Genomic DNA, 128,323 nt, shown 5'->3' with positions numbered 1-128,323 from the left:
TCCTGACAAGCTACAGTGGATGCAGCCTTGAAGTACTTGGAATTGCACAGATTGTGATTCAGTATAAGGACCGAGAACCGCAGGTTCATGTGTTTCATGTTGTTGAAACCCACAAAGGACCAATCCTTAGTAGACAAACGAGCGAACAGATGAACTTAATCAAGTTTGTGCTTAGCATGTCATGTAGCATGACTGAAGACCCAGCCACGGTTTCAACCAGACCGGAAGTACGACAGATCCTCGAGGAATATGATGATGTCTTCCAAGGTATTGGGACGTTGCCCGGAAAATGTCACATTTACCTGAAGGAAGGATCTGTTCCAACAGTCCAGCCACCAAAAAGAGTTCCGTATGCCCTTCAGCCGAAGCTAAAAGAAGAACTAGACAGATTAGAAAATATTGGCATCATAGAGAAGGTACAAAAACCGACAGACTGGGTGAATTCGATTGTCCTTGTAAAGAAACCAGACGGAAAAATCCGAATTTGTCTAGATCCAGTGGACTTAAACAAATGTATCAAGCGTCCTTACCACCCTATTCCTAGCTTTGATGATGTAGCAGTGAGATGTGCTGGAGCAGAAAGATTTTTCAAAACCGACGCTAGAAATGGTTACTGGTCAATGGTTTTAGACGAGGAATCTGCTGACCTCACTACATTTAGCACAACATTTGGAAGATACCGCTTCAAGAGATATCCTTTCGGGCTCATATCAGCCCAGGATGAGTACCAAAAACGAATGGAAGAGGCGTTCGAAGGTATTGACATTGGTCTGATTGTAGATGATGTTGCTGGAATGGCTGAAAGTACAACAGATCATGATAGGAAACTAAGGACAGTTATGCAGAGGGCTCGTGAAAAAGGCATCAAGTTTAATAAAGAGAAATGCCTTTTTGATGCCGTAGCCATTCCCTACTTTGGACATATACTGACAAAGGGAGGTATGGAACCAGACCCTAACAAAATTAGGGCAATGAAAGAAATGCCAGCCCCCAAGAACAAAGATGAATAGCAGACTCTTCTAGGGATGTACAACTATTTGTCAAGGTACATTCCCTGCCTCTCTACCCTAAACCAGCCACTTAGGGACCTGGCCAAAGCAAAGGAGTTCAAGTGGAAAGTAGTACACAACGATGCCCGAGTCAAAATCCAGGAAGCCATTTGCAGCAACCTCGCCTATTTTGATACCAAAAGTGCCCAGGTGGAAGTGATAACAGACGCATCACAACACGGGCGAGGTGCTCAACTGGTTGCGGATCACGCCACAGTAGCCTTTGCTTTTAGATCTCTTAGTGACACAGAAAAACGGCACTCACAAATCGAGAAGGAGCTTCTGGGAATTGTGTTTGCCTGCACGCATTTCCATCAATATATTTGTGGTAGAAAGATCACTGTGACAACGGATCACAAACCTTTAGAGGCGATATTGTCCAAACCAATAAATAGGGCACCACCCCCATTGCAAAGAATGATGCTAGTGCTCCAGCAGTATGAACTGTCATTCCAGTATCGTCCCGGCAAAGAAATCCCGGTAGCTGATGCCTTATCACGAATGCACTTACCTGACCAAGACCCAGAAATTCAAATTGAAGGAGAAGTAGCCATCCATGCATTCTTTAGAGATATTCCAGTAAGCAGAAACAAACTAGAGGAAGTCCGTGAGTAAACCCTAAGAGATGTTGAGCTGAAAACACTGTCAGACATCGTCGAATCTGGCTGGCCTAACGACCGAAGAGATGTACCATCTATCGTTCTTCCATTCTGGAACTACAGAGACGAGCTGGTTACCAACGATGGTATCATACTGAAAGGCAAACGCATTGTTGTGCCTAAGGCACTGCGTGGAGACATACTGCGACAGCTTCATTCGTCACACGTTGGCATTGTGAAAACAAAAGAAAGAGCTCGTAGCTCTGTATTTTGGCCTAACATCACGAAAGATATCACGCAACTAGTTTCTGGTTGCGAAATATGCACCATGCATCAAATGGATCAACAGAAAGAGCCATTGATATCCTCAGAGGTCCCCCAGTATCCATTCCAACACGTGGGCCTGGACATCTTTACATTCAGTGGTATGGAATACCTAATCACTGTAGACTATTATAGATTTTTCGAGGTGGATAAACTTGCCATTTCAAACTCACAGCAAGTGATCTTGAAATTAAAAATGCATTTTACCAGATATGGTATACCAGAGAAGATTACTTCAGACAATGGGCCACAATTCAGCTCGGAGCAGTCTCGAACGTTTGCAGCATCCTGGGATATCAACCACGTCACATCAAGTCCCCAATACCCACAGTTCAATGGGATGAGCAAGAAGGCGGTCCAGACAGCAAAACGGATCATGACAAAAGCAACAGAAAGCCGAACAGATCCATATATTGCATTGCTGGAATACCAAAACACCCCAGTTGATGGAGCATACACACCGATTCAGCTGCTCATGAGCAGGAAAACCCAGTCAATGGTCCCAGCACTGCCATCCCATCTGCAGCCGAAAATAATTGCGAAGCCAGTTTTCGAGAAAGCAAGAGAGAAAGCTCAGTCTAGACAGCAGAGAGCTCACAACAAGAACGCCAAAGAGCTGAAAGAATTGAGCATAGGAGAGAAAGTATGGGTGAAATTTGACGAAAGTAGTAGATGGCGCAAGGGCGTAGTCGAGAAGAAGTTGAGACAACAAGAGCGCTCTTACCTGGTGCGGCTGCAAGACGACAGTATTCTTTGGAGAAACAGGCGCCACCTATGTCACAGATCAGAACCAGTTATAGCCGAGCCAGCGCCTATACCATCCCACCCATTACATGCAGGCCGTGTTACCCAGTGCCCAGAATTACATACTTACCCGGATGGAACAGCGACAGTTGGAGCTAGTATGACGCCTGTCGCAGATCGATCCAGTGCCGAATTGAACAGCAGTACTGACGAGGAAACCCCGTCCGTAGTCGAAGATGATGATTTCACTGTAGCCGAAAGGCCAAACATCAGGGGGGAGGAGGAAAGAGCATTAAGTCTACGATGTCAGTTAACTACTGATACAGTCATACCCCCTGTGACCAACACTGAAGCCCCGCCAGATGCAGGAAGAGTCACTCGCTCAGGTAGACTTTCCGAACCACCTGCGCGTATGAACCTGAGCATTGATCGTCATGTTGATATCCACCTCCGTCCAGTCTGGCAGTGATGGAAGCCATTTCTACATGAGAAAGAAGATGAAACATATTGATTTAATTGCTTTGCTTGCTTTGCTTTTGTGTTGTTTGCTTATGCTTATGCACTTTATTTATAGGTGTTGGGTCTCCATTAAATAATTGAATTCGACTCTTGACTCCGAAGATAGAATACGTTACAATACCTTCCTGAGTTAGTAGTTCTTCAAATTTTTCAAAAGGATTCAGACGTTTCCTTTTTCTATGGTGATTTCTAGTGTGGGTCAGACCAGGTTTAATTATCAATTTCTTAACTGGGTGATTAAAATCTGCTTTCCATAGATGGTTCATGTATACTATAATGTGTATAAGATGGTTCATGTATTCTTTTGTGTTGTTTGCTTATGCTTATGCACTTTATTTATAGGTGTTGGGTCTCCATTAAATAATTGAATTCGACTCTTGACTCCGAAGATAGAATACGTTACAATACCTTCCTGGGTTAGTAGTTCTTTAAATTTTTCAAAAGGATTTAGACGTTTCCTTCTGATTCCTATGGTGATTTCTAGTGTGGGTCAGACCAGGTTTAATTATCACTTTCTTAACTGGGTGATTAAAATCTGCTTTCCATAGATGGTTCATGTATACTATAAGCATTTTATCCCGTCTTGTGTTGAGTTTCTCCACTCCAGACTCACCCAGGAGAAAAGGAATTGGGGTGCTCTGGTGAGCTCCAAATGCCAATCTCAAGGCTGTATTCTGTATTTTTTCAAGTTTTCTGAGTGAAGATTCTGGGGCAATGCTATATATCATACTCCCATTATCAATTTTAGGTCTTATGTATTTGATATAAAATTGTCCTGCTGTAAATATGTTTACACCATTCTTCCCACATGAAAGCATCTTCATCAAATTCAGTCGCTTTGCACAGGATTCTTTTAGATATTTGACATGTTGACTGAATTGAAGTTTATTATCAATGTGTATTCCAAGGACTTTATAACAATTGGTTACAAACAGTTCCTCTCCAAATAGAGTAAGTAGCGGAGGTATAATAGTTCTGTTAGATGTGAACAACATAACTTTGGCTTTAAACGGTTCAAAATCAAGATCTGGTCCTAGGAATCCAAACTCTATTTGATTTAATGTTTCTTCGATAACTTTTTCTGCTTCTTCCAGTGTTTTTTGGATTGTTCAAGTATTATTATCACCTGCAAAAATTCCTCATTTGCATTTATTGTCTTCTAGAGGGATTGTAGGGAAATTGCCCTCCTTCCACAATTTGTTGATGAGCTGTAGCAGAATATCCTTCCATTTATCAGTCAACCTTTTAAAGAAAACAGGGTATATGTTGTCGCTGCCAGATGAAGTCTGTGGTAGTGTCTTTAGAACAAGTTCAAAATCTGCTTTTGAGAAGGGTTTGTGGTAACTTGATACTGATTGTTGCATAGAAAGTTTTCATGCGTTAGTGAAAGTTGTTGAATGTGGGCTGGTTCCTTCAAATGGATCTTTCTTACCTATTGTCTGGTGGAGATGTCTTGCTCCTGCCTCAGCTTTTGTTTTGTTATCAGCAATCACTTGTCCTTGGTAGGTTGTTGGCCCCTGCGGATGGTGGTACAATTCTCTCCTATTCATCTTTCTTATGAAGGTATACACTTTTCCAAATGGATCCCTGAAGCTGAGATTTGCAACAAAATGCTTCCAAGATTCTGCTTTAGCTTCATTTATTGTTTTTCTAAATTCTGTCTAGGTCAATATTTTTTTTCTATAATTTTCAATTGTCAGACTCTTTTCGTAATTGTTTGAAGCTTGGTTTAGTTTCTTCTTATTTAAGCTACACTGTTCATTCCACCATATTGGTTCATTCCTAGTCTTGTTGCCCAATGTCTTGATGGGGATAGTCTTCTTAGCCACTTCCATCAGTAGATCTTGTAATCTTTCAATTTTCTTCTCTGTAGTCATAACTGTTGCCAGTTCTTCTTCAAGACTTATCCTTGTAAGTTCTTCCTGAAAGTAATCCCAGTTAACTTTCTTCAATTTAAAGGTAGGGCGTGTTGGTGGGGTTTGACTTCTTAGTGTAGATTCTTTATACTCAATTATCACTGGCTCATGATCACTGGTTAAGGTTGGTTCAGGAGTTAAACTTATATTTAGTTGATTGATTATTGCTACTGCAGAGAATGTCAGGTCAATGGTAGAGTATACTCCTGTAATTGGGTTTCTTCTAGTTTGAAGTCCAAGTGGGGTGACTAGGCCAATGTCATCATTCTTATCCAGAGCACTTAGGATACCTATACCACAACAATTATGAGATCCACATAAACACCAAGCATCTGAATGGGCGTTAAAGTCACCAGCAATAATAAAAGGCTCTTTGGCTTTAATCACTTTTTTCACTTTATTGAAAATGTCCTCTGTTTGTGGCTCATTTCCATTGGAGTTATATATATTAACAATAACTATTGTATCCCTCTTACCCAGGAATACTCAGCAAGCTACCATCTCAATTTTAGAACTTGTGATGTCTTCAATATCTAGTTTTTGAAACATTAATGACTTTTTAATGCAAATTAATATTCCTCCTCTTGACTGTTCTGCTCTATCCTTTCTTATTACTTCATAATTTCTAAGTCTCCATGAATTCTGGGGTTTTAGCCATCTTTCTTGAAAGCATCCGACATCAATTTTTTCTTTTTCTAAATAGCACTCTAATAAATCCTTTTTGCCTTTCATAATAGATTGGATGTTAAAAGATAGCAACTTCATTCTGGTTTATTTGCTAGATTCCAAACTTCTTCTACATTGATTTCAACTTTGAACAGTGAGTGCATAAGTTGACATAACTTCACTATCCTATCTTTCATTTCTAATTCCTTGATGTCTATCACTTCTGGCACTTTGGATACAAATAACACTAGCTGTTGAAGGGTGTTTTTTGGTTCAAGGGGGGGTTGCTCTTTCACAGCCTTCTTATTCAGTGCATCGGCATAACTCCGGTATGCATTAGCTGCTCTTTTCATTGGTATGTTTTGGGCAACTGCAATTTTTATGATTTCATGGTTTTGTTGGCGGGCTGGGCAGCTACCAGATGTTGTTGAATGGTTTTTCCCAGAGTTGGCACAGACATACTTTTGGTATTTTCCTGACTCTTTGGTTTCTAGTTTTAAGGGGCAATCATAAGAAGAGTGTTTTTTTGAGCATATGAAGTATAAAGATTATGGTGACCTACACTTTTCTTGAGTGTGGCCATACTTTTGGCATTTAAAGCACTGAATAATGGGTCGGTTGCATCTCTCAATACTTCTTATTCTTCTATATAGCCAAATAGACTGGGGAAGAGAGTTACTCTCAAATGCTACACAAATACTCAGGCTATCTTCTAATTTTTTGGTCTCTTGGTTGTATCTTTTCAACCTCTTTAATTCCTTAATCTCAATATTAGTTTCTACCCTGAGGTCTGTCAGCAGTTCTTCCTTTGAATAATCTAGTGCTATTTGTTTAATTACACCATAGCTGACCTGTCTTTTCTCTTCAGGTGCTACATCAACAACATCTAGCTTCTGAATTTTCATTAAAGTCTCCAATGCAGTCTGTGATTGAACATATACTGATAGTCTATTTCTATCATAGTTTGAGTAAAAGTCAAATTTTCTGTTTGGAGAATTTTCTTAAGTTCTAGAGTGATTGCTCTGTCTGATGGAAGTTTTACCTGTGAGGTGAAAACCACTGTTAGATTAGTCCCTGATTCACTGCTTATAAACTCACTAGCTGCCTCTATTCTGTTATTTCTAGCTCTGAATTTCTCTGGAAATCTTTCAACTATAGGAGGTTTAACAGTTTTAGAAGTTTCTTGCTCAAGAGGTGAGCCACTTCTCTTACCAGGGTAAGACACCCAGTAGTCGGCCACCTGCCTATTCCCGGACATAATCTTTGATAGGAATGAGTCATCATCCTATTCACGGACAAAAGTCTCCTAATTCCGGTCACCTGCGATGCATTATCATTTTAAAAACTTTTTGACATTTAAACTACTCTAATTACTGCATTATACCACCTAGAAACTTAATTTTTTTTACAGTTAAAATCCTGTTTCTTTTCTGAACGAGTAGGTTACTAATTCAAATAGTTTCAATTGTACATTGCTTACTATTTTTAAATTTACTAAGAAGTGTCAAATCTTCCTATAGACGGACATATAGGAATCGCTCATGTATATAGTTATTACGCAATATTGCTTTGTTCGGTTCAGTGATTTCCTGTTATTGCTTTTGTCGGGTTTTCATCCGCTTGTTGCTAGGCCTATAGGCAGAACCTGCTAATTCGTATTTTGGCAAATTCATGATTCATGATGGCAAACAAAACATTAAATTGTAAAAGGTTTATTAATATAAGAAATTTTTTATTTAAATTTTATTTTCAGATAATATAATAATTCAGATTGGAATTATTGAGAAAAGTGATTATCCTTGTTATTCAATGTGGGCAGGTGCGGATCAAGGATTTTTTTGGGGGGGGGGGCAAAATAGTTGTATTCTATACAAAAATTACGGGGTGCAATGTAGGTTGATCTGATAAATTTGCATCAGGAGTAAGTTTAATTAATGTAAACTTGAGTTAATTAAGTAAATTATGCTCTTTAATGCTCTTTTTTATGCTTTTTTATGCTTTTTATGCCTTTTTTGTATGCTGATTACAAATATAATAATCATTTCTATCGGAAATGAATTTCAGCCCCCCCCCTATATATGCCAATTCAGGGTATACATTTCTACATAAGGGGGGGCAAATTTTGTTTCTGATGTAAATCGGTGGTAATTTTAAACGTAATTTTAAGAAAAATATTCATATTTAAATTATTTATAAAATTGATTTTCCTTGTTATTCATTGTGGACCGGTGCGGATAAAGGATTTTGTTTTTTTTTTTGGGGGGGGGGGGGCAGAATAGGTGGACCCAATAAAAAATTTAGGGGGCGCAAAATCGGTTGATCCGATAAACTTGCGTCAGGAGTAAGTTTAATTAGCGCAAACTTGAGTAAATTAAGTAAATTACACTACTTTAGGCTACACTAGGGGGGCGTGCGCTCCTTCGCCCCCTCTCCGCTGGATCAGCCACTGAATGAGGGGAACTGATATTCCCTTTTAAAATGTTTTCAACTATGCAAGATTCCAATGGTACACTTTTCATATTTATCTGACACTATTTTTGATGTGCTTTAGTCGTTTTATAGAAATCACCATGAACTTTTTTTTTGAATAAACTTTTACTTTTAAGACAAACCAAAATAATGGTTACCATTCCTGAATCAATGTCCCATGGCAACTTTTTCTTAATAGTATTTTTTTTTCAAAATTTTATCATTTGAAACAAGGCGGGTTTTCTCAGTTGCTTTTGACGCCTGTTTTTGTTTGAGAAGTCGCATATTGATTCCTTTTTTTCTTTATTTTTGAAATGTATCAAAAATGGAAGGTTGTATAAAAAAGAAATCAAGTTTGTTTCATGCTAATGAAATAAAATAAAATAGGATGAATATGCAATAATTTGTAAACAAATTTGGGCTATATATTTCGGCTCAACGGAATTGTTGTTGTCATTTTAATGGCAAAAAATATCATTTTAATAGCAGGGAACTTGATTTTAATGACCGAGTACTGTAAAATTTTCGGCGGGAGCAACTGTGGACGCGGGGACCGGGGTTGTGTGGGGACACTTCCATCAGGGATGGAATTTCTGTTTTTTTCTGGGGGGAGGTGGGTTAAACAAAAAAAACGTAATTGGGTACTTACGCATTATGTGGGCACTACATAATTTACAAGTCAGACCATTGACTTGTGGCATAATTTTACTACTGATGACGGTCACTGTATATGTGACCGAAATATCTGGTATTTTTGTGAATTTCTATCATCACTGTCTATTAAAAGGATTTTATCCCTATTTGAACTTTTATTTAAAGTCTGACCATTTTTTTTTTGGGGGGGGGTCAAACCCCTACCCCCCCCCGGGGTACTGCCTTGGCCAAGGGAACAAATTTGCTATTGTACAAGGAAACCAGTCACGAAACCTGTCAAATAGGCTATTCGCAAGAGATTGCTATAGATAAATGAATGCAAAGCCGTGGTTTCTCAATGAGTGTCAATATTTACATAATTGATTTTTGTGGTTTAAGGGGGGAAAAGGTACCTAGGTTAGGTTTGGTTACGTATTTAATATATGGTTTGATTCCCTCCCCCCCCTAATGTGCAAATATATAGCCCAAATTTTTTTCTAAATTATTATAAATTCATCCTATTTTATTTTACATTCGTCCTATATAATTTGGGCGGGGGCTTTCCCCCTAGATTTGTCACTCCGTTTTGCAAAACCCATAAGCTAACGGATAACAGCTAATGGTGGCGGATCCAGGGAGTGGTGAGGGGGCGCGTGCCCCCTAGCGAAGTCTAAGCATATCATATTCTTGATGCGCTACTTGAAGGTCAAGTAAAGTGTATTCTTAAGAAAATTAATTTAAAAAAACAAAGTTTTTCTGAAGGAAGTAAAAAGCAAAGTTGAAACTTAAACCGAACAAAAATTATTACTTCACAGCCTATCTAACATATATCAATAAAACTAGTACAAATAAACCAACTAATTATGTTTCTCTATGCTTTTAGGATTATAAAAAACTAGCACTTTACTGAAAACACAAAAGTCAAGCATAAAAAACAGGATTATTGATTTAAGAATCAAAAGTGAGCATGCAGCCTAACAACACTAAATGAATCGAAAAGGCATTTCATAGTCTTACACCAGTCCTAATACTATCAAGATGGCTTTACTTCAACTTGTTTACAGACTAACTGTATGTCCTTCTCAGAACCAAAACAAGAGCCAGTCATTGAACTCAGCCATTGTGCAGAAGTAATACCAAATTAAATGTAAAAAAAATAAAGCGTGGGAGGAAAAAAATAGGAAAATCTTTAATAGGATAGGAAAATAGTAAAATTATTTTTTTTTGGAAAAAAATAAGTGTGGGAGGGGGCCTAGTTGCCCTCCATTTTTTTGGTCACTCAAAAAGGGCACTAGAACTTATAATTTCAGTTCCAATGAGCCCTCCCACGATATTCTAGGACCACTGGGTCGATACGATCACCCCTGAGGAAAAACAAATAAATAAACACGCATCCGTGATCTTTTTTCTGGCAAAAAATGTAAAATTCCACATTTTTGTGGATAGGAGCTTGAAAACTCTACAGTAGGGTTCTCTGAGACGCTGAATATGATGGTATGATTTTCATTAAGATTCTATAACTTTTAGGGGGTCTTTCCCCCTTTTTTTGAAAATCAGCCAAATTTTCTCAGGCGCTTAACTTTTGATGGGTAGCACTAAACTTGATGAAAGTTATATATTTGAAATCAGCATTGAAATTTGATTCTTTTGATATATCTATTGGTATCAAAAACCCGTTTTCTAGAGTTTCGGTTACCATTGAGCCGGGTCGCTCCTTACTGACAGTTCATTACCACGAACTGTTTGACCAAAAATAATAAATTCCACATTTTTACAGATAGGAGCTTGAAACATCCGTAACAGGTAATTCTGATACGCTGAATCCGATGGTGTGATTTTCATTACAGTTCTATGACTTTTTGGGGGTGTTTCTCCCTTTTTCGAATATAAGACAAATTTTCTCAGGCACGTAATTTTTGATGGGTGGGACTAAACTTGATGAAAATTATATATTTGAATTCAGCATAAAAATCTGATTCTATTGATGTATCTATGGGCATCAAAATTCTGGTTTTTAGAATTTCGGTTACTATTGAGCAGGGTCGCTCCTTCCTTACAGGTCGTTGCCACGAAATGTTTTAAAAAACCTTAAATTTTAACAATTGGTAACGTACAATAACATACATATTACTGATAACGATGTATCAGTACTCCGTAATTCCCCCCCCCTATTCGCCTATTATAGGCGAACCTCAACTTTTCCCCTTAATTTATTACTATTTTATTCATGATGAAATTAGGCAATAAGAAATGTTTACTGTTGCTAACTGACTAAAATGGCTTGTTTCACCTATGGTTTTAAAATTTGGTCAACTGTCATTTTTCATTCTAAAACTTCAAACACTGAAATGATTGAATTGTTTCACTTGCCCAGAACTCCTTCCCGTAATATGAATTTATAATTAAGTCAACGGTTTTTTCTGGATAAGTGTGGCATAGCAATTTTGAACTCACTCAGTTCAAAATTGATAGTCACAGATTAAACAACTATATTGATCTTGATTTTGAAATTTTGGACACCTATAAAATATTGTGTTTAGCCTATTAGGCTATAGCCTAGTCTTTTGCATTTATACCAAACAAATCTTTTGCAACTAGCCTAGGCGATTTTGATGGAATCAGAAGACATGGCGACTCTCAACCATAGCAGCAGGGGGAAAGCCCCCCCCCTGACAAATCTAGGGGGAAAGCCCCCCACCCAAATTATATATGACGAAGGTAAAATAAAATGGGATTAATTTATAATAATTTATAAAAAATTTGGGCTATATATTTGCACATTAGGGGGGGGGGGGGAATCATACCATATATTAAAGACGTAACCAAACCTAACCTAGGTACCTTTTCCCCCTTTAAACCACAAAAATCAATTGTGTAAATGTTGACACTCATTGAGAAACCACGGCTTTGCAGTCATTTATCTATAGCGATCTCTTGCAAATAGCGTATTTGACAGGTTTCGTGACCGGTTTCCTTGTAAAATAGCAAATTTGTTCCCTTGGCCAAGGTAGTACCCAGGGGGGGGGGGGGTTAGGGAGTTGACCCCCCCCCCCCCAAAAAAAAATAATGGTCAGACTTGTAAATTATGCGGTGCCCGCATAATGCGTAAATACCCAATTATGTTTTTTTTTATTTAACCCACCTCCCCCCAGAAAAAACCGTCTTTACATCCCCTTAAGGCAGTGTCCCCACCACTCCCCGGCCCCCTAGTACAAATTTGCTCCCGCCGAAAATTTTCCATCACTTGGTTATTAAAATCAAGTTCCCCGCTATTACAATGATATTTTTTGTCATTAAAATGACAACAACAATTCCGTTGAGCCGAAATAAATAGCCCAAATTTGTTTACAAATTATTGCATATTCATCCTATTTTATTTTATTTCATTAGCATGAACCAAACTTGATTTCTTTTTGATACAAACTTCCATTTTTGATACACGGCAAAAATAAAGAAAAAAAGGAATCAATATGCGACTTCTCAAACAAAAACAGCTATCAAAAGCAATTAAGAAATCCCGCCTCGTTTCAAAGGATAAAATTTTGAAAAAAAATACTATTAAGAAAAAGTTGACATGGGACATTTATTCAGTAATGGTAAATATTATTTTGGTTCGTTTTAAAAGTAAAAGTTTATTCCAAAAAGAAGTTTATGGTGATTTCTAAAAAAAAGCCTAAAACACATCAAAAATAGTGTCAGATAAATATGAAAAGTGTACCATTGGAATCTTGCATAGTTTAAAACATTGTACAGGGGAATACCAGTTCCCCTCATTCAGTAACAGATCCAGTAGGGAGGAGGTAAAGGGGTGCACGCCCCCCTAGTTTAGCCTAAAGTAGTGTAATTTACTGAATTTACTCAAGTTTGCGTCAATGAAACTTACTCCTGACGCAAGTTTGTCGGACCAACCTATTGTGCACCCCCTTATTTTGTTATTGGATCCACCTATTTCCCCCCCCCCCAAAAAAACAAACAAAATCCTTGATCCGCACCTGTCCTGATTGAATAACAAGGAAAATCACTTTTCTCAATAATTTATTTGTGTAACTATGCAGTTTCGAAATTTTCGCGTAGCTATCCCAGGTGTTCGTTTTAGGTAGTGGTATCATTTATGTGTAGAGAATTTTAAACGTCTGATAAAGAAAGTGTGATGATACTCTATTTGAAGTTTGAAGACATAATATAATTTTTTCAAATTAGGCGCATAGCAAAGCTTTAGCTAATAGAGAGGTTTTAAAAATTAATTTTAGGGGAAGATGTCACAGTAGAGTATGCATTATGGAAGTTTTAAGCTGAATTTTTGTGCTTTCAGGAGGGATTCTTTTCTGATGGGGGGGGGGGGAGGAAAGGGTTACGGGGGCGGATTCGTCCATGGAGGAGGTGTCCTTGGGGGACGGGACATTTATATTAAGGGAGCGCCGGATTATTTAAAAAACGATCAGAAATTAAATAAAAAAAAAATAGTTTTTTCAACTGAAAGTAAGGAGCAACATTAAAACTTAAAACAAACAGAAATTATTACGTATATGAGGGGGTTCGCCCCCTAGTCAATACCTCGCCCTTTTCACTAGAGTCTTTTTTTAGTAGTTTCAAAAGAGCTATCTATTCTAATTAACCGGCTTTTGTGATTCATGGGTTTGTGATTTGAACAAAACTCGAATTGTAGCTTAAAGAGCAAGGTATCGACTAGGGGGCAAACTCCCTAATATACGTAATAAAACATACGAATATAGAAGTTCGTTACGTAAGTTAATTCGTAAGTTATAACAGAACAAAATTTCGAGAAAGCCATTTAGCCAAAAAAGTAAAATTAATATGCAAATTTCTTTTTAATTATTCATGTACGGTGAGCCCAAATCTAAGTTGCATTAATTCAAAAACGTTCAGAAATTAAATAAAAAAAATTTAACTGAAAGTAAGGACCAACATTAAAACTTAAAACGAACAGAAATTATTCTGTATATGAAAGGGGCTGTCTCCTCCTCAATGCCTTGCTCTTTACACTAAAGTTTTAATCTGTTACACAACTTAATTTTTAAAACAATAAAAACTTAGGTTAAATACATAACCTAACCTAGGTACCTCCCCCCCCTTAAACACCAAAAAACAATCGTTTAAATATTGTAACTCCATGAGAAACCATAGCTTTGCAATGTTTTATCTATAGCGGTCTCTTGCAAATAGCCTATTTGACAGGTTTTTCGTTACTGGTTTCCTTGTACAATAGAAAATTTTTTTCCTTGGACAAGGCTGTACCCAGGGGAGGGGGGAGTTGAACACCCCCCTCCCAAAAACGAAATGTTTGTCTGACTTGTAAAAATGTAGGTAAACAAATTTTGGTGTTTACGCATCATGTAGGTATACTATACAGGGCTTCCACTCTCGAAAATTTAAATTCGGGGACAAGTCTTAAAAATTCGGGGAGTTTTCGGGGAAAAGTCTTCAAGATTCGTGGATTTTTCGGGAAAAAACAAAATGGAATTTCGTTGCGAAAATTTGGGAGCCAAAATTGGTTTTAGCTTCGTTTTCAGGCTCAACTAGGGCTTGCATCTGCGTAGTAAATCAAGCCTTATACAAAATAGGTTTTAAATCCAGAGCCACAGCCAGGGATTTGAACCCATAGCCGAAAACACTTATTGCTGATATTGCGGCAAAAACTTCAAAATTGTTTTCAAAAAAAGAGTTTTAGTTTTTTTTGTTTAACCCATCTCCCCCCAGAAAAAAACAGAAATTCCATCCTTTATGGAAGTTTCCCCACAAATAACCGGCCCCCTAGTACAAATTTGCTCCCGCAGAAAATTTTCCATTACTCGGTTATTAAAATAAAGTTCCCCGCTATTAAAATGATATCTTTTGTCATTAAAATGACAACAACAATTCCGTTGAGCCGAAATATATATCCCAAATTTGTTAACAAATTATTGCATATTCATCCTATTTTATTTCATTTCATTAGCATGAACCAAACTTGATTTCTTTAGCAGTGCCCACATAATGCACCAGTACCAATGTTTCTACAAGTTGACAAGACTATTCCCCTCTCCATAGAATCCTCAAAATCTTTAATAGGCTAATACTTTCAAAGATGGTCATTTGTTGCGGTACAAAATTCGAAAAGTGGGTTATGTAAATCATTTGAAACCAGAAAGGATTTCTTAATTGCTGTTTACAGCTGTGTTTGATTGAGAAGTCGCATATTGATTCCTTTTTTTCTTTATTTTTGCCGTTTAGAAAAATTGATGTGAGACTTTTCAGGTATTGAAGTGATCTGTTTGAACAATATTGATGGGGCCTGTGCACTTAATTTTGATTGAATTCCAATAACAAAAATGAATTTAAGCTAAATTAAGACATCAGGACGAAGGATTATGGAGTATTCTTTTCTATAAGGGTCTATATTTCAGTCACGTATATACAAGATTGAAAGCGAAGAAATAATAAAAGGCGCCTTTTCACGGTAGAAAGTTCAATATTTGTCTTGAAGAATGCCAAAGCAAAAAAAACAAAGCAAAACAAGCATATTTTGGGTGTAGCTGCTGACGAGGAGGGAGAGTAACGAATTTTTTATTGTTTAACAAAAATAAAAGTTGTGAGAAAGTCAAACTTTAGCGTAAAGAACGAGGCGTTGAGGAGGGGACAGCCCCTTTCATATACGGAATAATTTCTTTTTAAGTTTTAACGTTGTTCTTTACTTTTAGTTAAAAAACTTGTTTTTTTATTTAATTTTTTAACGTTTTTGAATTGATGAAGGTTTTGATTTTGGGTCACCGTACATGAATAATTAAAAAAAAATTTGCATATCAATTTTAGTTTTATTTGGTTAAATGGCTATCTCGAAACTTATTTAATTTTATTTACAAACGTTTTCATTAGTAATAAAGATACATAACTTACGAATTAACTTACTTAACAAACTTCTGCATTCATATATTTTTAATATGTATATTAGGGGGCTCGCCTACTAGTCAATACCTCGCTCTCTAAGCTAGAGTTCGAATTTTGTTCCAGTTCTTCAAAAATGATCCCTTAATCACAAAGGCCGTTATTTAGAACAAATAGCTCTTATGAAATTACTAAAAAATCTTTGGCTTAACGAGTGAGGTACTGACTAGGGGATGAACCCCCTCCCCCCCTCTGGATCCACTACTGCCATGGTTGCAGAGGTAGGTGTAACCTAGTACAGAACAAACAACAGCCCATAGTAACAAAAAGTTAAAAACATTTTGAAAAAAAATTACTATTAAGAAAAAGTTGCCATGGGACATTGATTCAGGAATGATAACTATTATTTTGGTTCGTTTTAAAAGTAAAAGTTTATTCCAAAAAAAAGTTTATGGTGATTTCTAAAAAAGCCTAAAACACATCAAAAATAGTGTCAGATCAATATGAAAAGTGCACCATTGGAATCTTGCATAGTTGAAAACATTGTAAAAGGGAATACCAGTTCCCCTCATTCAGTGGCTGATCCTGTGGAGAGGGGGCGAAGGAGCACACGCCCCCTAGTGTAGCCTAAAGTAGTGTACTTTACTTAATTAACTGAAGTTTGCATTAATTAAACTTACTACTGATGCAAGTTTATCAGATCAACCTATTTTGCGCCCCCCTAAATTTTTTATTGGATCCACCTATTCTCCCCTCCCCCCATAAAAAATCCTTGTTCCGCACCTGTCTCCATTGAATAACAAGGAAAATCACTTTTCTCAATAATTTCAATCTGAATATTTATCTTAAACTTATGTTTAAACTTACCTCCGATTTACATCAGAAACAAAATTTGCCCACCCCCCCCCCTTATGTAGAAATGTATACCCTGAATTGGTATATATAGGGGGGGGCTGAAATTCATTTCCGATAGAAATGATTATTATATTTGTAATCAGCATAAAAAAAGGCATCGAATGGTGTATTCACTTTATTCCTAACTTAATAATAGGATTTGTTATATATTTACCCATTCTTGTTTGAAATGAATTTTAGCCCCCACCCCTATATAGACCAATTTAGGGTATATATTTGCACATTCGGGGGGTGGGGGGGAATTTTAAACGTACCTCTCATTGACACAGAAATAAAATTACCCCCACCCCCCGCATGTGCAAATATATACCCTAAATTGTTATATATAGGGGTGGGGGCTAAAATTCATTTCCAACAAAAATAATTGCTATATTCTTAAAGAGCATAAAAAAGAACATTAAAGAGTGTAATTTACTTAATTAACTCAAGTTGGCGTTAATTAAACTTACTCCTAATGCAAATTTATCAGATCAACCTATTTTGCGCCCCTTAATTTTTTTTTTTTATATCGACCTATTTCGTCCCCCCCACTCCCCCCCCCCCAAAAAAAAAAAAATCCCTGATCGGCACATGCTCACATTGAATAACAAGGATAATCACTTTTCTCAATAATTCCAATCTTAATTATTATCTTCTCTAAAAATCAAATTTGTTATAAAAATTTGTAATAAACCTTTAAAAATTAATTTTTCATTTTCGAAATGGTGATTTACAAACTGCAGCTATTTCGAAATTAGATTGGCCGAGATTACAGCATATAGAAAACAAGACTGGGAAAACCAGTTTTTTTGCTGGTGGCCGTGAATAGGGAGACTACTGGTCAGGAATAGGCAATATTGCGTCATAAGTATTTACAATGAGCCGTTTGTATGTCCGACTTTAGGCGGAATTGTCACTTGTTAGTAATTCAAAAATAGCCAGCGCTGTACTAGGCTTAACTATTTGAATTAGTAATCTACTTGTTCACAAAAGATACAGAATTTTAACTGTAAAAAAATTAAGTTTCTAGGTGGTATAATACAGTAATTAGAGTAGTTTAAATGTCAAAAAGTTTTCAAAGTGATTAAAGTGTCCGACTACTGGGTGTCTTACCCTAGTAGGTTTCTTTTCAGTAAATCACTGATCCCTTCAGCCTCCATAGGATTTACAACATTTGTGATGTCCTCCTCTTCTTCCTGGGGGAGGGGAGGATAATCAACTGACAACCCTGAAAATCTATTATGAACACTTACTGAGGGTACAAATTGTAAATTTTGGGTTTGGGGTGCATGATATAAATGACCTTGATGACTTGAATATAGCAGAGGTGCATAGTAAACTGTAGGGGGACCTTGAGTATCTTGATATGTTGAGTGAGGAAATTGTATAGGTGTTTGATGGGGCTGTCCAGAGTATACTGGAAATGGCTGGGTATGAGATGGTGAGTATTCTATGTGTGGTGGTGATAATGATGTTTGTGGTGGAGACAGTCCTACTAGTGCTGGTGTTGATCCTGTTTGTATAGCCTATTGTTTGTCTGTAGTGGATGGCTAGTTCCAACTGTGACACTTCCCCCAGGGGGAACCCCCATTAGAGGGTGGGAATTCATTAAACAATCCTAATCCAAATATTGTAAGGGCTCTTACCCGAAATCAAAACTTCAGAATGCGAAATAGTCTAGAAAATAAGCCTGGGCAACAATTTTTTAATTTTACCGCGTTGTCCGTTTTCCTGGATTTCTATCTAAATGTCCGTGCGTCTGCCCTGAGACTTTTAAAATCTACTGCGTAAAATCTGTTCCTTAAAATCTGTTCTTTTTACAGAAGGAAATATATTTGGAAAAGACCGTAAATTACGAATTAATCATGTTCGTCATATTTATCACTATCACCGCCATTTTTACAACATTAAAAGAAATAATTTAAGGTGAGTGTTGTTTCCTCGCTTCTCTTTTTTCTAGGACCGATGGGGGTTATTATGATTGAAGTAGGCTGCTGTTTTACTTTTAAATCTAGTCTGTTTAATATGTAATATAGGGAAAACTTGTGCAAATGAAAGACATTTATGTGGGGAAAATTTGGTAAATTTTTCTCAGTTCATATTAATGACTTAGGAATAAAGTAATTATGCCACTCGATGCCTTTTTTATACTCCTTCTAAATATAATAATTATTTTTGTCGGAAGTGAATTTTACCCCTACCCCTGTATATACCAATTCAGGGTAGCCTATATAGGCTATTTGCACATTAGGTGGAGGGGGGGGTAAATTTTAGTTCTTCTGTAAATAATAGGTTAGTTTAAGCTTTACCACCCCTTCCCCTTAATTTGAAAATATATAGGCTACCCTGAATTTGTATAGCCTATAGGCTACAGGGGTTGGAATAATTCATTTCTGACAAAAATTAGGCCTATTATAGGCTATTTGGAAAGAGCATAGCCTAAAAAGGCATCTAGTGGTAGGCTATTTTGACAAAACAACATTTTACCTTAATTTTCAGTTTTTTTCAGATTCTTTTTCTCTGGCTTTAGTCCTGAAAATGCAATTCCTGTTATTTGAGTAGTATTTAAAGCCATATCAATATTAATTTTCAAAATTTAGGAAATGTATTTGAATATCTTTAAAACTCTATAAATCAGGATTGAGCAAAGTTGTGAGGCTGAAAAAATTTTATTGGACTTTGTTTTAAGCAGAAGTTCTATTTTAAAAGTTTTCACTTTTATAACACACAGATTTTTTTAAAGGTCATCAAAGGTCAGGACCCTCTAGAGAGAGGAGTGGAGGTAGGTACTTCAAAATATCTTCCCGGGACATACTTTAGCGTTTAGATCTATCCCTCATTTTCCTAACCAAACTCCTTTCCAAGATAGCCAAAAGTAGCTAAAGTAGAATTTTACCCTGCAAAAGGTTAAACCAATTGCAGGCAGTGGGAAATTTCAAATATGCTAGCCTAAACAAGATACAAATTAGTGTCTGCTAATATAATTAGCCTAAGCTATGTATACCTGTTTAAATATTTTGCTTGGTAAAAGGAATAAAAAAATATGTTCATTTATTATTTAAAGCAAAAATGCTTTAAAAGATTGTTTTCTCAGCTCCATGTCTGATTAACCTATTTCTGTTACTTTCTATGAAAAATTGCTATCAGGCTAAGTAAAAAAGATGAAATGCTTGTGTGAGTGGGACACACTTTATGGTTCATAGGCCTACTTTCATGACAAACTTTATGGTTTGTACTTTCATGACAAACTTTATTGATGCAGTGAGAGCCCCACATTAAAAGAACTTCACTAGATAGGCAAGCCAGCCAAAAGCAGTGTTCACATGCATGCCTAGCTAGAATCCCATGTCTAGACATGGGTTCTAGGAGACATGAAGTTCTAGGAAATGACAGTTTACAACAGTGGCAGATCCATGGGGCAATGCCCCCCCTCTAGCATAGTCTAGAGTAGTGTAATTTACTTAATTAAACTTGCTCCTAACACAAGTTAGGAGCAAGTTTAATTAAGTAAAGACTGAAAAAGCTGATTTTTGAAGCTAATTGAATCAAAGCAAAGAAGAATGAATTTTGGACATTCACCAGTGAGGGTTGATATTAACCAGATTTTGGACATTGACAGTAACACATACAAAAACATCTGAAAAAAAAATAAGTGCTGGCATCATAATTTAAAAAAAAAATTGAAGCAGCTTCAAGATACATGCATGTACATTGGAAATGGACATGATTAATTGAAAAAGTCTTTCTAGACTATGCTGAAATTTTTCTATCCCTTATTCTGTTTGTTTCGTATCATTTTGGTAGAAAAAAGCAATCTGTATTATTATTTTTTTAGTTTTTTGATGTGCCATTGTTAGGCTACTACAATGTTTATTGCAAGGAAACAATACCCTTTATACAGATGCTAAGACTCAATTCCAGTCAAAGTGATCAAAGACTTAAAAGTCTATTTAGAGTAAAGCTAAGACAGATACTCTGTGAGAGACAAAGCTGCCATAATTTTTTAAGAGCTGGACTAAAGCTGCCAAGGCCTCATTCAAGTGCATATCTGTCTTATTTCCTAAAGAAGGATATTTTTTTTCTCACCAAATAAACCTTTAAAACATCATATTAGAGTATATTACTTTCAAATGATTGGTTTATAAACAAGAGGTAGTTTGGAAATTTACCCTTCCCAAATTGGTTTTAATATTCCTTTCACTTGTGAGCCAAATTTAAATCCCTAAAGTGGACCCTCAATTGACACTTAGACATAATTCTGTATGACAACATGCTAGTTTAGTGACTCTGTAGAGGAAAACATCTTAATGTTCTTAGGCAGAGGGAGGGGGGATCACCACAATAAACAACCAAAGGCAATGTGCACACATGTGTTTTACCCTGAGTCACTACACTATATTGAGTATAGTGAATGCTAAATCAAATTCAAGCAATTTGTAATAATTTATGACTATTTTAGTTCCTGACAAATCAACATGAAATATGAAAGAAGTCGTGGTGGTGATGACAGGGAGTCTGAGCAATTCAGGAAGCTTTTTATTGGAGGTCTTGACTACAAAACTACAGAAGATACACTAAAATCTCATTTTGAGCAATGGGGTGAGATTGTAGATGTTGTTGTTATGAGAGATCCAAAAACAAAAAGGTAAATTATGTTTTATATCTGTATTGTCATAACCTATATATAGCAAGTACTCTGCGCAATACTATAACAAATACTCTGAGCTGCAATGATTTGAAAAGCAGTCTGTTATACAATAAATTTGACAGTATAGTTCAAAAACTAATAAATTGTGTTTCAGGTTACTATTACTGATAAACAGTTGTTTGGAAAAGGGAGATTTGTCTAGGTTTGCAAGATGTTGAAAAAAATGATGTGTAGAGTTCCAATTTTTAACTGTGCCTTGACTGAGAAAATAAGACATGATTATATTCAGGGAAAAAGGAGAAAGTTCAAAAGATAGGACAAAATAGACTGAATCCATCGATTGAGTTTGCTTTATGAAGAGAGATGGGGTGCAAATCTAGATTTTTCAGTATATTGGATTACCACATCTGTTCTGTTAGCTTTTTAAAGTCTTGAAACTGTTAACACACACACACATGTGCAGCATAGTCCCTCCATGCTTGGCATGTGCTACCTCATGTGTGTGATTTCTGTTCAAGGCCCATACCCAGGATTTTTTTCTGGGGGGGAGTACATAAAAAAACTCATAAAAAATGTGTTTATATCCATTTTTTTATGTTTTCACAAGTCAAACATTTTGGGGTGGGGGGGGGGTTGCCCCCCCCCTGGGTTTAACTTGTTAAGCTTAGTTCTAATCACTAGTAATTTGGTAAAGGCCCAGAATGATAAAGGTGTGTGTTCATATTTTGGACTTTTGTCATCTCCAGGGTTTTGTAGGTACTTATGTTAATGTAACAATGACATAACCTCAGCTGTGACTCTGTAATCTCATCTAGAGTTGACCCATCTCTAAATGGGTACCTGGAGAAACCTGGGGAAACATGGGAAGTGTCAGATGATTTGCTCCCAACCATGCACTGCATTCTTGTCTGAAGGCAGACAATCAGGAGAATGGTACTTGTACTACACAGACCATTTAAGTTTTTTACATGTTAAGAAAAGGTTATGAACTTATCTAAACAGATTTGTGATACTTTGATTATTGCTTTGGGGATTGAGTGCTAATGAGAAAAGAAAATTAGTCTGTAATTTATTTAAAGTACTTATAACCAAAAAATTGAAATCTAATTCTTCAAGTTGGCTACTTAACTTATATCACACAAAGTACAAACATTGAACTGATTGCTTTGCTTCAGAAAAAGAAAAGAAAAATAGACATGTCACATTTAAGTTAAAAAGAAAACAACTGGTGTTGAAATATCACCCTAACCTATTTGGCTTGATGTATAGTAAGCAATTAGACTAGCCCATGTAGGATAAAAATAAAATATTGTGTAATGGCTAACTCATGACATTTTTTACTTCGATGATTATATGCAAGTTTTTGCAATATCCTTAATTAAGTGCAATAAACATTATTGAATTTACTGAATTAGGAGCCAGGTTGCAAAAAAAAATGTTTCCTCTTTTATATCCTTTGTAATTGTCTACTGCTTATCCCACTGGTAATCTGGTCCAAGTGCACCCTAAATAGTTATTTTATTGGATTTCGAATGTTGATAGAAGATAAACTGGGCAGTACTGTTGGGGATTTTTTTTTTCTTTTTTTACGCAAAGAGATTTCAACTATTGATAGAAATTTTACTTGTTAACATGCTCTGACATTAGTTTTGTTTTTCTAACACCAACTATTTGTTACAATCCATGAAAGTAATAACAATAAAATTAAGATAATAAATTAAGTCACCAAATAAAATTAAGAGTTACTAATGCCTTATGTGCATAACCTACCATAAAACTAAAGTAATTGATAAATTCGATTCTACATTTATACATGCTTTTTGAGAAGGTATTGGTGTAAAAAAAGATATAATCAGCTAAATGAGGACAAGATACCCAAAATCCAATGATAAGAAAATGCGATCACCAATGGGGAATATTCCCATTAGCTACTTAAATTGAAAATGGATTAAGATTCCTTTTAATTGGGCTAATTTTACCCAATTGGGCTAATTTTTGTTTTTTGTGGTCTTTAGATCTCGCGGTTTTGGATTTGTAACATATTCAAAGGCTGCAATGGTTGATGCTGCACAAGAGTCTAGACCTCACAAAGTTGACAGCAGAGAAGTGGAACCCAAGAGGGCTGTTCCTAGAGAGGTATGTTTAATAATAACCTGCTTTATTAAACATTGTGTAGTTAATTCATGGACACAGATAGCCCAAATCCTTAATTAATCCCTTTCTTAGTCTCATTGTCAAGAATTCAATTTGAAGAGCCACTTGCAGGCTGATGTTCAACAATGTGAAACTCACTTTTAACATTAAGGTTCAATTTGTTTTTAATTGTCTTGTAGTTGTAACAATAAACTTCAGCTAATAGAGTAGAGTAGAATATTTTTATTTATAACACGTACATAAATAAATGTCACAAAACAGCGCTTGCCTGTTATATATAATAGAAATACTTGCCTGTGACAGAACAGACATGCATACATCCGTTTTTATTTCTATACATTAATTTCATTTTCAAAATGGTGTATTGCTATTCAAATGATATTTACTGCCCCTCCCCCCCTCATCCTCCTTCCCATTTCAAGTAACCTTAAATTTTACTCAGAATCAATAACGTTACTGTCTTCATTCAATCTAATAAAGCCATTAGGTTTTATGATCGTCATTTTGACTTTATTCTAAAATGACTTTTTAGAATAAAGTCATTAAGGAGCACCCTTTCCCTTATAGTCTTTGCCTCTGATTCTTAACTTTTAGAGTGATGCAACCCTTCCCCCCGCTGAGCAAATAAAAGTTTAAACTTTTATTTGATTATTAGTAGAACCAGACTATTTCATTAGTCATTGACTGACACATGGTTATTTTTTTTTAATAGGAATCCATAATTGAACAAATAAAAAATTATTTCAAACATAAGTATTTGATTTTTCTTGACTAACTGCCAACCCGTGTCTATGGTATTCCCCCTCCCCCTCTCAGGTTGAGAAACAATGTTCTATACCAACATATATACTAATCAAAAAAGCTCAGATAACTAGGAAATCATCAATATTTGGCTTTTGCTGATTCCAAAATTTCCAAAATTGAATACCTTATAATTATGAGAAATCTTGGAACCTAGACTATCCTACCTAGAAACCTAGACTATCTTGGGTTCTCCAGTTTAATTTTATCAAAATGTAAATTCTTGTATTTTTAAGGTGCGGTTGCCATTAAACAATATCTCTGAAAATAAAAGATTAATATAACTTCTTCTTTTTTTTTAATTTTCTAAGTCTTGTAAGATGAAGGTTCAGAATAACCCTAATCTAAGAGTTTGACATTTACTTTTTCAATTATAGTTGATTCATTTGTACTTCATCACGTTGAAAATGCTTCCTAAATTTTTTTGACATCAAAAATGGTGTTGTGTTGTGATATCATCTCTTTCTTATTTAGCTCATTGGCAAACCTGAAGCGGGTGCCACTGTGAAAAAGATATTCATTGGTGGATTGAAGGAAGACGTCGAAGACGAGGACCTTCGAGATTATTTTGGAAAATATGGCACAATCACTGATGCTGCTGTTGTTTTAGATAAAGACACAAAGAAGAAAAGAGGGTTTGGTTTTGTTGAATTTGACGACTATGATCCAGTTGACAAAATTATTCGTAAGTTTTGTTGCTTACCTTTAATTTTTGTTGTGCAGTATTGGGTCAAAAACGGAGTTTGGTGCCTTTTTCTGCAGATATAGCCATAAAACTGATATTTAAATGAAAAAGAAGAAATGAAGAGACCAGACTTGTTCAAAGACTTTTTAGATATTTTTAGAGAAAAGTCAATAAGCTAAACTAAAAAGAGATGAATGATAAGCTGACTTTTGCAAATCAAAGTGTTGTTCTTCCATTTTTGTTTTTGATTATCAAATTTAGTTCTCATTTTACTCTAGAATGCTTGAATATAGTGTGTCTTACATTTATTTTACCCTGGAATAGACTTAGTGACATTCACCTCATAAAAAATTGCTAAGTTTTTCTTAATCCTTTGTTGGCATTAATCTATATTTTTAGAATAGGAAAGGAAATAACATCTTCCCTTATTAATGCCATCACAAGATATGTAGTTTGATAAGAGTGTAGTCTACCTTTAAATGGGTAAAAAGCTGTTTGTCCTATTTGTTTTTGCTTATATCACTAAGATTGGTTGGCAAGCTTTGACAATAAACAAAATAATTGTAAAAGATTGGAGAAAATCTAATTATAAATTATTAAAGCTAATCAAGGTAATTAGTGCAAAAGAAGAATTGAAAAGAAATAACATCTTCCTTTATTAATGCCATCACAAATATGTAGTTTGATAAGGGTGTAGTCTACCTTTAAATGGATAAAAAGCTGTTTGTCCTATTTATTTTTGCTTCTTTACAGTCGAAGGTAATCACTACCTGAAGAATCGTAATGTTGATGTTAAGAAAGCCTTGAGCAAGCAAGAAATGGCTGCTCACAAACAAAAGCAAGAGCGTTCTACCACTGGTGGTCGTGGTGGCTGGGACGGCCCAAGAGCAAATGAGCAGCCAGGATGGAATCAAGGTAGTGCTGGAGGTGGTGGTTATAACCAGGGTTCTGCTGGCGGTTGGGGTGGTGGATATGGCGGAGGAGCACCTGCCCCACAGGTAATAGTTCTTCTCTTTTTTTCTCTTTCTTCTTTTTCTGCCCCACGGGTAATAGTCCTTCTTTTTCTTTTCTTTGAATTCCGTCTTTTTCTTCTCTTCTTTTTTTTCCCACAGGTAATAGTACTTCTTTTTATTCTCTTTGAATTCCTTCTTTTTCCTCTTTTTCTTCTCTCTTTTTCTTCTTCTTCTTCTTCTTCTTCTATTTAGCAGCAGGCGGATTTTCAATAATACTATTTAGCCCTTTTCCTTTTGCTTCACTCTGTGGGCTAGAGAGCTACTAGCTTGATTGCCTCATGATTATTAGATATTTTCAGATATCTTTCAGTAGATCTTTCGACTCTAGGAGTTCAATAATGAGATGATAGATTTCGATTTCTATGCTCTGTGTGCAGGTATGGTGTGGCAGGCTCTTGGCTGATAGTGAAATTTTGTGGTGTTTGAAGCATTTTAACAGTTTACACAGCAAGGTATGTTTTGTAGACGTCAGCATATTACATTCAAATAGGCTATGGTCAATTGTTTCATTGTTAATATTGCAATGCCTGCAAAGAGGGGACAGGGAAATTGAACCAGTTGAATTAGAAAACTTATACGAGAATGCAAGAAAATTTAGTCCATTTGTTCCAGAACGAATTCTATAATAAATTTTAGATACTTACTGGGAAAGGGGGAAAGGATAGGATTAATCTTATTAAAATTAATGTCTGATAGCCTCCATCAGTAAATATCTCTAATCGGGATTGGTCTCCTACTTGGCTGGTCAATATTTATAGCATTTTTTGCTATTTCATCAACTTGATGATTACAACTTATACCAGAGTGGCTAGGAATATACTGAAAATAAGTTCTTATGCCACTTGAAACAAGATTATCCATAATACTGAGACAAAGATAAATGTCAATGTCCAACTTATACTGAGGAGCTGAGGCCAGCAACTCAAGGCTTGATAAAGAGTCGGAATATACAATAATATTATTTGAATTGGCAATCAAAGGTTGGTTTTCCTTAAGGTGTTCTAATGCCATGATTATGGCTTTTAACTCAGCAGACATTATAGATAAATTATTATATAATCTCTCGCCCATTGCAATTTTCAGGTGAGGAAGGAAAGCAAGACTTGCTACCTTCTCATTCATTTTTGACCCATCAACAAATATTTGGAAATGGTTTTTATTGGTGATTGTTTTAACTTCTGTAATTTTATTCTGAACGAAAGCAATTGGGGTTAAATCCTTGTTCCACTTGGAGAATTCAGTATTTACTATGGGGACTGCCCAATTCAATGGGGGGGATTGAGGAATAGTAGGTGCAATAGACTGTGCTGGTACGGGGAACTTCATCTGAATATTGGCAAACTCATCTGCAATGTCTCTATGCATGGCTGGATTTCTTAAACAATTATGTAGGGTGTGTGAGCTATTTGATTCAATTTTTGTAAGATGTTTTGTCAAGAGAAAGCTACATCTCTCCCTTAATGTTGTTAATCCACTCTCCATAAGCAGAAACTTGGTGCTTGTGGGTTTCCTAAGACCAAATATGAGACGTATTATATCATTTTGTGTTGTTTCAATTTTTGCATCTGGGTCTTTGCACATGCACCATATACAATGAGCCCATAGTCAATATGGGGTCTTATATATTTACTTATTTATTCTATCTTATTCCACATAACATTAAACGTGGCAAATGGAGCAACAATACTGAGTACATTTATATTTGAAAGTCAGGAATTTCTCTGGAGAGTCTATTTCAATTTTATTATATATTTTCTCTTATTCCACGTTAACTATAAACGCACTCAGTGGAGAATGACAAAAAATCTGGAAATGATTTATAAACCTGATAAACTCACATTTGCAATTTTGCTTTTAAATGCACACGTCAAAGATGTTGTAGTGTTAGACTCAAAATAACCTTTTTTGATCTTCATGTGTCGTTTTGCTCCAACAATTACTTCATATGCTTATGCATAGCTCTAAACGGATAAGAAAGATGACATTTTTGACAAATCCTCTGTTTGAGACAATTCCCAGATCCACTCTGGTCTTCTGAACTCCAAAATTTGTAAGTTGCTTTATATCATAAACAAAATTGTACCTATGCATAATTTGATACCACAATACATTTTCTATAAGGCATTCCAATTAAGCTATTTCTTGTTTCCACTATTATTATTCTTGAAATTGAATGTTCTTTGACATTAAATTATGTGTTAAGTTAATAATAAGGTCTTCTTTGAGATTATTGGAAGTTATGATGAGCTTCTAACCCATATTGCTCATTGCTTAAATTCATCTTAAACAGGGCGCTTTGAATCTAGAAAAGGGCACTAGAACTTCTGATTTCCAATTGAATTAGCCTTCAATCAAATCGAAAAAACAATAAAACATTGAAGCTTTAGCTTTTAGCTTTTTACTATAGGCAACGCTATAGCTTTGCCTCTGAAAAGTAGTAGCATTTGAACAAGGGCTAATAATAAATAGGAAACATATATCTTTTGTTTATTTTTATAGAGTCTAATACACCTCTTGTAATTCTGGATTCAGATGGTGCAATGTTTAGACAAGTTTAAGGGTAGACAGTGCAGACTATTTTGTAAAAGAAAATAAAGTCCGCCTTTTCACAAAAACGACTGTTTTTGCCTTAGTTTTTTAGTATGTTGGGGATAGGTACTATTTTTACACATTTTCAGGAGAAAATCCTGTTTTGGCACACCTGCTATTAGTGTAAATCTTAGGGACCAGGTAATTATGCTTAGGGTTATTTAGTTATACTTTCTGGCACAAGGCTACATCATGTAGGTTTTAGAAAAATGAAAACATACAAATATCAAATCACTACGAGCCATAAGAGCTTATTTTGTGAAGTCAAGTAAAAAAAAACGGAAAAAACCGGTGATTTGCATAGAAGTATATAGTGTCACAAGAAAGTTAGAGTTGAGTAATTCAAGTTTCATGAAGTTTAGTCCTACCCATCAAAAGTTACGCGCCTGGAAAAAATTGTCTGCTTTTCGTGAAAGGGGGGAAACACTCCTTAAAAGTTATAGAACCTTAATGATAAGTGACAAAAAAAAATGGAGGGAAACTGGGCCCCCTCTGACGCTCATTTTTCCCAAAGTCACCCGATCTAAATTTTGAGATAGCTATTTGGTTCAGCATGGTCGAAAATATAAGAACTGTCTTTTAGGATAACTTAATCCCCCAATGTCCCTGGGGGGAGCGTTGAAAGTTGTGAACTACCCAATGTTTACATTTAGTATTGGTTATAAGTATACAGACGTTTTCAGGGGGATTTTTCTGGTAGTGGCGAGGTGGGAGGTCGGGGTTATGTGGGAGGATGATTTCCATGGGGGAAGGGACATTTCTATAAAGGGGGTACTGGATTTCCCAGCATTATTTAAAAAACGATCAGAAATTAAACAAAAAAAAATTCAACTGAAAGTAAGGAGCAACATCAAAACTTAAAACGAAAAGAAATTATTACGTATATGATTGGGTTCTCCCCTAGTCAATACCTCGTTCTTTAAGCCAAAGATTTTTTTAGTACTTTCATAAGAGCTATTTATTCTAATTACCGGCCTTTGTGATTAAGGGGTCATCTTTAAAGAATTAGAACACAATCCGAACTTCAGCGTAAAGAGCGAGGTATTGACTAGGGGGCGAACCCCCTAGTCTATGTATTAAAAATATATGAATAAAGAAATTCGTTACGTATGTTAATTCGTAAGTTACGTATATTTATTACTAATAAAAACGTTCGTAAATAGAATTAAATAACTTTCGAGAAAGCCATTTAACCAAATAAAAGTAAAATTAATATGCAAATCTTGTTCTAATTATTCATCTACGGTGAGCCAAAATCAAAACCTGCATTAATTCAAAAACGTTAAAAAATTAAATTAAAAAAAAAATTTTTTTTACTGAAAGTAAGGAGCGACGTTAAAACTTAAAACGAACAGAAATTATTCCGTATATGAAAGGGACTGTCCCTCCTCAACGCCTCGCTCTTCACGCTAAAGTTTTTATTGTTTAAAAAAATAGAGTTGTGAGAAAGAGTCAAACTTTAGCGTATTATTAAAGGTTTAAAAGTTTCGCCCTGTACTTATAGTTATTCGTTTCACTTCATATAATAATGATTGGATAGTCAGTGTGGCCCAGGAAGTAATTTAATCCAAATATAATCTTAGCCATAATTGAGTAAGTTTTATAAATAGCATACCTGTAAGTGTGCTACCGTCCCTCAAACAAGTTTATAGAAAGAATCGTGGCTGTAAAAGTGGAAGTTTTTTGCTGCTGAAAATGTAGTTCTAGTATATTTTCAGTTGCGTAATAGTGGTCAAATGGAATTTTCTTCTTTTTTTTTATTTCAAGTATGGAAAATCAACTTGAAGATCTAGGAAATGAAGCTTCAGATATTTCATTTTCAAATATATATTATATGTGTATATCATATCGAAAGAAATTGACCTTCGCGTCAAACATAATTCATTGTACAAAGTACATAAACAAAAAGAGTCAACACTTAGTTAAAATGTCAAAAATAAATAGATAACAATAAAATTAATGACTAGCTTTCCTGATATATTATACAGTTCAATAAGACTCTTGCGATATCTTTCATGTTTAGCAGGGGTGAGAGTCAGTTTTGGAACTTTTTGGAATTTTATATGGGACGGTCTATTGCGGGCGGGATGGTAGGGTTTGGGGAGGATGGAATGTAATCGGGGAACAGGCAGGGTCCTGGTACCGAGACGAAGGCACAAGAGGTTCCCTTCTCTCGGCCAACGTGGTAAGTTTGAACTTACTTAGTAGATAATGATATGGAACCTTCCCTTCACCATTTATGATTCTAAATGCGCGGGGCAAAAAAATTCAAGTTTTAGAAGGGAAACCGAATATATATATATATATATATATATGTAGTGTATATTTTTAATATGGCCGACAAAGGAACGTTATAATAAAACTTAAATTTTGAATTTATAGGGAGGTTACAGTGCCGCTCCACAACAGCAATGGGGTGGTCAGCAGCAGCAATGGGGAGGTTCCTACCCTCCTCCAACCGCCTATCCTACTCAGCCATATGGTGGAGGTGGATATGCAACTCAAGGTGGAGCAACTGGAGGAGGTTATGGTGGTGCACCACAAGCAGCAGCGCCTCAAGGATGGGGTGCTCAACCATCACAACCCTCCTTTGGTAGTGGATACGGACAAGAGTCAAGCTATGGAGGTGGTGGACCAATTCGGGGTGCTGGCTACCAGGGTGGCTCTCAAAGACCGGCACCATATTCTGGTAAGTGGCTGCTGCTTGTTCTTTTTCTTGAATTTTTCCCCATTCTCTACACGTTTTTATTCTCCCCTCATAAAGAAAATGGCCTGTTATTTTAGAATCCTCACAATGGGGAAAAATAAAATAAATTTAACAATAAATTAAAACAGTGAAAACAAACGCATTATCATGCACCTTCGCAAGACTCTCTAGTTAGGAGTGTAGAGACACAGAAAGGAAGGAGGAAAATAAACGAGCAAAAGTAATTTATAAGGGAATGGTTTATAAAGTTGCTTTATATAGTTGGATATTATCTTGCCTAAAATTTTATATTCTTTCCTTTGTTTTTTCGTCATTGTTTCTTGGTTCAGCCATAGTCTTGCCATTTGTTCTGTCCTTGGACATTGTATTTGCTTTACCTGTGTTTTTTCTCTTTACGATTGGCGATCATGTAACAGTACGCCCTCTTTCAAGCATAAATTTGTTTTAAATAGCGTCCACTTTTAAGTTTTTTTTAGCTTTTCAAATGTATATGCACACTGGTCTAAAATATGTTTTAATGTGAATAATGGCAAATTTGAGTTAAAACCTTTATTCTGAATAACAGAATTCATTTTTTTGCGCGTAATTCATAGATTGTCTGGAATACTAATGGTTCAATTCACTCCTAAGATAGGCTGAGAAAGTTGGACGTCCCTAGGGTTCCATGAACTTGTTAAATTAAGAGGCTTTTCTCAACGTTTGGGAGACGAGTAAAAAATATGGAAGTTTATTTTTTAACCACGGAATTATCTTAGAATAGGACCTTCCACCTGAGCTTGTTCTAGTTGTTTGCACCTGGGTTTTCAACACGAAATCAGGCCCCAGTCCATGAAATTTAGATAAAAATCTTGTTGCGAAGACTTCCCCCTCTTCCCTCCCCCCAACGCTTCTTAGAGTACGTATTATTTGAGTTCAGAGCATAGTCCAACTTAATCTTTTTAGAGCTAACAGAGCAATCGTTTGAATCAAACATTATTCTAGGATCAACCCAATGTGTTGTCCGTTTCTTCCCACGTGTCTAAAGGTGGATCAAGGCCAATCTAGAATTTAGTGAAAAATTCGTTGCACGAACTTTTCCATGCGCCGGGAATCGGGTGCGCTGTTCAAATTTACAAATATAGGACTTAGATTTCGCAATTGATTTACCAATGACATGTGTAATGGCATTTTGAATGGAGTTAAAGGCCTTGTCTTTTTAAATCATTTAAAGGTTTTTAAATTGTAAATATTCTTCCTTTGCTCATTTTGAATAGGAGATAAGAAATAATTTTCATTCTTTTTTCTTTATAGCACCAAGTGGTGGCGCTGGAGGATATAGCTCTCAGCCTGCTGGTGGCAGAAGATATTAAAGCGGTAAGTTTTTTTTATTGTTGTTCTGTTTTACTTCTTTTTTCCTATTGATGTTGTTTTCCTTGGATGACTGGACATTGAATTTGGCCTTTTTTGTTGTTTATAATGAATACATTTAGATATATGATGTCAGTTGCATTTTTTTTCTAATCACAGTTTCTTTATTATTTCGTTTTTCCTGTTGGGGTGTCGTACCAACTTTTTATAGCTTCTTTTGGTCGACACAGCAGCAGAGCAGTTCTTTTCAATATTTATAAAGAATAGATCAGATATACTAGTTTTTTTCTGTGTGCATGTTGTTTCCGGATCGCCTGTGGTATTTTGCTCTGTCTAGGTGTCGCAATTTTTTGTTATAATCACTCGTGGGCGAGCCAACTTAGTTTTATTATTGTTTATGAATAATATTTATGTAATGTATTTCATGGGAATAGTTCTCAGAATATCTGATACACTTTTTAATTTTTTTCGTCTAGGTGTTGTTTATCAACTATCAGGCAGGCAGGAGGTTTAGAATGAGGATAGACATCATCAAGTGACCAAATAGTGCTGACACCAGTCACTTCCCCCTCTCCCCTTTTTATACTTGTACGTATATTGTGGTAAAACAGTTATTGTAAAATGTTCTTTTTTAAAGAAATAGATTGTCAGGAAAAAATAAATTAATTAAATCTGTTGAAAAAATGTTGTATTAAGTTTTGGGCATTACTTCTGAAGCACATAGATTGGGAATATTTTCTTCTTTGTTCAGTAAATCAGGACAGTTTTTGCAAGGAAACCTATCACTTTGAAAGGGAAATCTTCAATTATTTTGAAAAAAATACTAGTGTGTGATCAATTCTGATTTCTTGATTGAAATTCGACAGGTTTGAGGGATTGGCAAAAAAAGTAAAACCGATGTTGTCAGTATGAATGCGCAAAGGTTCAAATGCTCAATGGGAGAAAAAAAAGCTGAAAAACGAAATGGATTGGCATGGCTTGAACCACCTTCCTAGCAGGCATGCTTGGTGGATATGGATATGACTCAACTCGCTTATAGTGACAACTTCTTGGAGCCAGACAACTAGGCATGATGTAGGCAATGAACATAAAATAAGAAGATGGATTAAAGTCACCAAAAAAAATAATCATGAATCGCTATTATCCTAAATTCAGATTGATTGTCTTTAATTTGGTGTGAGGTCCTTGAACTCTAAGGGTCACTTCTTTCGCCTCTTTCTTGAACTGGCTACAACGCTGATACATGATTATGAACAGTTAAAATTGGTAGTTCGGGTTTCAACACTTGAACCCACGTTGGATCACCAGTAGATTTGTCTCTTCTTTTGTATCTCAATGAATGGTTCTAATAGCGTTTTATCATGATTGGGAGAGAGGTAAGATGTTGAACGAATCTAGTATTATTATTTTTTTATGGAGCACTGGCGCCAAAGGGCAATGGTATCCTCATAATGGGTTTAGTATTCAAACAGGATATGCTTTGATGTCCCATCAGGTGTGAGTCCTGTTGTTGGGTTTGACCTTTGCTTGGTAATATGGGACCCAGAGATCGAACCTCGCTGTGTGTGGCAACTGTGACATAATGGAGAATGGTGTAACCTCATTCCAAAAGGAGATTGTTAAGAAAAAAGGGCGCCAGAATCCAGCCTGGAACATTGAACTCTTATGATTTCTTGAGTGGAAGTGTGATAGCGTGTGTCTGCGTTGACTTATTGAATTCTTTGTCTAACTGTATTATCTGTGTTTTGCTTGATGGAAGAGCTCTGGGTTAAGGAGGTGGTCTTGACAGCTAGTAGATCTACTGTTTTTCTATATTTGATGTCATTATGGCTTGGAGCATTCTGGAATTTATCCGATTGCCGGGAGGTTCAGCATTTTCCTTCTATTTTATTTAGGTCCTTATCACAACTCTGTTGATTTTTTTGAGCATATTTCATTAGCATTTAAGATGCACACAATTTAGCATGTAAAATGGTGGATCAAAGGGGGGTGGGAGGATTAAAAACTGATGCCCAGAGGCTACACATCTAGTTGTACCTGCTTTCTCACCATGTACAGACCCATCTAAATAAATCTTTATATGATTAGGGTAATTCTTAGAAATCTGTTCAGCAAAAATACTATGCACCAATGGATTTGGTACCATATTTTTGTTTGTAAGAATACGATTAGCTTCGCAATAGGGCGGGCATAATTCCCAAATAGATTTTTCAACAAATGAGCAAGTCTAAAGGATATGTTGATACCGACTTGGCACCTCTGATATGAAGAGATTCCAAGATAATTGGGCTTTTGGGGCAAACTAACTTCATTGAAAAAATACGTCCCTATAGCCTTTTGCCTTTCGTGAGCTTTTTCGATATTTCCCTTTCAACTTGATAGTTTTCCTTCGTCTGAACAAAGTATTAAGTAATGAAAAATGTGTGTTTAGATGGTAAAAAGGTGCTGTTAAAGGTTGAAACGGGTTAGAGGAAAGGTTGCTTGAAAGTGGGAATCCTAGCAAGCATCGTAAATATTGTGGAAGATTCTCCAAATCGGAAGTCAAGCTTTAGAACCGTTTAATTAGAGCAGAAAATAGCTGAGGTTGGCAGAAGAACAGAAATACAGGTTGAAACACATCAGGTATAGATTATCTCCTCAAAATTGAGATGGGTAGGTAGCCAAATTAGATACTTGTTTGATTTTTGCTGTATGCTGATAGCTGTAGGCTAACATGTGTTCGAAACTTAAAGTACCAATGATAGTAAAAATGAATCCTGATGCTTTATTTTTGTCCATTGGAAACTTGTACAGCCATATGATCGTTTAAAAATTAGGCGAAATCAAGAATTCAATTTTAAAGAAAAAGACCCCCTTATACAGTGTTTGGTAAAAGTGGGTGCCAAATTAAGAATTAGGAAACGTGTGTGGAAATCAGCAAAAATTTAGCTAAAAACACTTGGGACCAAACATGTTAAGAAGGTGTAGCTTTTCTTTGAAGGTGTATTTGTTTTTGGGATGTCTACAAAACGTTTGATTGGAATTTTTTCTAAGGAGAAGCGTTGTCAAATTCAACTAGTTATTTTTTGCGTTTTAACAATTAGAAATGGCAACAGTGACTAAAATGTGGAACTGCCCTAAAAACCTAATTTGGAAATAATCAAAATGAAAATCTTTGTAAATCATGGTTTGAAAAAAATATTTATTTTGATGTCCTTGGTACTTTAATTGTTTCAGTGCTTTGTGATAGATTTTTTCAATTTTTTACTAAAAAATATCAATGTTCATTTTAATGCTAGAATTGCTGTCATAGAAAATAAAAAATACCAAGCAAGAATTTCCTATTTATGTTATTTAAAAGATTATATCAAGTATTTGTGAATGCATCCGAGATTGTATTAATCTGCCGGTTGCGCTGAAGAGTGAAAAGTGGTGTTTAAGCCTTTCGCAAAAACAGTTTTTTATTAAAGATTTTCGATAAGAATAAGAAATAGTAAAATCATACCAAATAATATTATTTAACTTCGGTTAACATATCAAAACTAAATTAGGCATTTGAGCTAGGGGTACTTGAACATTTTTGCCCTCGTCAGGGGCCTGACTGCTCTATTTTAACAAGCATAGAATCAACTAGAGGAAGCTTTGTAACTCGTTTTGAACAACAAAATATTAGATATGATGTGCCATTTCGTTTTGAGAATGGCCATGTCCTATAAATGTCTTCATTTTTCGTAATCAATGGTTAGTAAAAACAAAAAAAGTTCAATGGTCGTTAGCAAGTTAAAAGGAAAGACAGTTGAATTTGCAAATATATTATCGTAATATATGGTACTTTCTTTGATCAATAAAACCAAGAGGCATTACTGCTGCTGGATGAGATACAAGGCAGAGAACAAGTAATCGGGATAATTAGCTATAAGAGATAATTGTTGAATGATCCTTGCGTAAAATTTCATCAGGTGATTTTGGGATTTTTCTTAGTGTATGGAGCACATCAGTGTCCTCTGTCAGAGTGTAGTTTTAAAGTCGTTTAAATAAGTATTTCTAGAGCTGGGTACTGTCCCTTCTTGCCCCATTCTCCCTAGCTACGTCGATTGATCATATAGATCTCAAAACTAGTGTTTTTGTTTAATGAAAATAATAATAAAAAAATCCAAACCCAGATTGTATTTCTCATTTACTGAAGAATTACTCTAGATGAAGTACATATTCCTAATCCCTCACTCATTTGTGTGAAAAGTAATCTATTTGAGGCATCAAAAGCTTGAGTCTTGGTGTTAATTACTTGACTTGTGTTTACTACAAAAAGTTTCACCTCAGTACTTTGGAAATCGTTTACTACTTTTTTAAAACGAATTTTAGTAGCTGTTGACCCTACTATATGCCAGTTCAGCGGAACCATGCGAGTTGATTTTTGCTTTTCCCCTTTTTCATCCCCACCATCACTCGCTAAATAATGTTTGCATTTGATTCAGGGAAAGAAAGTTACTTTGGAACTTTAGAAATCTATACACCTTTAATAAAGATAGATTTTCTTTCCATCTCTCCCCTTAAAATGTTAAATTTAGTAATTGCTGATGATAGTGAGAAAATTGGGGTGGTACCAGTTTCGTTTAGGGCCAAATTTATTGTGGAAGGAAAGAAGACAAAACGATACATTAGAACCAAGAGCTAGTAGCATGTATCAGGATATTGTCTGACAGATCACTCTTAGATGGGAACAATTTTTGGAGATGGAGCATTTTCGTGAATTTAAGAGGAAAGGATGTCTTAGACCCATGTATTTTAGAACAGAAATCATTTTGGGAATGGCAGATAGACAGTTATACAGGTATAGACATCTATTTTCCCATAGAAATTAGCTAGGCTGGCTGTCTGAATTTTTATTAGTGTTTTTCTTGGCCCTTTTTAGTGCAGTAGTTTGATAATGTTTTTCTTCTTCTTTTTTCAAAATTTAGACGCTGTTTTTTTTTTTTTTTTTTTTTTTTGTTTTTTTTTTTTAATCAGCAGCAAAATGTATTAAAGTCTGATCTGGTCCTATGTAAAATAGTGGTACATCATAGATTTCTCATTATTAAGGAAAGTGAAAACAATTAGTTTATTTACTAGAAAACGTCTTTCTAATAAAAAAAAGTGTGTTGAGTCATTTACAATAGACAAAGGATACAAAATCTCAACCTCTGAAAAAAAAATGTTGTCTATAAACGTTTGGGACTTTCTATCATAGAACCAAGAACCTGAAACGGGGTTGTTAGTAGTGGTCGTATCAGTGAAAATACTTCTTAAAAGGTGATTTTGAACAAGAACTAAATTAGTCAGTCAAATCTAAGAAACCATTTGTTGTGGTGTCCAATGTATGTAACTACACGTGTAACAAAATTTCTACTCGGATTTCGAGGTATATACCCATCTATATCGCTGATGTCAATCAGTTTGTATTTTTTCGGTTGCAGTATGGGGAATATGTGAAAGTAGATTAGTTTGGTTTTAGAGAAATACTCATTATTTAATAGCCAATTGATTTCTGTCATTTTGAAAAATTCAATTCTGTATTTTCGTGAATATACCTAAAAGCGTACAACTCAAGATTCAATCACGCGCTTTGACCCCGAAATATACTTCTAAAGCATATTTCAATCAACAAAATTCATTTACCTTCAAAAATTAAGCTCTATCTGTTTTGCACTGCGTATGGTTTATCTGTCAATTAGAACTGTTGAAAAGGTTAAGGTTAAAATAGATAAGAATTATTCATAATTGATTAATCATATAAAGAACACATTGTGCTAATCCCTCAAAGGTTCTTAGGCCTGGGAAAGAGGGGAGTATATATGTTTCAATTTAGCACTAAATCAATAGTTAAACACAATAAATAAATTAAATCAAACAGTTCTTCAAGTAAGGAGCGACCGAAACTGTAAAAAACGGAATTTTCATAACAATAGATATTTAAAAAGAATTGGCTTATTATGCTGATTCCAAATATGAAAGTTTCATCAAGTTTAGTCTTACCCATCAAAGCCTACGAGCCTGGGAAAATTTTCCTGATTTTCCAAAAAAGGGGGACCGCCCCATGAAAGTCGGAAACTTAATGAAAATTAAACCATCAGATTTAGCGTGTCAGAGAACCCTACTGTAGAGGTTTAAAGGTATTGTGGTTTCACGAGGAACCAAATAAGAAGCTTTTTTAAAAGTATTAAAAAAACTTAAGCGTAAAGAGCGATGTGTTGAAGAGCCCCCCCCCCCCCCTTAATATATGTAATAGTTTCTGTTGGTTTCAAGTATTATTGTTGCTCTTACTTTCAGTTGAAAAAATTGTTTGCTTTTTTTATTTAGTAGACTAAATATACTCAAGTCAGTGCTACATAAGAAGGAGAAAAAAGAAAGCAGAAAAGATCACATGGAAATTCCCTGAAAGTGTTACAAGTTTTTTGAAGGTACCCAACGAGGGACATTCCATATAAATTACTCGCAACGAGAGGACTAAAATCAGATCTTACTGTTGTAGTATGCGGAATTTGAATGTTCTGAGAACTATGGAGCTGATATTTCGATCGATCAGATACAAAGGATGAAGTAAATCCAAGGGGCCTGGGAATATTACCTTGAAGCTGAAGAAAAGTCAAAAGGTGCGCATGAAAGAAAATATAAAGTTCTTCGTCATCAAGTAACAGTTTAGTTGCTGAACGATTTTGTTTTACTGGATAAGGTTTACAGCTTTATTGTAAGTGCTGGAAAGCGATTTAAGAAAAGAAGGAAAAAGTAGACGTCCGTATAAATGAGTAATAAGGAACATAAGAATGATTCAAAGTGTGATATAGGATTATCAGGTTCAGAAAAAAATTTTTAGTCTTGTTAGAATACCATGGTTTCTGCATATCTTCATTTTAATCAAATCATTATGTTGCTTAAAAGATAGATTTTCATCTTGTAGAATACCTAGGAAATGGATATGGCCATCCTTTTGTCTACTAATAGAATCTGAATAGTAGGTGAATTTCAGATTGTTGGGGACAAGCCTGAGATATACAAACAAAACTAGATTTAGAAACATTTAGGCCAAGTGTTGTATAAGGAACAACTGAAGGTGGGAAATTTCCACAAACCAAGCAAGAATCAAAGTTGTCTTGTTACTAGGTATGGGGGTAGTGCTCGCAGTGTGAATGGAACAGAAGGAACAAAATTCGATTGATCGAATCTTGTTCCGAATTTTTGATTAATCGCTAATCGAATTGTGTTCATTGTGAAACATCAAACCTTTTATCGTACATGCCCTACTAAATTTACAGCTTACTAAGTTTAAATATATGATAGACATCTTTTTGGAATAATAGTCTTGAAAGATAAGTAGAATTTGTATTCCTGTAAGTCTAATACACTTTTACTTTTTCCAGTGTTTCTCTTGTGGATTGTGAAGACCCAACTGTGATATTTGGCCGTGATGACTTTTTATATTTAGGATTTTATTGGATTTATTAAAAATTAAAGATTCTTTGTTTATATTTTGTGTTGCCTCTTCAAAGGTGTACAGCTTCAAATTGTGATATTAAGAAGTCTAAGTATAACAGTTAAAACAATGAAATGAAATGTTAAGGTATATGGTAAGTACAAAATAAACCTTTTCCAATGTTCCTCGTTGTTCCTGGAAATCAAGGAGTAGATTGTAATTTGTACCCCAGCTCAACCTAGAGTTTCATTACTTCCTGAGTATCTGATTTAAACAAAACGTGTTGTTCTTTGCTGTTTTTGTGCTGCGGAACACCACTACTGCTTTCTCAGCTTTTTTTTTCTCCGGATTAGAAATTTACATCTTGGAAATATTAAAGAACTAAGAACATCAAAATGAAATCTTTTTTCCCTAGCTTCATCTTCGGTCTATTCATATCTGAAAATTGGGATTGTCTGCGATTTTATTTTGGTTGTTAGATAACTAAAATGATTTTTTCGTTTCGCAAATTCTCTCCTTTTTTGCCATACTGAATCGTGAAAAAAAGAACAAGAGGAAATTTTCTTGTTTACAAAAAGCCGAAATAAACGATTGTACCGCCCAATCTACTACATGCATCTCCTGTTTTAAGTTAGCGTAATTGCTTTTTGTAGGCTTCAGAAAATGTATTAGCACCTGGCCTGTGCTCGCGAGACCCATTGCTTTTCTCAAAACCACAACAATTTTAATTCCTTAAATTGTACGAAATTGTGGTTTGGAACGCTACACCGTTAAAAAGAGCAAATATGAAATTAGGGAAAATGAATATTCGGTAAATTATGATACATAATTAAGTTTCTAAGTCTTACAAGATGGATGGAATTTTGTTTAGGCTGTAAGTGGTAGTAATAGGATTATTATTGTTCATTTGACGACTAAAAATGGAAAGTGTGAGTCATAGTAGTATATGTTCCTAGAGAACCGTGATCCAGATGAACTGTACGTACAGTTACAGGAACAAATAAACATGGCCTCTGGTAGAAATTACATAATGGAAGACAAGTTTTTTAAATTGAAACTAAGGAGCAACATTAAAAATTAAAACGAACAGATATGATTATGTATATTAGGGGACTGCCCTTTCCCCAACCCTCACTCTTTACGCTTAATTTTTAAAGCTCTGAAAATATTTATTATTTAAATTCAAAGGCTCTTCTGGTTGAGCTGTCTTTCTTAAAGAATTGTGACAGAAAGTCAAACATTAGCGAAAAGTGTGAGGTTTGAGGAAGGGGTAGCCCCAGGGTTGCCACTGCCATGGATTTACCCATGTTACCTTAAAAACAAACATGGATTTTGCCAAGGAATCATGGGTTTTACTTTTTTCTTTATGCTGGAATTTTTTCATTCAAGATAGAACTACCATCAAAAATGGCACAAGCGGCAAAAAAAAATTAATGCCTGGGCTCTATCAAAACACCTGAAAACAGCTTAAGAGATTAAGAAAAAGCTTTCAGCACATATTTATCCAAGTGCCTAACAAATCTGTTACACTTTAGTTCTATAAAGGTTGCTTCATTTGATCTAGGCTGCAATACACTTTAGTTCGTGAGATCAACAAAGGTTTTGTGTATATGTTGCCAAGAGGCTCATTTGCTAAAAGTCTAGAACAGTGGCTGTTCAGGAAGAGACTTGCTAGAGCAAAAAGAGGGAAGCTTTTAATTTGCTAATATAATGTTCGTTGCTATAGTTTTGTTTACGTTTTTGACAAATCATCTGCAGCCGCCAATATAATGGTCTCATATAGCCACTTGCTGTATATTGTAAAGTCAGAATTAATTTTGATAAGTTGAAGGATGACAGATTACTAAAGATTGTTCTTTTTCGGCTAACTGTAGTTCAAAACAGAGATCAGGTCCTCCTCGTTTGGGGTGGGAGGATCAAACAGTTCGTGGTAACGAACTGTAAGTAAGGAGCGATCCGGCTCAATGGTAACCGAAACTCTAAAAAACGGAATTTTGATACCAATAGATACATCAAAAGAATCAGATTTTAATTCTGATTTCAAATTTTTTAATCTTACCCATGAAAAGTTACGCGCCTGAGAAAATTTGGCTGATTTTCAAAAAATGGGGGAAAGACCCCCTAAAAGTTATAGAACCTTAATGAAAATCACACCATCATATTCAGGGTATCAGATAACCCTACTGTAGAGGTTTCAAGCTCCTATCTACAAAAATGTGGAATTTTCCATTTTTTGCCAGAAGAAAGGTCACGGATGCGTGTTAGTTGTTTGTTTTTCTTTTCCCCAGGGGTAATCGTATTGACCCAGTGGTCCTAGAATATCGCAGCAGGGCTCATTCGAACGGAAATTAAAAGTTTTAGGTTCTTTTTAAGTGACAAAAAAATGGAGGGCAACTAGGCCTCCTCCCACGTAGAAGGGTATCTTATAGTCCCACGGGGCCTTACTGCTGCCACCTACAACTTTTTTTAACACCAAATATGGGCATAGAGTCATTAGGGAGAACACGTGGTTAATGGGGTCAATGACCTAAATTTCCAAGGTCGATGTTGTTGTTGTTTTGTGCAGAGTCATTTGGGAGAACACGTGGTTAATGGGGTCAATGACCTAAATTTCCAAGGTCGAAGTTGTTGTTGTTGTTGTTTTGGCCATGTGAATAGAGTCATTAGGGAGAACACGTGGTTAATTAAAGCGATTGGGAATTTGGAACACCTGTGCTGTCAGTCATTAATCAAATTGTTTCCGGGCAAAGTTTAATAATGTCTGACAGGTACTGTCAATCATTAATCAAATTGTTTCCAGGCGAAGTTTAATAATGTCTGACAGGTGATGTCAAGATTGATTGATATGTCACGAAGTGGGAATTAATTTGTTGTTTCTAAGGGGAATTATTGATTCACGAAGGGGGAATTAATTTGATGTTTCTAAGGGGAAGGTGGGGAAGAGATATATTGATTGCGTAATCGAAGGGAGAGAATTCCCGAGAAATTGATTACATAATCGGTAGAACCCTATAAGGAGCTCGTGACGGGAATCCATTTATGGGCTTAGAATGACGTAATCAACTAGGACAAATGGATTTCTGAGAAATTGATTAAATAATCGGTAGAACCCTATCAGAAGGTCATGACGGGAATTCATTTATGGGCATAGAATGACGTAATCGACTAAGACAAGCAAGTTACTTTCTTAATGTCCCTCCTAAACCCATTTTCCAACTTGAAGTACTTATCTTTTTAACCCACAACTTTACTTTACAGCTTTTTGGATACCTCAACACCAAGAAATACTTTTCAAAGACCATTTCAGAGCAAGTTACTTTCTTAATGTCCCTCCTAAACCCGTTTTCCAACTTGAATTACTTATATTTTTCACCCACAACTATACTTTACAGCTTTTTGGATACCTCAACATCAAGAAATACTTTTCAAAGACCATTTCAGAGCAAGTTACTTTCTTAATGTTCCTCCTAAACCCATTTTGCAACGTGAAGTACTTATCTTTTTCACCCACAACTATACTTTACAGCTTTTTGGATACCTCAACACCAAGAAACACTTTTCAAAGACCATTTCAGAGCAAGTTACTTTCTCAATGTCCCTCCTAAACCCATTTTCTAACTTGAAGTACTTATGTTTTTCACCTACGACTATATTTTGCAGCTTTTTGATCACCTCAACACCAAGAAATACTTTTCAAAGACCATTTCAGAGAAAGTTAATTTCTTAATCTACCTCATAAACCCATTTTGCAACTTGAAGTACATATCTTTTTCAACCACCACTATACTTTACAGCTTTTTGAGTGACTCAACACCAAGAAATACTTTTCAAAGACCATTTCAGAGCAAGTTACTTTCTTAATGTTCATTCTAAACCCATTTTGCAACTTGAAGTACTTATCTTTTTCACCCGAAACTATACTTTACAGCTTTTTGGATACCTCAACACCAAGAAATACTTTTCAAAGACCATTTCAGAGCACGTTACTTTCTTAATGTACCTCCTAAACCCATTTTGCAACTTGAAGTACTTATCTTTTTCCCCCACAACTATACTTTACAGCTTTTGGATACCTCAACACCAAGAAATACTTTTCAAAGACCATTTCAGAGCAAGTTACTTTCTTAATGTCCCTCCTAAACCCATTTTCCAACTTGAAGTACTTATATTTTTCACCCACAACTATACTTTACAGCTTTTTGAGTGTCCCAACACCAAGAAATACCTTTCAAAAGGCATTTCAGAGCAAGTTACTTTCTGAATGTCCCACTTAAACCCATTTTCCAACTTGAAGTACTTATCTTTTTCACTCACAACTATACTTTACAGCTTTTTGGATACCTCAACGCCAAGAAATACTTTTCAAAGACCATTTCAGAGCAAGTTACTTTCTTAATGTCCCTCTTAAACCCATTTTCCAACTTGAAGTACGTTTCTCCTTCACAAAAAGCCTTACTTTACAAATTTTTGGATACCTCAACACCAAGAAATACCTTTCAAAACGCATTTAAGAGCAAGTTACTTTCTGAGTGTCCCTCTTAAACCCATTTTCCAACTTGAAGTAATAATCTGTTTCATCCACAGCTATACTTTACAGCTTTTTGGATACCTAAACACCAAGAAATACCTTTCAAAGACCATTTCAGAGCAAGTTACTTTCTTAATGTCCCTCCTAAACCCATTTCTCAACTTGAAGTACTTATCTTTTTCACCCACTACTATACTTTACAGCTTTTTGAGTGTCCCAACACCAAGAAATACTTTTCAAAGATCATTTCAGAGCAAGTTACTTTCTTAATGTTCCTCCTAAACCCATTTTCCAACTTGAAGTACTTATCTTTTTCACCCACAACTATACTTTGCAGCTTTTTGGATACCTCAAAACCAAGAAATACCTTTCAAAGACCATTTCAGAGCAAGTTACTTTCTTAATGTCCCTCCTAAACCCATTTTGCAACTTGAAGTACTTATCTTTTTCACCCACAACTATACTTTACAGCTTTTTGAGTGTCTCAACACCAAGAAATACTTTTCAAAGACCATTTAAGAGCAAGTTACTTTCTTAATGTTCCTCCTAAACCCATTTTGCAACTTGAAGTACTTATCTTTTTCACCCACAACTATACTTTAAAGCTTTTTGGTTACCTCAACACCAAGAAATACTTTTCAAAGACCATTTCAGAGCAAGTTACTTTCTTAATGTCCATCCCAAACCCAATTTGAAACTTGAAGTACTTATCGTTTTCACCAACAACTGTACTTTACAGCTTTTGGATACCTCAACACCAAGAAATACTTTTCAAAGACCATTTAAGAGCAAGTTACTTTCTTAATGTCCCTCCTAAACCCATTTTCAAACTTGAAGTACTTATCTTTTTCACCCACAACTATACTTTACAGCTTTTTGAGTGTCCTCAACACCAAGAAATACCTTTCAAAAGGCATTTCAGAGCAAGTTACTTTCTTAATGTCCCTCTTAAACGCATTTTCCAACTTGAACTACTTATCTTTTTCACACACAACTATACTTTACAGCTTTTTGGATGCCTCAACACCAAGAAATACTTTTCAAAGACCATTTCAGAGCAAGGTACTTTCTTAATGTCCCTCCTAAACCCATTTTGCATCTTGAAGTACTTATCTTTTTCACCCACAACTATACTTTACAGCTTTTTGGATGCCTCATCACCAAGAAATACCTTTCAAAAGGCATTTCAGAGCAAGTTACTTTCTGAATGTCCCTCTTAAACCCATTTTCCAACTTGAACTACTTATCTTTTTCACCCTCAACTATACTTTACAGCTTTTTGGATACCTCGACACCAAAAAATACTTTTCAAAGACCATTTCAGAGCAAGTTACTTTCTTAATGTCCCTCCTAAACCCTTTTTGCAACTTGAAATACTTATCTTTTTTCACCCAAAACTATACTTTACAGCTTTTTGGATACCTCAAAACCAAGAAATACTTTTCAAAGACCATTTCAGAGCAAGTTACTTTCTTAATGTCCCTCCTAAACCCATTTTCCAACTTGAAGTACTTATCTTTTTCGCCCAGAACTATACTATACATCTATTTGGATACTTCAACACCAAGAATACTGTAGACAATTTCAGAGCAAGATACTTACTTAATGTCACTCCATAATCTGTTTTACAACTTGAAGTACTTATCTTTTTCACCCACAACTATACTTTACAGCTTTTTGGATACATCAACACCAAGAAATACATTTCAAAGACCATATCATATCAATTTATTTTTTTAATTTCAATCCTACACACATGTTCCGACTAGAAGTACTTATCTTTTTCACCAACAACTGTACTTTACAGCTTTTTGGATACCTCAACACCAATAAATACTTTTCAAAGACCATTTCAGAGCAAGTTACTTTCTTAATGTCACTCCTAAACCCATTTTCAAACTTGAAGTACTTATCTTTTTCACCACAACTATACTTTACAGCTTTTTGAATGCTCCAACACCAAGCAATACTTTTCAAAGGCATTCCAGAACAAGTTCTTTTCTTAATATGGTTCTTAAACCAATTTTACAAATTCTAAATTTTTCCATAGTCGATAGAAAAAGCTATATCATAGCTGTGAATAGTTTCTCGAAAGATAAGCAGTTCTTTTTCAATTTTAAATTTTCTCAATGAAGTAAAGAAAAGTTCAAGTTCTCTTCTGAACTTTCTCAATGAAAAAGAAATTAGTTTTTATTCAATTCTATTTTTCCAAATAATATAAAAATTTTCCACTTTAGTTCAGATTTTTCTCAAAAGGATGAAAAATTTAAAATACTATTCTAAATTTTCTCAACGATGTGAAGAAAAGTTCAAGTTCTCTTCTGAACCTTACCAAAGAACACACTTCAATTCTAATTTCTCCAGAGAAAACAAAATCTTCCACTTCAGTTCTATATTTCACAAAGACATAAAGAAATTTAAAGTTCAATTCTAATTTGTCGATGGAAGATAGAAAAAGTAATCCCCAACCCGAAGGAACCCCCCGGTCCATAAAGGCCCCAGGCCCCCCGGTCCCCACAAAGCCCCCCAAAGGAAACCGAACCCAAAGGCCCACAAAGGCCCCCCGACACACCCAAAAGACCAACAAACAAAAATTTCTCTTAGAAATAATATTTTTCATCACTGATAACACTTTTCTGTTCGAACTAGCAAGTTTTCTACCAAAGATACCAAATACTTTCATAGAAGTAACATTTTTTGATTGTGATAACAACTTTCCTGTCAGAAGTAGCAAGTTTTGCTTAACACTAACAAACCCACTCATCAAAGTAATGATATTTTACTTTAATACTAACATACTTTTACTGAACACACGCAAATTTCTCTTAGAAATAATATTTTTCATCAATGATAACACTGTCTGTTCGAGCTAGCAAGTTTTCTACCAAAGATACCAAATTTTTTCTTAGAAGTAACATTTTTGATTGTGATAACAACTTTTCTGCCAGAAGTAGCAAGTTTCGCTTAACACTAACAAACCTTCTCATCAAAGTAATGATATTTTACCTTAATACTAACATACTTTTACTGAACAAAAAAAAATTTCTCTTAGAAATAATATTTTTCATCACTGATAACACTTTTCTGTTCGAACTAGCAAGTTTTCTACCAAAGATACCAAATATTTTCATAGAAGTAACATTTTTTGATTGTGATAACAACTTTTCTGTCAGAAGTAGTAAGTTTTGTTTAACACTACCAAACCCACTCATCAAAGTAATGATATTTTACCTTAATACTAACATACTTTTACTGAACACACATAAATTTCTCTTAGAAATAATATTTTTCGTCAGTGATAACACTTTTTCTGTTCGAACTAACATGTTTTCTACCAAAAATACCAAATTTTTCGTAGAAGTAACATTTTTTTATTATGATAACAACTTTTCTGTCAGAAGTAGCAAGTTTTGCTTAACACTAACAAACATTCTCATCAAAGTAACAACATTTTACTCTAATACTAACATACTTTTACTGAACACGCACACAAAGTTCTCTTAGAAATAATATTTTTCACTTCTATGTCTGAATCTATTTGCTTAAATGTCTGGGTTGGTGTTTGGTTAGGTTTGGTTAGGTTAGCTAAGTTAGGTTAGGTTAGCTAAGTTAGGTTAGGTTATCTAGTAAACATTTCTCCATGTTTAAGTTAGGTTTGGTTAGGTTAACTTATCATGAGCGCTCATGATAAGCTAACCTAGCCTAACTAAAGCATGGTACAAAGTCGACATGGGTGGATTTTCCGGCTAGTATGGTTAGGTTAGGTTAGATCAGGTTAGGTTAGGTTAGCCTACGTATGCACGCGTACGTGGGCTAACCTAACCATACTCGCCGGAAAATCCACCCATGTCGACTTTGTACCATGCTTTAGTTAGGCTAGGCTAGCTTATCATGAGCGCTCATGATAAGTTAACCTAACCTAACTTAAACATGGAGAAATGTTTACTAGCTAACCTAACCTAAGCAAACACCAACCCAGACATGTAAGCAAATAGATTCAGACATAGAAATGAAAAATACTATTTCTAAGAGAACTTTGTGTGCGTGTTCATTAAAAGTATGTTAGTATTAAGGTAAAATGTCGTTACTTTGATGAGAAGGTTTGTTAGTGTTAAGCAAAACTTGCTTCTTCTGACAGAAAAGTTGCTATCACAATCAAAAAATGTTACTTCTACGAAAAAATTTGGTATCTTTGGTAGAAAAGTTGCTAGTTCGAACAGAAAAAGTGTTATCACTGACGAAAAATATTATTTCTAAGAGAAATTTGTGTGTGTTCAGTAAAAGTATGTTAGTATTAAGGTAAAATATCATTACTTTGATGAGAATGTTTGTTAGTGTTAAGAAAAACTTGCTACGTCTGACAGAAAAGTTGCTATCACAATCAAAAAACGGTACGTCTACGAAAAAATTTGATATCTTTGGTAGAAAACTTGGTAGTTCGAACAGAAAAAATGTTATCACTGACGAAAAATATTATTTCTACGAGAAATTTCTGTGTGTTTAGTATAAGTATGTTAGTATTAAGGTAAAATATCATTACTTTGATGAGAATGTTTGTTAGTGTTAAGCAAAACTTGCTACTTCTGACAGAAAAGTTGATATCACAATCAAAAACTGTTACTTCTATGAAAATATTTGGTATCTTTGGTAGAAAACTTGCTAGTTCGAACAGAAAAGTGTTATCAGTGATGAAAAATATTATTTCTAAGAGAAATTTTTGTTTGTTCAGTAAAAGTATGTTAGTATTAAGGTAAAATATCATTACTTTGATGAGAAGGTTTGTTTGTGTTAAGCAAAAATTGCTACTTCTGACAGAAAAGTTGTTATCACAATCAAAAAATGTTACTTCTAAGAAAAAATTTGGTATCTTTGGTAGAAAACTTGCTAGTTCGAACAGAAAAAGTGTTATCAGTGACGAAAAATATTATTTCTAAGAAAAATTTGTGTGTTTTCAGTAAAAGTATGTTAGTATTAAAGTAAAATATCGTTACTTTGATGAGAAGGTTTGTTAGTGTTAAGAAAAACTTGCTACTTCTGATAGAAAAGTTGTTATCACAATAAAAAAATGTTACTTCTATGACAAAATGTGGTATCTTTGATAGAAAACTTGCTAGTTCGAACAGAAGAAGTGTTATCATTTATTAGAAAGATTATTTATAAGATAATTTTTTGTTTGTTCAGTAAAAGTATGATAGTATTAGTGTAAAATTTTGTTACTTTGATGAGAAGGTTTGTTAGTGTTAAGCAAAACTTTCTACTTCTGACAGAAAAGTTGTAATCACAATCAAAAAATGTTACTTCTAAGAAAAAATTTTGTATCTTTGCTAGAAAACTTGCTAGTTCGAACAGAAAAAGTGTTATCATTGACGAAAAATATTATTTCTGAGAAAAATTTGTGTGTGTTCAGTAAAAGTATGTTAGTATTAAAGTAAAATATTGTTACTTTGATGAGAATGTTTGTTAGTGTTATGCAAAACTTGCTATTTCTGAGAAAAATTTGTTATCACAATCAAAAAATGTTACTTCTATGAAAAAATTTGGTATCTTTGCTATAAAACTTGCTAGTTCGAACAGAAAAAGTGTTATCATTGATGAAAAATATTATTTATAAGAGAAATTTTTGTTTGTTCAGTAAAAGTATGTTAGTATTAGTGTAAAATGTAGTTACTTTGATAAGAAGGTTTGTTAGTGTTAAGGAAAACTTGCTACTTCTGACAGAAAAGTTGTTATCACAATCAAAAAATTTTACTTCTAAGAAAATATTTGGTATCTTTGGTAGAAAACTTGCTAGTTCGAACAGAAAAAGTGTTATCAATGACGAAAAATATTATTTCTAAGAGAAATTTGTGTGTGTTCAGTAAAAGTATGTTAGTATTAAGGGTAAAATTTAATTACTTTGATGAGAATGTTTGTTAGTGTTAAGCAAAACTTGCTACTTCTGACAGAAAAGTTGTTATCATAATAAAAAAATGGTACGTCTACGAAAAAATTTGGTACCTTTGGTAGAAAACATGTTAGTTCAAACAGAAAAAGTGTTATCACTGACGAAAAATATTATTTCTAAGAGAAATTTCTGTGTGTTCAGTAAAAGTATGTTAGTGTTAAGGCAAAATATCATTACTTTGATGAGCGGGTTTGTTAGTGTTAAGCAAAACTTGCTACTTCTGACAGAAAAGTTGTTATCACAATCAAAAAATGTTACTTCTATGAAAATATTTGGTATCTTTGGTAGAAAACTTGCTAGTTCGAACAGAAAAGTGTTATCAGTGATGAAAAATATTATCTCTAAGAGAAATTTTTGTTTGTTCAGTAAAAGTATGTTAGTATTAAGGTAAAATATCATTACTTTGATGAGAAGGTTTGTTAGTGTTAAGCAAAACTTGCTACTTCTGACAGAAAAGTTGTTATCACAATCAAAAATGTTACTTCTAAGAAAAAATTTGGTATCTTTGGTAGAAAACTTGCTAGTTCGAACAGAAAGTGTTATCATTGATGAAAAATATTATTTCTAAGAGAAATTTGCGTGTGTTCAGTAAAGGTATGTTAGTATTAAAGTAAAATATCATTACTTTGCTGAGTGGGTTTGTTAGTGTTAAGCAAAACTAGCTACTTCTGACAGAAAAGTTGTTTTCACAATAAAAAAATGTTACTTCTATGAAAAAATTTGGTATCTTTGCTAGAAAACTAGCTAGTTCGAACAGAAAAAGTGTTATCATTGATGAAAAATATTATTTCTAAAAAAAATTTTTGTTTGTTCAGTAAAAGTATGTTAGTATTAGGGTAAAATGTTGTTACTTTGATGAGAATGTTTGTTAGTGTTAAGCAAAACTTGCTACTTCTGACAGAAAAGTTGTTATCACAATCAAAAAATGTTACTTCTAAGAAAAAAATTGGTATCTTTGCTAGAAAACTTGCTAGTTCGAACAGAAAAAGTGTTATCATTGACGAAAAATATTATTTCTGAGAAAAATTTGTGTGTTCAGTAAAAGTATGTTAGTATTAAAGTAAAATATTGTTACTTTGATGAGAATGTTTGTTAGTGTTATGCAAAACTTGCTATTTCTGAGAAAAATTTGTTATCACAATCAAAAAATGTTACTTCTATGGAAAAATTTGGTATCTTTGCTATAAAACTTGCTAGTTCGAACAGAAAAAGTGTTATCATTGACGAAAAATATTATTTCTAAGAGAACTTTTTGTTTGTTCAGTAAAAGTATGTTAGTATTAGGGTAAAATGTTGTTACTTTGATAAGAAGGTTTGTTAGTGTTAAGCAAAACTTGCTACTTCTGACAAAAAAGTTGTTATCACAATCAAAAAATGTTACTTCTAAGAAAATATTTGATATCTTTGCTAGAAAACTTGCTAGTTCGAACAGAAAAAGTGTTATCACTGACGAAAAATATTATTTCTAAGAGAAATTTGTGTGTGTTCAGTAAAAGTATGTTAGTATTAAGGGTAAAATATCATTACTTTGATGAGAATGTTTGTTAGTGTTAAGCAAAACTTGCTACTTCTGACAGAAAAGTTGTTATCATAATAAAAAAATGGTACGTCTACGAAAAATTTAGGTATCTTTGGTAGAAAACATGTTAGTTCGAACAGAAAAAGTGTTATCACTGACGAGAAATATTATTTCTAAGAGAAATTTCTGTGTGTTCAGTAAAAGTATGTTAGTGTTAAGGCAAAATATCATTACTTTGATGAGTGGGTTTGTTAGTGTTAAGCAAAACTTGCTACTTCTGACAGAAAAGTTGTTATCACAATCAAAAAATGTTACTTCTATGAAAATATTTGGTATCTTTGGTAGAAAACTTGCTAGTTCGAACAGAAAAGTGTTATCAGTGATGAAAAATATTATCTCTAAGAGAAATTTTTGTTTTTTCAGTAAAAGTATGTTAGTATTAAGGTAAAATATCATTACTTTGATGAGAAGGTTTGTTAGTGTTAAGCAAAACTTGCTACTTCTGACAGAAAAGTTGTTATCACAATCAAAAATGTTACTTCTAAGAAAAAATTTGTCATCTTTGGTAGAAAACTTGCTAGTTCGAACAGAAAGTGTTATCATTGATGAAAAATATTATTTCTAAGAGAAATTTGCGTGTGTTCAGTAAAAGTATGTTAGTATTAAAGTAAAATATCATTACTTTGATGAGTGGGTTTGTTAGTGTTAAGCAAAACTTGCTACTTCTGACATGAAAGTTGTTATCAAAATAAAAAAATGCTACTTCTATGAAAATATTTGGTATCTTTGGTAGAAAACTTGCTAGTTCGAACAGAAAAGTGTTATCAGTGATGAAAAATATTATTTCTAAGAGAAATTTTTGTTTGTTGGTCTTTTGGGTGTGTGGGGGGGCCTTTGTGGGCCTTTGGGTTCCGTGTCCTTTGGTGGGCATTGTGGGGCCCGGGGGGCCTAGGGCATTTGGGGACCGGGGGGTTCCTTCGGGTTGGGGATTACTTTTTCTATCTTCCATCAAAAAATTAGAATTGAACTTTAAATTTCTTTATGTCTTTGTGAAATATAGAACTGAAGTGGAAGATTTTTGTTTTCTCTGGAGAAATTAGAATTGAAGTGTGTTCTTTGGTAAGGTTCAGAAGAGAACTTGAACTTTTCTTCACATCGTTGAGAAAATTTGGAACAGTGTTTTAAATTTTTCATCTCTTTGAAAAAAATCTGAACTAAAGTGGAAAATTTTTATATTATTTGGAAAAATAGAATTGAATAAAAACTGATTTCTTTTTCATTGAGAAAATTCAGAAGAGAACTTGAACTTTTCTTCACTTCATTGAGAAAATTTAAAATTGAAATAGAACTGCTTTTCTTTCCAGAAAATATTCACAGCTATGATATAGCTTTTTCTATCTACTATGGAAAAATTAGAATTTGCAAAATTGGTTTAAGAAGCATATTAAGAAAAGAACTTGTTCTGAAATGCCTTTGAAAAGTATTGCTTGGTGTTGGAGCATTCAAAAAGCTATAAAGTATAGTTGTGGTGAAAAAGATAAGTACTTCAAGTTGGAAAATGGGCTTAGGAGGGATATTAAGAAAGTAAATTGCTCTGAAATTGTCTTTGAAAAGTATTTCTTGGTGTTGAGGTATCCAAAAAGCTGCCATGGATAGTTGTGGGTGAAAGAGGTATGTCTTTCCAGTTGGAAAATGGGCTTAGGAGAGACATTAAGAAAGTATCTTGCTCTGAAATGGTGTTTGAAAAGTATTTCTTGGTGTTGAAGTATCCAAAAAGCTGTAAAGTATAGTTGTGGGTGAAAAAGATAAGTACTTCAAGTTGGAAAATGGGTTTAGGAGGGACATTGAGAACTTAACTTGCTCTGAAATGGTTTTTGAACAGTATTTCTTGGTGTTGAGGTATCCAAAAGACTGTAAAGTATAGTTGTGTGAGAAAAAGATTAGTACTTCAAGTTGGAAAATGTGTTTAGGATGGAAAATAATAAAGTAAGTTCCTCTAAACTGGTCTTTGAAATGTATTTCTTTGAGCTGAGGTTTCCAAAAAGATGTAAAGTATAGTTGTGTGTGAAAAAGATAAGTACTTCAAGTTGGAAAATGGGTATAGGAGGAACATTAAGAAAGTAACTTGCTCTTAAATGATCTTTGAAAAGTATTTCTTGGTGGTGGGACACTCAAAAAGCTGTAAAGTATAGTTGTGGATGAAAAAGATAAGTACTTCAAGTTGCAAAATGGGTTTAGGTGGGACATTAAGAAAGTAACTTGCTCTGAAAGGGTCTTTGAAAGGTATTTCTTGGTGTTGAGGAATCCAAAAAGCTGTAAAGTATAGTTGTGGATGAAAAATATTAGTACTTCAAGTTGGAAAATGTGTTTAAGAGGGACATTCAGAAAGTAACTTGCTCTGAAATGCGTTTTGAAAGGTATTTCTTGGTGTTGGGACGTTCAAAAAGCTGTAAAGTATAGTTGTGGGTGAAAAAGATAAGTACTTCAAGTTGGAAAATGGGTTTAGGAGGGACATTAAGAAAGTAACTTGCTCTGAAATGGTCTTTGAAAAGTATTTCTTGGGGTTGTGGTATCCAAAAGCTGTAAAGTACAGTTGTGGGTGAAAAAGATAAGTACTTAAAGTTTGAAAATGGGTTTAGGAGGGACATTAAGAAAGTAACTTGCTCTGAAATGGTCTTTGAAAAGTATTTCTTGGTGTTGAGGTAACCAAAAAGCTGTAAAGTATAGTTGTGGGTGAAAATGATATGTACTTCAAGTTGCAAAATAGGTTTAGAAGGAGTATTAAGAAAGTAACTTGCTCTGAAATGGTCTTTGAAAAGTATTTCTTGGTGTTGAGACAATCAAAAAGCTGTAAAGTATAGTTGTGGGTGAAAAAGATAAGTACTTCAAGTTGCAAAATGGGTTTAGGAGGACACATTAAGAAAGTAACTTGCTCTGAAATGGTCTTTGTAAAGTATTTCTTGGTGTTGAGGTATCAAAAAAGCTGCAAAGTATAGGTTTTTATTACATATTTATATCTTTCAAATTGTAAAATGGGTTGTGGAGAAAGATTAAGAAATTAACATAGTATGAAATGTTCTTAGTAAAGTATTTATTGGTGTTGAGGTATCCAAAAAGCTGTAAAGTATAGTTGTGGGTGAAAAAGATAAGTACTTCACGTTGCAAAATGGGTTTAGGAGGAACATTAAGAAAGTAACTTGCTCTGAAATGGTCTTTGAAAAGTATTTCTTGGTGTTGGTTTATTCAATCATCTTTCAATTAGATTGTTTTTTTAAATTTATTATTCCAACAAGGTTCACAATTTATTTAGGAGGAAAATGAAGAAAATAAATTGATCTGACATGGTACATTAAGGGTATTTATCGGTGTTTTGGTAAAAAACTATATGTAATGTATTGTGTTGGGTGAAAAAGATAAGTACTCAAAGTTGCAAAATGGGTTTAGGAGGGACATTAAGAAAGTAACTTGCTTGTCTTAGTCGATTACGCCATTCTATGCCCATAAATGGATTCCCGTCCTGAACTTTTGATAGGGTTATAGCGATTATTTAATTAATTTCTCAATAATCCTTTTGGCTTAGTGAATTACATCATTCTATGCCCATAAATGGATTCCCGTCATGAATTTCTGATATGGTTTTAGAGAGTATGTAATAAATTTCCCAAAAATCCATTTGGCTTAGTTAATTACGTCATTCTATGCCCATAAATGGATTCCCGTCACGAGCTTCTTATAGGGTTCTACCGATTGTGTAATCAATTTCTCGGGAATTCTCTCCCTTCGATTACGCAATCAATATATCTCCTCCCCACCTTCCCCTTAGAAACATCAAATTAATTCCCCTTTCGTGGATCAATAATTCCCCTTAGAAACAACAAGTTAATTCCCATTTCGTGACATATCAATCAATCTTGACATCACCTGTCAGACATTATTAAACTTCGCCTGGAAACATTTTGATTAATGATTGACAGTACCTGTCAGACATTATTAAACTTTGCCCGGAAACAATTTGATTAATGACTGACAGCACAGGTGTTCCAAATTCCCAATCGCTTTAATTAACCACGTGTTGTCCCTAATGACTCTATGCACATGGCCAAAACAACAACAACAACAACATCGACCTTGGAAATTTAGGTCATTGACACCATTAACCACGTGTTCTCCCTAATGACTCTATGCACATGGCCAAAACAACAACAACAACAACATCGACCTTGAAAATTTAGGTCATTGACCCCATTAACCACGTATTCTCCCTAATGACTCTATGCCCAAATTTGGTGTTAAAAAAAAGTTGTAGGTGGCAGCAGTAGGGCCCCGTGGGACTATAAGATACCCTTCTACTCAAAAGAGCTATCTATTCTAATTAAACGGCCTTTGTGATTCAGAGGTTTGTGAAGTAAACAAAATTCTACTTTTAACGTAAAGAGCGTGGTATTGACTAAGGGGAGAACCCCCTCATATACGTAATAATATATACGTAATAAAAAAAACAAGCGATACGGCTCAATAGTAATCGAAACTTTTAAAAACGGAATTTTGGTGTCAATAAATGTATCAAAAGAATGGGCTTATAATGCTGATTCTAAATACATAAATTTTATTAAGTTTAGTATTACTCATCAAAGGCTACGAGCCTGAGAAAATTTACCGGATTTTTTAAAGAGGGGGGAAACTTCCCCTACAAGCGAAAGAATTTTAATGAAAATCACACCATCAGATTCAGCGTATCAGAAAACCCTATTACATAGGTTTCAAGCTCATATCTGCAAAAATCTGCAACTTTGTATTTTTTTTGCCAGAAGAAAAATATACGAATATAGAAATTCGTTACGTAAGTTAGTTTGTAAATTACGTCAGAACCAAATTTAGAGACAGCCATTTAGCAAAAGAAAAGTAAAATTTGTATGCAAATTTTGTTTGCTTATTTAATGAATGTTAGCAAAATTAAAAGCTGCATTAACTAAAAAACGATCAGAAATTAAGTTAAAAAAAACAAGTTCTTTAAACTGAAAGTAAGGAGCGACATTAAAACTTAAAATGAATAGAAATTATTCCGTATATGAACGGGGTTGTCCCCTCCTCAACACCTCGCTCTTTACGCTAAATTTTAACTTTATCACAAATCGTTTTTTTTTAACAATAAAAAAATTTATCGTAAAGAGCGAGGCGTTGAGGAGGGGATAGGGGACGATAGACTGAATGATAACAATTGAACCCTAGGGTTGAAAAAAACCTTATCTTGAAAGATCTGTGGGATCGAGACATTCCTTTGCCAACCTCCTAGGTTTTGCTTTAGATAGCTCAAGCAAGCAGGTTTGGCTTCACTCCTAAAAACTTGTTCGCTGTTTTTGGTTATTTACCATTCATTCCTTCAGGGTTCAGCCACTGCATGCGATGTCTGGGGCGTTTACAATTTTGTTGCTTATAGCCACAAAAGAAAAATTAAAATTTTGAGTACTAGAAATTCAAAAAGAGCACTTTATTCTCTATACTTCTTGGACAGGCTGGTTGGCAATGGAGTAAGTATTCAAAAGGCTGCTAGAACAAGGAGGGCACTGAAAATTTATTTCTAAAGCATGCCCACTTATAGTAATCTCACTACGAGTATACATGAGGGATTTGGAACTTTAAAACTAAGCTTGCTTCTCTTTTTGGGGGATATATTTCGGGTAGCGAACGAGCTAAACTTGGAATTCCAGCAATTGTTAGAATTCGCTTGATTTTCAAGAAAGTGTGAAACACAATAGGAAATTATAGTTGAATACATGCGCTCTGTGATGAAATTACTGAAGAGACTGATTTCAACCGGAAAATGACATCCGTCAAACAAGTGTGCCATGTTTTTTTTTTGTTTTTTTTTATCAGATTGTGTGCAGAATTCATCAGAAGAATCGATTCTGGTGACTGAGCTTTTGATTGTACTGGGCCGATCCAAAGGTAGCAGTGAGTCACGGTACTCAGAGGTTGGTGAGATTTTGGGTTATCCTCAGTTCACTGGGCAATTTGACGGAAAAAGAACTAGGAGCATTTTGGTGCCAGCTTGGCAAGTACACAGATGTTAGTGACAACCCCGCCGGGTGAGTGCACTTCCAAGCTTCTTGCAGACTTTCATGTCTCTGTCACATTCCTGAAAAGACAATTATCACTTCTGAGGTTGAATAAAGCAGCACTGAGAAACACGTCGGATCCTGAGACGGTTTGGCAATCATGAAAGTGAATCAGGATGTCCCGGCCCAACACGTGTTCAGTGGTGGTTCTGGCCTCTCTTGCGCCCGGGGCAAAATTTTGATTAGCGCCCCCCCCCCTCTGTCTCCTAAAAATTGTCAAGACAAATATTAACAAAATTGTCATTTATGAAAAAATTCCATTTTTTTAAATCGCAATTTTCTTACTTTAGCTTCTGTAAAATTATCAATTGTCTCGTCCCAAACGACCGCTTATAATTTTTTGCGTTCTATGCTCATTAACGCCAAATGCTTTAGTTGCTCCTTTACCATAGTCGATCTGAGAATCGTTAATATTAATTTAAGTTTACTAAGCGACCATCCATTACTGTCCACCACCACTGCAATCACTTATAATATTTAAAAGGTAACTTTTACATTTGTGGAGACCACTACATCTCCTTTATTGCACAATTAATAATAACAACATTAAAAACAAATAATTTCCATCTATTTGCTTTTTATTTTCAAGGAACGGTGATGAAGATATGGAAAAGATAAAATTTTCGGATTTAATTTGCTTATACTTGCTGCCAACTGCATTATTTACTCTACTTTAATAAGAATTAAGTTTCAAAAATTACAAAATGACAATAACCGTTAGTTTATTTATTCGAAATTTTGCCCCCCTACAGTTTCTGCGTCCGGGGCAAGTGTCCCCTCTGTCCTTCTAGAACCACTTCTGCGAGAGTTGAATATTCATGATTCGCCAATTAGGCGTGCCCAGTGCTGGAAGTGAACATAAATGGGGACCAAAAGAGAAATACTTTTTGATTAGACTGTGGTGAATTTTAAATTTTTTTTGTTTTGTTTTGAGTCTTAAGTCGTTCAGTGTTTAAACCAGTCTACACTAACTATTGCCTTTTATTGCTATTTGCTGTTCATATAAAAAAATCTTATGATCCCTTGGAATTGAGAAACCGAGCATAAAAACGCCTTATAGCGGTTTGATGAATTTTAAGCGGATTTCCTATTCTGATCTAGAGAAAAAGAGCTAAAGGAAGAAGTTAAACTGAGCTCTGAACTCAGTTATTGTCCAATGAAATCGGAGGACTAACGGAAGAGAAACGAACGGTTTATAAGGAAACAAGTTAAACTTAGTTGAGCTTTCGAAAGTTTAAAAACTCTTAAGGCAGTGAGCAGTGCCTTAGTCAATCAGCACCGAGAAGGAAGAGCAGAATCGTTTTTTATGGCCCAGTGGCCACTCTTGGGTCACACACATGCGGTGCCGAAATAATGAATGTGCTTCGGTCTTCAAAAGTCCTGTTTCCTGGTCAAATCTGAACTTGCGACGATGACGAATAACAGATGTGTTGAAAAACTCCATGCACCTGGTATCCCGCACGACGCAGAATCTTGCATCCACAGTGTAAGCATATACCAGTAGCGAAATATTTTTCCAAACATGGCACACATTTCATAGCGCGTAAAATTAGACTATGAGCATATACGTCACAGCCATAGTTTCAGTTGCTACTTGGTTTTCGATTAGAAACATTTTTCATTGCGCGTGCGCGAAGGCGGGGTCGTGAATCTTGTGTTGTTTTTGATCTGTGTCAAAAATTTTTGATGGGGAGCATAGGACTTTCTGCTACTGTATATTACCTTTACTGTGCTTGCATCATTTGGGAGAAAAAAATTAACCGCATGCGTGTGTTTTTACGTAAAGAGGACTTGTTCGTTGAAAGCCAAAATTTTGATCCCTTTGGCAATATGTTTGCCAAGGATATTTTTTTTCATCTGGTGTCAACCCTGGGCAGCCCACTAGTATACGTAATAAATTCTAATTTTCTTAAAGTTATAGTGTTGCTTCTTCCTTTTAGTTGAAAACAGCGCTTTTTGTATTTGATTTCTGACCGTTTTTCCTATCATTCTAGGAAATCTGTTTCGCCGTGTAAAATTTCCTCTGGAATCGCATCTTTACGGAAAATGTCCCCCGCATAAAATCCGCCCTAGAAAAAAACCCGTATATTTCCCAGTAATAAATACCAGACTGCAAGTGAACAATGGGCAAATTGCGTAACTTACAGCCCCTTCCCTGAGGACTGTGGGGGGCATGTCAAATCTAAACGCAAAATTACTGGACAGTTAAACTATGCCTAATAAAATGGCTATCTCAAACTTTTGATCCAAATGTCTTTGGTGAAAGAAAGGCGTGGGAGGGGAATAGTTGACCTCCAATCCCTTAGCTAATTTGAAAAGGGCCATAAAACTTTATTTCCGTTCAATTGGGCCCTCTCCCGATCATCTAGTACCATTGGTTCGATACGATCGATACCTGAAAAATAAAATAAAGACGCAGCCGTGATCTTTATTCTGGCAAAAATACAAAATTCTGCATTTTTGTAGATTAGAGCTTGAAACTCCTACAATATGGTTCTCTGATATGCTGAGTCCGATGATCTGATTTTCAATAAGATCTCGTGATTTTGGGAGGATGTTTCTACTCCTTTTTCGAAAACCAGGTGAATTTTCTCTGGCTCGTAGCGTTTGATCGGTAACATTAAACTTGATAAATTTTATATATTTGGAATCAGCGTAAAAAACTACTTCTTTTGAGGTATCAATTGCTATCAAACGTTTTTTTTATTAGCATTTTGGTTACTATTGGACCGAGTTGTTCCTTCCTAGCAGTTCGTTTGTAAAATGTGGAATTTTGCTATATTCGCCAGAAGACAGATCACTGATGCGTGTTTATTTGTTGTTGTTTTTGTCCCAAGGGGTATCGCATTGAAATAATGGTCATAGAGGATCAGGAGAGGGCGCATTCGAATGGAAATTAAAAGTTCTAGTGCCCTTTTAAGTGACCAAAAAGACTGGAGGGTAATTGAGCCCCCTCCCACGTCCATTTTTTCCTCAAAGTTGTCCGATCAAACTTTTGATATAACCGTTTTGTTCAGTATAGTTGAAATATCAAATAACTATGTCTTTAGTTTAAAATGACCCCCACGGTCCATGGGAAGGGGCCTGTAAGTTATTAAATTTGCCCATTGTTTACGTCTAGAATTTGTTATTGGGAAGTATACAGACATTCTTCGGGGGGGGGGGGTGTTAAAAAATATGTAGAACAATAGGGAAATTTGTTATATAAGACAGCGGACTGCAACTTTAAATGAACATTTCGACCCTAAATCTAAGGGCCGTCCTCAAAAAAACAAATGAAGAAAAACCAATGTAAAAGAAACTAACATTCAGATCCAATCGTAAAAAAAAATAATCGAAACAGCCCTTGCGTCATAACTTCAAGTCTAGAGTCCTGGTTTAACTTCCTTGCGGAAGGGAGCATTTCTGGAGTGATCGAGAAACCGATTAGAGATTAGAGATTAAAGTCTTATTCAAATGAAAGAATGCTAAGGAAAATTATTCAGCTGGAATCTTCCGTAAGCAATTTTAAAGGAAGAGGGATTCCCAGTGAGGATGGAACTGTTTGAATGGAATTTGACGGGGGCGGGGTGCACTTTACGCTGGATGAAATTTCCATGGAGGAGGTTTCCATGAGGGGGAGGGGTATATTTCATAGAGGTTGAGCAAGATTTGCCGGCGTTATTTGAAAAATGAACATAAATTATTCTTTATTTGAAGGGTTGTCCCCTTCTCAATACCTTGCTTTTTACGCTAAACTTTGACTATTTGTCCCATTTTTTTAAGAGCGGGTACTGAAACACGGGGCCGTTTAACTAGAATAGGAAGCTTTTTTTAAAGTTCTAACAGCTTTAGCACAAAGAGCAAGGTATTGAGGGGGGATCGACCCTTCACCTACGGAATAAATCTGCCAAAACTAATTTGCAAATTTTTTTAAGTTTCCATGTACGGTGAGCCAAATTCGAACCTGCATTAGTTTAAAAACGTTAAGAAATTAAATTTAAAAAAATATGTGTTTTTTTTAACTGACAGTAAAAAGCGACATTAAAATTTGAATCGAACAGAAATTATTCCGCATATGAAAGAGATTATCCCCTCCTTAACGCCTCGCTCTTTACTCTAAAGTTTGATTCCTTGTCACAACTCTACTTTTTAAAACAATAAAAATTTTAGCGTAAAGAGCGAAGCATTGAGGATTGGACAGCCTCTTTCGTATACAGAATAATTTCTGTTCGTTTTAAGTTTTAATGTTGCTCCTTACTTTCAGTTAAAAAAAAACTTAAACTTGTTTTTTTTTTACATAATTACATCTTAGATTAAGGTTATATAAGTGAAAATTTCAGCAGGATATTGAGGGGCAAGTTGAACTAAATCAAACCACGAGCTACCAGCAATATCTTAGGAACGCCTGGAATATGAATTTGAAACTTACAGGGCTTTTTGTGAGGGACGTTGAACTACTCAAAAGGCAATATTGGCATGCTACTACTACTGCTGCTGTTAATATTACTAGTGCTACTTAAGCTAAGGTTACTACTACTTCATCTATTGCTACTGCTGTTACTGCTAATACTATTACTACTGTTACTAAATCTAAGGGAGAATTTCAGGGAATAATGAGACAGTGTTGAATTAACACACTATACGCATACAGCTTGTCAAACGAACGCATAAGCCATATCCCAGGAATTACTTACGGTATTAAGTTGAAAGTTTCAGCGCGTGGTGCGGGTGCTATCTAGTATATTAGTTTCGCATATTGGGGTTCCACAGGGGTCCACACTCAGCCTCCTCTTAATAATAGTTTTAAGTAAGTTCGTTCCACAACCAAAAATCCATAATGCCACTTAGACAAATCCTTAACAATGTGGAAATTGAATATGTTATAATACCCCAATTTCTAGCGGTATGTCTGGATCCGAGACTGACTTAGCAAAATCAAATTAACTCTGCAAAAAAATTATGTATAAAAAGATTATCTATCCATAATTGAATTATTTATCCATTATAGATACAAGCGAAAAGACACACGTATGTTATTTAAAAGCTTACTTTTGCCAAAGATTGTCTCTCACAAAGTGTAGCATCCATAAAGTCATAGGAAAATGTAGCAAACTTGTTCCGTCTTTGAAATATGACTCCTCCTGTTTTAGTTATTTTCATTTCCCTCCAGAATGGTAAATGGCTCTGCATTTCCCGGATATTAACTGTGTCAATACAGTTAATATCCTTGCAAAAGACAAATTACATGCCAATCCAAATTCAGGCACTTTTTCATGTAAAAATTATCCTTCTGTATACAGAGTTTCTCCAAATATATACTAATGGTTTGTAAAAGGTATCATGGTAAATGGTAAAAGGTATGTGCCTCTGCATCTGTTACCTTCAGTGATTCATTAAATTTATAACCAGACTTCCTCATAATGCTTTTATCCTCACTGTTGGCTGTCAGGCATAAAAGAGGTCTTAAAGGTTGTTAATATTAATCTGCCGGCTTCTAAAAAAGTATTATTGCTGTCAGGCTCCAAAGGTGCCCTTCTTCTCATTGATAATGTCTATTGAAGTGCCATAGATACTTCAATTGACCAGAGGACAATAAGGGAACAATTAATCAGCGCTCAAAATAGCCTTATTGATATCAAGTTCCAGCGCATCCCAAGGTGCCTAATATCATGAGGTAGCAGACTAGTTCGTCAGTAGCCTCTTGAATAATCCGATCAACCGAAGTTTAAAGCTCCAGAACTTCAGAGAGATGCTTAAAGAAGAGTTCCTTCAAAAAAAGAAACAAATGCCGTTCCCATGCTTGTTTTCGTCAAGGGCAGATAATGTTTTTCATATTGAATCAAAAGCCCGGCTTTGATCCTGAGAAAAGAGGAATTTACTCGTCGTAAATGAGCCGATCCTTGCTGCAGATTTTGCAGCTCAATTCCAGGATCCTAGGCCGCTTGATTTTAGAATGTCAATTCCTTCAGCAAGAAGTAGTCAATGTTAAGAAGATATTTAATAATGCAATCCTCCAGCCTGACATCCACGAATGGCTGCTCTCAATCCAACCAGCTAACAATGGGAGACGACTATACAGTAGTATCTTCACTTTCCTACGCCCTCATAATATTTTTGATTTGATCGCACAGATAATAGCAAGACTTATTCCTGGTTCATTCTTAACTGCAGATTGAAAATCGTTGTGAAGTAAAAAGAGATTGTGGACTCCTGCAGGCTCGGCATTTTAAGAAGAAGAATATTCTGTTTCTTTTTCCTCTCACCTATGGTGTTTAATCTTCGTGATACAGTGAACTAGCTCTTGACTAGATATTGTTTTGTAGCTGATTTGTAGGGGAATAGCTGATTTGTAGGGGAAGCGGCTGTGCACAGTGGTGTGGTGTCGATTTTTTCTGAGGGTGCCGTCCAAAGGCTGACGCAGATTTTTTGTGTTAGGGAGGAGTTTCAAATCTGTTGTAAACACCCCGAGTGACATATCCTTCAAATCCGAATAAACAGACAAGTGTCTCAAAGCCTTTTCAAGGCCCCAAGCGCACGCTCCACGAATACCCCGCGTAAATTCGAAGAAAACGTGACACAAGGTACAACACTCAAAAATCTGTAAGATCAACATACTTGTTACAGTATTTGTAATCCCTTGCTAATAAACGGTAGCGTTACTTTCCCCTCCGTATTTTTGTTATCGTCATACCTCTTGTTGTAAACAATAAAACCCAGTAAGCATGGTATTATTCCTTTCAATCCAATGTGTATCAGAATAGAAAGGCAGATTTTGTTCTTTATGTGCTACAGAACAAGTTCGGACTCAGTTCCTACGGGGAAAGAAGGAGGAAAACAACAGATAACTAATTCCTGTAAATACTTTAGTGCATTTATATCAGTTTGGAGGCCTTATCTTGGCAAAATTCAAAAAATAGATGCCGCAACGCGTGTAAATGGAAGTTGATTTGGCTTTCTATCTATTTAGTAACGGGCAGTGGTGTTGCAACCCAAACTTTTTTGGATTCAGTGAAAGTTGGACCAAAATTACACTGAATCCGAGAAAAAACAGAATAGCTACAGCGGAATCTCAAAGAGTCCTAAAGTTCGGTGCAACATTCGAAGATCCAGTAGTGCAGGTCCAAAATTCAGTATCACAATTTGTAAATTCTTCGAAGGAAGTCACGCTAACGTAGTGATATGTCTAGCTATTAAATATAACTAAAGCAGAATCAAAATCTAAAATCGTAACACAAGTTTGAAAAAAGGTGAGGATTTGGTTGAATTCAGCATGGAAATTTGATTTTATTCCTCTATTCTTTCCGAAATCCAAGCAAGTTTTCTTGAACGGGTGTGGTGAAATGAAAAATTTGTTAACTTCGCATTGCCATAGTTTCGCCAAATCGGCTAAATTTACATTAAGAAAGTAAAATCTGTTCATGTCCTTAAATAAGTTAATCGCTTATCAAATTTACTTCTTTTGCAAAGGTTTGACCAATTTTATTTTTCACTTTATTCACCAAAGTTGAAAAATAATCAAAATATCCCTTTCAGTCCTGAATATTTTTCCTGTAAAGGAAAATTCTGATTTTCTAGTATAGGGCTCATTTCGACCTTAGAAAACTTATTTGGCTGTGTTAGAAACCGTCGGGGTACATATTCTTAGAAATATAGATTCCTATTAAAAGACATTAATAGGAATAGTTGGGTGAAACACCAAAACAACTTTGTGCGAGCGAAAAATATAAAAAAGGCACAAAACATATACACAAAGTCAAGTTTCAAACTCAGTGAACATGGTACATCTTGAAGCAGCTCCTGTCTTTGTTCAGACACAACGCAACCTCAAATTTCTCACAACGAATCCATGAAACCTCTTTTTTCCTTTTGAGCACTTTTCATAGCGGCACTGGGCTTCCCGACCTTCTAAATGCACAGGGAAGTGATTTACTTGGTCATACCAGACGCTTTCGATCGTCTAAGTTGATAGCGCAGTAGGTCGGGACGGCGAAGGAGCCGGATAATTCTCGGCATCTTGTTGCTGGTGAGGACGACCAGCTCTTCACTTAGAGATCTGCTCCTCATATTCATACTTCAGCAGTGCTTCTGCAATTTCGTTCCAGAACTCGAAAAGTGACAAAGGTCCACTTTTTTGTCTTCGTTTCAATTCGATAGAAGGCGACGAGATGATCCAGCTTGTCTATTCCTCCCATTTTGTGGTTATAGTGACCAATAATGTCAGGTCTTTTCACAACAACCTTCTCTTTCTTCTCGTTACTTCATTTTTTGACTACTTTACCTGCACCCCAATAATTCGACGCCATGTTTACTGCGCTGTTGTCAAACCAACGCACAAGGACGAGTCCCTTTTCAATGTCGCTAACTTTGTTCCACGACCATCGTCCTTTCTTACTAAGATCCTTCTCATCCGCAAGCTTTGCTTTGGCTATCCTGCCCTTTCTGATAGTTCCTGCTGCGAAGAAAACATCTGCTGTCGACTTTTCAAGCAATGGTAATGTTGTAAAGTATTTGTCGAAATATACTTTGTGATAGACATGCTTGTCAATTTTCTCCAGCAGACTAAGAACAATGGCTCCTCCCAAACCTCCCGCTGTTTCTCTGTGCTCCTCCCCAATAGGGGTACTCTTTCCCTGATAAACTTCAAAGTCATACATGAAACCACAGAGAACTAAGTTTTTCAGCCCCCACAGTCTTGTCTTTGACTTTATGTATTGCTTCATCCCCTTCTGGCCTTAGAAGGGGATAATCTGATCGTCTATACATAGGTTTTTCTCCCTTTCAAGGTCCAAACACCGCGCTCTAAAAAGGAATAACACAGGCGTGACTTTCCATAACGCATCATTTTCGTTCCTGTCCTCTTCAACGCAAAGTGGAGATGATTCCGTAATTTATGGTATCGATCTGCTGGAAGTGTTCTTGCGACTATGGGAAGAAAGTACTTTTTGCTCCAGTAAAGTCGTATCCGCGAAAGAATCAGGGATCCCATAAGGATTGAGATCCCAACCGTTTGGCGTATCTCTTGGGCTAGACTTTTGCCTCTGACTGCTATAGTTTTACCGCGTTCCTTCATATGGTACAAGTCGGTCTTTTCCGCCATAGTCTCAAAAAACAAGCGGAACATACTTGTAGAAGTATTCAACAGGAGTAAGCCCCTCAGTCTGAGAGTCCCAGTCTTGTCATTTGACATACACTGACTTGTGAAAATTCTGAAGGCCCACTAGATGGCGCTAGTCACTAAATAGAACTCTCATTGATTAGTTTCGGCTATCTAGTTTTAAAAGATATTACAAAAGTAGACAAATGAATGATATACCTACTTGAATTTCTAACTAGAAATTACCCACCTCTAACAGAATTTTTCCCACTTTTTTTCTAATTAAATTTTCGTCCACTGTAATGTTCCGAACAACATGTGTGATGCATCAATAGATTGGTAGTTATCTCAAGAATACAATGAGCACGGTTTTAGTTACTACTTTTCACACTAGATAGCATCTGGTGAGCAAAAATTAGCCACCCGTCATTTGACGGGCTCCGGGGCGAAAGAGATATGGTCTTGGTTGCAGGAGTTCACTCATGGGCTCTTAAAAATACAATTAACTTATAATAGTTGATCTGAGCTAAAATTTTTATCTGCTTAAAAAAAAAAAAAATATCGTTTGAAGATATTTTTGCCCAGTTTTTAGTATACAAAATTCGAAAAACAAATTAAAACTAATTTGGGCTGTCATATATTCAAGAATTTCCAATCTTTTGTTAATGCAGGAGACTGTGAGGTGTTTTATGAAGTAAGAAAAAGTTTACAAAAAGGAAACTTTGTATCCTCTATTCAAAATAATTTTGCCGCTTCGCGACATACTAAGTCATAGGCAACGCCATAGTGTTGCCCCAAAAAAAGAACCACACGGCTTCAATGTTCAATTGTTATTTTTTTCCCTGAGGTATCTCATATGGAGGGGATGGTCGTACAAACTTTGGAGGGGGCTCAGTCGATTGAAAATATGAAGTTCGAGCGTCAAAACAGAGTGTAAGGTAATCGGAGGGAAACCAGCCTTCTGCCCTCCATTTTGATAGCCAGTTTGTTTAGATAGTCCAAAATTCATTTAACTACGCCTCTGAGATTGAAAAAACCATCACATCTCCCGAGGCAAGGATGGTAAGTTATGTTAGTTGCCCTTTGTTAACATATAAGATTTTATTCGAAGGGGTGGTCAAATAAACTTCTGAGAAGGCTCATTTAATTTGAAACTAAAAGCTCTAATTCCCTTTCTAAGAGCAAGAAGTGATTGGAGGGCAGCCAGCCCTGTGCCATTTTTCCTTAGAAACATCTGATCAAAATTTGAGATATTCATTTTGTTTAAAATGGTACAAAGGTCAAATAGCTATACTCCAGGGACTGAAAGCTGTCTCCGATCCCTTGGTTGAAGGCTGTAAGATATTCATTGTTAACATGTAAAGGATTTCTAATGGAAAAGAAGGCATGTTTGATCTTGGCTCTATAAAGAGACTTAGGGCGTTAAGGTGAAACTTTAAATAAATGTCGAGAGGAATGCAGAAAAACCCAAACCCACTGTTGGTTTACTGGCTGTGAAAAGGAAATATCAGCATATCTAAGGAACGATTGAGGATATTAAGTTACAACTTTCAAGGTATTTTTGGAGTGGTTTTCAGTGATAATTTTAGGGGGGTTTAAATTACTGACCTGGGCCTATAAATAGCTTAAGGTGGAGAAAACCCTTAAAATTATATTATTTCAATTTTGTTATTGTAAATACGTATAAGGTAACACCATACTTCAAATAACGGGGAAATTATAATAACGATGTGTATCCGAGAAATTTTTTTTTTTTTTAGTTGAAAAAAGTAGTTTCAGTGAATATCAGATGGACTCAAGAAGGCAAACTTTTGATTACTTGCATGCCCTAGTATGGTTCTTGTGCAGGCTGATGACTTGCCAAATTTTGCATGATAGTAAAGTAAAGGTACTAGCTCAATGACCCAACAAAAATGAAGTCTTCTTTGACTTTGTCAATGCCATCTGTTTTGCGTCAGTCATATGAACGGATGGTTTGGCTCAGGCAGCAAAAATATTTCACACAAACAAGATTTTTGTCCCATGCTTCAGACCCATGTTTGACCATTGTTATCACCGTAGCTTCCAATATTCGAATCTTGGTTCGCCGACGTAATATTCCATTCTTCCATACTTTCTTCAACTGTGAAAAAAAAAACACCGTTAGCCTTTTAACATCTTCAATGCTCCCACCGTCTTAACTAATAATTAATTAAAAAAAAATTTCCGAAAAATAAGTTTTTCAGAGAAAAGTAAAGGCCCTTTTAAACTTAAGCTCAGGAGAGACAAATACCTGTTAAAATTCAAACTCAAAAAGACCAGAAATTACTATTAAAGAATAAATGAAAACCAAAACGAACAGAAATTAAATAAATAATCATCGCAAAAACATACAACAAGTAATAATATAAATGAATAAATAGACCTTAAAGCGAGTAATGCTTAAATTGAACATGAAAATCAAGCTTAAAACGAAAACAAATATTTTGCTATTAAAGCATAAATGAAACTTAAAACGAACAGAAATTAAATAAACAATCAATGCGAACAAACATAAAGTATATATTAATGTAAATGAATAAATAAATCTTAAAACGAGTGAAACTTAAATTGAATATACAAATCAAGTTTGCATCGAACAAAAATAACTACAAACAAGAGTTTGGGTATCGTCTCACTGCAGAAGCCTAAAACCTACTGCGTCATTGGCGCTTTACTGAAAACAATTCTTTGAAATATTTTCACTTTTGTAACTTTAAGAAATCAAAATTAATTAAGATTTTAGGGAATAAATATCAGTATATGTATATTAAATTGACAATGCAAATTTTTTTTTCAGTAAACTCATTTGAATTTTTTTTCAGTAAAGTACAAATTATATTCTGGCTTTTAGAAAGCCTAGGGGTTTTGAACCCTACTCACATTAATTTATGCTCGTTTTGAGTTTGAATCTAATATTTATTTTAATTTTTGTTCGTTTTGGGTTTCATTTATTTATTGATACTGATTTGGGGTAGTTGTGTGCTTGGTAGATTATATGATAGTCCGGACGCCAGGTGTTGAAAATTGTGAACCATACCACGACGGAATGGGGCTGCTACGAGAATAAGCCTACCCTCCACCCCCTACAATGACCATAAGGATTCAAAAATACCAATGGCACTTGCTTGCGAGTGGTGGAACCCTCCGAAACTTGACATTTTATTATATTAATTAAAAAAAAACTTTCCGATAAATAAGTTTTTCAAAGAAAAGTAAAGGCCATTTTAAACTTAAGCTCAGGAGATACAAATACCTGTTAAAATTCAAACTCAAAACGGCCAGAAATTACTATTTTATTTTCCAGTTCTTACAGCATTGAAAATGAAAATAAAAATTACCGTGAAAAAAAAAATCTTGAACTGATGGATCTTTCAACAATTAATATCATTATATATCTAATATTGGATTTGATTTTGTTTATACTTTTCAAGACTGTTCAAGACTCATATAGTTTTGCCATTTTTTTTAACTCTGCCATTTTTTGTAACTAATCGTGTTAGTTTGTTATGAAAACATTCTATGGCTTCTAGGCATTTCTATTTTAGCGGAAAACTGCACCTCAAACTTTGTGGAACATGCATTTTCTTGCATGGAACACCAAAATATAATAAAATGTCAAGTTTCGGAGTGTTCCACCACTCGCAAGCAAGTGCCATTGGTATTTTTGAATCCGCATGCTTAATTTAGGGGGTGGAGGATAGGCTAATTCTCGTAGCAGCCCCATTCCGTCGTGGAATGGTTCACATTTTCAACTCCTGGCGTCCGGACTATCATATAATCTACCAAGCATACAACTACCCCAAATCAGTATCAATAAATAAATGAAACCCAAAACGAACAAAAATTAAAATAAATATTAGAGTCAAACTCAAAACGAGCATAAATTAATGTGAGTAGGTTTCAAAACCCCTATGCTTTCTAAAAGCCAGAATATAATTTTTACTTTACTGAAAAAAAATTCAAATGAATATACTGAAAACAAATGTGCATTGTCAATTTAATATACATATTCTGATATTTATTCCCTAAAATCTTAATTAATTTTTGATTTCTTAAAGTTACAAAAGTGAAAATATATCGAAGGATTGTTTTCAGTAAAGCGCCAATGACGCAGTAGGTTTTAGGCTTCTGCAGTGAGACGATACCCAAACTCTTGTTTGTAGTTATTTTTATTCGATTCAAACTTGATTTGCATATTTAATTTAAGTTTCACTCGATTTAAGATTTATTTATTCATTTACATTAATATTTATTGTTTGTTGTTCGCATTGATTGTTTATTTATTTTCTGTTCGTTTTAAGTTTCATTTATACTTTAATAGCAAAATATTTGTTTTCGTTTCAAGCTTGATTTTCATATTCAATCTAAGTATTACTCGCTTTAAGATCTATTTATTCATTTATATTATTACTTGTTGTATGTTTTTGCTATGATTTTCTATTTAATTTTTGTTCGTTTTGGGTTTCATTTATTCTTTAATAGTAATTTCTGGTTGTTTTGAGTTTGAATTTTAACAGGTATTTGTATCTCCTTAGCTTAAGTTTAAAATGACCTTTACTTTTCTTTGAAAAGCTTATTTTTCGGAAAGTTTTTTTTAATTAATACTGTACAACGATAAGACCTTCGCTAAAGCTCTTGTATCAGCTGAATCCAACGCCTGCTCATAATCCATAAAACTGAGAACTAAAAATACTTAATGACTCTTGCATGTTTTTGATTATTAACCTAAGTGCTAAGGGTGAAAATTTGGATCCTTTATCCTTCTTAAAATCACACTGTTCTTCTCTTAAAACTCTGTCCACAGTATCTCTCAGTCTAAAAAGTATCATCATGCTAAGCAATTAGCAACTTAAAGGGACCAGGCTAATACCTGTAAAATTAAAACACTCACTTTTATTATCTTTCCTATACAAGGGTTTAATTAACGGTTTCCCAAAGTCGCTGGGTGCTTCCCCTTTTTTCAAAAATCAAACATCTTTAGTGAGTTATTTCTAACCTCATAGCTAGTCCCCGAAGCCGCGCCACGCCGACATGACGGTGGCGAATTTGTGATTTAGTATCGGCTGCGGCGAATTTTTTTTGGGGGCGTGCCGCCGTTTTTAGACGGGGGGCCTCCAACGGCGCGCCGATTTTTCTGATTAAAAATAATAATAAAAATTCCACTTCACCAAGCACGTTCAACCTCGATCTTAGTAAGGATTTTTAAATGGTTGGCTAAAAACATACAGGAACAACATGACTTACTTGACTTACTTACTTCTTGTGTTTATGTTTAACATCACAATGTTCCTATAAAATCCCGTGTTTAGTCATTTCCTTCTTGTTAATTATTTGGGCTAATGTGTGTATAACTTTCAAAGTTTGAAGTTCAAACATCTCCTGTTCATCAAATACATACGAAAAGGAAGTGAAAAAACAAAAAAAATATCAACATCAAAAAAACACTGTATACAAGTCAGATACCATGGCTTAACAACACCAACAATTTTAAATCAGCGGTTACATCAGTTCAGTTACAATTGATGTAAAAAAAGTGAGTTTGTTCACTCTGCCTGGAGCCATTGATCTTTTTGCAGTCACTATCAGTCCTGTCTTGCTAAAAAACCGTTTAGCTGGGGCACTTGGGGCCGGTAAAGCCAGAACTTGACGAGCGTAAACTGCCACTCGCGGGATCTGATACTAGTATTGGACCTTGGGGTCCCACAGAATGCCGCAAATGGACTTCTTCTTTGTATCTGCTGAAATAAGTTGTTTTTATAAGGGAGAACAAACCTGCATATTTACCATAGGGCTCCTGTGCCCTGCACTACAGGAGGAACTAAACTGCATCTTTACCCTCTTTTCTTATCAACACGGAATAGCCCTCCAAAATTCTTTCCTGAAAGAAGTGGTCGAGTTATAAAGTTTCAAGTCAAAGTTTAAGGCTACTTCAACTTCAGTGTGCTCTGCTAACTGTGCAAAAAAATGTAATTCGTTTTCTATAGATATATTTCTATACTAGCTCTAGATAATCTACCAAGCGGGAAACTACCACAAATCAGCATCGATAAATAAATGAAACCCAAAAACGAACAGAAATTACAATAAATAACCGAGTCAAACTGAAAACGAGCAGAAATTAACATAAGTTGGTCTCAAAACCCATATGCCTTTCCAAGGCCAGAACAAGATTTGCACTTTACTGAAAAAAGATAAATGTTTTTACTTTTATAACTTTAATAAATCAAATAATATTAACATTTTGATTACTAAATATCAGTATATGTATATTAAACTGACAATGTATATTCATTTGTATTTTTTTCTGTAAAATGCAAATTATGTTCTGGCCTTCGGAAGGCATAGGGGTTTTGAGCCCAACTTATGTTAATTTCCGCTCGTTTTGAGTCTGACTCGGTTATTTATTGTAATTTCTGTTCGTTTTGGGATTCGTTTATTTATCGATGCTGATTTGTGGTAGTTTCACGCTTGGTAGATTATTTGATTTTAATTTTGCTCATTTTTTGTTTAATGGAGTTCTTTACTTTTCTTTGAAAAACTTACTTTGCGGAAACAGTTTTTTAATTAATTTCTGTTCGTTTTATATTGACATAGTCTTTTCAGGGAAAAAGAAAATAATACTTTAAATCTTTTCGTTTTTTAAAGAATTTATAGTTTGGCCTGCTATTTGTATGCTTGAAAAAAATTTTCAGCAAAATTTAAAAATATAGACCCTTTTAAAAATCTGGACACAAATAGTGGTGTTTAATTTAGTTTCATACCTCCTCTAGTTGACCTGAAATAGAAAACTTGATAACATTCGCAAAAAAATTTGTTTACTTTCTTTGATAGCTTGGATACACTTACGCTATTTTGATTTGGTCAAATTTTAAGAGCAGAAGAAACCCCAAAAGTTTGAACATAATACCCTCAGTCGTTCTTGGGATACTGCTGAGATGCCTCATTGGGAATTAGCATTAACACAGTGCATTTTGATTTAATCTTAAGGCAACATTTACTTTTTAAACATAAAAGCAAATGGGAGGGTGGGCGGGGTTGGGGGATTAGTTTCCCTCCAATCACTTTCGACTATTAAAAAGAACATCAGCCCTTTCTATTTTTCAATCGAAGGAACCCTTTTTGAAGTTCCTGCCACAACTCCTTCGATACGAAATGCCCTGGTCTAAACAACAACAACAACAACAACAACAAAATGATACAGTATACCCACATCGATCTCTACTATAAAAATGTCAAGACTTCCAATCACTTTCGATAATTAAAACGGGCACTAGATTTTTCAATTTCCAATCGAATGATCCCTTTTTGAGTTTCTATGACAACACTTTCTATGAACACCGTATATGCCCCCAGGGCATAAATTACAACCCTTACCCTAAGGGCTGTGAGGGTGGATGTCATCCTCTAAGACCTAATTTCTAGAACTTTAAACTACGTTAAAAAAAATGGATATCTCAAAATTTTGATTGGATGTGTTTCGGGAAATGGTGGGCGTGGAAGGAGTGTTAGTTGCCTTCCAATCATTTTTGACTATTAAAAAGAGCACAAGCCACTCCAATTTCCAATTAAATAAGCCCTTTTCGAAGTTTCTACGACAACTTCTTCGATATGAAGTGCCCTGGTCTAAAGGAAAAAAAAATAAATAATACATTGTGCCAACATCGTTCTTATATACCCCCAGGGCATAACTACAAAACCCTTGCCCTAAGGGTTGTGGGGGAGTAGCCTCCTCAAAAAACATATTTTCTCTTTGGAAATTAGTTACTCTGAACAAAATGGCTATCTTAAAATTTTGATTGGATGCGTTTGGGGAAACGGTGGGCGTGGAAGGGGTGTTAGCTGCCTTCCAATCACTTTGAACTATTAAAAAGGGCACTAGCTATTCCAATTTCCAATTGAATGAGCCCTTTTCGAAGTTTCTATGACAACTCCTTCGATACGAATTGCCCTGGTATGGAAAAAAAATAATAATACATTGTGCCAACATTGTTCTTTACTTAGGCAGCGCGATTGTGCTACCTATGATAACATCCTGTATTGCCTAATGCTCTTTTATATACCTCTTTTCATCCGAAAAAATCAGAAAGAAAAATGAACAGAATTTTAAAGTGGAAGGTAGAATTTTTGTTTCAAGAAAAATTTCTTCTTCTCCTTCCTACGAACCGATATACATGGCGAGCCCAAGAGGAAAGTATTTATCTTTAAGAAACAGATCTGCCGGGATGACGGTTGAAGCCCGGAGGTCGATATCGATAACCAAAAAAGAGAAAAAAACAAAACAAAAACAGCGGCGTATTAATGACGCCGCCGCCGATATAATCAGCGGTGGCGTCAGCGCGCTGATGCAAGCTGGGCGGCACGCCACATTTTTTTTGCGGCGGCGCGCCGCCGACTTTTCGGCGTGGCTTCGGGGTCTACTCATAGCCACCATACTTGAGAAACTCAATTATTTCAGTACTCACGCTTGTTCTTCCTCACAAAACGAATCTTCCTTCACATCCAAGGCGTCAGAAACTTTTTCATTTTATTCTATATCTTTTCCTGTAACTCTATCCCAGTTTAGCACATTCTAAAAATGTCCTGCCCATCTGTCTTTAACTATCTTCTTATCACTAATTATTGTACCATTCGTATCTTTAACTGGGACAAGTCCAGAATGCCTTTTCCCTCTGAATAGATTAACACACCAGTACAATATTTTACTACTGTGCCATCTAGCTACATCTTCCAGATCCACGACAATATTGTCCATGGTTCCCACTTCACACTGTCTTAGTCCATGTTTCAATGTTTTCTCCTCTTTACATTCATTTATTTCCATATAATCCATTACTCAGATAATTCGTGTACAAGCTCCTTTTCCTCTTTATTTAACGTAAAAACTTTTCATTAATATTTCTAGCTGCGTTCCTAACTTACTTCCCTGAGAAACCATTAGCAACTTCTCAACCTATTTTCCATTTATCTTCTACATTTTCAAATTTTAAGCTCTCCAATTTAGTATTCAACTTTTCCTGGAAAGTTTCTTGACTACTACTATTGCGGGGATCTCATGGCGTCAACAAAGTTAATAAAGTTTTTCATGAAAGTGCAATCCATAAAGTTTTTCATGAAAGCGCCAATCAGAAAGTTTGTCCCATTCACACAACGATTTCACCTTTTTGACTTTGCAGCAATTTTTCATAGAAAGTAACCGAAATAATCAAACACGGAGCTTTCAAAACAATCTTTTTAAGCATTTTTAATAAATGAAAATAAATAAAAATATTTTTTCCTGTAACCCTTATTCTTTTACCAAGTAAAATATTTAAATATGTATACACTCTTATATATGTGGACACTAATTTGTCTTGGGTTTATTAGAAATTTTCCGCATATCTTCTGTTATTGCCTGAATTTTGTGGCTTTACTTGAAAAAGTTAGATAAGGTTCAACTTTTTCCCGACAAAAATAAAGTCAACAAAGTTAAAAGATCAAAACGATTTATTAACTTTGTGGACAGCTTTATTAGCTTCATTGACGTCGTGGGAGCCCCGTATAATACAACATTAATACTGCTTCTACTTCTCCTATTATTATACTAGTACTATAAAGGCCACGTCTATGATGGTGAAAATTTAATGGAATATTGAGAGAAAATTTGAACTAAATCAAAAGACATTATGTGCATTTAGATTGTCAAGAAGATCTATTTTAAGAATTCATTTTGGTATTAAGTTGGACCTTTCAGAAAATGTTTAAAGGGGAAGATCAATTGCCCAAAGGACAATATGTGCACGCTACTACTAATGCTACAACCGCTGCTACATTTATTAGTTCTACTACTAATATTACTCTAACTACTATTTCTATTGGAACATCTTGCAAGGCTAAATGCTTTAAGATGAAAACCTCAAGAAGTGTATGAATGTACAGTTTATCAAAAGTACATATCGGCAATGACATGTTATTGTTACTGTGGTTACATTTGCTCAATGGTTTCTGTACAATGCGATGGAACCACAGACAAGAAGTATTATATACTTCATACTTCTTGTCTGGGGATGTATTACAGAGAAGTATTACATAGAAGTATTACATACTTCTTGTCTGGGGATGGAACGGCATTTTGGAAACGAAGAAAAGTTATAAAGGATAGGAAAAGGGATTTCATATTCTTGTATATTCAACGTCTTCATCATATTCATTACCCACTTGCGTTTTAATTGTGAGATTGTGAAATTAAGGTTTGATTAATTTGATTTCATAAAGTACAAATTATTTTGGTAAAATAGAAAAAACTAACATAAAATTCACTTGTTAAAGCAAAGGTATGATAAGAGTTGTCTGGAGAGGGGATGCAGCAACGTAATTTTAGGTGAAGAGGTCATTCTTGTGCAATTTAGAGCAAAAGCACTGTTGTTTGACAAACTATGGTTTTATTTTGTTGTTATCTGCTTCAGAATGCAATGATGTAAAATTCCAGAATGCTCATAGCATTTAAATTTTAAAGCACATAGCCTACCTTTACCCCCTTCCTCTTATGGAGGAATATGAAGCATCAATTTGAACTGGTTAAGATCAACAGTTGGCCCGTTACTTTGCACTAAGATCTCAAATCTTTCTGCAATGATTTCTGTTCTATTAAGCAGTGTTCACAAGCATGTCTAGCTAGAATCCTATGTCTAGACATGTGTCTAGCCAGAATCCAATGTCTAGGCAGTGATGATTCACAAGTAAAATTCAGCACTTTATCTAGACATGCTAGACAAGGTGCTTGGCCAGACATTGAGTTCTAGACTCTAGAACTCAATATCTAGGATTTTCGATTACAGCCAATCAGAATTTGTCAAGTTTCCCTACTTTCATCATTTATGTTTATATTTTAAACTGAAATTAAATTTTTGTTTTCTAATTAATTGTTTTTTTTTTTCAATTCAGGCAGATATGCGACACCAGACTTAATAGTTAGGCACGCCAAAGCAATTGTTTTGCATATCTCATCCATTACCTTGTGATAGTAAAAATAGGGATTATAATATTTGAAAGTTTTGCCTGCATAAGCTCTGTTCATTGGCTAGAAATGACAATTTGCTAAGCACCAAATTTTACATGTGAATAGTCATTGGATTCTGGCTAGACATGTGTCTAGGCATGCTTGTGAATGCTGCTTTAACTCATCTTTGTTCTGAGATCTTACAGCTGACTGATGTTAGCAAAAAGTGTGAAAGATGCCATCTTTCTACCATATAGAATGATGATAAGAGAACTTTGATGATATACTCATCATTCTTCTCATACCGCTGATACAGAGCAGAATGATGAAAGACATTTGCAAAAGAATGCTATAGCCTAAGATGTAAGATCTTAGTGCTAAGATTTCACTTTTAAGCATTCTTTTGTCACAAGATTTAAGATCTTAGCACAAAGATGAGTAAAATAACAGCCCTAATATTTGGACAGTGCTGAATCTTTGTCAAATATCTTGATTAAAATATCAAGTCTTATTGAAATAACAAGAATTAGCCTACATTAGGCTATCAAAACCTCAAACTGAGCTAGGCTAATGGAATTGAAAACCCAAAAGCAATGTTATTTTTTAGTTAGGCTAGGCATGCAATTTAGCCTATGTTGTATAATCTCCTGAACCCCAAAATAAGGAAATGATATCCTAGAATGAGTAGTAGGCTAATTGTTGAGCAGTTTAAATAGGCTAGGCTTACTGACCTAAGGCTACAAATAGCTTAAGGTTAGGAAGTCTGCAAGAACGGTATTCTTTTGGATTTTTATTATTGCAAATAAACAGAAGGTAACACCATATTTCAAATAATGGGGAAACTAAGGTAAAATTCTACTTTAGATACTTTTGGCTAGGCTATCTTAGAAAGGGGTTAGGGTAGGGAAAAGAAACTCTCAGGGATGAGTTTACAGGTTAAAATATGTCTTAGGAAGGTAAAGATATTATACAAACAAAATTTTTGTCAGAAAAATCAAGCACCCTTACAATATACCAGCCTTGTTGATCACATTTGGTATTATATAATATGGCATAACTTAGTATAGATAACATCCCAAGGATGAACCATGCCCAGATGTGTCTGCCAGTGGCCTGAGTTAGTCCTTTTATGGGTGCTAAAATTCAATTTTCTGTCTTCAGTCACTGCAAAATCCCTACTTTCAGAAACTATAGAAAATAGGTTGTCTTGGAGATAATAGTGTTGGTTATTTATGTTAGTCAAATTGTATAACATGGCATTTATCAACATTTAAGGTAAGAACCCATGTGTCAGCCCTACTACCAAGACTGTTGAGACATGGGCAGAGCCCAGAAAGAGACAGATTGAAAATTTAAGGCAGAGACAAAAGACAGAGCAGAAATGTTGTAGATCAGCAACTTATGGCAGCTACGTCCACTAGTTTTTAATCTTCTGCATAGAGTATGAGAAGATGCAATTGAAAGTTTGATGCATTGTTTATGTAACAGCTGAATTTGGTTGGTCCAAAAATAGTACCCTATGGTAGGAGTGATTTGTATAGGGGGATAGGGACTCCCTCTAATGTTCTTAGTCAGTCAGTAAAATTGCTCCTCCAAGTACCTAAATTTTGTATATTATATAAATAGGCTGAAGGAAATGAATGATATAGAATCAATAGAAGAAGATAATTATCAGCCAGTAAAAAATACCTCCTCCTAATTTTGGTTAGTGATGCTTCTGCCTCCAGAAACACTATTTTACTGTTGCAATGAAGTAAAAATGAGAGTGGCCTTCAGAATTAACAGTGACAGCTTCTGCTCTGAAACCCTGTGTGGATTTTTTCAGTCTCAATAGAATTGTTTACAGTCTCAGCATTAAGTTTTATGATCAGGCACTTCTGGCAAATTTACCAAAAACTTTTAATAAGTCTAGTATTAGTTAGTTGGCTTTTAACTTTATGGATTTTCTGATAGTAATATAAATTACAAAAGTTTTACTAGTAACAACTGTTAATGCAGTTATACCTAAATTTTGTTATGTTTAAAATCTCACTTTAGAAAATGGTAATAATCTTGTAAATACAATCCAAATTGTATGTTAAATATCTAATTATAGTGTTTAGCAGGACATTTAAGGTGATTTGTTTTATAAATTAATGCTGAAAACATTTGAACAGCAAAAAATTTCAATTTCTTATCTTGACTTGAGGTAGGGTTCATGGTGCGGGCATTATGTGAGTCTTGTACCTGTTTCATGTATAGGGTTTGATCTTCATCAAGCTAGACATAAATGATTTCTGAGACCACACTGGCTAATCATGATAAAACATAAAATTCCAAAGAAAGGAAGGAAACAAGGACAATTAACAGCCAGTGAAAAAATATTTCAGTCAAGACCTCTGCTTGACTATCCTCAGTGCAGAATAAAACTGATGAAAATATAAAAAACCAAACCTTATTGTAAAAACACAAAACTAAAATTAGACAACCCTTTCTCAGTAACAGTGAAAGGGTAACTGAATAAAAAACACAAGTCTAAATGGCATTTCACAATTTCATTTATGTAAAGCACTCTTAAAGGCTAATTGCTTTCCAGTTTGATTATTATCGGAGATTCTATTTGATTGCACAATATAATTTTGTCGATGTATGTAAAAACAATCAGAATTAATAATTTCATCATAAATGAGACTTAGAACAGTTTCTCTAGTGTCTCTATTGAGAGTTACCTTTTGGTGAATGTGCTTTTTTATTTCAACTGCCTCCCTGAAAACTTGCATGAGACCTTTAATGGGGGGCAACAAGGGAGGTTTTGTCAAACAAAATGAAATGGTGTGGACTCTCATACACATGTTGCATCAAGGTGGAATCAAAAACGTCAGGCCTTTGGCATAACCTCATGGCCTTGTTGATTGAGGACCTATGTTCAGATAACCTCTCCCCCAATTGCTGTTGGGTTCTACCAACATAAAAACAACCGCAAGAACAAGGAATTCTATAAACACCACTACCCAGAATGGGGCTGGTTTTATCTTTGCCGTTGTTGAAAAAGCTCTGTATAGTATTTGAATTTTTAAAGGTGACATTAAGTTTATGTTTTTTAAGGATTCTTTTCAGTTTATCACTCAATTTTGGAATGTAGAGTAGAACAGTTAAAAGTTTCTTATCATCCACCAATGGGACAGTATCTGTTGGGGTTTGTGGATTTGATGCATTCTTTTCTGCCTTCTTTCATCTTTTGACTATATTGGTCTCAATTATTTTTATAGGGTAGCCATTGCAAAATGAAAGGCCCTTTATATAGTTCAATTCTACGACTATTTGAGGCTCTGAATATTTTCTTATTACTTGGTCAACCAAATAAATAACAATTCCTCTTTTTATGCAGGGATAGTGGTTGGAGGAAAAATGTAAATACCTGTCATTATGCATAGGCTTTCTATAAATAGAAAATTCAAAGCCAGGAGACTTCTTAAAAATTTAAACATCTAGAAAAGAAAGTTTGTGGTTATGTTCTAGTTCAAAAGTGAACTGAAGGTTAGAGTCCAAAGTGTTTAGATGAGTTAAGAAGGAGTTAAGTGACTCACCTCCGTGGTCTCACACAAAAATAACATCATCCACAAACTGACTCCAGAACTGGTGTTTCATAGGAAAATTTTTCAAAGCAGAGGTTTCAATGAATTCCATATAAAAAGTTGCCAAAAAAGCTGAAAGACTTGTACCCATGGGTAGACCCCTGATTTGGGTGAAAAATGGATTATTATATTGGAAATATGAGGAGGAACTATTGCAAAGATGGACAAGATGCATAATAGCTTCTATATCCAGTATTTTGTAATCCATTTGATCAATATTATCTTCTTATTTCCTTTGAAGAGCTACTTCACATTTTTTAATATTGCAAGACATATACATAGAAAGGCATCAAAACTGGCCAAAATTGTATCTTTTTTTATTTCAATGTCTTTTAATTTTTCAACAAGAAAAATTATGCATCTCATCCATCAACCTCCTCATTCTTCCAATATAATAGTCAATTTTTCACCCAAATCAGGGGTCTACCCATGGGCACAAGTCTTTCACCATTTCTGGCAACTTTTTATATGGAATTCATTGAAACCTCTGCTCTGAAAAATTTTTCTATGAAACAGTGGTTCTGGGGTTGGTTTTCCTTCAGTTCACTTTAGAACTAGAACATAACAATAAACTTCCTTTTCAAGATGTTTTAATTTTTAATAAGTCTCCTGGCCTTGAATTTTCTATTTATAGAAAGCCTATGCATAACAATAGGTATTTGAATTTTTCCTCCAACCACTCTCCCTGCATAAAAAGAGGAGTTGTTATATCTTTGGTTGACTGAGTAATAAGAATATGCTCAGAGTTTCACATAGTCTCAGAATTGAACTATATTAAGGACGTTTTATTTTGCAATGGCTACCCTATAAAAATAATTGAGACCATTATAGACATAAGACAAAAAAAGGCAGAAAAGAATGCATCAAATCCACAAACCCCAACAGATACTATCCCATTGGTGGATGATAAGAAACTTTTCACTGTTCTACCCTACATTCCAAAATTGAGTGACAAACTGAAAAGAATACTTAAAAAACATAAACTTAATGTCTCCTTTAAGAATTCAAATACTATACAGAACTTTTTCAACAACAGCAAAGATAAAACCAGTCTGATTCTGGATAGCAATGTTTATAGATTTCCTTGTTCTTGTGGCTGTTTTTATGTTGATAGAACCCAACAGTAATTGGGGGAGAGGTTTTCTGAACATAGGTCCTCAATCAACAAGGCCATGAGGTTACACCAAAGGCCTGAGGTTTTTGATTCTGCCTTTGTGCAACATGTGTATGAGAGTCCACACCATTTCATTTTGTTTGACAAAACCTCCATTGTTGCCCCAGTTAAAGGTCTCACACAAGTTTTCAGGGAGGCAGTTGAAATAAAAAGCACATTCACCAAAAGGTAGCTCTTAATAGAGACACTGGAGAAACTTTTTTAAGTCCCATGATTCTGATCGTTTTTACACACATCACAAAAATTATGTTGTGCAATCAAATAGAATCTCTGATAATAATCAAACTGGAAAGCCATTAGCCTTTAAGAGCGCTTTACATAAAATGAAATTGTGAAATGCCATTTAGACTTGTGTTTTTTATTCAGTTACCCTTTCACCATTACTGAGAAAGGGTTGTCCAATTTTAGTTTTGTGTTTTTATATTAAGGTTTGTTATTTTTATCAGTTTTATTTTGCACTGGGGACAGTCAAGCAGAAGTCTTGAATGAAATATTTGTATAGTTTTTCAATTTTTCACAGGCTGTTAATTGTCCTCTTTTTCTTCCTTTATTTGCAATTTTATATTTTCTCAAGCTAGACAATTTGTAATTTTTGAAAAATACTTTTTTTTTAACTATGCTACTCTTAAAAAAAGTCTGACTTTATTTGTAGAGGCAGCACTGAAGATTCAGCTTAAAGAAATTCTCTAGTAAAATGCACAAAAGACAGTAAAGCTGTGTTTCTGTTGCAGCACTGGTGCAAAGTTTGGAGGGTCATTGTGCTCCCTTCCTAGATTTTTTTTTTCACCTCTCCCAGATTTTAAAACAAACTCTCTTTGGGGGTATTATGCTGTTTTGGTATTGTTATTTACAAAACCAGAAAATTTACCTCTTTGCCTTGAATCACAAAGAATTATTTAAGCCCCCTCTCCTGAATTTTTGTGTTGATCCACTGTGTAAAAGGTAGTCTTGTGACAACCATGTCTATTGTCCTTAATTATGCTTATCTAAAGCATAATTATTATAAAAAAATTTGTAAAGACACCAAAAGCTATATATGTTCTGAAATTGGGTGCTTACTATGTATTTTCCATAGGTGTTTTCTCAACTTACAAATGCTGCAATTTTTTCTTCAGGTGCTTTTGGAAATAGAATGACCACAGTTTTTTTTTATTTTAGTTCCTGATATAGATCAACATGAAGTATGATAGGAATAGCAGTTCCAGGGACTCAGAGCAGTTCAGGAAACTATTTATTGGAGGTCTTAACTACAAGACTACAGAAGAGACGCTTAAGTCTCATTTTGAGCAATGGGGTGAAATTGTAGATGTTGTGGTCATGAAAGATCCAGAAACAAAAAGGCAAGTTTCAGTTTTACATTTACTTTTGTTTATTTATGTCTATTTTTGAAGATTATTGGCTTTGTTGAAAATAAGCAATGTGAGTAGGACTCAGTGCTCCCAGTTGCAGCAATTTAAAAGGCAGTATGTTACACAACATTTGTTTTACAGGATAGTAAATGTTTCGGTTTTACAGAACATAAAAATGTGTTTAGTATTATTTTTGACTATTATTTATGAGTAGTAGTTTGTAAAATAAGAGATTTTTTAAAGTAAAATATAAGCAATAAATACAGTAATAATCAATATTGCTATCAAAAGCTTCAATACCTCTGATATTTGTTTGTTCTATGATGTTGAGTGCTTTATTTTTTACTGACTATCAGTTTTGTGACTTTGTTGTCCAACTATAGACACCTGAGGTGCATGTGTCCTGAATCTCATATCATTTGCTCCTCTCCTTTCTAGGTTTGGTTGACTGCAATGTCCCAATGTTTAGCAATAAATTTGATAACTTTTTCTTTTGGCTATTGTGGGTGATGACTAAAAATCTGACTTATATTTTGCCATGCTACATAGTTGCTGTTTTGATATGATGTTTGCATTATTATTGTAGTAAGCACTGCTTAATAACTTTGATGTTCAAGATATGGATGATTATGTATAATAGGCAAATCAATGAATTATGTGTAAGATTAATAGGTAACATCATAGTTTGGTTTACCCTTTTCATAATTGCTCAATCAATATTTCAAATTGCAAACTGAGCTCAAGTTTTTTCTTTGTAGTTCTGTGAAAATACACTATGAGAAACTACCAGCACAGCCTTTTGTATTTTTGCCAAAACTGTGTTATAAGTCTCATTTAGTTGGTCATCTTGCAGCCAAATGCACAAATCAACCAAAGTGTTTGAAGTGTGGATCAACTGATCACACTTCCAGTTGCCTAAACAAGTGCAATCAGCCAGCATTCTGCACGAGCTGCAACTCAAGTGGACACACATGCTATAGCATATGCTGTCCCACAAACAAGTCTACAGTCTGATATGAAATCTGGTGTTTCTTGAATTTCATGAACCTTGTGTTTTGGAACATAAACAGAAACTTTGCTGTCCAATCTTTAATAATAGCTGAACTGAAAACCAGCCATATTGTAAGTGTTCAAGAGCACTTTGCCCTTCCATTGTCTGTGAATCAGTTAGACATTTTTCAGTCTCATTTGATGTATGCTGTTCCTGCTGAGCATAAGCAGGCCCTTGGTCAAACCTCTTGTAGACTTGTAACTTATGTTCAGGGAGATATTGAGTCTAGGATTTTATTCTCAATGCAAAATATCTTTGCAGTGCAAGTAAGTGGTAATTTAGTAGTAGTTAACGTGTATCAGCCAACAGATTACCAGGATGACCATTCAGATTTGCTTTTTGCCAGAAGTATTGCTAAACTATCAGAGTGCCTTCTCCAAGCTAAGCGTAGGAAACTCCCTAGTTATTTAGGTGATTTTATTTGCTCATTTAGTGCTAATGTCAACGAGATTGATAGTATTGAATCTAGTGTTTGGGAAAATATGATTTAAAGTTTACTTGATGACTCATTTATTGCGTCAGGCAAAACACAAAAATTCACATACATACATAGCACAGGTTCCACATCTGATCTTGACCATGTGATTTGTTCATACCAGCTTTCCCCCTCTCAAGTGCATGTCTTTGATACACCCTTTTCTTTGGACCACTTCCCAATAGAATAGAATATAGCACCTCCCTCTTCAAGCACTCGCCAAACTAGGCAAAAAGTAAGATCACAGAAATGGGTAGAGCTTACGGATTGGAATTAAAGGATCCCTTCCTTTACAATCATGTATGTGATAGCATTATATCAAAAATAAAAGTTCCATCCAATCTGCTAATACAATCCACTCCTAGCCACGAAAAGGAAGTGCAAATTCAGCTTAACACGTACACCGCTCAGTTCTCACATGCACTTTGTCTAGCTGAGGAAGTGGCAGTGCCAACATGAAAAACCAAAACAGGAGCACAAGTAAAGGGGTGGTCAGAAAATGCGGCTTTAGTTGATGCGTGTGATAAGGCTAAATTCTGGCTCTTTATACGGAAAGATTGCAGATGTCCATGAACCAGAATAGTGAATGAAATCTGGCTTCACACCAAACGTAAATTTGCCAAAGAGCTAGCTAACCATTGTGCAGAAATTATTTGTAAGTCATTGGAAATTGCTCTGCAAAACCCTAATAATATTTGGAGGTCCATGCAAGATAAAAAACCAGTCACGGATGCATCATCAATCCCCTTAGAGTCATGGAAAGCACACTATGAACAAGAGTTTTGACCCCCCATGCCCAGAAAAAAGCACAAAATTCAAATATTATCTCAATAGCCAGCTATCACATGCAAGTTGCACCAATCGTGTTGTATCAGTTTCTGACATTTGGAACGCCCTCCGTCATCTTAAAAAAAAGAGATTGCAAGGTATTGACCAAATTTCTGCAGTCCACCTACAAAACCCGTCGTTTCTGCTTATTGAACATTTAACCCTCTTATTCCAGATGATTTTTGCACAAGGTATTGTTCCTAGTACGTTCTGTGTCGGAAGTCTTACACCGGTACCAAAAAAGGGAAATCCTCCTGAGGAATGCACATCATTTTGACCTATAACAGTATATACAACTTTTTGCAAGATATTCAAACTTTTGATTATTGAGGAAATTAATATGAAATGCTACACACCGCCTTTCCAGTTCGATTTCCAGCCTGGGCTTGGATGTGGACATGCTTTAAGTGCGGTAGTTTCAGTTCTATCGGATGCTGAAAATTCTGGCGAATCTGTTGCTCGTGGCAGACATGATATTTGATGAGCTTTCGACTCATTAATACACAAACAGATTGTACTTGAAATGGCAAAGCGCAGCATCCAATATGACACACTCTTACCCCTGAGAGATATGCATGAAAACCTCGAGGCCGAAATGAAGATCAAGTGTGAAAAGCAAACAGATTCTGTTAGAATCCCAGTAAAGAAAGGTGCTTGTCAAGGCGCACCTACTTCTACTCCAGCTTTCACTAATAGCGTGATTCCTGCACAAGAAAATAATCTAAAATCTTGCATTTATAAAAGTATAGATCTTTCCCTATTTTGCTTTGCTGATGACTTTTTAAACATTGCCCTTGAACTTGGAAGAATTGAAGAAAATTCAAAATAATTGAAAGAGAGTATGCAGCTATTGGTCTTGAATTCAACGTTTTGAAGTTGAAAGTGCTATTGTTCAACTGGCCTGAAACACTGAAGCCCGAATCTGTCACGCTCGGAAACACTAACATAGCACCAGCCGACCATATTACATATTTAGGGTTACCCATTGGCCAGACACTAAAGCACACAAGAACACTACTCATTAAGCATCTCGAGAAACGAACGAGCTTTGCATATACCAAAATGGTAGCGAAGAAATACAGCTTTAACCGAATGATCCTAGTACAGCTCTACAACGCATTGGTACTCCCTCACTTTTTGTACCTTAGCCCCTTCTGGCGAACTTTCCTGCAAACTACGAAGCACAAATTACGGTCGATATTCTTTAAATACGCAAAATACCTACTAAGGTTTCCACCCTGGACACGCAACACTTACCTGATCAGAAAATACAAAATAGCTGATCCCACGCTTACAATCAAACAGTTCATGGTAACAAACTGTAAGTAAGGAGCAACCCTGCTCAATGGTAACCGAAACTCTATAAAACGGAATTTTGATACCAATAGATAGATCAAAAGAATCAGATTTTTATGCTGATTTCAAATATATTAGTAGCATCAAGTTTAGTCCTACCCATTAAAAGTTACACGCCTGAAAAAAATTTGCCTGATTTTCGAGAAAAGGGGGAAACACCCCCTAAAAATTACAGAACCTTAATGTAAACCACACCATCATATTCAGCGTATCAGAGAACCCTACTGTAGAGGTTTCAAGCTCCTATCTACAAAAATGTGGAATTTTGCATTTTTTGCCAGAAGAAAGATCATGGATGTGTGTTTTTTTTTCTTTTTCTTTTTTTTCCAGGGGTGATAGTATCGACGAAACATTTGCCTCTCAATTACTTGGACTATCTGTCTTGACTTTTCTCTGTCCTACAGTTACCCAGCGTCTTGATGCAACCTATACAACCTATTGTAAAATACTTGATAACTTCAATTCAATTCAAATCGTGGGAGGGCTCATTGGAATGGAAATTAAAAGTTCTAGTGCCCTTTTTAAGTGACCAAAAAATGGAGGGCAACTAGGCCCCCTCCCATGCTCATTCTTTTTGCCAAAGTCACCCGATCAAAATTTTGAGATAGCCATTTTGTTCAGCATGTTCGAAAATATAATACTTATGTCTTTTAGGATGACTTAATCCCCCAAAGTTTCCGGGGGGAGGGCTGAAAGTTATGAACTTTACCCAATGTTAACATATAGTATTGGTTGTTGGGGATCTTTCCATGAAGAAGTTTTCATGGGGGAAGGGACGTTGCTATGAAGGTGACACCGGATTTCCCAGCATTATTTAAAAAAAGATCTGAAATTAAATATAAAAAAAACAAGTTTTCCAACTGAAAATAAGGAGTAACATCAAAACTTAAAACAAACAGAAAATTTTACATATATGATTGGGATCACCCCCTAGTCAATACCTCTCTCTTTAAGCCAAAGATTTTTTAGTACTTTCATAACAGCTACTTCTTCTAATTAACAGCCTTTGTGATTAAGCATTCATTTTTAAAGAATTGGAACAAAATTTGAACTTTCAAACAGTTCGTGGTAACGAACTGTGTAAGTAAGGAGCGACCCAGCTCAATGGTAACCGAAACTCTAGAAAACGGGTTTTTGATACCTATAGATGCATCAAAAGAATCAGATTTCAATGCTGATTTCAAATATATAATTTTCATCAAGTTTAGTGCTACTCATCAAAAGTTACGTGCCTGAGAAAATTTGGCTGATTTTCAAAAATAGGGGAAAAGACCCCCTAAAAGTTATAGAACCTTAATGAAAATCGCACCATCATATTCAGCGTATCAGAGAACCCTACTATAGAGGTTTCAAGCTCCTATCTACAAAAATGTGGAATTGCTTTTTTTGCCAGAAGAAAGATCACGGATGCGTGTTTATTTATTTTTTTTTTTTTATTTATTTATTTATTTTTTTTTCCCAGGGGTGATCGTATCGACCCAGTGGTCCTAGAATATCGTGGGGCGGCTCATTGGAACGGAAATTAAAAGTTCTAGTGCCCTTTTCAAGTGACCAAAAAATGGAGGGCAACTAGCCCCCTTCCCACGCTCATTTTTTTCCCAAAGTCATCCAATCAAAATTTTGAGATATCCATTTTGTTCAGCATGGTCGAAAATATGATAAATAATTCTTTTAGGATGACTTAATCCCCCGAAGTCCCCGGGGGGAGGGCTAAAAGTTGTGAACTTCACCCAATGTTAACATATAGTATTGGTTATTGGGAAGTATACAGACGTTTTCAGGAGGGTTTTTTTCTGGTAGTGAGGGGGGGGGTCGGGGGTTATGTTGGAGGATCTGTCCATGAAGGAAGTTTTCATGGGGGAAGGGGAATTCCCAGGAAGGGGGGGCCGGACTTGCCAGCATTATTTATTGGTTATTGGGAAGTATACAGACATTTTCAGGAAGGATTTTTTTTCTGGAGGATGGGGCTGGAGGAGGGGGTTATTCGGGAGAATCTCCGTGGAGGTAGTTTCTTTGGAGTAGGGAAAAGTTATATGTAGAGGTTATCTGATTTAAAAGCATTATTTAAAAAACCATCAGAAATTAAATAAAAAAAAACAGGTTTTTTTTCTTCTGAAAGTATGAAGCAAAAATAGAGCTTAACACGAACAAAAATTATACCATATATAAGGAGGTTATCCCCCAAGTTAATACCTCGCTCGTTACGCGACAGTTTTTTCAGTGATTACAAAAGAGCTATCTATTCTAACTAAATGGCCTTTGTGATTCCGGGGTTTGTGAATTAAATTGTTTTTTAACTTTTAACGTAAAGAGCAAGGTATTGACTAAGGGGAGGTCCCCCTCATATACTTAATAACATATACGTAATAAAAAAAACACTAAAAAAAACAAGCGATACGGCTCAATAGTGATTGAAACTTTTAAAAATGGAATTTTGATGTCAATAAATGTATCAAAAGAATGGGTTTATAATGCTGATTCTAAATATATAAATTTTATTAAGTTTAGTATTACTCATCAAAAACTACGAGCCTGAGAAAATTTACCCGATTTTTTAAAGAGGGGAGAAACATCCCCTACAAGTGAAAGAATTTTAATGAAAATCACACAGTCAGATTCAGCGTATCAGAAAACCCTATTACATAGGTTTCAAGCTCATATCTGCAAAAATCTGCAACTTTGTATTTTTTGCTAGAAGAAAAATATACGAATATAGAAGTTAGTTAAGTAAGTTAATTTGTAAATTACTTGATAACCAAATTTAGAGACATCCATTTAGCAAAAGAAAAGTAAAATTTTTATGCAAATTTTGTTTACTTATTCAATGACGGTGAGCCAAAATAAAAGTTGCATTAACTAAAAAACGATCAGAAATTAAATAAAAAAAAACAAGTTTTTTAAACTGAAAGTAAGGAGCGACATTAAAACTTAAAACGAACAGAAATTAATTCCGTATATGAAAGGGGCTGTCCCCTCCTCAACGCCTCGCTCTTTACGCTAAAGTTTGCCTTTGTCTCATAACTTTATTTTTTAAAACAATAAAAAACTTTAGCGTAAAGAGCGAAGCGTTGAGGAGGGGACAGCCCCTTTCATATACGGAATAATTTCTGTTCGTTTTAAGTTTTAATGTCGCTCCTTACTTTCAGTTAAAAAAACTTGGTTTTTTTTATTTAATAGCTTAAAGAGCAAGGTATTGATTAGGGGGCGAACCCCCTAATATACGTATTAAAAATATATGAATATAGAAGTTCGTTACGTAAGTTAATTCGTAATTTACGTATATTTATTACTAATAAAAACGTTTGTTAATGAAATGAAACAAGTTTCGAGAAAGCCATTTAACCAAATAAAAGTAAAATTAATATGCAATTTTTTTTTTATTATTCATGTACGGTGAGCCAATATCAAAACCTGTATTAATTCAAAAACGTTCAAAAATTAAATAAAAAAATAAGTTTTTTTAAATGAAAGTAAGGAATGACGTTAAAGCTTAAAACGAACAGAAATTATTCCGTACATGAAAGGGGCTGTCCCCTCCTCAACGCCTCGCTCTTTAACGCTAAAGTTTGACTTTCCCACAGCTCTTTTTAAACAATAAAAAACTTTAGCGAAAAGAGCAAGGCGGTGAGGAGGGGGCATCTCCTTTCATATACGGAATAATTTCAGTTCGTTTTAAGTTTTAACGTCGTTCCTTACTTTCATTTAAAAAAACTTTTTTTTTTTATTTAATAGAAAAACAAATTCAACAGTTTAACAGGAAAATTATTAGTCACCAGTAGCATGCGATTCTCCAGTAATAGTTCATGCTATGCACTGTCATTAGTAGAAGTTATTGCTGTTGTGTAGTTGGTACATTTACCTTTATTCAAGTGTGTTTTTCTTTCTTTTGTCTTTGCTGTACTCTGTCTTTTTTGTTGTCTGTAAGGTGGGTTATAAATAAATAAAATAAACCTACTATAGATGGTGTTGGTTTAAATCCATTAATAGGTTAAAAGAATGTACAAAAAGAAATCTCTTTTGGGGGATTGAGTTAAGGTTTTTACATCAGTCTGTGGGTTTGATTTCAATCCTTGTTTAATTTGTAAATTGAAGAGATTGGCTTGCTTTCTTTTCAGTTTTCTCCATATAAATAATAGTATAATAATGTTATATAATAGTTGAAAATTGCTATTTCTTTTTTTTATAAGCTGTTTGAAATGTTGAATTATAGTTTGGGATCCATTTTTTTTTTGGGGGGGGGGTATTCTTGCTTAACTTCTGGGGTGATTTTTCATGGTGGTTCTTTTGCCCACCTTAGAAGAAGAATAAATCATTTCATTTTCTTATCAAGAGCTATTTCAGTGGAAAAAAACTGTTTGTGAGCAAGAAAATAAGAAATGGTGTATTTTGGAAAAAGAGAGTTTCTAGATACATATGAATAAAACAGATTTATCGAAAATGCTTTGTTGCTGGTAATGTATGTAAATACTTACTTACTTAACTCCAATCTAGCCAATTTAGGGCTTCAGTAATGGCATCATAATGCTATTTTGGGTATGCCTCCATGCTTGTCATAATCCTCAGCAGTACTAACTGGGAAGGGGTGAGCAGAAAATTTTTCCCACCAGTACTTGGGAGGCTTTCCTCTTGGGCAAGAGGGATTAATTCTTTCTTCAAAGAAGCATGCAGAGACAAGAGCCAGGCGTTGTTTATTTTTTTGAGGAGTCATGTATGGAGGTCTTGCTGACATTTATCTTCATTCCAAAGTAATTAGCTGTATTGTTGATAGTGTTTGCATTGGCTTGGAGCTCCTCTGTTTTTCCGTTTAGAGGATTGTCATTAGCATATGCAGCAGGTCCAGGAAGTATTCTCCTTAGGCTATTCATCACCTTATTATGAATAAGTACCAACTCATTGTTTAGGAAGAGACAAAAAAGAGTGCATGATTGGAGACGTCCTTGGAGAACATCTGTAGAGGTAGAAAAATTCAGTAAGTCATTCACTAGTCTGCACCATGCTGTTTGCCTTCTCATGCATACTCCTTATAATATAGAATTCTGCATGGAGCCAAGATATGCCAAAGACCATCTTGCCAAGTCAGGTCAAAGGCATGCTCAAAGTCAATGAACAGTTGGTATAGTTCTTTACCAAATTCCAAATATTGTTCCATCATTTTTTTATTGAAAAATATTTGGTCTATAATGGATCTGTTCAGACAGAATCCAGCTTGAACCTCTGGTATCACATGTCTTTTCATGTTTTTTATGCAGTCTAGGGGTGTTTTTGTGAGGATTTTAACTGGTTGCCAAGTAAGCAATATGGGTCTGTAGTTGTAGGAGTTACTTTTGAATCCTGTTTTGTGCAAGGGGACTATGGCAGAGGTTGAATATATTTTTATGTTGATGCACATATGTTGATGCATGTTCAATATATTGAATATGCATGTAATTGTTTTCAAAATGTCACAACACATTTGGAACCTTTGTCATGCCTTGTCTCAAAACAATATAAAGAGCATATTAAATATGTTTTCTGTACTAGCGACTATCCTACAAATATGAAACTAAAAAAAGGAATTTAATTGAGATCAATGGTTTGAAGATGTCTTACACGATTGTTTATTATTTATTTTGTTTGGAAGAAGGAGTCTTGTCTCAAATCCCATAATTATCCCATGACTTTTTAAATATGCTTTCAAACAATATAATATAGTGATGAAATACAACTGTTGAACAATACTGCTTTAGCCATTAAAAGATCAGCATTGGTTGAGATAATATCTAAATTTGTAGCTTTAAACACAATTTGCCATTTTGCTACATGTCTAAAATTTACAATTTTTTTAATTCTCAGATTTATAAGAGTTAGCTCTCTTCATTTTCCTTGCCTCCTTTAATTGCTAATTTCTAAAAGCTAATTATTTATAAAATATTAACATTTTTACATATACATTATCTTCTTTATTATCTGATTTCTAAACTTCAAGGTTTGTTACATGTTTATGTTAAAAACTTGTTTATGTTACAAGTTTTTGGTATTCTATTTTCTGTAGTCATGTGTTGATTTTCAATATTTTGCAGTCATTTGCTAGCTGAGATTGGGTTTGATCCATCTATTCAAGAAACTTTTAGTATTTTCTCAGAAAATTTTTAAATAAAAAATTGACTGAAAATCGTGGAAAAAGGAAAGTTTTCCTAGTTCCTAAGCAAATTTAATTTGCTCCTAATGTAAAATTCTAAATAAAATCGTAATTCTAGCTTGTAAAAATTGACAGACCTGAAACGAACGTCTCTAATGATGTAAGTATTTTGCCTGTTTGGTGATAGTTTCAGCTGTAGGCTTATCCTGAATTTGCATTTTCAGAGAGAAAATAAACAGCATCTTTGATTTCTTCTGATTTCCTTTAACTTTTGATTTCTAGAAATAGATTGTTTTGGAAATTCTCTTCATGCTAATATCTTTTTCTTTATGCTCTGGTTTCTAGCCTTTAACTTCTTTGATCTCCTTCCCTTTGATTTTCTGATTTCCTTAAATTTTTACAAATTATTAACTTAACCTGTTAACCCTAGCTTAATCCCTTGCTGTCTTGGTTGAAGCTGATAATAATGATGCTGTTTGTATCTAGAATTTTCCAATCTTTAAGGTTATAGTGTAACATGTGTTAAGAAAACAAAAGACAAAATCTAAACAGAATTAACAATTTTAAGTTAGTGTTGGTGGGAAGAACTTGATCTGTCATGGTTTGATGTCAGACAAGACAAACTTGAGCCTTAACGTCTATTAGTAAGAAAAGGTTGAAGTTGACTATAAAGTTATTATAATCACTTGATACTTTTTGCATAGTGGTCTGACATATTTATAGTACTTGAAAAAACAATGTTATTTGGGCTTTGTTATAATCGATTTTATGTTCAGCCATGATTGGCGTATTTCTTACACTGCATCCAGTTTCTTTTGCTGGTTTGGTGAACATTTAATTTAGTTTTTTTTTGTGCCAATTAGCAATGTGTGAATTAGGTCTAAGTTCTTCACAGTTGAATCCTTCCTCAAATTGCTTTACAAATAAACGGCTTCAAAATTCGTTGATTTCTGTTTTCTTATGATTCATTATTCTATTTTTGTTCAGATCCCGTGGTTTTGGATTTGTAACATATTCAAAAGCTGCAATGGTTGATGCTGCACAAGACGCTAGACCTCACAGAGTTGATGGTAGAGAAGTTGAACCAAAGAGAGCTGTTCCTCGAGAGGTATGATTGATGATGATCTACTTTATTACAGATTATTTAGTTTATTCATTGTGTTAGATCATCCAGAGCAATTGATGGCATATAGGGCATTTTTGAAGCCTGTCCACTCATCTTAAAGCTGTAGCCTACTGTAGCAGGAACGTCTTCCTATTCTGGTACTACCAGTATCTCAACCATCCTTGGATATTGTTCATAAGTGCACTTTTAGGTACAGATAGATTCTCATTGATACAGATAATTTAAAACATTGGACTGCCCTTACAATATTTTTTTTTCATAATTCACTTCTAAGAGCTGCTTGGAACCAGATGTTTGAGTGAAACTTTTTTCATATTCAAATTTTGATTTGTTCTCATAGGCCTTGTAGTTACTGCAGTAAACTTAAGCTTATGAAAATTATCCCCTTGCAGATAATCTAATAAAAATTTCTTTTTCGATGAAACAAGTGGTGGTAGAAGAGGTCACCTCCTTCCCTCCCTTCTATCAAAACTAATATACCATCTTATAGATGTTTTTCTAAAATATTGCTCTCTATTATTGGTAAATTTGTCAAAAAGCAATATTTTGTCAAAAAGCAAAAAAAAATTTTTTTTGATGAAACAAGGGGTGGTAGAAGAGGTCACTTCCTTCTCTCCCTTCTATCAAAACTAACATACCATTTTATAGATATTTTTCTAAAATATTGCTTTCTATTATAGGTAAATTTGTCAAAAGCAATATTTTATCAAAAAGCAAAACATTTTTTTGCTTGAAACAAGTAAAGAATTTTCAAATTTGTCAAAAAGCAAAAATTTCTTTTTTGATGCAACACGGGGTGGTTAAGAGGTCACCTCCTTCCCTCCCTTCTATCCAAACTAATATACCATCTTATAGATGTGTTTCTAAAATATTGCTCTCTATTATAAGTAAATTTGTCAAAAAGCAATGTTTCTTGCCAAATAATATGTTAACTTAATTCAAAAATATGGCGTTTCTTCCTTTTAAAATATCTACCAAAATTGATAAGCTTTGAAACAGTTCAATTTAAGGCAATTACATGTCTTAATTTTTTTTACTTTTGTTGGTTTTAAAAACTTTCAGTTGTCAAATTTTCCCGTGAGAAAATTTAAATCATTTCATGCTTACTAGTAAAATTAATTGGCATTTATTGTCTAGTAATATAGTTTTTGGTTATTTCATGAGACGACTCATGAACCAGTTCATGAATTGAATACTTCAGATCAAGTTTTGCTGAACTTCGTTTTAGTCAAAACTTAAGGGCATTCAGACAATAGTGAGAGCAATTTGTCTTCTTTTGGTTTGATTATTTGGATATGCTAATGCATAATCTGCATGCCATTCCAGGCCCTGCAGGACCTGGGATTTAACCATGGACTCGCATTGCCAAGTAGAGCTCAATCCACTGTATGTCCACAAGCTAAACCCTGGGATCAAAATCTGGACTTTGTTTTGCCAAGCAGTTTCGATTGTGCCTGTCGCCAAATTCAATTCATTATGGCGCCAAAAGCTAAACCCTGTATTGGGCAGTGGCATCAATTTAATCGATTTTAGGTTGTTTATGAGACGCCATCTCTCCCTAGATTTGAAAAATACCGTTTTGTAGGTATTATTTGCTGAAAAATACATTTTTGGTGAGTTTTTTTTTTCATCAAAAAATGACAAACTTGCCCCCTCCCACTCTTGATAGATCTCTCCTTCAAATTTTCGATAATTGACGCCATTGGTGGTGGCACAGTGAATTAATCTATGCTTAGCAATACAAAGTCTGGGGTTTGATCACAGCTGCCACAGGGCAGGGCTGCCAACTTGCACACTTCGTGTGAAATGCACTCTTTTTGGGTGTCAGTTTTCATTCTCTTTAAACGTCATATTTTGGCATACTCGTCTAAAGAGCATTTAACCCAAAAAACAGGGTTGCCAACTTGCACTTTTTCCGCGTGAAATGTACTCCTTTTTCTTACCTCAGAGGGGGCGCAATTTTTTGGACTTAAACTCTTTTTACGTTTAGTGCCCTTAAGTTTTGACTGCAATGAAGTTCAGCATAACTTACCTGAAGAATTCAATTCATAAAGCAGTTCATTTTAACTTCAGCATGTTAGAAGTATTAACAAGTAAGCTACTATATCTTCTAGAGATGTTACTGGATCGTGTTCAAGTTTTTTTTTTTTTTTTTTTTTTTTTTTTTTTTTTTTTTTTTTTTTTTTTTCTAGCTCAATGGACAAGCTGAAGCTGCTGCTACTGTGAAAAAGATATTCATTGGTGGATTGAAGGATGATGTCGAGGATGAGGACCTTCGAGATTATTTTGGAAAGTATGGCACAATTACTGATGCTGCTGTTGTTTTAGATCGAGACACAAAGAAGAAAAGAGGATTTGGTTTTGTTGAATTTGACGATTATGACCCTGTTGACAAAATTGTTCGTAAGTGTAGTCTTTTTGCTTTTATTATGTGTTATTTAGTTGCTGCATGAATGTAGTTCATTGCCTTCTCTTTATATATTTAGCTAAAAAAAAGGTATTTGAGTGAAGAAAGGAGAAATCCTGAGGACAAAGAAAGAAGAGAGGTGTTTTCTGAGATACAGAGAACTCGGGGAGTTTTCAGAAAAAAAACCCACATGAACTAAGCTAAATAAAAAAAAATGTTGGCCCATTGTCAAAAATCAAACTAGCAACCTAGTACTTCATTATAGTAAAACCAGGGAAATAAGAAGAGGACTAAATAGTATAAATTGGTAAATCGATGTCCCTAAAAGGAAAAGGAACAGCTCTTCCTGGTTTATTTTCTCTAATCTGATTTTTGTTCTTTTCTCTCTGATTCTTGTTTTAAATACTCAGGATTTTAGTTTTATGAATATTCAGAGACACGCCTCTAAACAAAACTGAAAGGCTCAGATGGCCTAAGTTTTCAAACTTTCTCATTTCAAATCCCTGATAGAACAGGTCTCACCCCTGCTTACAAAAATTGCAGTTTCTGCATCATTTAGTATGAAAGTATTAACCATTGCTTGTTTGAATGGAGAATTTGCTGAAACGCAGTAGCTTTTTCAGAACAGAATGTTTAACTGCATCAAATTCGACAAAATACCATATCAGTTAATTACCTGGCTGACCACAATAATTTGATAATTCAGTGTCTGAAATCTGAAGGGCTATTGTAAGAGCTGCAAGCAATCTGCAACAAGTAATCACATTATAATGCTCCGCTTTCAGACAGAGAAACAGGAAAAGGGTTAAATAGTCCTGACTGGAAAGCTTAGACTAACCCTAATAGAAGAAGAAGAATCAGGCTCCGCAACATTGAAAGACTATTTATTTGTTTATATGTTTATTATATTATTTGGAAGAGTATTCCATCCAAAATTAAATGCTAGAATTCTGCTGTACTTCATCTCCAATAATCAGTACTGCAAGTCAAGAATCGTTGATTACTGTGTTGAGCTCGTAACTACGCAGTCCCTGAACCTCGCTTTATTTTATATATTTTTTGTTCTTTTATATTTTTTTTTGTGAATTGGTAAACACTTGCGTATAGCACGAAGCTAAATTTCTTTCTATTTAAAAGAAAAAATAGATAAGGATGCAAAGAACGTCCCCAAAAGCAATTTTTACCCCTACCCTGACAATTTCTAGCCTAATACCAATTTCAACTAGCTTTTACTGGTCAAATCACTGTTACTTCTCTAGATGAAACAACTTCATTATATGTAACTATGCTCGAGGTCTGTGAATATATAATATTTAAAGCTGAACAAGTTTTTGATCTTCTTTCAAGGAGCTCAAAATAAAAGATAAACAAAAAATCTTAACTGTTAGAACTATCCCCCCAGATCCAATAACCCTTCCATGACCCAACTTTGGTATATTTAAAAAAATATTGCCTTAAACTCTTTTTGAAATACAAAATTACTCTAATAAGAGCAGTAATTCTTAAAACAACAAAATCTGTGTTCTCAATCATCATTAACTGTGTTCTCAACAATGGCTCATTACTAATGGCCATCTAGGATATTGAAACTGTAGAGAAAATCAACTAAATACCAACTAAATCCGCATGCTGGACTCCCACTCACATTCCCTACAAAATAGTTGCATTCAATATTTTTCTTGGAATCCCCTATCATGGGCTAAAAGAAGGGCTCTCTGATAAAACTAAAATTCTGATCCCAGTTGCGGATGTCTTTTCATTTGGGAAAACAAGATGCAAGTGGTCAAAGGTTAAGCAAATTTTTTCTATTCAGTCTTAAGGAAACAATAGATACTCAGATATTCTGAACTATGTTAGAACCTGGATATAAAAAAATTACATCAAAGTTGGAAATTAAACAAATCCAATAGTCAAATTACCTTAAAGCAACGCCTTTTTAATAAAAGAGGAGTCCAAAAAGCATACAGAGGTATTTATTGATACTGCAACGAAAGAAGCTGCCACTTTTTGTGAATTTTTCACAAGGGTATATTTTCAGATGGCTAAGAATTTTTCGGATAAAGGATGATAGATCGCCGAAAATTGTGCCTTTTGTTTATCCATTTGGGGCCAAAGGAAAAACAGGTCGTCCCTGCATTGAGTGAGAAGAGTTCGAGAATCCTTCACATAAAAGGATTTAAAAGATATTGGATATTCGTGGTAGGGGGTAAAGAGTCAAGTTTTGGTCAGATTGGGGTAAAGGAGGAGCGTGCGTAACTTTGTTGACCTCAGATGGCTTGGTACTGTGCTGAGTGTTTATTAGTAGTTACCTCAAAAAGTTTATTAAGTTTAGACATTTAGTATTTTGGGATTCTTTGAGGTGAATTATGGAATGTTGTACAATTCTCAGTGGTGGCCCTGTAACAAACATGTGCTTGAATGGGATGTAGCCTTACAGATTTGTTCCACACCATGGAAGAGCATTATTTTTAATTTTTTTTTTTCATTATTTTTATTTATACATTTATTTTTATTTTATTTCAGTCGAAGGTGATCACTACCTAAAAGGTCGTAATCTTGTCGTTAAGAAAGCCTTGAGCAAACAAAAAATGCTGGATCACAAACAAGGGCAAGATCGTTCTACCACAGGTGGTCGTCGTGGCTGGGATGGTCCAAGGACAAATGAGCAACCTAGTTGGAATCGAGGCAGTGCTGGAGGTGGTGGTTATAACCAAGGTACTGCTGGCGGCTGGGGTGGTGGATATGGTGGAGGAGCACCTGCTCCACAGGTAAAATTTCTTCTGGTTCACCTTTCTATCTGTATAAGTAACGTAACTATTATTTATATAGATCCTCGTTTAGTGAATTGGGGTGGAGTAGTTTGCGTAGTTGTGTTGAAGTCAAGCGGTTTGGTGCTGCAGGGAGTTGTTAGCACTAGTACTAGTACTATTTACTAAAGCGACCTAAAGGATTTCATATTGAGCTGTTCGTGGTTAACTTCCTTTTTTGCACACTAGTTGTTTTTGTCTCTATTGCTGAAGCCGAAAATTAATGTGGTGTTGGAGTGACACCTCCAAATGTGGATCAACGTTCCAGAATAGTGTTTAACAATTCTGTGCAGGTTTTACGCTTGTGCAGGCACTAACCTGACTGTAACCACATTTGTGTATTACTGACGCTAAGAAAGGAGATACCAAAGGAAAATGACCTAATTTCATTGGAACATTGGAACTTTCTCACTTGTTAAATAGCCGAATTCTTGAGACTGTGCAGTCCACTGGCAACTCTTTTTAGAATGTCAGTTTGTAATACAGAATTTGAAATGTCTGAAATCTGATTTTGCCCTGTTGGTCGATTGGAACGTTTGGTTAGGAGCCTGCTGAGGATTTGGGAAGTGGTAGTCCGGGAAATGAAAATACAGTGCCGAGCGCGAGAGGTGAACGAATTTCTAGGAATGGAACTTAGCCCTAGCGTCTCCAAAATTTTTTCTTTATAAATTACGAGAGCTTTTGTCTTTTTTTGATCATTGTAAAGCAGATATTTAGAAACATCTTGATGTTTATATACAGTAAGGCATCTGATGCAAATCTTTTTTCTTTTCTTTTTTTTTTTTTTGCTATCTTTTTTACTGTCAACACTTCTGCTTCTATGGTACTAAATTATGGTTGAAAAAATAACATTTTAATGCTTTTTTTTTTTTTCTTATATTCTGTAATACTTTAAACACTTAGTGTCTCATACTGTAGACACTTATTTTTAGCTTTCTGGTTTGAGCTACTAACGTCTTTTCATAACTATTGAGGAAAACGGTATTGATGACCACCATTGAGACCCCTATTAGTTGTACTTCTTCATTATAATAACCTGTTTTACTGCTTTTATAATCAATTCGTAAGCATTTCAGAAGTTTGGACGGCGGTAACGAAATGAGATGTCTAATCATATTAGTTAGTATGAATTTGTTTAGTGCGAATTAATAATTAATCTAAGAAAGCCTAAAAAACCTTCTAGATGGTTTCAAGGGTCAAAAAAGGCTTTAATTTTAATTTCGTTGGAACTTAATACAGTAGCAACGTCCTCTATTATTAAATGATTCCAGTTATCTTCAATGATTTAAAGTTTCGATAAAACAGACAAATATTTCATGCTTTGCGATATAAGCGATATAGTAGTTGAATGGCTATCTTTTTTTTATTTTTGAGAATAAATAGGAAGATCTGAGAAATTAGACATCTGATGGGATTCTTAGAAATATACATATTTTTAACGTATAGCTTTATTGCAATAAACAGAAGAGCACCTTACGAGCTCATAGATTTGTTGGTATAATGAAAATATTTTTAGTAAATTTTTGATTTATAATTGATAGGGAGGCTACGGTGGTGCTCCACAACAACAATGGGGTGGTCAACCTCAGCAGTGGGGATCTAACCCGCCCCCAACCACTTACCCCAATCAACCATATGGTGGGGGTGGATATGCCACACAAGGTGGAGCAACTGGAGGAGGCTATGGCTCAGGTTACGGTGGCCCACCCCAAGCAGCCGCTCCTCAAGGATGGAGTGGTGTTGCATCACAGCCTATCTTTGGTACTGGATATGGACAAGAGTCAGAATACGGAGGTGGTGGACCAATTCGAGGAGCTGGTTACCAGGGTGGCTCTCAAAGACCAGCTCCATATTCTGGTTAGTTGCGACTATAATTTATTTTTCTTTAAGTTATACCCAGCTAGTGCTTCTTTTTCTACTGCCTTCCCAAAGAAAATCGTCTTCTGTTTAGAATCCTGAAAATATAGGTGAGCGAATTGTTTTCAAGCAGGTTTGATCGAGCTAATATATGTTTGAAATTAACATTGCTTTTTGAGGCTCCGTTTTGTCTGTGCATTCAATAAACATGATATTTTATTATATCAACCATGACTTCACATATACCATTTTCACATGCAGCATGTAGCATGTAACATTTTTTTTACATATAGCATTTTTTTAGCATATCAACCATGACTTCACATGTAGCATGTAACATTTTTTTCACATATAGCATTTTTTTTAGCATATCAACCATGACCACATGTAGCATGTAACATTTTTTTCACATGTAGTATTTTTTAGCATATCAACCATGACTTCACATGTAGCATTTTCACATGCAGCATGTAGCATTTTTTTCACATGTAGCATTTTTTAGCATATCAACCATGACTTCACATGTTGCATTTTCACATGTAGCATGTAGCATTTTTTTTCATATGTAGCATTTTTTTAGCATATCAACCATGACTTCACATGTAGCATGTAACATTTTTTTCACATATAGCATTTTTTTAGCATATCAACCATGACTTCACATGTAGCATGTAACATTTTTTTCACTCATAGCATTTTTTAGCATATCAACCATGACTTCACATGTAGCATTTTCACATGTAGCATTTTCACATGTAGTATGTAGCATTTTTTTCACATATAGCATTTTTTTTGGCATATCAACCATGACTTCACATGTAGCATGTAGCATTTTTTTCACATGTAGCATGTAGGATTTTTTCACTTGTAGCATTTTTTAACATATAAACCATGACCTCACATGTAGCATTTTCGATGATTTCTTTCTATTCTTTACGACTGAAAAGTTGAAATTGATTGATAAAAGGAGGCGAGCATCTTTAAACTCTATCATAAGAGGATTCTAAACAGTTGTATTGTTTGGGGTGCTATATTGTTCGTCTTTTTTCCTTTGCACGTCTTAACTGTGTCTCATTCCATCCTTGAGTAATGATGAGTTGTCATGATTTTTTTTTCTTGAGGTTGGGTGATCATGTAATGGTATTCCCTTTTCGCGTAAATGGTTGCTATTGTATGGAATACAAGTTGGAGTTCTTTCTGTTTTTATGTTTTTCTATTGCTTTAAAATTTTATTTTATTGTATTTCCCTCTTTTCTACCTGAATAGTAAGTTTATCTAAAATTTGTGAAACAACTGATAAACTACTAGATTAAAATAGATTGTTTGGTAAAAGGTTGAATTTTTTTATGCATTTATTTTTAAATTAGTGAACATATGCAAATTTAGAGTGGTAAGTTTTTGGTAAGTGGTAATGTTCGGTGTTTAGAGTGGTAAGTTTTTATTAAGAATAAAAACGAGCTTGTGTTTTAAAAGTAGATTTTAAATATTTCCAAATTTTTGCTTGCCCTCTATTCCCAATCGATATTCGTTTTTTTATATTATTCTCTTTTTATTTCTTGTGTACTTAATAGAATTTCATTTATACAATTTAATATACATAAAATATATACAATTTAATTGTATATATTGTATAATATACAATAAACTGTATGTAATTGTGTATATAGTTTAATTGTATATATACAATTTAATGTGTATATATATGCAATTTAATATTAATGTATACAATTTTATGTGAAATCTATAACCAAGAGCTAGAGCACAGACAAAACGTATGTGATTTCTGGCGTCCAACTGAAATAATTTTCTGATATCAATCAGTTTGATGTCTTTGCTCGTCTATCCTCAATTTTATAGGCATCTAGCACGCATTAACGTCATCGCACATAACATAAAGACTTCCAGATACCTGACCTTTTCAAAAAATTGTGCCTTTTCAAAGATAGTGCTCACAGACATCTGATTGCTGTGCTTTTATTTGTAACTTTATGTGTTATAATTTCGATTTTCTTTATATGTCTTTCAATTTGATTCTCGACTAGTGATTGGGTGGGTCACCCTGTTTTGTTTACCTTGTTTATAAGTGATATTGCTTGAATTACGTTTAGATGCTCTGAAAAAAATAACAATATTGTATCTGGTTTTTCAGAGGGGGGGGGGGGGGTTGTTGCAAAGCTAAAACTTAAAGGAACTAACAGGAAGGTACTACTAGATGTGGATTATGAGAGTAAATCCAATTCCAAGTGTTTTGATCGACTGTTAAATAATTGATTGTTCAATTGACTTCTAAACTAGAAGAAGAAGAATACTGAAAGTAGAAGGTAGAAGAACACTGGTTAAAACCAACCTGATTTGAAGCATAAATGCTCAATCTCTTGATTCGTTGTTTGGTAACAGCCTGAAAAAACGAGTTACAGAAGATTTGACAGGGTTTTATGATGTCGAAATGACCCCTCACAATACAATTTATTCAAGGGGGTTTTGTATCTTAATTACTTTACATAGACTACTAAGAAAAATGTTTTGATTAATGCCCTGCTAAATTCTTGTTGTATATTCAATTCTTCATTTACTTCATACTGGACCTATTTAAATAAATTCAAGACATGCCCATTTTCTATCTGTTTAATATTGAAGATTTCTCAAACTATTCCTTCAACAATTTTAATTTATGGGATAAATACGTAAAAGTCCAGGAGAAGCAAACTAAATCTTTTCTAATTTGCTTCAGATTGTCGTTTCTTGTTCATCTTAAAAAAAAAAAAAACACATTTGAGGACATCTTAAAATGATGTTCACAATTTGTATGAAAACCAATTAATTCATTCAAAATCAAAGTACCGCTCTTTTATATGTATTATTATTTTCGTCGTGACAACAACTTGAAAAATTTATTCAAATTAAAAATAAATGCTAACCATTTTTTGTACTCAACCTCATTAATGAGCTTTAACCTCCTTGAATACCTCTAGACAGGAGGGTTAGGGCTCTAACATTCATCTAGGAACTTCTTTCTTTCTCACTAAATGAAAAAAACTGGATTAATTGACAACAAAACAGATTGCAACTATATTATAATTAGTTTTTCACTATATATACTATTACATATAGCGAATAAAATAATATTTCTACATAAAGAAATAAAAATATTCGTTTTGATTTGAGGAACCCGGTAATTTCTATAAAGGGCAATTTTTTTTTCAATGCGAAACCCTTCCACTGCACCCTTTCTGAGGATCGGGTAGGAAGATCAATAAATTGTCATTAATACCGGTAATCCAATTGAACCTTGAAACAGACTTTAAACAGAGGATTTCTTTAGAACGTAATGATGGATTAAATGTTGGGTGGGGGGGGGGAAGAATAAACAGAATGATAAGTGCATTTTTCAGACAACAACTCACTCTTGGGGAATCCTATGGACCAACCTTTTAATCCTATGGTAACCTTTTGTTCCTGCCTCTAGGTAAGAAAAAAAACCCAATCTATTTGGTTTCGGTAAAACATGCATCTATGAGAACTTTTTTATAATGCCCAATTTATTTGGCATGTATTGGCATTTACGTGTCTTAAAAGGCTTGTTTAAAAAAAAGACGTGGTACTAATGGGTGTCAAGCTATAGTATTTTTCGTGTGATATTTTCTTGTTAATGTTCTTTTCAGCTTTTTTTGTCATGTTTTACTCCACTATTAATCTTTCTTATGTATGTAGTTGATAAATGAACGCTATATAATTGTATCATTAAGGAAACATTTAACTCTTTGAGAATCGTTTAAACTACATTAGAAGTGCTAAATTACTTGAGTGGCCCAATTTTGGTAGAAGGCGAGTAAATAATTATTACTTTTATTTGTAGCACCAAGTGGTGGCGCTGGAGGATATACTTCTCAGCCCCCGGGTGGCAGGAGATACTAAAGTGGTAAGTTGCTACCGCTATTTATTTATATTTTTTCTTAACATGTTCATTTTTTCGTATTATATATTGACTCTTGCCCTGTTCTGACGAAAAAGGATTTTTCTTTTTGTTTTCAATATTATGAAGAATACATTTAGATATGTGATTTTATTTTCATAATTTCTCTAATCGTAGATTCCAAATGATCTTATATTATTTTTCAATTTTTTTACTTTAGCGGTCGTAATATCCGTTTTGACGTTTCTTTTGGCAAGCTTGGCGTCGGAGTAGTTCTTTTTAAGGATTTCTTGAAGTATTAGGGGGATTGTAGCTGAAAAAGTAGTTCTTTAAAGCCGTCTTAAGTAATTCTTAGCAATGGAGTAATTGAAATAGAAATGGCAGGATTTTTAGTTGTATTTCTTTTCTATCAGGGTTTCACATATCAGCTTTATTTTTTTTTAAGTAGTTGTGAAGAATTTATTTAGACATTTAATACTTTATTGTATTGGAGTAGTTTTCGGTTTATTTGACATATTGAAGAAAAAACGTCTAGATATTGTTTAGCAAAAGGCAGGCAGGCAGGAACAGTTCAAATACACTTTTTTCTTATTTTTCTTCTTTTGTTTCCAGGTTGCCCTGCCTGCTATTTTTCTCTCTCTCTGGGTGTTACAATATCAAATGTGTTATGATCACTTACTGGCGAGGGAACTTTTTTTTATGATGAATATATTTAGAGTCTAAGCAGTGTGTTTTATGGGAATCGTTTTCAGAATATCTTATATTCTTTTTAATTTTTTTCATCTAGGTGTCGTTTATCAACAGTCAGGCAGGCAGGAGGCTTAGAAAGAGGATAGACGTCATCAAGTGACCCAAAAGTGCTGACATTAGCCATTTCCCCTCCCCCTTTTTATACTTAAATATTGTGGTAAAACAACTGTTGTAAAATGCTCTTTTTCAAAGAAATATATAGTCAGGAAAATAAATTAATTCAATATGTTGAAAGAAAGGTTTTCTAAGTTTCAGATGTTAGTGTGGAAGTGTATTGATTGAGGGTCGAGTTTCTCCTCGTTTCAGGAAATCAGGAGAAATCAGGAACTTATGGAAGGACAATTGTCACTTTGAAAGGGAAATCTTTAACTCGTGAAAAAGACAGCGGTTTGTGATCAATCCTAGTTCCTTAATTCAAACACGACAGGTTTGAGAGATTAGCAAAGTTAGAAGTAAAGGATCTCGTTGACATGATTGTATAGAAGCTCCAACGCTCAATTGGCGGGAGAGGGCTGAAAAACCAAAGCGATTCCATTGACTTGAATTACCTCCCCAGCAGGCATCCTTGGTGAACATGGCATTTTTAGGCCACAACACAACCCTTCATATAACAGGGACTATATGGAGCAAGGTAACTAGGCATGATGTAGGCAAGGCACTTAAAATTCAAGAATGGGCTTTTGTCGCAAAGAATTTCATAACTGGGTAATATCCTAAATTTAAAATTTGTTTTCTTGTTCTGTCACTTCTTTATTGAACTGGCCTCAGCACTTGGATGTGATTCCGAGCAGTTAAATTAGGCAATTAAGGTGCCATAAACTTGGAGCAATAGAGAGATCAATAGCATATTTGTCTCTTCTATTGTTTCTCAGTGGATGAATTAGAGAAGCTATACTTCAGATTTGCATTGAACAAATCAAGTATAATAACCATGGAGCAGGGGTGCTTGAGGATATTAGTCTCCTAACAATGGGGCTGGTAATTTAAACGGGATGTGCTGGATTGTTTCGTCATCTCTGAGGCAAGTGTGACATGGTGGAGAACCTTGTAATCTCCATTTCATTATGATAATATTAAGCCTAAGGGTAACAGATGTCATTCAGAAATTTAGAATTTTATGATGTCTTGAGTATAAGGGCGATGGTATCTATGTGAGTTGTTTTAATTCTTTGCCTAATTTTTATTCCTTATATTTAAACCCGCGATTCCAAACTTAGTGCGTAGGTCAGACCGGCGAGGTACGGCAATATTTCGGTGGAGAGAGAGAAACAGAACGGTTTATTACACAACTTTCGTAGCTCTTGGCTAATTTACAGTGGCAAAAACATGACATATTAAACATATACGTACAAAAAAAAAATGGCATAACATTATATGTTAAACATAGATAAACATAGACATTACACCGTTACATGTTTGACGACAAAAATGGCACAAATGAATTATAGTATCGGTAGGTTCGTTCACGTATAGGTATCAGTTTGAGTTTTTGTCTGGTTTTTCTGTTTGGTGGGCCATCTGTGGGGAGAATATCATGGCGAGTTGGGTTTGACAAAATGCTTTTCCAAATCTCATGATGAGATTGCTCAGTCTTTGCTCAAGACACTTAATTTCAATTTTATTGAGTGCTTCTTGGTAGGGAATATCACTAAATCCCAGGATAATTCTAACTGCCCTTTCCTGCACTGACTTTACGTCGTGCATTAGGTGAGCAGTATGTAGTACGAAAGGGTCCCACACAGGACATGCACACTCCAAGACTGGCCGCACATAGCAAAGGTAGGCGCGGAGGAGACTTTTGACATCGCAACCGAAATGACGCATTTTAGACAATGTTTGAAGGGAAGTTTTACCCTTTCTAATTACACTGTCAACATGTGCGGCAAAAGAACAGTCTTTGGAGGAAATGACTCCCAATATTTTCACTTCAGACACAATAGGTAATGGGACTTCAAGGGTTTCAGCCGGAGTATTTTTGTCCTGGTAGCATTAATGGTTAGATTGGATTCGTTACATTGGATATTTAGCTCATCGAAAATGCCACTAGCAAACAGCGTTACAGGAGTGTTACCTTCAAGTAGATAAGCAAGCATGAGAAATAAGTCATCCACAAATTTATACCTTTCTTCATGGTCGCTCAAAATGTAGTTAATCATAGCGAGAAATGTTATGCCTGCAAGTTAGGTGGCCCCGTAGGTTAAATCACTCCAGTCGGAGTTAGTGTCTTCTTCGTGGAGGGCGAATACCTTCTGCTGCCGTCCGAACAGACAATCCAGTACAATCGTTAGAGTTTGACGCTTGGCTCCCATTCGCTTCAAGTTAAGGCATGCACTGAGATAAGATAGAAGGTCAAAGGCTTTGCGAAAATCGATCACAGCTAGATCAACAAAACAACCCGGGGTCTCTAGTGACTTTAGAATACGGTCGAACATCTTACTAGGTAGACAGAAGTTCCGCATTTACAGAGTCCTACGTACTGATATTCGTCAATGGATTTACGCACATGAGCTAACAGGTAGCGAAGTATGAAAGGTTCCGTCACTTTCGCAAAGCACGGAGTTAGGGAGATGGGTCTCAAGTCATCATAGCCCTTAGGTGGGTTTACCTTCGTAATGACACATATGTGTGCTTTCTTTCAAAGCGAGGGAAACACTCCGGACGCAAAGCACTTAATATTCAGAGTGGAAAGGGGTAGGGCGAGGAACATAGCAAATTCATGGATAAGTTTTGCAGGGGTTTTGCCAGGAAATGGTGAGACTCCTGTTTTAATTTTTCTCAGCTGAGTTCAATCTAACTCACTGAGTTCAATTAAACCTTCATGGGGGCAGTCACAAGAGGAAATGTAGTGCATATAGAGGTTAAGAAAGCGTCTATCGTCTGTTATCGTAATAGTAGGTTTTGACGACTCTCCACTTAATTTCTTGACGGAGCGGTGTCATTTGGCAGGGTCACTGTTCAGAAGTGGCACAATTTTTTCAGGGTCATATTTAGTTTTGGTGTTGGGTATCATGCGCACTACTTGGTTCCGTACATTTGCTCCTTGGTTTGCTTTACCACATGTGCAAAGATAACTTCGTTAACGAATTTTAGCTTTTATTGCAGGGGTTTGTCGTATCCATGGTTTGTCGTATTCGCTCAATGTCACTGTCTTTGTCGTGAATATTTCGGGATACTTCAAGTAAAGCACCTCGTTGAAGAGGCTTACTGTGCTCAAGAGTACCGTCTAAGGACACTTCTGGGAAATTGTATGTAGCAACCCACCTTCCTTATTCACTTATAGCCGAGTCGGTTAGGGGCCTTGTTGTTGCTCGTGAAAGCTTTAGCCTTGAATATTTGAGTGTGGTGATCAGATAACCCAATTGGCCAAAGGGAAGTAGGGAGGGGGGTGATAGAAGTTTTCAGTGTTTGTTAGGACTAAGTCCAGGATGCTTCTGAATACGTGGGTTGGGATGTTGACAATCTGCTTTAAAGAGAAGATGGTCGCTAGCCAGTTTTTCGATGCCTGGTTGAAATCCCCAGCGACGATAAAACCAGGGCAACTATATTTGCTTCTGATTAAATCAGCTGTAGTTTGGGGATAAAAAACAAAATCCCGTATGTTTTGAGCGCTGTCTGGATAGTAAACCGATGTGAATATCAGACTCGAAAAGCGACGAGATAGGCAAGGGTATTGGCACATGGCGCGGATAATTTTGTGGTTCGGGTTAGTATATTCAGAGAGAGGTTTGCATGAAATGTCTCCGCAAATAGATTCCAACTCTGCCACCGAGCCGGTGGTCACGTCTACTGCTACGCGCAGTGAGAAATGAGTTATATCCTGAAATTTGTCCTGAGGCATCGTCAAGGTTCCAGATTTTCGTTACAGCAGCAACTGCTGTGTTTTCACCACGGAGTAAATCTTTGAAATCTTCCAGCTTATTACAGAGAGATCGGCAATTTGCCAGAATGAAGTTCGACGTGGTGCAGTGGGACTTTATTGGTCTCAGATTAGGTGGTTTCTTAGATGTCGCTCAGGGAAGTCTCATCAAATCGCTTTAGTTTCGGAGCTGTTTTGGTCAGCTGAAGTTTTACCACCTTCAAAAAGTTTATTGTATTTAGCAACGCCAAAATAGATGGCGCTAAACTAATTAAGTCATTTTTCTGAATAGCGACGGCTTAAGTTGGGGTGGCTCTGGTAATACAAAATACTGCAAAATGCAATATCATTTTCACTCTGGAGAACATAAATGCGCGAACAAATATAAAGCTAAACTAAGGTAAGGTGTTTTGCAATGCTGATCGGGCAGGACATGCACACTTCGGTAAGAATAAGGGTAACAGATTTCAGTCAGAAATATAGAACTTTATGATGTCTTGAGTATAAGATGATGGTATTTATTTAATGTCAGTTGTTTTAATTATTTGCCTAATTATATCCCTAAGTCTCTAGCCTACTCAGTGCCTGAGATATTGCATCTATGCCATCTGACAACGTGGATGCATTTAAGCTCTAGTTTTAATTGTAGAATAGTAGTAGCAGCAGTAGTACTAGTAGTAGCCCTGATAGTTTCCACTTAAAACCCTGAGCCGTTCCTGGGATGTTTCGAATGTATACGTTTGACAAATTGCAAGCAAATAGTGGGTTTTGATTTAGTTTCATACCCCTATCAACTTTCCCTTAATACCCTATTCTAGTTTCAACTTAATACCTTATTCCAGTCCAGGTATCCTGCGTACGCCATTTTGAAAATCTGGCTACACTTAAAATATCTTGATTTTCTTCAATAGTAGTAGTAGTAGAAGTAACCCGTTATTCTCAACGTGGGGCGTAGGCCCAACCGGTGGAGCATGGCAATATTTTGGTGGGTCTTAGGCACAACATGCACCCTTCGGCTGACTATATTTTAGAGCCTTCATTTTGAAAACCAAATACTGTTCGTATGAATGACGCCACGTTCCTATTCATTTAAAGAGAAGAATAAAATACATGATTTTAGTTTTAATTAGTATAAAATATATCTACAGGACGACCTGTAAAAAGATACCAAATTAATGGCCTTTTAAGCTTCCTTCAGGTGAATATTTTACTGCGAACGTCCGAAATCTGGTTAATGTCAACATTCACTGGTTAACCTCCGATTTCTTTTTTCTCTGCTTGGATTCAATTGGCTTTCCGGATCAGCTTTTTCAGTCTTATGCAAGCTTTGATGGTTATAGTTAAGTTAGGTTGGGTTGGGTTAGGTTAAATTAGGTTATAAATCTCAGAAATGGGTTAAAAACCTAACCTAACCTGCCAACACCAAACCTTACATAAAACTGAAAAGTTGACTGGCAACGCTGACTAAATCCAAGGAGAGAAAAGGTATTTAGGACATTCACGGTAACGAATAAACGTAAAATTTTGAATAACAAAATTTAAATATTACGAGATTATCAGGATTTTAGAGGGTATCAGGATTTTAGAAATGCCTTGGTGGGGTTTGGTTCAAAATTGGTTGGGAACCACTGATTTAAACTATTTGAAGACTCTAGGCATAAGGAGGTTGCCTGGGCAGCTAGTTGATTTTCTGTTTCCTTATATTTGATGCCTTTCTGTCTCAGGACATCCTGGAATGCATCCGACTGACTTTTGCCGTAATCTTCAGCAGCCGCCTTCTTGCAAGATTTAGACTTATCATTAGCATTTCTATCGATATTTTTGAGCAAATATATTACCGATTGTAAACCTGTTAAACAGAGGATATTTTCAGTCTTAATGCTATATTTATGAGCTGATCCCAGCCAAGCCGAATGAAACACAATTCAGCAGAAGAAATTGAGGATCTATGTGGGAGGGGAGTAAAGATCGAGGTTCGGAGAGCAGATAGTTGCAGATGTACCCGCTTTCTCACCATGTACAGATCCATCTGTATAAATTTTTATATGATCAGGGTAATAATCAGAAATCTGTTCAGCAAAAATACTCTATACAAATGGATTTGGTATCAGATTTATATTTGTAGGGATTAAATCAGCTTTACAATATAGTGGTCCTTGAGTTCCAAAGCTGGGGTTTCACTTAACAGATAAGTATAAGGGGTTTGTTGATACCATTGCGGGACTTCTGATAGAAAGGGATTCTAAGATGAGTGGGTGTTGGGGCAATTTACTGTAGATGCCCATTTACTATTTTTTTTTTCATGTATTATATATATGCATGTATTATATATATGTATGCATTTTTGTCAAGTTCTATTTTTTATTATTAATAAACTAAACTCAAAAACTTCATGCCCGCAGCCTCGCTTCAGCTTTTTGAATATTTTGCCAAAATAAAAAAATTTCGTTATGGACTTGTGAATGATTCCCCTTTCAGCTTGATAGGGTATATATATAGGTTTTCCTTCGTCTGAACGGAGTATTACGTAATTCAGAATATAGGTTAGATGGAAAAAAGAAGTTGCAAAAGGTTGAAATGGGTTAGAAGAAAGGTTCTTTTGAAGTGGGAAAACTAGCAAGGATTGTAAATGTGATGGAAGATTCTTCAAATCGGAGGCAAGCTTTGGAACTATTTAATTAGAGCAGAAAATAACTGGGATTGGAAGAAGAAGAAAAATGCCTGTTTAAACGCTACAGGTATAGATTCTCTACAAAATCCAGAAGGGTATGTAGCCAAATTAGATACTTGTTTGTTCTTTTTTTTCATCTTATATCGATTTTTGATAGGAATAATAAATAGTAAGAATCACTCCAAATAATGCTATTTCGTTTTGTTAGGCGCTTTTATGATTCAAAATGGCATAGTTTTCGTGAACAGTACGGGAAAAAATTGGGACAGTATGGGAACAGTTTTATTAAAGTACTAAGGACAGAAAAAAAAGATATGGAATTCGTTGATTGGAAACTTGTACAACAAAACACGTCCTAATAAATTGGGAAACCCGGGAATTCAATTTTTAAATGAAAAATTCCTCCGTATGCAGTTGTGTAGTTTAACACTTAGGTAGCGCTAAGTTTGAAAATAAGATACGTGTGTGAAAAATTAAAAGAAAATGAGCGAAAAATGTATGTCTTGGAGCTGTAGAAAGTATTACTCCTAATTACAGTAGCAAATGACAAACTCTGCCACTAACATGCAGTAAATTGGGTAAAAGAAAACAATAATTGAATGAGTAAAATTATGTCAGAAGATAATCCTAGTATCTCATTATTTGAAAAAAACTACGTTTTCTAAAGAGTTAAAGAGGCTGAGTTAAAAGGTCGAACCTTATAACGTACAGGGATTAGGAGGCACAGTTGGGGAGCTACCGCCCCCAAACCCCCCACTTTCGCAGCCTTTAAATATAAAAAAATTTCTTTAAACTGAAAGTAAGGAGCGACATTAAAACTTAAAACGAACAGAAATTATTCCGTATATGAAAGAGGCTGTGCCCTCCTCAACGCCTCGCTCTTTACGCTAAAGTTTGACTTTCTCACAACTCTTTTTTTAAACAATAAAAACTTTAGCCTAAAGAGTGAGGCGTTGAGGAGGGCACAGCCTCTTTGATATACGGAATAATTTCTGTTCGTTTTAAGTTTTAATGTCGCTCCTTACTTTCAGTTTAAAGAAATTTTTTTTATATTTAAAGGCTGCGAAAGTGGGGGTTTGGGGGGCGGCAGCCCCCAACTGTGCCTCCTAATCCCTGTACGTTTTAAGGTTCGACCTTTAACTCAGCCTCTTTAACTCTTTAGAAAACATAGTTTTTTTCAAATAATTTCTGCACGTTTTTGTACAGTTTATTACTTATTATTGCTTGACTAACTGTTAGCTGATCATGTCAGGAGTTAAAGTTGGGGGCTGCCGCCCCCAAACCCCCCGCTCTTGAATATTCTTGTGTTAAGGCTTTTAATTCCTGAATACTCAAATCACGTCGTACAGGGTGCCTCCTAATCCCTGTACGTTTTAAGGTTCGAACTTGTGACTCAGCCTCTTTAACAGCCCCCCAACTGTGCCTCCTAATCCCTGTACTTTTTAAGGGTCGACCTTGTAACTCAGCCTCTTTAACTCTTTAAAAAACGTAAATTTTTTCAAATATTTTAAAAAAGAAACTGAATTTCTTTTTAAAGTTAAAATTCAGTATATAAAAAATTTGCTCTGATGGTGAATCGAACCCGAGTTTTCCGCCTAACAATCTGGAGTATCAACCGCTGGACTATACAGACACAATAGTAATTGTTTTTTAGTAAATTAAAGCTATTTTCGACGCAAGCAAATTCCCAAAAAACTTGATATTTGGTTTTTGGAAAACAGGGAAGGAGTGATCAGATTGAGCTGAAATTTCGAGGATAAGATCACAGGCCCCAGGAAAGCTTATCCTCTAAATTTCAGCCCGATCAGACAACGTTAAAGGGGGGTTGTGGTGGGAAAAATTAACATGGGCTAATATAGGAAAACGAGGTTTTTCGTAAATGTAAATTCGGGGGATAATTTTTTCGGTCTGAAAATATCAAAAGGCCCAAATAGGCCGAATTCTGCTTCGAATGAGTCCTCATTCAACCGGAATCGTTGCCAACTGTGGCCTGTAGGCGTGGCTAAGAAAAAAAGAAATGATGATGAATTTTAAGTGGCTATATTTGGTTTTTTGAAAACAGGGAAGGAGTGATCGGATTGAGCTGAAATTTCGAGGATTAGCTCCCGGGCCCTAGGAAAGCTTAACCTCTAAATTTCAGCCCAATCGGACAACGTTAAAGGGGGCTGTGGTGGGAGGGTCCAAACTTCCGGCCCAGTTTACCCCATGAAGATAAAGTCGGAGGAGGATGAAATTTTGCAAGTTTCTTAGTTTGAGCTTGGGCTACAAAATGCGATTACCGCCGTCTCTCTGCGACCTCTAGGACCTGAAATCGCTTAACATTGTGGTGGGTCGCCTCTTTATAGAGGCACAAGTGTGCCTCCTTGATATTGGAGTTGAAAAGAAATATATATATATATATATATATATATATATATATATATATATATATATATATATATATATATATATTGGTCTTAAAACCGTTTCGTTTGCCTTGTTTTGTAAACAATAAAATTTTCCGCTTGTTCATACAATTGAAAATTTTTTTCCCAATTAGGGCTTGGGTTCTCTACTCAATATAGATAGAATCGACTATAGGAAGCTTTGTAAAGGCAAATTAAGACATAATTTTTGAATACTTCACACGCAAAATATTATGTGCTTTAGCAATTTGGTCCGGACCTTACTTGTGAAGCATATGCAATTCGTATGGCCGTATTTTTACTAATCTATTTGAGGGATCAAAAATTTGAGTCTTGGCTTGCATGTGCACAGAAAGTACCATTTCATTAATTTGAGAATTACTTACGGCTTTTAAAAAATAGTTTAAACAGATCGTGTTGGTTGTTGACTCCAGCGCAGCTAAGTGATTTAATACTTTTTTAATCCTTTTTCATCACTACTATTTATCATTTACTTTTGATTCATTGATTCAGTTCTACAAAAGCTGCTTTACAAATTTAGCAATCAATTTTCCTTTATAGAAGACAACTTTCTTTTCCGCCTCTGTCCGTAAAATGTAAGTTTTGTAATTGCTGATAAAAGTGAGAAAATGGGGTGGTACCAGTTGTACCAATTTTATCTAGGGTCGAATTAATCGTGGAAGGAAAGAAGGAAAAACGATACGTTAGAACCGAGAGACAGTAACGTGCACCAGGATATTGTCAGATATATCATTGGTAGATGAGAACAAATTTTGGAGATCAAGGAGTATTTTCATGAATTTAACTGGAAGGGATGTCTTAGACCCATATATGTTAGAACAGAATTCATTTTGGGAATAACAGATACACAGGCATATAGGTATAGACATCTATTTTGCAATAGAGATTGGTTAGGGTGGTTCTGTCAATTTTCTCTAACACGGCTTTGTGCTGTGTTTTCCTCAGGCTGACTTATTTTGTGATGAGCTGTTAGTAATAGTAGTCGTATCAGCGAAAATACCAACTTGGAATATATTCTCGGGCAAGAACTATATTAGTTAGTGAATCTAAGGAACCATTTGTTGTGATGTGCAATGTATCGAACAATGCATATAGAAAAAGGTTTACTCGGAATCTTTGCTAAATCAGTTTTTCTTTCAAAACGGCTTTCATTCAGTAGATGCTGGGAAACGTAAAAATTTGAATCAGGTCTTTCTATCTATTAATTAAAAAAAAACTTTCCGAAAAATAAGTTTTTCAAAGAAAAGTAAAGGCCATTTTAAACTTAAGCTCAGGAGATAAAAATACCTGTTAAAGTTCAAACTCAAAACGACCAGAAATTACTATTAAAGAATAAATGAAACCCAAAACGAACAGAAATTAAATAAACAATCATAGCAAAAACCATACACCAAGTAATAATATAAATGAATAAATAGATCTTAAAGCGAATAATGCTTAGATTGAATATGAAAATCAAGCTTAAAACGAAAACAAATATTTTGTTATTAAAGTATAAATGAAACTTAAAACGAACAGAAATTAAATAAACAATCAATGCAAACAAACATACAATATATATTAATGTAAATGAAAAGATAAATCTTAAAACGAATGAAAATTAAATTGAAGATGAAAATCAAGTTTGAATCGAATAAAAATAACTACAAACAAGAGTTTGAGTATCGTATCACTTTACTTTACTTTTCTTTGAAAAACTTATTTTTCGGAAAGTTTTTTTTTTAATTAATTTTTGTTCGTTTTTGATTGCAAAAAGTTTCAAGGTTTTTTTGGCATGGGGGGGGGGGGGTGCTTACTGTCCGAATATTCTTGACTTTAAAAAACGGATCTAGAACTTTCAATTACATTCGAATGAGGCTTATTTCATAGTCTATACGATTACCTCTTTGATAAAAACCTTATATATGAACAATAGACAGCTTGCATAACTTGTGGACAGCGATTGACAACAATGAATGGATTGAAAAAATAGCTCCAATAAGGGGGTTTAGACCATTTCACTTGCTGACACAATGGGATCACGACTGTTTGGAAATGACCTTAATAGGAATTTGTGCGCCAAAGCAATTTTGCATCTATCACAGAGTATGTATTTTAACCTTATAATTGGACAATTATAATAGATTTCCTATGTGTTCTTCCCATACAAAACCCCTTCCCATAAGTTATAAACCCCCCTTAATAAGTTATACCCCAGGGCATAAATTAAAACGCTTACTCCTGGGCCCTGGTGGGCTGTGTCGACATCGGAGTTTTTTGTTATCAGAACTTTGAACTATTTTAACAAAATGTCTATCTCAAAATTTTTACCTGATGCATTTAGGGCGTGGAGGAGGGAGAGGGGCTAGTTGCCCTTCAATCTCTTTTGACTCTTAAAAACTGAACAAGAACTTTCAATTTTCAATCAAATGAGCCCTCTTTAAAGTTTATACGAGCATCCCTTCCATAAGAAATAATATGAAGGATTCGGAGAATCCTTAAGTTGCAACCGTTGCCTTGAGGGCTTTTGGGGAGTTGTAATCCTCAAAGACCTAATTTCCAGAACTTAAAACTATGTTTAATAAAATGGCTGTCTTAAAATTTTATTGGATGTGTTTGGGGAAAAGCTGGGCGTAAGAAGGGGGTTAGTTGCCCTCAAACCACTTTTGATTATGACAAAAGGCACTAGCACTCGGAATTTTCAATCGAATGACCCTTTTTTGAAGTTTCAACGATAACACCTTCTATAAAAACCTTATATGCCCCCAGTGCATAACTTAAAACACTTGCCCTGAGGGATGTGGGGGAGTGTCCTCCTCATAAGTATTTTTTCAATCTGGAAATCAACTAAGCTGAACAAATTGGCTATCTCAAAATTTTGATTGGATGTGTTTGGGAGACTGGTGGGCGTGGGGGTGGGGCTAATTGCCCTCCAATCACTTTGGACTATTAAAAACGGCACTAGCCCTTTGAATTTCCAATTGAATGTGCCTGTTTTGAAATTTCTACGACAACACCTACTGTAAAAACCTTATATGCCCCCAGGGCATAACTTAAAACACTTGCCCTGAGGGTTGTGGGGGAGTTTCCTCTTCAAAAACATATTTTCTATCTGGAAATCAGCTACACTGAACAAAATGGCTATCTAAAAAGTTTGATTGGATGTGTTTGGGGAAATGATGGGCGTGGGGGGGGCGGCTAGTTGCCCTCCAATCACTTTCGACTATTAAAAAGAGCACTATCCATTTAATTTCCAATCAAATGATCCTTTTTTGAAGTTTATACGTCAGAGCCTTCTATACAAACCTTACATGCCCCTAGGGTATAACTTAAAACTATTGCCATGAGGGTTGTGGGGGAGTGTCGTCCTCAAAAAATATTTTCAATCTGGAAATCAACTACGCTGAACAAATTGGCTATCTCAAAATTTTGATTGGATGCGTTTGGGGGATTGGTGGGCGTGGGGGGGGGGCTAGTTGCCCTCCAATCACTTTGGACTATTAAAAACGGCACTAGCCCTTTGAATTTCCAATTGAATGTGCCTGTTTTGAAGTTTCTACGACAACGCCTACTGTAAAAACCTTATATGCCCCCAGGGCATAACTTAAAACTCTTGCCCTGAGGGCTGTGGGGGAGTGTCCTCTTCAAAATCATATTTTCTATCTGGAAATCACCTACCCTGAACAAAATGGCTATCTAAAAAGTTTGATTGGATGTGTTTGGGGGAATGATGGGCGTGGGGGGGGGGCTTGTTGCCCTTCATTAACTTTTAACTATTAAAAAGGGCACCAGCCTTTTAATCTCCAATCGAATGAGCCTGTTTTGAAGTTTCTATGACAACGCCTTATGTAAAAACCTTATATGCCCTCAGGGCATAACTTAAAACTCTTGCCCTGAGGGGTGTGGGGGAGTATCCTCCTCAAAATATATTTTCTATCTGGAAATAAACTACGCTGAACAAAATGGTTATCTCAAAATTTTGTTTGGTTGTGTGTGGGGGAATGAGGGGCGTGGGGGTGGGGCTAATTGCCCTTCAATCACTTTGGACTATTAAAAACGGCACTAGCCCTTTGAATTTCCAATTGAATGTGCCTGTTTTGAAGTTTCTACGACAACGCCTACGGTAAAAACCTTATATGCCCCCAGGGCATAACTTAAAACTCTTGCCCTGAGGGTTGTGGGGGAGTGTCCTTTTCAAAAACATATTTTCTATCTGGAAATCAGCTACTCTGAACAAAATGGCTATCTAAAAAGTTTGATTGGATGTGTTTGGGGAAATGAAAAAGCGTGGGGGGGGGGCTAGTTGCCCGCCAATCACTTTCGACTATTAAAAAGGGCACTAGCCCTTTAATTTCCAAACGAATGAGCTTGTTTTGAAGTTTCTACGACAATGCCTTCTATAAACCCTTATATGTTCCCAGGGCATAACTTAAAACCCTTGCCCTGAGGGTTGTGGGGGAGTGTCTTCCTCAAAAATATATTTTCTATCTTGAAATCAACTACGCTGAACAAAATGGCTATCTGAAAATTTTGATTGGATGTGTTTGGGGAAATTATTGGCGTGGGGGGGGGGGATGGGGGTTGGTTAATCTCCAATAACTTTCGACTATTAAAAGGGACACTAGCTCTTTATTTTCCAATCGAATGATCCTGTTTTGAAGTTTATTCGACAACACCTTCTATGAAAACCTTATATACCCCCAGGGTATAACTTAAACCCATGCCCTGAGGGTTGTGGGGGAGTGTCCTCTTTAAAAATATATTTTCTATGTGTAAATCAACTACGTCGAACAAAATGTCTATCTCAAAATTTTGATTTGATGGGTTCGTGGGTCTGGTGAGCGCTGGGTGGGGGAGGGGCTAGTTTCCCTTTAATCGTTTTCGACTATTAAAAAGGGAAATAGAATTCTTAATTTTAAATCGAATGAGCCCCCTTTGAAGCTTCTACGACGACCCCTTCCATGTGAAGTGCCTCTGGGGAAAAAAAAAATAATAAAACATTGGAGCCGTATGGCCTTTACTATAGGCAACGCTACAGCGTTGCCTCTGATTAAGAGCCTGACGGCAATACAAGTACCATAGAATGTGATAGAAAGTTTTTCTACGACTCGGTAAAAATTTTTCAAATGTTGAACCGCTGTGGTGCAAAAACTTTCTGCGGAAACTGGATAAAAGTCGACCGAACACGTAAAGCAGTCGTTTTCAAGTGAAAACGTTGAATTTTAAACCTAGTATAACCTTGGAATTTCAAAATGTAATTACCCAAAGTTCGAGTTTTGCACATACTCTTTTTTTATTTTGAACGGATTTTTTATCGAAATAATTTTTTTTTTGCCTAAAATCATCTAGATGATTACTGTTAAAATTAAGCCTTTGTCTGTGGACTAAAAATTATGGAATTTCTATTTGTTTTTATTTTTGAATTTGAAGTTTTTTAACAGAGTAGCAATGAGGAAAGCTTTATGTAGCTTTTAAGAATTGATTTAGCTTTCTTTGAGTCGTTCAGCTCTGCAGTTGATTAATTCTATAAAAAAAAAGAATTAAGCCAAGGGAGATATGTCGCTGATGATATTATATGCCAATCATTTTTTCCACATTATAGAAAACTTGTGAAAGTACATTTCAGTTTGGGTATGCGTTAAAAGAATTATTCGGTATTCAAAAGCGAATGGTCATTTTGAGGTATTAAGCCATGTTTTTTTGGGAATAACGAAAAACTTGAGGTTTAGTTAAGCGCTCTGACATGTTCATCAAGTGGAAAAATATATGTGAAAGGGAGTGTTTCTAAAAAAAAAAAAATTACAAGCCATGTTTTTGTTTCTCATAGTTTATAAAAAATCATCATAATAATCAAGATTACTGAAAAGAAGATACGCATGGGGATTGACATTTTCCACTTAAATTGTCCATTGACTTTATTTCAGCTCTTTCATATCTGGAACAAGTTTTTTTCTTTTTGTTCTCCATGAGAATCAAGATTTTGGCTTGCTATTTATATTTTGCCTAGATTTTGGCATAATAATAGTTGCATTATAGTGCTTTGGATGGATGCATTTGGGAAATAACATTCAAGTAAATGGGTTGAAAATCCGCTTAACCCTTAGGGTTCTATAGGGCTGAAGGAATTCTGACCCCATCATGTTGCAACTTTTGAATATACACAAATATACTACTACTACTACTAACAACTCACCGCAGCAACCCTCCTCCGCACGCTCCTCCTCCACCCCAATCTATTTAAAATCTCACTTGTTACACTCGTCCACAAAGTTCCCATTTCCTTTAAATCTTTGTTTATGACGTCCTCCCACCCCAGACGTGGACGACCTGCTTTCCGTTTAGCCCTAGATGGTTGGCCTTGGTTTGCAGACTTATCTTTGTTTACACAAAGATAAATCAGCTATATCCCACTCAACATGCCTAGGAAGTTTCAACTTTATTCAACTTGCCTTTCCTGAGATATCATAGATCTTTTTTGATGACCTTAGATAAGCAAAGTATCGCTTGCTTATTTCAATATCCAATTTAACATGCTCTGAAAGTTTTAACGTACTACACTTAGCCGTTCTTAGCCGGGATATTGCGGATACGCCCTTTTGACAAATGTGGATGCACATTTTGACAAATGCGGTGTCTTGATTTAGCTTAACATGCCCTGAAAGTTCCAACCTAATACCCTTAGCCTTTTCTCGGGTATTGGAACAGACGCCCTTTTCACGATCTGGATGCACGTCGCGTCTTTAGATTTCGTTTTACATTCCCTTGAACTTCTCTGAAAGTTTCAACTAAACAACCAACCCTGTTCCTGAGGTATTGCATCTATACCAAGTAGTTGCAGTCACAGTCGCAAGTATTTTCCCACGCAGTCGCATGTAGTTGATGCTCTCGGAGCAAATAGTTGAAATTGGGGTCATAAGTAGTTGCAGCAATATTATTACTAAAAGTTTCAACTTAATACCCTCAGCCGTTCCTGACGCCCTTTGGACAACCTGCATGCACGTAGTATGTTTTGGTTTAGTTAAATATTCAACTCAACATTCTCTGAAAGTTTCACCCTAAGATGATATGGTGCCTTAAAGGATCAACGTATCTCGTCCATTGTAAACTTTTTCAATTGGTATGGCAACACTTTAAAATTGATTGGGCGGTCTTGCCATAACCTGTAGAGCTTGAGCAAGAGATTCGAATAAATGACAGGAAACTAAAAGTCGATACCTAATTTCCTTTAAATGTTAGAAAGACAATTTCGAGTTCGGACTTTTTATGCTGGAAATAAAGATATTCAGTTCTAAGGAAACTGACTTTATCAAAGAGAGTGAGTTTTGTTTTTTCGATCAAATAGAACAGAATCTGTTTTAAGTTTGACTTGGTTTATATATGAAGTTCAAGAAAGGGTAATCGCTAAAAGTGTTTTAGCATTTGACTTGCATTTTAAGTTTGCACGTATATATGAAGTTCAAGAAAGGATAGTCGCTAAATTTGTTTGAGTATATTATCTGGGAAAACACTAGAAATCATGTCAAACGACTTACCATTCGAGTAATTTGGCCGCTTTGAGAGTTCTCTGTGGTATCACTCGCTTTGATTGACCGGCTCGCCGATAAAAGGGACGAAAATTTTCCTTGTGTTTAGCACTGCCTACGAAAGACGCTTGCTAATCGATTTTTGCTTCTCCATGCGAAACATTAAATCTTGTGCCGTAGGTGCTTTACTAAACTTACAGATTTGGATATGTGACATATATCTTATCGGTATAATAACGTGAAAGATATAGTAGTACTCGTGTAGATCTAAAATATTTTTATTCTTTTTTCCAGCCTTTCCACCCTTGTGGATTGTGAAGACCAATCTGTGATATTTAATGTGATAATCTTTTGTATTCTAACTTTTATTGTATTTATTAGACTATTAGACCTTTTGTATTCCAGCTTTTATTGCATTGAACTTTCTTATATAGCCTACAAAATTGCCTCGTTCATATGAAAATGATTTCCAAAGTTTTGATAACGCATGAAATTTTTAACATCCTAGAGACAACTTTTTCTAGACAAAGAAGAATCTTTTCAGCGTGGACGGACAGATCTTTATTTGACGCTAAGAACTGGTGCTAACGTTGGGTTTTCAAAAATAAAATTCCTTGTTTTCTATTTCAAAATTCGATTTTGCGAATTCCCTACATTTTTTCTCGGTAAAATCACCTACCTTCAAAACTAAAACTCTAAAACTTTCTAGAAATCAAATGACCGAATACTTATAGAACTGCATACCACCTTTTTGAAAACATAAGTAAAACTTTCATATCTCATACATTTCTGGGAAATAATCCTGTCAATCCCGATTTCGAAACAGAAGTGTGTGTTGTTGTTTTTGCACAACTTTTCGATTTTGATTTTCGAGCAACAAAACTGGAAATCCTGGTTTCTCAACAAGTTCCGATTAATTTTTTTATTTTTTTTATTTTGATGTTTATTACATTTTAGACATTTAATGCCCTGAAAATGAAGTAATAACATGCTTTCTTCAATATACGCTTTATGTTTAATAGAAAGGAGAAAGGACTTATATAAGAATTATCTGAGTGATAGATCATATGAAAACAAAAGGAATATAAAGAAAGTGGAGAAAGCATTAAAATATGAACTAAAGAGGTGTGAAGTGGAGGCCATGGATAAAACTGCCGAAGATCTGGAAGATGCAGCTAAACGGCATAATAGTAAAGTATGTACTGGCATGTCAATAAATTGAGAGGGAGTAGTCAATCCAGACTTGGCCCAGTTACAGATAGGAATGAGTTCACAATTAGCGATAAGGAAAGAGTTAAAGAGAGATGGGCAGAACATTTTGAGAATTTGCTAAACAGAAATAGAGTTGCAGGATAAGATATAGAGGAAATTGTAAAAGTTCTTTATTCCTTGGACGTAAAGGAAGATTTGTTTTGTGAGGATGAATTAACGACAGTACTAGAAGGATTAAAAAAAATAATAAGGCTTCAGGTGCTGATAGGGTAGTAAGTTTCTTAAGTTTGGTGGCTCTGAGGTTAGAAATAAGTTGCTGAAGATTATGAATATGATTTTTGAAAAAGGGGAAGTACCAAGTGATTTTAGGAAAACCTTAATTAGACCACTTTATAAGAAAGGTGATAAAAGTGAGTGTGGTAGTTATCAAGGCATTAGTCTGGTCTCTGTTGGTAGCAAATTACTTAGTAATATGATACTTTTTAGACTGAGAGATTTCGTAGAAAAGGTTTCAAGAGAAGAACAGTGTAGTTTTAGAAAAGGTAGAGGATGTGTCGACCAAATTTTCACTCTTAGGTTAATAATTGAGAAGTACCTGAGTTGTCAAACACCTTTGGTCCTTAGTTTTATAGATTATGAGCAAGCGTTCGATTCTGTTGATAAAAGAGCTTTAACAAAGGTTTTATCTTTGTATGGTATACCAGACTAATACATTAAAGTGATTAGTGCTATGTACGAGAATAACACTGCTGCAGTTAAGATAGGATATGAGGTTATCAGCTGGTTTTGTATTTAATCAGGAGTTAAGCAGGGTTGTGGTCTATCCTCCTTTATATGTATTATTTTGATGGACTTTGTATTCAGGAGCACAGGAAAGGCAATGGGAGACCACGGAATCAAATGGGGAGGAAAAAGTCTCATGGGCTTAGATTATGCTGATGATTTAAGCATCCTAGAGGAAAGTGTGAGCAAAATGAATGAATTTTTATAGGTTTTGCGAGTTCAGGGTGCTAGAATAGGTTTGAAAATTAATGTTAAGAAGAGTAAGTCACTAAGGCTAGGAATAAGTGAAGATGAAAAAGTGACGCTGGGAAATGAAAAGATGGATCAAGTGGACAGCGTCACTTACCTTGGTAGTATTATTAGCAAAGATGGTGGGAGCAGTGAAGATGTCGAAAGTAGAATAACCAAGGCTCAGGGTGTTTTTTCACAATTAAAAAAAGTTCCTAGATGAAATTGTGAGTAAAATGAGCGAACTTTTTGAGGTTTTGCAACTTCGGGGTGCTAGAATAGGTTCGAAAATTCATGTTGAGAAGAGTAAGTCACTAAGGCTAAATAAGTGAAGATGAATAAGTGACGTTGGGTGATGATAATATTGATCAAGTCGGCATCTTCACTTACCTTGGTAGTATTTTTAGTAAAGATGGTGGGAGCAGTGAAGATGTCGAAAGTAGAATAACCAAGGCTCAGGGTGTTTTTTCACAATTAAAAAAAGTTCCTAGATGAAAGTGTGAGCAAAATGGATGAACTTTTTGAGGTCTTGCGACTTCGGGGTGCTAGAATAGGCTCGAAAATTCATGTTGAGAAGAGTAAGTCACTAAGGCTAGGAATAAGAGAGGATGAAAAGGTGACGTTGGGTAATGTTAATATTGATCAAGTGGGCAGCTTCACTTACCTTGGTAGTATTATTAGTAAAGATGGTGGGAGCAGTGAAGATGTCGAAAGTAGAATAACCAAGGCTCAGGGTGTTTTTTCACAATTAAAAAAAGTTCCTAGAGGAAAGTGTGAGCAAAATGGATGAACTTTTAGAGGTTTTGCGAGTTCAGGGTGCTAGAATAGGTTTGAAAATTAATGTTAAGAAGACTAAGTCACTAAGGCTAGGAATAAGCGAAGATGAAAAGGTGATGCTGGGTAATGAAAAGATTGATCTAATGGGCAGCTTCACTTACCTTGGTAGTATTATTAGTAAAGATGGTGGGAGCAGTGAAGATGTCGAAAGTAGAATAACCAAGGCTCAGGGTGTTTTTTCACAATTAAAAAAAGTTCCTAGAGGAAAGTGTGAGCAAAATGGATGAACTTTTAGAGGTTTTGCGAGTTCAGGGTGCTAGAATAGGTTTGAAAATTAATGTTAAGAAGACTAAGTCACTAAGGCTAGGAATAAGCGAAGATGAAAAGGTGATGCTGGGTAATGAAAAGATTGATCTAGTGGGCAGCTTCACTTACCTGGTGGGAGTAGTGGAAATTTCAAAAGTAGAATAGCTAAGGCTCAGGATGTTTTTTCACAATTAAAAAAAGTTTCGAAGAATAGGAAGATAAGTCTGCAAACCAAGATTAGAATATTAGAAGCTACAGCGATGACAGTAGTAAAATATGGCTCTGAAGCATGGGTGCTTCGAAAAGCGGATGAAGATTCGCTAGATGTTTTCCAGAGAAATTACTTAAGGATTGTTCTGGGTACCCGACTGACTGACCATATTTCAAACAATAGGATGTACGAAAAATTTGGTTCAATACCGCTCTCTAGGGTAATAATGAAAGACAGGTTGAGCAGGTCTTCCGCATTTAGGATGGGAGGACGTCATAAAGAAAGATTTAAAGGAAATGGAAACTTCATGGGAGGGTGTAAAAAGGGAGGTTTTGAATAAATTTGGTGGAGGAGGAGCTTGCGTAGCTGTTTTGGCCTCAGGCGGCTTGGTGCTACGGTGAGTTGTTAGCAGTAGTAGTAGTAGTATAAAACACTGTGATTCTTACTCTAAATTATTCAGCACACTCCAATATGCTTTTCATGAATGTGTCTCAAAATTCGTTGTTGTTTAGTTGGTTAGAATAATTCCTAATTATCACTTGTTTTTCATCGAGTGCTATCTTATAATAACTGAGCCCTGGTAAACAAAGCGTCATGGAAATTAGAAAATAATTTAGGCCTTTTTACAGTGAAAAGGGCTTTGTTAAGAGATTGGCTATCTTAGCTATACTTTTTTTTATGGTGACAAGTTCGGTGGCTGAAGTTTTTAAATAACCAAACACTTCCAATATCCTAAAACTCTCTTAATTTTTGTCTTTCGTCAACTAAATAATAACTGCATTTATCACACTAGATGTATTAAATTAAAGTAGCAAAAATATATATTGCCTTGATAAAGTCTTGAATCTTTATCTTGAGGGCCGTCGAAGTGGCAAAATTTGACTATGAAAGTGATTTTTTCTGCAAGGGCAGAATATTATCAATAACTATTATAAAGAATGCAGTGTAAAGTCCAATAAAAGACAATATCACGTTTAATCTGATCATCAAAAATAGAAAAAGTCATACAGATGACTTTCTATGCTTCATTTTGTTACATACCATCATGAATAAAGTCATACAAATGTTTTTTTTTTCTTGTTGTATTAAAGACTAGCATGAAAAATGAAAAATATCGTGAAGGGGTGTTAGTTGCCTTCCAGTCACTTCGACTATTAAAAAGGGCACAAGCCAATCCAATTTCCAATCGTATGAGCCTTTTTCGAAGTTTCTACGACAACTCCTTCGATACGAAGTGCCCTGGTCTAAAGAAATAAATAAATAATACATTGTGCCAACACCG

At 35.2% G+C, this 128,323-nt stretch overlaps 2 protein-coding genes and 1 long non-coding RNA gene across 3 annotated transcripts; all 3 read left to right on the top strand.

Moving 5' to 3' along the window:
- The first annotated feature begins 18,513 nt into the window (after positions 1–18,513).
- On the top strand, positions 18,514–40,110 carry LOC148948230 (heterogeneous nuclear ribonucleoprotein A1-like 3). Its single transcript, XM_089094219.1, has 8 exons — positions 18,514–18,621; positions 21,155–21,340; positions 23,359–23,479; positions 24,773–24,983; positions 25,737–25,981; positions 30,968–31,274; positions 32,583–32,645; positions 33,116–40,110. Exons 2-7 carry the CDS (start codon positions 21,171–21,173, stop codon positions 32,639–32,641), a joined length of 1,113 nt encoding a protein of 370 aa, XP_088950345.1. The 5' UTR covers positions 18,514–18,621; positions 21,155–21,170; the 3' UTR covers positions 32,642–32,645; positions 33,116–40,110.
- Positions 37,322–40,118, top strand: LOC148948229 (uncharacterized). Its single transcript, XR_016142214.1, has 2 exons — positions 37,322–37,449; positions 40,013–40,118. It is a non-coding gene; the product is annotated as an uncharacterized LOC148948229 (long non-coding RNA).
- A 37,238-nt stretch (positions 40,119–77,356) lies between these two features.
- Positions 77,357–107,307, top strand: LOC148948228 (heterogeneous nuclear ribonucleoprotein 87F-like). The gene is made up of 8 exons (XM_089094218.1): positions 77,357–77,495; positions 84,191–84,372; positions 95,197–95,317; positions 97,528–97,738; positions 100,266–100,510; positions 102,091–102,406; positions 106,263–106,325; positions 107,107–107,307. Exons 2-7 carry the CDS (start codon positions 84,209–84,211, stop codon positions 106,319–106,321), a joined length of 1,116 nt encoding a protein of 371 aa, XP_088950344.1. The 5' UTR covers positions 77,357–77,495; positions 84,191–84,208; the 3' UTR covers positions 106,322–106,325; positions 107,107–107,307.
- The last annotated feature ends 21,016 nt before the right edge of the window (positions 107,308–128,323 follow it).

This window comes from Artemia sp. Qi Xiang Cuo, chromosome 9 (assembly GCF_049724085.1).
Source record: "Artemia sp. Qi Xiang Cuo chromosome 9, ASM4972408v1, whole genome shotgun sequence".
Classification (NCBI taxonomy): domain Eukaryota; kingdom Metazoa; phylum Arthropoda; class Branchiopoda; order Anostraca; family Artemiidae; genus Artemia; species Artemia sp. Qi Xiang Cuo.
Note: the sequence above shows the minus strand (reverse complement) of the source record. Positions and strands in the feature narration are given on the sequence as shown.

What these genes read in the sequence shown, in the direction of transcription:
- LOC148948230 (XM_089094219.1), top strand. Translation starts at nt 21,171, where the DNA reads ATGAAATATGAAAGAAGTCGTGGTGGTGATGACAGGGAGTCTGAGCAA. An exon ending in AGAGATCCAAAAACAAAAAG is followed by an intron (nt 21,341 to 23,358) that starts GTAAATTATGTT and finishes TGTGGTCTTTAG; the next exon opens with ATCTCGCGGTTTTGGATTTG. An exon ending in TCCAGTTGACAAAATTATTC is followed by an intron (nt 24,984 to 25,736) that starts GTAAGTTTTGTT and finishes GCTTCTTTACAG; the next exon opens with TCGAAGGTAATCACTACCTG.
- LOC148948228 (XM_089094218.1), top strand. Translation starts at nt 84,209, where the DNA reads ATGAAGTATGATAGGAATAGCAGTTCCAGGGACTCAGAGCAGTTCAGG. An exon ending in AAAGATCCAGAAACAAAAAG is followed by an intron (nt 84,373 to 95,196) that starts GCAAGTTTCAGT and finishes ATTTTTGTTCAG; the next exon opens with ATCCCGTGGTTTTGGATTTG. An exon ending in AGAGAGCTGTTCCTCGAGAG is followed by an intron (nt 95,318 to 97,527) that starts GTATGATTGATG and finishes TTTTTTTTCTAG; the next exon opens with CTCAATGGACAAGCTGAAGC.